Below are 121,896 nucleotides of genomic sequence, written 5' to 3'. Positions count from 1 at the left end.
ACAGGGGAAGTTTTGCCAGGCAGGAGGAAGCAGTGCAGATGAGGATGAGGAAGCAGAAGAGCTAAGTGTGTCTGCGGGGAGTTAGCAGGCTCGTTGGGCTGAGTGTGAAGCAGATGGTACGCGGCAGCAGTGGGATCAGCCCAGCTGCCCGAGGGGAATGCAGTCTGTTCCACACAGCAGTGTTACTGTGGTACAGCGTGAGCCAGAATTATTGTTATCATCTTTAATACTGTTATTGTCTTCATCACCATCATCATCACCATTACTGTTATCACCTTCATCATCTTAACCACCACCATAATCAACACCATTTCCATCATCATCTTCAATATGGTTATCATCTTAACCACCATCATCAACACCATTACTGTTATCATCTTAACCAACATCATCATCATCACCACCATTACCATCATCATCTTCAATATGGTTATCATCTTAACCACCATCATCATCATCATCATCACCACCATTACTGTTATCATCTTCCATATTGTTATCATCTTAACCACAATCATCATCACCACCTACTGCTATCATCTTCAGTGCGGTTGTCATCACCATCATCGTCATCATCATTATTACTGTTCTCATCAAATAACATCAAATATTATTGTTGGGATTGTCATCCTCATCATAAGCACAATCTACATCTCCATAATCATCTTCAGTATTGTTATTACTATCATAAATCAGTGGTTCCCAGCCCTGTTCTAGGAGATCTGCCATCCTGTAGGTTTTCATTTCAACCCAAACAAAGCACTCCTGATTCTAATTAGCAGCTCAAAGGGATCTCTAGCTGTTTAATGAGGTGTGCTTTGTTAAGGTGGGAGTGAAAACATAGAAGACAGTAGAGATCTCCAGGAACAGTGTTGGGAATCACCGTCATAAATCATTGATACCATCATCATCATCTCAATCTTCAGTCAGGTTATTGATATTCTTTCATCATCATTACTACTATTTCCGTCACCGTTTAATAAACCCAACACCGCCGCCCCTCTGCATAAATCATAGAACAGCCATTCGTTGCACAAGAAGCCAGTGAGCGACTCAAGACTTCTCACCTGTTGGGCGGAAATTTCTCCTGGGCCCATGCTCACCGCAGCAGGACCACCATACTCACACTGGCCCCAGGCTGGCCCCTAATAGAAAGGGCCTGGATACAGCTATGGAAGGATACAGCATACAGCCATGGAACAGCCCTGGAGGGAGCAGGAGTGCCAGTTTGTCCTCTTTCAGGGGCCAGGTTCGCTTACCTCCACTGGGCACGGCTGAAGTGGTCACTGGGGTCACCTCTGCGGGAAAGTGTCATGGCAGTACTGTGCATATCTTTCTACTCCTGTGCACTGTGTGTTTGTGTTTCAACTCCAGTGTACTGCAGGAACAATCACAAGCTGAACCTCTCCTTTTTGGCACAGGCTGGTCGTGCACACTGGCCTCAGTCTCTGCCTGCTGGACCCCAGCAGATTAGTTCCTTCATTCATCATGGCTGAGTTGGTCTCAGGCTTAAAATTCTTGGGCAAGACTGGGATAATCTCTGCAGCCGTCTTTCCGTTTGGTTTATACACATGCTGAGTCCGTCTGGATTCTGTTGAACACTTAACTGTCAGGAAGTACAGTTTGGACAGTGCCTGGGACTATGGCTTTTCTGTGGTCTGAGCACATGTACAAAGTCCTACAATACGCAGGAGACATAATTATGAGTCCCTCAAATTCAAATAATTTTACAAGACAATAGAACTCATATGTTCCAGCCATTGCCTTTATTTTTTTCTACTTCCACATTCTGGATGACCCTGGTTGACAATGTCACAACCTCTTTGATTTCACACACAGCGTTTCACATGCAGGCGAAATGTCCGGAGGGGCCAGTTCTGTCAGACCAAACGAAACAAACGAAACAAAACAAAAAAAAGACGTCATCGACAGTGAGACACTTTTTCCAGCTTTAATGTTCAACCGTGGGCTCATCAGAGCTTGGATGGACGGATAAACAAATAAAATGTGTAGATTTAACTGGGCTCTTAGAAGCGGAATTGTTCCACCTCCGAGCAACGGTTCCAACAACTGTCAAAACAGGTCATAATAAGAATTGCTGCCAATGTTTTGGAAGAGATGAAAGATTATGAATGCAAAGTAGTAGTGTGATAGTATGCACTCTGATGTGTCTTTGTTTTGAGTTTGGTGCACAATTCACCTTTTAAATCTCTTGGTGTATTTAAGAATAGTGGGATGAAAAAGTGTAGTCTGCACTGAAGAGAATTCTGGATTCAAACTAGCTTCCTCGGGGCTCACTACACTGCAGTCGTGGACGCGATGTGATATCTGTACAATAATGGCGATGCTCCATGAGCAGTGGAGCTGAAGGCTTTGTTGAGCTCTGAAACCCAGGGGGTGTAGAATTAAAATGATTTATGCATGTTGCAGTAATTTAGGGATGGAATTACAGTCTTTATGGGACATATAAAAAATTAACTCCAGGGCAAGCATAAAGAAAATGTTTCTTTAACCGTATAAACTAATCATTTGTACCATGGAATAATAAGTTATAAAAAATTATTGGAGAGAACTCAAGTTTTTGGTATTAGTATTGTATTGTGCTTGCTCCCATGTTTAGTTTAATTGTGCTTTTAAAGAGGCCAGGTTTCTACTCCAGTTGACACATTAAGTGGGAAAACTGCATAGTGAAGGAAAGTCCATCTTTAAAGAAATTATTTGCACTGTCAAGTTACATGAATGAGAGTCTAATAAAAATGTAAGAAAAAAATATTAAATTAGGCATGCATTACTGTGAATTTAAACCTGTTATGTCTGTAATATATTACTTTATAACAACTGGTACAGAACTACATGGCTAGCAAAAAGTAAAAGATGAGTAAGTCAAGCCAATACAATGGTTAAGTTGGACTGGATTTATATCAGCAAAAACAAACAACTCCACAGTGCATTCATCCACTTTTGGCTTGAGTGTAAGGAGTTGGATGAACATTTTCACCTGCCAACCCTGGGATTCAGGCCAATCAAAGTAGTGAAATTGTAAATCCTAAACACATTATGCAAAACATGGAAATTCATAGGGCTGCTTGGCACTCAGGTCCTCTGCAGCTAGCTTCAGGCAGGAATATTCTTGGCCAAGATTGTTTTCATTTAATTTGAATAAAACATGGCTGTTGGCTGTTTTTATCCGTTGGTTTGTGAAATTGAATTTTAGACAAAAGCCTTAAATATTGAAGCCAATGAAGATTTTTGACAGCGATCTTCATCCGTATGATGGAAATGGAAATTGTGAAGAACATTAACGGTGAATAAACCGCTCAGGTCGTGCAGGTTCTCCATTTAAAGCCCTTTCTCACAGAAGAGGCTGCACAGCTACTTACACAAGCCCTGGCCATCTCTCGTCCGGGCTACTGGAACATCTGGCTGGCTGGCCTACCGGGTGGGGTGCCTGGTGTAGAATGCTGCAGCCTGCCTGGCCTTAGACCTGCATAAATTCACACATTCCACACCACGTCTGAATACCCTGCATTCTGCTAGCAGAACATTCAACTCAAATCGCTCATGCTGGCATACCAGGTTGAGCATGGTACTGCCCCTTCCCATCTACAGATTATGATTGCACCACACACTCCAGCCAACCTCCCCGCTGGGCCTCTCACCAGCTGGCTATGCCTGCCTGCCCACTTCTCCGCCCTCATCAGACAACAGCGCTACGACTTTCCCCAGTCAATCAGGGAAGGCTGAGTTATTGCCTGATTTTTTCACCTAAAAATCCAGCTTTTAAGATTACACCTCAATGTGTTTACTGAACGCGTCTCTCCCTTGTAGGTCATGATGAAGGCAACATCATTGTGCCATGATTATATGATGATTAAAACGATACATATTTTTCTTACCCAGACTGAATTTAACACAAACTCAGTGCATCAGCTTCCCGGGTGAATCTGTTTAGCTGAGATTAGCATCTTAGTGCCCTCTTCTGGCTAAAAGTGGTTCACTGGCTACTGGGTGTCAGGAGTGGTACAGGACATCAGTGAATGACAATGGCTAAAGCCTATGGGAATGTCTAAAAGCCACAGCAAAATATCAGTCACCAATTTAGGTTCTCAAACAAGCCTGCCATTTATTTATTTCTCTCTGAATATTAACTCACCGAACTAACACCTCAAGGGATAACTTGATTTCTATGGCATTAAAAAAGATATGAATTCACTTTTAGTCTATGCTTTCGATTGGCTCGGCTTTGTGTGCAATGAAGTATAGAGGTCTGAGGAAGGGAATTCTGGCTTTACAATGGCTGGTATGGGTAATTCTGGGGTTTGTGTTCCCAATCACAAATTGTCTGGGCCAATCAAAGACCCAACAATCTGTTTCATCATTCAGACAACCTGCAAGGTGGAAATGCAAACACTACAAAGTCCATGTGCTGTATTCTTGGCCTGCGTGGATATCAGCTCACTTCATGACTTCTGCATTGTGAGTCTGCATCGTTTGTAGGCCAGGCCAGAGATCTAGCGTGACCTGAAAATGGTACAATCACACACAGGGCTACTCGGCTGAGGTCATTTCCCAGGACAGGCTAGCCTGCAGCTTGTTATTCAGCTCATCTTGAACCACATATTACACCACAGGCCTGTGGAGAGAGGTTAAACTGCCCAAATAAAAAATGAACCCAAGGAGAAAAAAACAAGATGGCTTTAAAGTGATTTTAAGTATCTGTCTGGAATGAAGGCCGGTCAGACGGCATTGGGCCTCCAGCAGCAGCGAGTCTCGCGTGTGTCGTAACGTCAAGCCTCGGCAGCCGAGAAACCATTTTCACGGTCTCCAGTCTGTGAAAACAGCGCCGTCAGACGCTCGCTGTTTGACTCCGGAAGCGTCGCGGGCCTCCCTTGTTTTCGTGCGGGCCGGTGTTTATTTGTTCTGAGAAAGCCGGGGACTTCGTGAAGTCGCACCCGTTTCTTATGCTCAGTCACTTTCGCCCCCACCCGCGGATGGAAACGGGCCCCAAAGCCGGCATTTCTGCCATTAATTGCCTGTTGTTTTTTTTTGCTTTCTACAGTAACAGGGTTCTGTCTAGGATTCGGGTCAGCGCTGACCCAGGCTCCACAAGACTGAGAGCAAACATCAGGCCTATTACACACCCACCTGAGTCATTCATGAAACCTGGCTGTGCGGTCTGGTTATCTAAAAAATGTTATATTTGGAACACTACCGGGAGTGCTTTCAAAACAATCCCAGAGTCCTTTATCATACAATCAGACATTTACTGTGTTACTACATATTAATTTGCCTCTGTGGGCTATATTTGTGAATTGTGGATATGTTTTAGGATTCCCACAAACTACTACTGGAAAATAACCCTCTGGAGCTGAATATGATATCTATTGATGAGAAATCAATTTTTCTCATTTATGTTATGTTGTAGCATTAGTGGGGTCAGAGATTGCACTGGGAACAGTGCTAGTTCGAGTTGCTGGTCTGGTGCTGTGTGCATTTTCCAAGCCAAGCAGAAGCATCACCAATGGAATTTAAAATAAATAAGTTGAGGTACACAACATAAGAAACAACATAAAATGCTTTTATTCCCATTGATACTCATGAACACAAACCATCCCTTTTTTTGTTCTCGTAACTTCAGTGTGCAATTACCGACAAAAAAATAATAAATAAAAGGACTGTTAATTATTTACATTTGGTCAAGGTCACAACATATTAAGGTACAAAAACACACACAAAAAAACAAAAAACAACAGCAAAAAATGTAGTTCTTGCAGTGACTGCCACTGTATAGTCTACACAAGTTGGACATCAGATCTATACTGTAACTACATCCACGTCATAACAGCAGAAATATGCCATCAGTTCATGAGAAAAGTCAGTTCCGTGCAAAAAGCTACTCAAATTCAGGGGTCAGTAGTCAACACGAGGGATTCAGAGGGACTGAAAAGCACGACAACAAATGTCCAATTCCAATTCGATAAACGCACAAGTTCCTCAAAGCAGCTAATATGCATTCCTGGCACCATTAAATGAAATTTGAATAAACCCTTTTATCCACAGTAAAGAAATCAGGGTCTAGTGTTATTTTTGTGTGATCCTTGAGAGTAGTGTTAGCAATTTTCCACACAAGTAAAAACAAAAAGTGCATACATCACATCATCCGCAAACACTTACACCCAGCTATTTTGCCTCATTTTAATAATGGTTAACGTGTGTTAAAGTGTGTGAGTAACTATACATTATGCTAAGCCAGAGAACAAAATTTGTTCTTTAAAATAATCCCTTTTTGTGCATCGCTGACTGAAACGCGTCGAGGTTTGGCTGCCCAATGGAATGCGCGCTTTCTAGTGTTGTTTTTAGCAGCGTGACGTTCGGTCTTTCAGTCTGGCGGGCTCAGTGAAAAGGTAGCCGTAGTTACGGAGCTCCCGGGAGGGGTAATTACAGCTGAGTCACGCGGCGTGAAACAGTGTGGCTAGCGTTAGCGTGGACAGCAGCCAGCAGACACTGATGTGCTGCTAGACGGGCCTGTGGCCAGGCGGGGAGATGGCTTCCCCAGCCACTTGTCTGTGGTCCAGTGCTGACCGGCTCCGCAGACATAACTGACCTTTCCGCTCGCGGGCCTTCCTCAGGGACAATGACCGTTTCACTGTCTGTCTGTCGGTCTGTCTGTCTGGAACTGTGAATCACAGTGTAAAAATAAAGAGCACACACCTCTGCTCTGCCTGGCTTGAGACTGAGACTGAGACTGAAACAGACAGACACACACACACACACACACACACCCACACGCACCCACACGCACACACAAGCGCGCGCACGCACGCACGCACGCACGCACGCACGCACGCACGCACGCACGCACGCACGCACGCACGCACGCACACACACACACACACACACACACCCAGTGCATACATGCACACACACAGGCACTACACACACAGGCACTACACACATGCACATACATACATGCACACACACAAACACACACGCGAACACAGGCACCACACATACACACGAGCAAATACATGCATGCACGCACACACCCACACCCAAACACACACCAGTTTGCGTGTGGTGAAAGCTCAAATGTGCATGAACACGTACCCAGGTACACGCAATCACACACATACACAAGCATACTACACACACACACACACACACACACACACACACAGAAGAGCATACACAAACAGAAATAGGAACATGAACGCAAGTGCTCACAAATGAACGCACACAAATGTATACACAATAGCAAATCCATATGCACTTACAATTGCGCAAATACACAAACGTTCAAACACCTCCCCACACACGCACGCACGCACGCACGCACGCACGCACGCACACACACACACACAAGCAAGTTTACAAAGCTGCACCTTTCCATGCATGCGTTAAGCCCACTTACTGAAAAAGAAGGAAAACAAAAATGCCAGTATGAACTGAATATTGCACAGGACTTAACTTCCAACATTACAGAATGTACGGCCATTTTGAAGACATTTTAATATTTACATGAGATGATTTCAATAAATACAAATGGAAATCTTTATCAAGTCCAGTGTAATTAACCTCCCCTGCTGCATTGTGCAAATGGTAGTGCAGCTATGTTCGCTAATAATAAATATTTCTTAAAACCACAGGACATTCAGTCTCAGACTAATTCCAGTGTAAACAGACTGGAGTTAAGCATTTTGGAGGGTGTCAGCAAGACTCCCTTTTCCACTCATATATGTTCCAAAGCCTTCAAAAAGACTAATTTGAGTCATCTCAATGATGAACATTTCCCATAATGCACTAAAACGGCCAACAGCATCGTAACAGGACATGCATCGATCCTGTGGCTAGAAATGCCCAGCTAGTTTTCCACTGAGAGGTAACGTCTCAAAGGTTTTCCGAAAGTGAGACTCCAGTTTTCCCACAAGCGAGAGTCCAGATCAGTGCATTTGAGCTTAATTAATCTGGAGGTTGCTTATTAATGCAATCGCTCTTTATGTACCGCGTATGTCAACATGCATAAGAAACTAGCCTATCAGACGTCGGTCACTTCAATTTTCCATATTAGCTAAGGTGATACTCTTCACTCATAAGTTTAGTGTTTCTGTGAATATCTACGGAAAAGAGGCTGCCTTTTGCGGCTATGTAGTGTATTTTCATTGATCGGCGCACAAGATAACTGCCATCAAAATAAATAAAATAAAAAACCAAGTGCAACACAAGCACACTGGAAAGATGGCATAAAATCACCCCTGGGGGAGTGGACTGAGGAGACCATACTTTGCGAATTCTCTCTGGAAATATGTTTTTACTCTCACTCTATCTCCACAGCAACTTTCCCGCCAGCGTTGAATAAAGGGGAGGGGCGATCAGCAGGCTCTGGTCAATCGCGGCACCGGAGAGAAACGGGCTCTGTTTGAGGCGAGCGCAAGATCCGCCCCCTCGCGGGTAAGAGAAAGCGGCCACGGGAGGAGGAGGCGGGGGGGAGGGGAGGGGTTAAGAGGTCAGCTTGGAGTAGTTGGGCGGAGAGAACCTCCGTCGCAGGTACTTGAGGATGTAGAGTGGCAGGCAGCTGACCAGGGTGATGGCCGTCACCTTCCACAGGAACGACAGGGTGGCGATGAAGTAGACGTCTGGGTCAGAGGGAGGGAGGTCGAGTTAGTCACTGCGACGGACAATACAATTACAATTACAACGACATTACAATACCTGGCTCAATGCATATCTGTGGTGGGAATAGGGTGTGTTTATTGGAGGGGACCAGTCTGATGATCTTGATCTGAATATAGGTGTTCCACAAGGCTCTGTTTTAGGACCCCTTCAAATTTTTATGAATGAACCCTCATTATTATTATGCAAAACCTAAAATCTAAGGAATCTATACTGCCATTTCAAATGTATCATCGTTAATTGCTTCTCTCCAGTCAGACTTTGATCTGATACAGAACTGGTTTACTACAAATAAAGTTCTTAATCAGACAAAGCCTTACACCCTGCTATTGGTACAAGGCAAGGACGTAAATCTGCTGCACTACTCACTAAATATCTGGGGCTATGGATAGACTCTGAATTATCATACAAAAACACATTGATTATCTATGTACAAATATTCACGGTTCCCTTGGAGAATCTTTTGAACTGTTGATCAAAGAACTGTTTTACCTGTTTACCATGAAAGTAAAAAATGTATTGCCTGTTCATGACTATGGAGATGTAAAACAAATGCCAGCCCGTTGAATAACCACCCAGCCATAAATTGGCTGGAGATGGCAAACACTTTGCCAAAGTTTAGAAAATCCATCCCCCGGGGTTTGGTACCCTCATGGAATCACCCTAAATGCCCTGAGTGATACCATCATACCCCCAAGTGCAGGCCGGTGTTTTGGGTCTTTCCCTCATCTGTACACGCTCATCCCACGGTTAACTCACTTACTGCCGGTCAAACCACGAGGCCCACATTTAAAACAACCGCGCTCTCCTTCAAAGTGACTGCCCTGGGCTTTGTGGACACAAGATGGTTTTGCTCAAAAACAATGCTGTTTTACCCGGAAACCTATTTTTTCCTCCTCGGAGTGGAGAAAAATAACTCCACGGAGGCCTCGTTGGGTTCCCTCAAAGAGCGCCGGCTGGAAAAGACGTGACGCTGTGCCCACAATCACACGCTGGCTACCAGAGAGAATAACCCTGAGCTAAAGTAAGGCTCAGGAAGACTCTAATTAAAACTGAAGGAGGGATAATGGAAATGTATGCTCCCGTCATGTGTCACGCTGGGCTGTTAAGCAGTGGCTGCTGACCTCTCTCTAATGTGGTCGCCGTGTAGGCGATTATTTCCCACCGTAAACTCCTGGGCAGCCTCAGACCACTACTGTGCAGAGCACTGCGAACTGAATGAGCAGCCCGTGTGTGAACACATCTGTCTTAATTCCCCTGCAGCCTATTCTGTCAAATGGATAAAGGCCTTTACCGTTACAGTGTTAATGAATATGAATTATGTAATCAGGTTTCAGTGCGGATGCATGCGAAAGAGCTAAACAGGTTTGAGAGTGAATGTGAATTATCTAAATAACGATTCAGTGTTAATGAATATGAATTATGTAATCAGGTTTCAGTGCGGATGCACGCAAAAGAGCTAAACAGGTTTGAGAGTGAATGAATGTGAATTATTTAAATAAGGATTCAGTGTTAATGAATATGAATTATGTTATCAGGATTCAGTGTGAATGCATGGGAATTGAGTCGCGTTTCTGCATGAAAGAGTGTCAATTACACAAATTATGTTTCAGTGAGAATGACTGAATTACTCAAACGAAACAGGTTATAAACCGACACTCACCCCACATACAAAGTAAATACGGAAACAGAGAGGGGTGAGCTGTTGAGAGACGGGAACGCTAATAAAAACTATGAAAGAGAGCAGTAAATAAAATCAAGCACCTGCCAAAACTTTGTAGTGTAGTGTAGTTAATGAGTCAATACAAATTTCAGTTTTCATTTGACTACATCGGGTATCTGCTAATGACCTGAGAACGCTCCCGTACTGCTACTTCAGTGAAATGGCAGCGGCTGCTCTGAGCTCTGGGGTGCTCCACTGGTGTGAATGACATGACCGCATAAATCTCGAATGACTGAAGTTACTCGACCGGCAAATTTAGGAAAAATTCTGACGCAGTCGAACATGTGCACTGCAAATGAGAGCAGTGATGGAAATGGAAGCCTGCCGTATCACACGCTCAGTAGCGCTGATTTACTGGGTCAAGCGGGGGGGGGGGGAATATGACATTTTTAAAATATGAAAAATTTGTTTGGTGATTTTTTTTGGGGGTGTGAAAGTATAGTGCCAATGACCCTGGTCTCCGAGGAGAAGAAAAAATAAATGAAAAAGGAAAAAAGAAAAAATGTATATGCACTGAATATATAAATGGAAAAGAAAAAAGCGTGCTCTACTCAGGCCAAGCCGTCCAGAATAAATCTGCATCTTGTTTGCGCTGACAAAACGCCCTTTCAGGTCTATTTGCGCGCTGGCTGAACGTTTCAGCGGCTAGCGGCCTCGGTGGAGGGAAAACACAGCCTGATCTTTGTGCGCCTGATTGGTGTGGTCTCTCGGGCCCCGGGGCGAGGACGGCCGCTGACTCACTGGGGTGTGTGAAGAGGGCTCTTCATCCGCTTCACCGGGGGGCACGTTGGGCCGGGCGGTATCTCTCCACGGAGCCCAAGGAGCAGGTACCAACACAAACACTGACTGTGCTCCTTGTGAGCCGGCCGGGGGGAACCCGGACATGGAGTCGAACGTCTAAAGGAGTCAGCGGAGCGGTTCAGGAGGTCTTTTCTGCGAGCGGCGCTAGCAGGCAGGCCTCGGAGGTCTGCGGTCCGCAGGGCAGGAAATGAACGCGGAGCCCTGGAATTTCCTCTTTGATACTTTAGGAACGTGGTCTGATTGCATCCACCCCCCACCTCACTTTCTGAATGTCACACGCTCACCTTCAAACTTCCTAACAACTCTGAGCACGATTGTGCGTGTGTGTGTGTGTGTGTGTGTGTGTGTGGGGGGGGGGGTTACAGCAGCACAATGAAGGCTGTAACAGTGGATCAACACTGGTGTGGAATTTCTCAAAAAGTGCAGGACAGGCAGAATTCATAAATGGAAATGCCCAGACTAACCCATCCATCTGTCAGGAGACAGATCTCAAAAAGGCATCTGGGCCTTTCAGAAAACTGACGCCTGGGTCAAAAGCATGAGGAAACATTAGAAGACAGGCAGAATAAGCCCGTGATAGAATAAAACATGCTTTAGGATCAGGCCTGTTGAAGGACACATTCCCAATTTGAGACCAGGTGTGGTCGGAGGTGCGGCTATAACAGAAGAGGAGGGGCTGGAGGTGGGGTTATAGTAGAAAGAGGGAGGGACCAGGCAGAAACGGAACTCACCAATGAACTCGTGCAGGAAGACCAGCGAGGCCACGTAGCAGGCCAGGCTGAGCAGCTCCGCCACGATCATCAGCCAGTGCCAGGTCTGCACGGTCAGGGCCACCATCAGCAGCTCCGTCAGGATGAGCGAGGTGAAGGAGATGGCCACGATGTGCACAAACTCCGACTCAAACAGCAGCAGGGCCCCGTACATGATGATACTGCCTGGAGATGCCAAGTACAATACAGCGTCACTCATGTACAAACACACAGAGCATCGCTAACACACAAACACATAGCATCACTAACACACAAACACAGAGCATCACTAATATACAAAATATATTAGTGTCACTAACATACAAACACACAAATACAGAGCATCGCTAACATACAAACACAGAGCATCGCTAACATACAATTTACAATGATCAGATAAGAACTGCAGATCCTCAACCTTCTACAGATTGCGAACCATCTTTCGCACTCATTGCACTGAAATGTCCTCATTGGACGGCACTGTCCCCCAGTACATCGGCCAGCTGTAATACAAACTGCCAAAGCCTTCTCTCCGTCTCAGATAAGGACCACGTCATTGTCCCAACGATACCGACCGCCTCCTGAGCTAACCTCCGTGGGGTACGAGCAGCCAGATTAACCCGCTATTGTTCACTATTCACCATTCGAGATGGGTCGCGTTTCGTTTTTCAAAACACCAGTGATGGAAATGAGAACGGTACATTTTTCCACGGTTCCGGACTTTTCCATAACTTCCTCATGCCATGTTATTGTGACCCCAGAATGCGGACATTAAAAAAAGATGCTTCCTGCGATTGAAAAATGGGATTGAACACCAGGAGATGAAAGCGGTGACCCCTTAAAGATACTCGGGTTCAATTTCACTTCTGTTTGTTCCAGCGTAATAGAAAATTGACTCCCTCAAGCACACATACATTACAGAACAATCCACCAGGTGTTGAGATCCAAACCAAACAAGCAAATCACATATATATGGTACAGAATAATACTTCAATTGCAAATATTTCATAATGATACACATTACAATAATAATCATAAAATTATAAAAACTAATCCAAGTAAGACAACCAAATCAGGGACTTGTGATTCATTCACACACAGAACAAGCCTGCAGAAATCCATCTGGGGCTCAGCCTTTTAAAGGGTCAGATCACAAGTATATATGCGATTAGAGTGTTCTTAACTGAACATTCTAATCGCATCTTAACTGAGCAGTCTAATCGCATCTTAACAGAACATTCTAATCGTATCTTAAGTGAACATTCTAATTGCATCTTAAGTGAACATTCTAATCGCATCTTAAATGAACATTCTAATCGCATCTTAACTGAACATTCTAATGCCGATGTAACAATCATTACTGGCAATGGAAAGCAATAGAGTTTGAGAACACGGACTTAGAAATGAGTTCCAAGACACCTAACTCTTCAAAGGGTTAAAAACAGAAGGGGAAAAAGGCAAGCTCTCACACACAGACAGTCCCGAGGGGGAGTGACGGGGAAGAGCATGGCGTACACAGGGGAAAAAAGGGAAAACCACCTGACATATCATGACCACAGGCGCACCAAAAAAATACTACTCTGGTAATAAAGACAGAAAGAAAAAGTGTGCGTGGAAGAAGAGCTTTCGCCACACCATGGCGTTGTTTGTATAACTGCGGGTGTGTGTGTTTTTGTGTGGATGACGGGTGTGGTAATCCGCATTCTTCATCTCGTAGTGTTTTTTGACCTGCATATACTGTATGGACTTGTGGCCCCAGATGGTGCTTTCCTTTGAAACGGGACACAAACAAAGTTTCTGATGGCGGTTCGGAAAGTTTGCGCAATCGAGGCTGGAGAGGCGAGGGCTGCTGCAGGAGGCGGTGTGAGAAGTCAGACGTGGGGACTCTTTGCTTGTTATGAGAGACTTCCTGCTCACCCAGCTCTGACAGATCTAGAAGCCAGCCTCTGTCTGCATGATCCCCGTAACTGCAGTGACACTAACTGCTGTTCCATTCTGCTCGCTAGTAGAAGACCGGGTACCTTTAAAGAGCTTTTACTTTTAAGCACATTACACTAAAACACAATACATTGTACTTACCCTGTCTATCATTTGGAGTAACATTTATGAATATCTTACATGTATAACTTTGTGAGGTAAAAATGTAACTTGATTTTAAAATACACTTACCTTGGTAAATACTTATTAGCACCCATATCAGAAACGTTTTGAAGGATAGAGGCCGGCCCTGAATGGGGGGAAAAGAAATGAATTACATTTAAATAAAATCAGGAATTCACCCAATAACCAATCCTAATGCTAATTTGCTTTTAAATGAATCTGTGGAGCATATAAATTTACTTAGGTCAGTTAAACAATGTGGCCATAAGCAATGGGCCATTCCAAAGGGAAAATGAAATGAACTATGAAGTTCCAAGTTTTCAGGAATTTTAGATCTCATAATTCTCTACCAACACACATAAAAAGAGAAAAATCCAAGGGGTGCTGTGGTGCGCGCACACACACACACGCACGCACACACGCAGGCACGCAGGCGCACACACGCACGCACACACACCTTCAGGAGATCCTTATAAAGTTCAGGATACAGCATGGCCACTTCCGACTTCACATCTTTGTCCAGAACCAGGGAGAAGACGGGGAACATGGTGTAGAGGGTGGAGTAACTGAAACACACAGTCAGAACATAGTCCATCTGCTTCAGAGCCTCTCTACAGCCTCAGCTCACAATGTCACACAAACACACAGTCTGGCAAACTCACCAGTCACCAGTGTGAATGAAAATGACTGCGCCTGCAGTGAGAAATGTAACAAAGTGTGCCTCCATTTTGAGACCAAAAAAGGGAAGAGGCAGGCTGAACCCATGCCTTGGCTTTGTGCGATGAACGCAGACCGGACTGGCACGAGCTATGGAAACACTGCGCTTAAAGTTTCGCACTCATAAAACTTTCATCTGCGCCCTTTCTGTTGGTGTTTCCTAGCGACTTTTGTCTGTAAAAACGTATTCGTAACGGTCTTCTTGACTACAGGTCGTAATGTCATTATCATGATGTGACAATGAATAATCAAATAAAATATACCAGACAAAAAAAAAAACTGTTTTCTTTGCATTAATCTTATTTTATGCAGAATACTGGACAAAGACATGTATGTTTCAAGCTGATTATACAATTTCCAACAGTAAGATGCATACATGATTACTTGTTTAAAGGGGCAGTTCATGCAAAAACGGAATAAAAGTATGTTTCCAATGCGACATACCTCTTAAGTGGATAGGCTAGGATAGGCAGCAGAAGACTTAATGTAGGTCTAATATATACCTAATAATGTGTGTATATGGTACATATAAAATGTAATGCGGTGCTATATCCAATGTAAACAGGGCCTACCATTCAGAAATGTGTCTTGGCTATTTTTAGTCATTTCATCTCTTGTCAATTTTTGGCAAAATCAAAAATGTTGTGGCAATATGGATATACCTTTATTGATTATTGAAATAGCAGCTCACGTGTCAGAAATCTCATGTTTTTATGTTCACCACTACAGGCACAAAGAAGCTGCTTTAAAAACATTGGGCTGATGATTATCGTTACTGTGGCTCCAATGACACTATGTCCTGCCTGACAAATCCTGCAAACGTGTCATAGAACAGCATGGCTGCACAGGGAATCATTTCAGAGTTAACTGTTAGCTGTACAGGAAAGCTAAACTGCCTGACATAATGCAGATCCAAAAAGGCCAAATTTTCATGTAACCGTGTTTTAATTGCCGAGCACTTCTGCTAAACGGCAGCGGAGCGGCCTCCGTGATGAGTCTGAGCGCGGCCGCTTTAAATCGGCCTGAGAGCTCGTGGCGCTCTTAAACGTCTCCGGGTTTAGGAGAAGGATCTCGGTTTTCAGCGCAGCGCTGGCGGTTTTTCCTCTCTGGCTCGCGGAGCGCACATGACCTCATGCAGCCAGTATCTGAACTGCGAATGTAGGCCGAACACGCGGGGGGGGGGGGGGGGGCGGGGGGGCCGCCGCGGGCGGCGTGCGGCCGCAGAGCCGCCGAGCGGGGTGAGTCAGGGACCCCCCAGCACCCAGACAGCAGCCTGCCCGCTCCTGGGCCGCCGGGCTGGGAAACCCAGACAGTCTGGAACGATGGCGGGACACCCTCGCCTCTCGCCTGCTGGAGCGCTGACAGGGCCACGGCGCAGAGATGTGGGTCACATCCGCAGGGGCCGCTTAACGCACGTGTGACACCTGCTCTCGCTATCCAACAACCTTTTATGGGTCAGAGTTAGGACACCTTGGGCATGGTGACAGTTGACAGTTGATTAGGAGACATAGATTATGCTGCAGCGCGTGTGGCGTGTGGCTCTGCATGGCACTGCATCAGGCACAGGTTCATAGCAGACAGGTGTAAGCCTGGCTTGTGATGTCACTCACCCGATAATGAGGAAGCCTTGGTAGAGCGGCACGGAGGCGAAGTAGAACACCGAGGAGAAGACGGCCTGGAGGGGAGACAAAACACAGAGAGAACGCTGACACAACGCTGATACAACACTGAGAGAATGCACAGAGAACACTGACACAACACTGGGAGAATACTGACAGAACACTGAGAGAACGCTGACACAACGCTGGGAGAACACTGAGAGTACACTGACACAACACTGAGAGTACACTGACACAACACTGGGAGAATACTGACAGAACACTGAGAGAACACTGACACAACACTGGGAGAATACTGACAGAACACTGAGAGAACACTGACACAACACTGAGAGTACACTGACACAACACTGAGAGTACACTGACACAACACTGGGAGAATACTGACAGAACACTGAGAGAACACTGACACAACACTGAGTACACTGACAACACTGGGAGAATACTGACAGAACACTGGCACAATTCTGAGAGAACACTGACACAACACAGAGAACACTGACAACACAGAGAACCGTGATACAACCCTGAGAGAACGCACAGAGAATGTAGACAACGCTGAGAGAACAGAGACACAACGCTGAGAGAACAGAGACACAACGCTGAGAGAGCAGAGACACAACGCTGAGAGAACACTGACACAACACTGAGAGAACACTGACACAACACTGAGAGAACACTGACAACACTGGGAGAATACTGACAGAACACTGGCACAATTCTGAGAGAACACTGACACAACACAGAGAACGCTGACAACACAGAGAACCGTGATACAACCCTAAGAGAACACACAGAGAACGTAGACACAACACTGAGAGAACAGAGACACAACGCTGAGAGAACGCTGCAGAGCAGCAGCACTCCTGGGCCAGGGCAGGCTCTAGCAGCAGTGTTTCTGCTCCAGCCAGCTTTCGCTCTACTCACTACCCACTCCATCTAGAAATCTCTGGAGTGCCTTCACTTTTTTCTGTATTAGCACAGATAACATTTAAACAACATCCTTACTCATTCACGGACTGAAAGTGAATCTCAGTTTCAGTGAGGCGAGCCAAGCAGCGGAAAGCACAAGGTCAGGCCTCTAAACACTACTGCAGGCAAAGAGGGAGCATGCAGGAAAGGGTTAATTGTGGGCTTCATGCAAGCGGGCTGTGGTTTCCCATGTGTGCATTATGTTTAAGTGGTGTAATCTGTGCGTGAATCACGGCAGTCTGCAGGACTCTGTTCTCCAGTAGCGGGGCTGAAATTACATTATATTTCATTTAGCAGACTGACGGCCAGAAGCGAGCCAGGCTTCAGTCTGCTAAATGAATGAGTCAGCCATCGGGCGAGCCGTTCACACCGGCTCTGACTCACCACTCCCTCCGCCAGTCCGGCCCAACCCCTGCCCCAACGCCTGCCCCAACCCCGGCCCCAACCCCTGCCCCTGCCCCTGCCCCAACCCCTGCCCCAGCCCCAACCCCTGCCCCAACTCCAGCCCCAACCCCAACCCCAGCCCCAATCCCAACCCCGGCCCCAACCCCAACCCCAGCCCCTGCCCCTGCCCCTGCGTACCTGCATGGTGCTGATGCACAGGCTCCTGTGGATGACAAACTGGCTGAGGGCTGCAGAGCGCTTGTAGCTGTTCCTCCCGTGGACCATGAGCAGCCGGCCCAGGTGCTTGAACTGAGTCACCGAGAAATCAGCAGCCAGAGAGGCCTGCTTCCCTTCCTGGGAGGAAAATAAATATACAATAAAATATTAAATGTAATAAAAATACAGAGAAATCTAAATATTTCATGCCTGGTTAGAAAGACAGAAAGAAAAACAAGTGCCAGAACACTTAAAGCCCCATTTCCTACATTCCAAAAATACAGTGCTATCCCGCACCAGCACTTTTGTTTAACCAGCCTGTTAAATCGGACTTGGCCTTGTCTCTCCGAATGTTGAGCCCCGGGCCCATGCCCCTTTGAAGAATTCTGAGGTCAGTGTTCTTATACCTATAGTGATGGTTACACAAGCATTAGAATGTTCAGTCAAGAATGTTCTAAAATAATGTTCAGTAAAGAATGTCCTAATAGAATGTGCAGTCAAGAACATTCTAAAAGAATGTCCAGTCAAGAACATTCTAAAAGAATGTTCAGTCAAGAACATTCTAAAAGAATGTTCAGTCAAGAACATTCTAAAAGAATGTTCAGTCAAGAACATTCTAATCCTGTGATCTTACACCTTAAAGGGTTAATACAGCCAAGGAAAAAAGGTCAGTGGAAAAGCGTAAGCTGAACTGTAACGTTACAAGCTTTCACCGCTGCGGTCAGGCTGGTTGTCGCACAGATCTATGTGACAGTTCCAACGTTCAAGCAGCATTAGCCGTCTGAGCTGGACAACAATGTCATTCCTAAAACCCCAGGAGACGCAGGGCGATGTGAACAGTAACAGGCGAATGCGTGTGAAAGGGCAGGCCGTGGATGAGCGAAGCCCTTCGCAGATGGCCCGGGCTCTGCAGGAAACAGACGAGCGCCGGAGAGATAAGACGAGCCCTCACTTTTCCTTCCACTCCCACGCCGCAGTCCGCTTCCTGGATCATGCTCACGTCATTTCCTCCGTCCCCTGTGAGAAAAGAGCAGCTGCTCAGTGCCCCGGACACTCTTCTGACACTGGATGATCTGCACGGCTCCTCAACCCGATGGCAGTATGCATGCTCGTGCTTCAAAGACGTACTGCATTTCCCTCCAGTCAAGTATCAATGTGAAATACAAATTTGGCAAACTAAAACTCTTTAAGAGCTGTGAAAGCCAAAAGTGTACTTCACACTGACACGTTGCATTTAAAGGTAGAATAGGCAATTTCGGACTTCTAACGGTCAAGAGAGGAATAGCAGCAACAAACACCTGTGAGCCTTTTTCAATGATAGGAAGGCAGTAACAATGTTTTACACAAAGATCTTACCTATTGTACCTTTAAGTTAACTAGTACTTTGATTGCATTTGAATTTGTATTTGAACTGGAGACCAGGGAAGGCCAGGGCATTGCCGATATGTGTGCCAAATGCTCCAGGGTAAGGGAGGGAGGGGCACAAGGAAGAAGGAAGAGTGGGGAAGCAGAGAGGGAAGGTGGGATTCAGGGAGAGGGCGGGGGAGCCGGAGAAGGAGAAAGTAACAGAAGGTATCAGCGCGCTCACCGACGGCGCAGGTGAGTTTTCCGGTACGTTCCTGCAGCAGCCGCACGATCTGAGCCTTCTGCGTGGGCGCACAGCGGCAGCACACCACGGCCGGGCACTGGCAGGCCAGCTCCATGAACTCGTACTCGTAGAACTTCAGACACACCTGCAGGCACAGGCCCAGCGAGAGCACCGCCCCAATCACTCACCCGCGCTCCTGCGTGGTAACCTTTCAGGCCCGTCCACACCAAGAACCATAACTACCACTATCATAATGATGAGCATCCACACTGAGGAACGATAACTACAACAATAAGCATGTGAGCATCCACACTGATGAACAATAACTACAACCATAGCTACACAATAAAGTTGTGAGCATCCACTCTGATGAGCGATAATCTTCTGGAAATAGTCTCTCAGCTCTGTCATCGGCCCTCTTGCACGTGACAGCCTGTAAATTTGGTTGGATTTTCATTGGCCGTCAGTGTTTTATTGTTCATGCAGCTGGAAAGAAATCGCTCTGAAATTGACACTAATGATATCATTCATCACTGTTATTGTTGTTATAGCTGTGGTGTGGACTCTGCTATCTACTTTAGTTAGAACTACTTTCAAAATGACATATTTATAGTTATCGTTAGTTATTGCTCTTGGTGTGGATTGGCCTTAACTACCAAACAGGCATAACAGCAAGTATGTTTTCCCATCCCAGACACCAAAAAAAACTCGGAAAACTAAGCTGAAAAGGTAATTTTACATGTATTTTGTAAGTCAAAGCCACAGAAAAACGTTCCAGGCTTATGTTATGTTGTTTTGTGTTATCAGAGAGATCAAAATTTTTTAATGTACAACTCCTTTTTCAATAGCAGTAATTTATTCATGAATCATTCCGACACCACTCATTGGTACACTAAACAAACATTCACCATATGACTGCTGCTTTGTCGATTTCCCTTCCTGTTCATTAAACCTGTGATGACAATTTGTGTTTGCCCAGTGCAGAAGCTCCAGAACATATTTTACATGAGTCATTCTGAATCACAATGCATGAAAAGGTACTGTTCTGAACTGCTTTCAAAAGACAGTAATCTTCCCCCAAACAACAGGAACATAAATATTGATTTGTGTATCCAATGGCAGTTAACTGGCATTCAATCAGAATCTTGAAATCCCTAAACGTGTATATCAGAGTTAACTTTCATCTTTTACCTTTTCATGGCGTGAGCCGGGGAGTATTTCACTAAGCCAGATAATCGAGCTAATGTCCTAACTTTTGACACAACTCAGGCTTTCATCCAGTCTGACTCGCTGTTAAATGCCCCTTTTGCGAAATACCTTCCCCCAGCCACATTTAATCAGAACCATGAGACAAAATCAACGCCAGAAGAGGATTGTGGGTAAGAAAACCTCATTCCAAGGCCCAGAGCGGGCGCTAACTGTCAGGCTGTGGCACTGCGTATTTTTATCAAATGAACATTACAGTGGGGAAAAGGGGTGGCAGATGCTAACGGCTAACCGCTCGACAGCCACTGCAGGGGGCTCCCTGGGTGAGGAGGCTTGTAGGACGTACCTCCAGAGAGTCGCCTGATATCACCAAGGCGCAGTCGTGCTTCCTCCTGAAGGCGTTGAGCTCCAGGTGTGCCTCCCCACGCGTGGTCACCTGGGCGGGTCAGAGTGATGGGGGTTGTGGTCAACAGGGCCTCACAAAGCACCACACCTCAATCTTCACACCTACCCCCACACTGATAACAGTTAACTGATAACAGCGTCCCAGGCATTATTTCAGTTGTTACATGGTAAAACATTGAGAATGCGTCCTTCGAAAGAAAGCTCTTAACCCAACATGTGCCTGACCTTCTGGAATTTTCTTCTTTCTTTCTCATACCTTTTTAACACACCTTCTGTCCCTTTTTTCTCCATAATTTTTAATCTACAGTTGCTGCTCATGAGTTAGCAGTGTGTCCAGGTGACTGACTGACGATGGCCGATAGCCTGTGTGCGCCTTGCATCCTACGGCAACCCAAATAACCCTGGCTGACAAGGCCAACGGTGAGGACTCCCAGGTCATACTTTGATAACAATGTATCGCGGGCCCGAGACCCATTTCACATTTCGGAGGTGGGATGGCAGCGTCTGACCACCGCGGCATTCCTGGGCTGAGGGACCGACCCGGGTGGCGTTCCCAGGACGGCTGCCGTTTCCACAATGCACCAGCCCTTTTTTCGACCTTCCCTGGGAAAGCTGCACTAGCTTATGCCTTCCGGAACCTTCCATGGCAGATTCCCCAGTCACTGTGGGAGATGCGCGGAACAGGAAACAGAGGCAACGACTATATCAAAGCCAAACGAGAGGGTAAGGGCCCGCAGAAAAGATTAGGAAGCCCGACCCGCTCTCCTCCCCCACACCCTTGGGGTCCCGCTCTACTGACCTCTTCTGGTCTGGAATGCAACTCGGAATGTTTAGGAATTCAGGAAGCGCTCACGCCTGTGTGTGTGGAAGGTGATTTATTGGCCAGCCAAATGCATTTCCAACACATAGCGGGTTCCAAAAAACAACAGATGAATTTAAAAAGGAACCGAATGAGAATTTCTTACATTTGGGAGAGAACCTTCCCTGCCAATTTCACTTCACTTATCTGCATTTTATTTAACCATAGATGATTCCTAATGGGGGGCTGGAGTTTCTGCTGTTAAAAGCAGCTGTAATCAGGCCTGTAGATGGATGGTGGGAAGGGGCAGGGATTGGCTCTGCACTCACAGGTTTGAAGACGTGGATGTCCTGGTTGCGGGTCACCAGGTGGGCGTTCTTGGCCGTGCAGGTGGCCGTCTCCAGCTTGTCTCCCGTCAACATCCACACCTGGGGGTCGAGAGAGTCCGAGAGGTGGAAGGGGACAGGGAAGGTGAAAGATGTTTACAGGGTGCGAGCAAACCTGTGTCAGTGGCAAAGTGAAGGCCGATTTTATTTATTGGCCCACGATTATCAAGTCAATGTAGGCGTCAAATTTTCTCAAGTAGTTCCTATTTGCAGGCTGTTCATCTTTTGTGTTAAACTTTGTGCTGCATTATTTTATCTTTTTTATCATTTTATCTTTTATCATTATTTTCAACATATTCTCCAACATGAGACTGACATGAGTTAACCCTTTCCATCCCAAGTCCAATATGAAGTGGCCATACGGCACTCTTGGGATTTTATGGTACATAGGCTTGGGTGCCACATGGGACTCTTGGGCCGGTAAGGGTGAAAACAAACTGAACAGGGAGAGAGGGGCGGAGGGTTGGGCTGTGTTCGACCTTGATGCCAGCGTTGCGGAGGATCTCCAGTGTGGGCCTGACGTCAGCCTGCAGCTGATCCTCCACGCCGGTCAGACACAGCAGCTCCATCTCCATCTCCAAGCTCTCGATCACCGTGGCCACCTTCAGGGAGCGGTCGTGGACGCTCAGCTTGGCTTGGACATACCGGGCCTGCCGGACCAGAACCGGGACACAGCTCAACCTTGGCTAATCCCACAAACCCGAATAAAACCGGCACCGGTGTCTCGTAAAAACGGGAACGTTACTCCTCTGTGGACTGTCAGCAGCTGGCCTCCATTCTGTGCTGAAGGCAGCTGCAGTTATATAATGATTCATAATATAAGAAACAGAACACAACTCGTCACAGAGCATTTGCAGCGAATTGACTGTGAATCGACTGCGATTTCCACAAAAGCACGGGCCGGTCTTGTCGACGTGGTAGACGCTGGCCCGCGACCAAGCAGGCCTCTCCTCCGCCGTATCGCTTACACTGGAGAAACTCCCAACATCTGCAGGCTTTATTTAGGAACAGACACAGATACAGCGCGCTCCACATCCACAGAGCAGGAGCTGCAGGGTCGTCACATACACTAAGGGGACACATTATTTCAAACAGAGGGCGACGGGGGGGGGGGTGGCGAGGGTCCACGGCAGGAGGTCACGGCTCCCCCCCGGGGCTCGTACCCTAAAGCCAAAAGTGAGATGAAGGCGGAACGGTTTGGGTGAGTCACCCGGGCAGGCAGTCCGGTGACTCACCCCCATGACTCACTCATCCCGCCCCCATCGCGCGATGGTGCGCTTCTCCAGCCGGGAGGGGGAGGGGGGGGAACGGGCCGCCACCCCGGGAAGCCGCAGGAAACGGAATCCCTGCTGGCGGCCAAGCCCCGCCACAGCCCGCCGCCGTTTCCACGTCCCGTCCTCGCCGGCGTTACTCGATACTCTTGGCTGTCGGTTTGGCGTATTGGCCTGTCGGCTGCAGTGATTGCTGGCGGGGCAGGCCGGGTTATTCCCAGTCAGCTCCGACTGGGGGAGGAGGGGGTCGGAATTCTAAAGGTGACTTGCAGCCCTCTCTAAAGTAGCCGTTTTTTTAAGGTTGGCTTGAGCACCAGCCGTTGGACTGTGGCACGCAGGACTGTGAGCTGTGAGCTGTGAGCGTCTCTCCCCGGTCGCAAGGTGGTCCTCACCTCAAAGTCCTGGTACTGCTCTTCTGTCAGGGACTTCTTAGAGACCACCAACACCCTCAGGCCCTCCCTGGCCATGTTTCCACACTGAAAGAGTGTTAAAACGCAGTCAGAGTACAGTCAAATAGACCACTTTTCTACAACCCTGCACCACCCTATTCTTCAAAGAGTAACTGGGCCTCTGAGGTTACTGCAGTGCCCCCTTCTGTCCCAAAAGGAGAACTATAGTTCACATGTGTGCAGTAATTTACACCCAAAAACCACCGACTATTTTACTCCCTATGGTAAATGGTTGGGTCCCTATAGGCCACACAAAGTATTACAGGAAAACCACCTACTATTTTAGACCCTACAGGCCACAGAAAGTGCTACAGGACAGCCAGTGACTTGACTTTTTTTTTTACCCCACAGGTTATACATTGTATTATAGGAGGGACAGTAACTATTTCTATGACTATTTACTTATCTGAAGCAGCAGCACATAGTTTTGGATCCCCCCCCCCTTTAATCTGGGAGTCATGTGTGAAGCCAGTCTGGCCAGTCAGTAACACTCATTACCTGGGAGAAAAATATATCTGTAGGCGAGGCTTCACATTTAAAGGTCAGATGAATGGCTGGCCAGTCATTTTACAGTGAGTTGGTCTTACTAATGCTTTAACTCCTTGGTCTGTGACTACTAGAGGGGGCACATTAGTCAGAAGAGCCCTGCTTTAACTCATCAGTGGGAGAGACTGGGCTGGTTGCACTGATATTGCACAACAGCCCAGATTGGGTAAGCGGGCAGATCCCTTGATTCGAACCCAAAATGCTCTGTTTGTGTGGAGTCACTGCTTACTGTTCCTCTGTCACAGGTACTGCACTCAGCCTGAGTGTACCCTGACATAGAAAAGCAAATAACTATAATCATACAGACTACCATAACTACAAACAACAATAGAAATAGATTAATGAATATTACTGCTGTTTTAAATGCAACTGCATATGTAATACTAGGAATGATTAATTCCCTTTGTGCACCATATATTGAATATTTCTGTGAAATGGCAGAAAAGCCATACATTCAATATTGCTGTAGGACTACCGGGGCATTACCTCTTCCTCCAGCCAGTCGTTGTACTGCACTATGCCAGCCATGACCACGTCTGCACCCTTCATGTAGAACGTGATCTCTCCAGTGGACTCGTCCTGGAAACAGATCACAATGTTGTTAGAAACATGGGAAAAGGGACCTTCACAGACTTTGGGTTAATACTATTCCCCAAATAGTCGTCCAATGTGGTCCTATAGTAGTGGTCCGACTATTCAGCAGAAACGCACCTGGGGTTACTTCTTTATGAAACATATTAAAGACATATCCATAAATAAGTGCCTTAAAATATGAATACTGCATGCATTTTCTTATTTGTATTCTTGGTTTTGACAAGTTACATTCATATTAAAATGCTGAAATGTACCCATTTCAAAAGTCACAGGGCAATCTCTGACTAATATATAAATACTCAGGTCTACAAAATATGTGACTCAAACTTTAATGAAGAAATACACTTTAAACATTCATTTGAAAATCATATGTAAACTGATAAACACGTTCTAACTCCTCCTTGCTTTTGTGTGCACTCTGAACGCGAGTACTCGGGCTACGTTTATGCTAATCGAATGTTTTTAAAAATGTGCTCTGTTGAAACCCAGTCAATCACAGGAAATTGCTGGGAAGGGCCGCAATAAGATTACAGAATGTCTCAGCAAGGGAAGAAAGAAAAACACTTTCACAGCAAACCATTCAGGGTTAATTACCGTCTTTACTGCACATAACAGACCAAAGTGAACTCAAAGCTCTCTGAACCGCGCTTTCAAGGATAACCTATTTTCAGTTGTCGGCGGGAAATACGCACTTGATTTTCTTTTGTGTGCTTTTTTTTGGCTTATGCACAGAAAGTAACGCTTGTTTGTGGAATCCGCCGGGGCAGTAAAGGGTGTTTGAAAGGATTTTCCTCGGGGAAGCCGGGTGCAAACTCGCGCTTCCTGAGGTTGAGCGATTCGAACGCATTGCAGGACTAGCCAATGAAAACATTTTGGCATCTGAACACTCGGGGTTAGTCACTTCCTCTACGCTGAGTTCAGAGCGGGGCTAGCTCGTTCTCAGATAATATCAAACTGCCCGATAAATTTGACACGGTGGGCAATTATCCGCTCCAAAAGATACGTACTCTCAGGAGGGGAAACATATTACGGACGACCTTTACAACCATCTGTAGTGCCCGGGTACTCAAGGGAAGAAATAGTAAGCTTCATTCAGTAATATAAGTTGAGAAGACCGCTACATCAGCAAACATAATTTAACTGTTACAATGGAAAGACATTTCCATGAAACGTTTTACAAAATTGAACTGCCTTTCCTTGTGCAGCTTACTTTCTTTTGCTCAAAATATGTTTACCCCACAATCTGACATGCTATTTAAAAATATATTTACCTCGTATTATTTTGAATCAAGTGCTGGGCCATATTTATTACAAAGTTTCAGCATTCAAATTGAATTAGGCTGGTTCAAATATACAGTACAATTCAGTAACGAGATTATATCTGTAAATAAGGAAATGTCTTGCTGCAAGCAATTTCATGTACATTAAAAAACTATTCTTAATATTGCTTGTGGTAACAGTCCAAAAGCAACATCCATCTGTACATCCTTCAATCCTCAAACAACAACAGGAGAGATGAGTTAACAGCGGCAGAAGTATATAATTTACCAACTGTCATTTCTGGAGATAAGTTCCCCAACAATTCAGCCAAAATCATCTTCAAGGCCACATAAGCTCTTTGAAGTCTGAAAAACTGAAACGTGAAGCAGACTGATAGCACTGATAGCATAACAATTTGAAGATGACCGTGTTTATTTAACCAGTGTCAAACAATTGGTTTTCCAATGGCCACTTAATGAGTTTATGCTTTTAGTAAAATTTTAATCTTGCAGCGCCTGAATCTAGCATGGACAACAATGGTTTTACATGCAATACTGACAAAACTGAATTTAATTATGATCAATTTATTCAGATAATTTGAGTTGAGTTTTGAGTTTTGTTATTTGAACATAAAATCTAAGTTAACAGTGTGAACACAAGTTAAAAGGAATGCATTGTAAAAATAAATATTTAAACATTTGTAAGCTATTTGATGTTAACTTATCAATGAAACAGAATACAATCTCATGTTTTAACATTTTTAAAAGTCACTGTTAGCACTGGCTCAGTATTTCACTGGTTTTTGGTTCATCGCCATCATTGTCACCACTACTTTGCTTACAGAGCAGAGTAAATTGATTGACTGAAGGCAATCAATCAACTGTTATTTATACAGCACTTTTCCTGCAGTACACTTAACATAACGATTATTTCCCCAAAAACATCAATCAAGAGATGAAATGCAGAAAAAATAACAGTGATAATACATAGAAAATGAAGAAAAATGAAATGGATGACCGGCAATAAAAGGTAGTGCATACATTTGGGACCATGTGGTACTGAGACCAGATGTGAGGTCTATTGATCAATTTCACAAACATCGAACATGAACAAGGTGAAATCCAATGCTTTTAAATATCTAGCCATTTAAAGAAATCACCCATGCCTTGTAACGCTTAATACTTGGTTTGTGAAATGACACGATGAGAACTCATTTTCCATCTGCCTGGGTTGGGAAAGACTCATTTAATCACATTCAGCGGCACTCTGCGTGGACCACCCTGTTGGGAGTAAAACGGACGCTTAGCTGAAGCGACAGCGGAGCGGCGTGTAGCTGGGAGGACATAAAAAGCCCTTTAATCCCCGGAGCGAGGATCAGGCGCGCGTGGGGACTGTTAACGAGCATGCAGCCCATCGCTCTCAGGAGAAACTGTACGCTGACGCGCTACGCCGCTTCACAAGAGCGGGACTGCCCCGGGGCCCACAGCACGCTCACATTACAAACAGGGGGGGGGGACTCTGAAAACCACTGCTGAGCGCAGAGCGTCCCTCTGTGGTTGTTTCAGCCTCACACTCGGAGGATTTTCTCAGAACGGGAGTGTCGTCATGCGTCTGCGATCCTCCGCGCGTGTGGACAGTCGGAGGCTGCTCTCTGTGGCTCAGTCTGGTGGGGAGGGCCCGGAGGAGGGGGGGCTCGGCAGGTCTGGCTGAATGCCGCAGCAGTGCGCTGTTAGCCCTGTTAGCTTTGCCCGTTTCACAGAGACATTTAAATGTGACACAGGCCACCGAAGCAAGGGTTGTCGTATTTCCGTTGGTTTGGGTCCTGGACCTTTGAAAAAGATCCACGGCGCTCACTCATGGCCGGTGAAAACAGGAGGCCCACTGGCACTCCTTGCAATTAAAGCAATATTTTTGTGTATTCTTGAACAACTAAATTTTTCATAGAATGGTTAGTGGATACCATTTGAAGTTCCAACTAAATAATATATTTGTTTGCCCACCCAGCATATTTTCTGAGCAATCCAGTAAGCATTTTAATGTATTTTCTACCAAGTACAATCCAAATGTTTCTGCTATTCCAACCTGACTGAATCTTAAGTCCTAATGTCATTTTGGTCACCTCTTGAAATAGATCATAGATAATAGCTAAATTATTTGTTTAAAAAAAAGTCTTAGAAAGTTTGGTGGTCTGACGCTTTCACATCTTTTAGTTTATTGACTTTAGAACTTTCAGTGGTCTTTGTAGTCAAATAAACGTCTTTTTTGGTTGGTTGTTGTGTCGAATTAGTTTATATTCTCACAATAAGTGTCGTCTCACTTGAGGGACGCACAGGGGAAAAGGCCCCAAAGCGTTTGTCTTGTTTGTTTGTTATGTGGATATATTTCCAGTCTTTATTATTTTTATTTGTGTTATCTCTGTAGTTCTTTGTAATTTGCTTAATATAAAGCACTTTCAGCTACATTTTATGTATGAAAGGTGCTATATAAATACAGTTTATTATTATTATTATTAAGTGAATGAAATGTAATTTACACCTCGACCGGTTCCCAGGCCTTACCCTCACGATGATCCCCATGCGCTTGCTCTCGTAGGTGAAGGGGAAAATCTGCAGGATGGTGAAGTTGAGAATCTGTCCACTAGGCGTCCTCAGCTGCATGGAGGACTGGTCCCGGCCCACCAGGGTGAGGCCCACGCTCTCGGTCCACTGCACCAGAGACACCTACAGACACGGGGCGCGCAGGATCAGCTCAAACAACTGCTCACTCTGCGCACTGAAAAGAAACGTTTCACTGGATTCAACTGAGATCCTTACTTCAGTTTGGGAAACAAAAAAATGCAACTGAGAAAACCTAAAAAATAGAGGTAACTGAAGTAAAATTTTAGGTTAACTAGTTAAACACAGTGCATTTCCGTACTCCAGTTTGTATACAGTTTCGCACACGTGACAAAAGTTTAATTTGGCTAGTGTGTTTTAATTAGTGACATTTTAATTGTTCTTACTTGTGTTTTTTGTTGTACATGTGGACCTGTCTACAAGTCCAATTTTCCTACATGAATTAAAACGGCTTGAGTGATGTATTGACTCATGTCTCATATAGAAAACAAGGATGGTTTAATAAGACCAGTGTTCAATAACTGGTCAGGTTCTGCATCTTGACCAAACGGGAGGCAAGACCAAACACGCAGTGAACAGCCCAATATTTACTAATCGTTTCAGTATGGCATGTTGACACATTATGATGGAAATTGAGTTTTCTGGGCTACTTACTGTATGGAAATGTGTGAAACAGTCACAGTCATTTTTATTTTGCTAGCCAAGCACTTACATTGGTCCAAATTGGTCAAAGATGGCAAGAAGAAGACTGATTGTAGCGACTTGTTATGAGTGATTGATTATGGTGATGTTCTGTATATGCATGTCTTTCGCGGTACTCCGTTCTGTAATTTGAAGCAGCTTTCACTGCCATGCTTTCTTTCACAAAGCCTTTACTGGTAAGCTTCCAGTCTCTGTCAGTAATTTGTAATTTTTTTACTTTTAACAATTACTGTTCCAAAACACAATTCAAAGTGGAGTAAAATGCCATTTATTTACTACGCTCCATGGAGCTGCAAGAAATCACCAAATTATCCCTCTTACAAATGTAAACCTCTATTCCACTCTTTACGCACTAAAACCTGCATCTGCTTTACATAATTCTGAAGTGCTGTGCGTTGTTTTCTTTAATATCGCGGGTCGTAACCTGATGTTTATTTGTACCCGTGCAATATTGTGTCTCCTAATGGTTTGTTTGTCTGTGGCATGGCCCCTCTGAAAAACAGGCCTGGGCCTCAGTAGGACCTCCCTGCATAAATAAAGGTTAAAGAAACAAACAGAAAATCAGCCACTCTAAACATCTCGACATGTCTAAATATGACTGAGGTTAATCACAGAAAGAAGAGTGCAAAGTGCCATGGGACTTTCAAAATAAACAACTATGAAACGTAAGTCTTATTCCACTTCGCCAAATGGAACAAATGGAAAGAGGGGGCACAGTTATGAATGCAGAGGGATTGTAGGCGGCAGTGGGGTTGAGCGTTTCTCTCCTGATGTGGCCGTTTGGCATCGGAGCGGGACTCCCGCGGGCCCCGGGACCGGCCCTCACCGCACAGGAAGCTGACAGCGCAATTACAGCCAGAGGAAGGATGCCTCGGCCGAGAGAGGGAGGGGGCAGGGAGCCGGCCAATCGCGTGCGTCCGGGGCGTCGGGGGAGGGTGTAAATCAGGCCGGGGGGAGCGGCTTTTTTTTTGCAGGGCCTCAGATGATTTGAAAATATATATTGAGTTGATAATTCATAAAGCGGCTGCAGGCTTTGGGTTACAGCCTCGGTCGTTCCACAGAGAGCTCACATGGTTCAGCTACTTTAGCACAGCTGAAACGTCACTTCGTCTCTCCGTCGCCCGTTATCTACAGGGTGTGGGGTCCTACTTTTAAAAAAGGTAGATTAAGTACTTTTAAATAAAGATGTAAACATTTTGATTGCCTTGCCTGTCTTTTACGTCATTCTCATTCCTCCCTGAGATTTGTGACCGCAACAGCGGCAGGGACGAAAACTAAAGTAACTCGACTGAGTATTCTACTGAAATGAGAATAAGCACAGATATAAGTAGCTATGTAAATATGTGACAATGTCAATTATATCCAGGTAAGATAAATTTGCCCCATAGTCTGTAATTAAGATAAAGTAGAAAGGAGGTAGTCATTTTTGACCTAGAGAAGGACACCCCCCACCTTTTGAATACAGGAATCAGAAAACACAAACAGGCCCTTTTTTTTTAAGATAAAGCGAAGCAGATGACGTCCATTAATGTAACGCTGAGGGGGGCGTTTGTGGGAGGCGCGCGTTATTGCCCAATAACTTCCAGGCCAGAGGTTAGCCGGAGATCAGAAACAGCACTCCCTCATGCCCCCTCAGTAAGACACTTAATGACATTTCTCAGAATGTGTATTTCTTTTGGGGGGAGGGGTGGACATCACACTGGCCCTGCTCTGCCTGGTCCACGCCGTAAGACTCCAGCCACTCCAGCGTGAGGGCGGCAGCTCCTCAGGCTAATGACAACGCTCCGTTTGGCTTACGGCTCTGACCCCTGACCCTGCGTTTGGCCGGACCCCCGTGCAGTCCCCGGCCGGGGCCTGGGTGTGCTTAAGGCCCGTCCTGCGTGCCGTGGGGCGCCGGGGGTGGGGGTCCCATTGACGTGGGGTATTCCACGATGCCGTCAGCACGCGTTGGCAGGAGGAGGGGGGGACTCCATCCCGCCACGCTTGACCTGAACCCTAAAAACTGCAGCACAGCAAACCCCCCCCCCCCCCTGCACACGACAGGAGTAATTAACGAGGCTGCGGTCAGGGGGTTCTGATCCCTCCCGGCAGTGTGTCGCCTCGTCAGTGCTCAAGGCTCGGTTCTGTTTCTCTCCCATCGATTCCGGAAATTAGCTGAAATTCCATTCATTTGTTGAAAAGACTTAATCAAAGAATATGAGCCTTTTTCAGTTTGTGGATTCAATTTCAAGTCATTCCGAAAAACTTCCGGACCGAAATGGAGGTGAACCAGGAAAAACACAACGCTACCCTACGTTACGTCACATGACGCACATACACGTCTGAACATGCGTTCCTCCGCTAGCTAATTATTCATTTACTCTATTTGTCATCGCTTATGTTGCGTCAGCGTGGAACTTTTGATCTTTCTTTTTTTGACGGTTGAAAGATGACGGTGGTTTTAATTTAAGAAAGGATTTTTTTTTTTTTTTTTTTTTCACGAGGAATACTTCCCAGTAATTTCTGGGGAAAAATAAATGCAAATCAGGAAGCTTTAATCAGCCCTGCTGCAGAAAGCGGGCGGTCTCGTGGCAAGGCAATTCGAGACGGGACAGAATTTGTAAACACAGAAGCCGCGCCCCCAGTTTCCTGCGATTTCCCAGAGTGTGATTGGCCCATTGTTTTCACCAATGTCCAGCCAGAGCCCACCCCCCCCCCCCCCCTCCCAGAGAAGCAACCTGGATGCTAGAAGCTCCGCCCCACACACAGCGCTCTCAGAGTGGCCAAACACCCTGCCGTGTCTGGCAGTGCGAGCTACTCACGCTGACACACCGTGTTCCGGTTAGAAATAAACTTCCTGTGAAGCCTCTCAACCGCACAGATATGGGGTTTAGGCCATATCTGGCCGTCTGAATGAAGGCAACCTAACCGCCAGGCCTGGGTTCTTTCAGAGCAGACGTCTGTTGTGAATTACAAACCTTGTTTAGATACGAATCCTCTGCTACTCAAACACTGCTGTGCTATTGCCACTGCCTCCACGGGGCTCTACTGTGCTCCTGAAAAATGTGTGCTGACCGCAAAAATAACATATCTACTCATCAGGACACACTTTTCAACTTAGGAGCACTGAGAGGGTGGAGCCCTGCTTCAGTCAAGGGCATGGTGCTCTTACTGTACTGAACAGTGGAAATTAAACCTCTTCCTGAAGTGCATCATCCCTGCAGTTTATCCAGGTCTCCAATACGCATTAAACTTATCAACTTTATACTGCATTTTCAACTTAAGCTCACCTGCATTAATCTACTGTATTGTACAGCCTATAGCCGATTGGCAAAGTGGCAAATGCTTGACTGGGACCTGGAAGGTTGGTGGTTCAAACCCCAGTGTAGCTTGAGAAAGGCCCTTAACCCCACATTCCTCCTTGAGGATTGACCCCTGCTTCTTCTAATCAACTGTAAGTCACTTTGGAAAATAGCATGAGCTAAATAACTTGAATGTAAATGTAATGTACACTCACAGTTTTATTTTTAGAAGATAATGTACAAAAACCCTATTTAGATACATATAAAAAAAAAAACCCCAAAAAAACTTCTGAACTATTTATTCAGATAAACCGGGTTTGCCCAATGATGGCCAATCTGTTATTGGTTTTTCTGCCTGCTTTAGTTCTTCAATACGTCATTAGCTCATCATTTCTCGACCTGACATTTTGATGTTACAGCTGCAGATGGCTCACACGTCCTTGCTCTAGCCTCTTCTCTGAGGTCCGATAACGTGCACAGCTTACGTCATCGTGTACAGCTGTTTTCGCAAGAGAAGCCAGGGTAACCGCTTGGAACAAAACCCAGGATACGCACCGGCCCAGAACACCGCTGGGATACACCCCTGCCTTTCTGACGGTGACTGAAGGGAGCGGCTCCTGAAGACAGCAGCTGTGTACCTCACTCATTTTATTATATGCCACCACTAGAGGGCACTGATGACAGAAAAGTAGTTACAACCTTCTTTGTTTTTCACTTAAACGCTCACTTTTCACCACCCCCCTCCCGTCACTCTCTGCCCCGGGAGACCTGGGAAATGATGTATTTCAGACATCTGCATCCCATCCGCTTAAAATGACTGGGTTAAGTGGACCTAACCACTTCAGCCGAGGGATCGGCGCGTTCATGAAAACACAAATGTCTAATAACAGCGGGACGGGCAGACCAAATGGACGCAGGTCGCAGGGAGGAAATCCGCCGGCGGGTAATTAATCAAGCGGTGGCCCCCCGGACGTCTCCCTGCACCGAAAGGGCCCTGCGGCAGATGAAGGACGAGCGCGGCACGGCGTTCACGAGAGGGGCCTTCGGCGCGTCTCCCGGAGGCATCCGGAAGGCGATGGAGAGACTGCAGTCCTCTCCACTCCCGACACCAGCTGACACGCTCAACTCTGAGGGACACGGTTTCTGCACCATTTCAATTTTTTCCATGCTTTGAGGGTCTATGCAGTCCATTGACCAGCAGAGGTCACTGGACAGTGATGAACGCAAATCCCTAAGCGGCACAAACTCCCAACTACCCATCGCCCCGCAAATGCCGGCCACAGGCGGCCCTGGCGCGCCCCGGATTCGACCCAGGGCTGTGAGGCTCATCCAGGCACCCAGCACGGAGCCGTAACTCTAACCTGCAGGTCCACTCCACCGCAGGAGTGCTGGACACGCATACACAACTGAAACAAACAGAAAACAGTACAACGGCCAAGCAGCGTATAATGTAGGGTTAGGTCAGGCTGTAGGAATTCCTAGGGCTCAACACGGCATACTCAAGTCAAGCGAGCATTTCTGAAACTGGCTCGCTCTCCGTTTTTTCCGGAGAGCTCTTTAATGTCCAGGACTCCCCTGCTTTGTGTGGTGGTGAGTTTAGACTTAAAGCACTAATAAATAAGTGCAGTGTAATAACTACTGTAGACACAAAATGAACAGGCGTCAGAATTCAATTTGTACAATTTGTATTTTAGTCTCAATGTAGCATAACCGAATGATCTGTTTTGAAACTGGACACTGCCAGTGCATTGCCTTCTAAATTAGCCAGGGTTCAAGCGAATGCACGTATCCGACAGGTGTTTTTCGTATGTAAGAGTAATGTCAGGCGTGCAATCTCTCCGTTTGCAATGGACAGTCCGTGACTTTAAATCATGGGAGACAGACTGATCCCCTGACCTTTAACAGAGCGAGGGAGGGCTCGGTAAAAGCCTGGCTGAAGTTCACTGCACACATTCTGTCTTTTCTGTCCTTTGAAAACATCCACGCAGGGCCCGGAATGGCCTTAATGTCCAGTGATAAACAGGCAAAGTGGAATGTTTTTGTAAGAGAGTGCGCTTCTGTGTGTGTCTGAGTGCGAGTGGGGTCTTTGATCTCTTGAAGAGTGGCTCAATGTAATGAACAGATTTTACATCTCTGGGTCTTTATATCGCTTCCTTTCATCTTTAAAAAAGTAAAAGATTGATGTTATCCTTAGAAGCTGCATTTTACTGACAGAAATGACAAATGAGAGTGATTGGGGGGGTTGGCAGTAATTTCACTCAGGGAGCTCAGTCTGGTGTACAGAAGGTTGCCAGCTCAATGCAAAAATGGGTGGAACACACATAACAACAGTGCTCCTATTGCCTAGTGACTAAGGCACATACAGGGACCTGGAGGGTTGGTGGTTGAAGCCCCGGTGTAGTCGCGATAAGATCTGCACATCTGTTGGGCCCTTGAGCTCGGGGGGATTGTCCCCTGCTTAGTCTAATCAACTGTAAGTTAAAGCTGGATATCTGTAATGTAATGTAAGGCCCTGCTAATGGCATCTCTCATGGAGCAGGGTGGAACAGAGTGGCAGTGTGACAGGGTGGAGCAGAGTGGCAGTGTGACAGGGTGGAGCAGAGTGGAGCAGGGTGGCAGTGTGACAGGGTGGAGCAGAGTGGCAGTGTGACAGGGTGGAGCAGAGTGGAGCAGGGTGGCAGTGTGACAGGGTGGAGCAGAGTGGAGCAGGGTGGCAGTGTGACAGGGTGGAGCAGAGTGGAGCAGGGTGGCAGTGTGACAGGGTGGAGCAGAGTGGAGCAGGGTGGCAGTGTGACAGGGTGGAGCAGAGTGGAGCAGGGTGGCAGTGTGACAGGGCAGGGTGTGGCAGTGTGACAGGGTGTAGTAGGATCGGGTGGCTGTGACAGGGCAGGGTGTGGCAGTACCTCGTCGGGGCTGGAGGCCTGGTACACACGGCAGGCGTCCTCGTAGTGCTGCTCTGCCTCGGCCTGGTCGGTCACGCCGTTGGACTCGTAGACGGGCGTGACGTTGTGCACCAGCGCGATGGCCTTCACGGCCTCGTGCACGCGGCTGCTGATGGTCTTCCTCACCTTGGTGGGGGGCGGGGCCCTGGAGGCCGGCAGGTCGTGGGCAGGCTGCAGGAAACAGGGGCGGAGTAATCACAGATCTCCCTGACTCCCCTCAGATACACACGTCACACGCACATACATTTACAAGAAAAAATACAAGATTTAACGTTTGCAGTGACAATAAAACACAGAATACACCAATATGAAATAAATCCATCCATCCATCCATTATCTGAACCAGCTTCTCCTGAACAGGGTTGCAGGGGTGCTGGAGCCTATGCCAGCATACTTTGGGCAAAAGGCAGGAATACACCAGTCTATCGCAGGGCACACACACCATTCACTCACACACTCATACCTACGGGCAATTTAGACTCTCCAATCAGCCTAACATGCATGTCTTTGGACTGTGGGAGGAAACCGGAGTACCTGGAGGAAACCCACGCAGACACGGGGAGAACATGCGAACTCCGCACAGAGAGGCCCCGGCCGACGGGGATTCCAACCCAGGACCTCCTTGCTGTGAGGCAGCAGTGCTACCCACTGCACCATCCGTGCCGCCAAAATGAAATAAATAAAAAATCTAAATGTCACTGTGCTAACGAGGGCAATTATTTTCTCCAGGGGTCTGGCTTTAATTGGCCGGTGTGATGCTTCTGAATCAGGCGCTGACTGGTGTGCGGGGGAGACGTGGCTGAGAACAGGGCCTCTCCAGCTGTGTGGCTTAATGTAAGCCGTGTGGTCTCCTGCTGCACACAGCTCATTAGCTGGGCGTGCTGCTTCACCACGGCCTCACACTGACACAGGCCCTCCAGGACGGCAGGGCTCAGGGCCGGGCACAGACTGGGTTGCTCAGCGACTAAACATCTGTACAATTGTGTTTCCTGTCACGGGGCCGGCCCTACCGTGGCCGAAAATAAAACGGAAATAAATATAACTTCATTGCGAATTCCATTCGCTTGCTGCTAACCTCTAAGTGTCTGTCAGGCTGTTTGGCCGTGCTAGCTGGGCAGAGCTTGGTTGGCTCCTGGTTGGGCTGAGCGCGCTGAGACGGTCTCCTTGAAGCCGTTTCCACACGTCCGGCATGTAACGGACACCAGGGTTGGCCGGAAAACGCGCAGAGGCTCTGAGGAATCGGCTCCCGAAACCGGCTAGTTCCGCGCGCCGCTAGCAGCGGTGGCGTAAACGTAAACAGATGTGCGGCAAAAAACATCGACGGTCAGCTCCTGGGCTCAGGCGCGGCTATTTTTAGAGGGTGCGCTTCCAGGGCTAATTGTGGTGTTATTAGCGGGGCCCCGGTCAGACCCGGGGCTGCTGGGTAAGCCCGTTTCCTGCGCCTCTGACCCCTCGTGTCAGGCGGACAGGAGCTGTCAGCACGAGTCAGAGGGCCCCTGCCCAAGACGTAATTAGGGGCCGAGTGCTTTTTACTGCAGCAGCTGCTCTGAGCACCGCCTACCCCCGAGCGGTTCAGTATGAACGGCTGTCCAGCCAACGGGCAGAACTTCACCTCAAATACATGTACCACAGAACCTCCCAAACTCAGAAAACCAAAACCGGTCAACCGAACAGGGTACAGAGTCGGAAGTATAACATTAGTTCAAAGTGACTTCAAAACGCAAACAAAAAACTTGAAATTCCATACGAATTTGACTGAAATTAATATTTCAATGTCACCTTCAGTGTTCCGAACAATATGTGTTTGGCACCAAGTCTTTCATTACAGTGTACCAGACGCGCCGCACTGCGAAATGTGAACCACGTCTTTCTGCCAAAACGTGTCACTTCCTGTCTGTGCTAACATAAATAGACATGTCACAAAATGTTCAGCCTTTCTGAGTGCGGATGAGAGTCTTATGAATGTTATTATTCTTTTGTTGTAAAAAAACACAATGTTTTTTAAGTGCAGCAGTTATGCAGAAATGCCTCTGTGCCATCATACACATCAGTGGTCTGAACGTAACTTATACTGTTGGTACACTTATTGGAGGTATTCCGGCTTTTATAATGTGATATATTTTCTTGCATGTCCCTGCTCTGACCCGGGTGGATGTGAGGTTAACAAGAGGAGCTTTGGTCTTCCTCATCTGTGTGTTAGCTCCCTTATCTGTTTGCAGATTCCCTTACTTGAATGTAGACTCCCTGACCTGTGTGTAGGCTCCCTCACCTGTGTGTAGGCTCCCTGACCTGTGTGTAGCCTCCCTGACCTGTGTGTTAGCTCCCTCACCTGTGTGTTAGCTCCCTCACCTGTGTGTTAGCTCCCTCACCTGTGTGTAGGCTCCCTGACCTGTGTGTAGGCTCCCTGACCTGTGTGTAGCCTCCCTGACCTGTGTGTTAGCTCCCTCAGCTGTGTGTTAGCTCCCTCACCTGTGTGTAGTCTCCCTCACCTGTGTGTAGTCTCCCTCACCTGTGTGTTAGCTCCCTCACCTGTGTGTAGTCTCCCTCACCTGTGCGTAGTCTCCCTCACCTGTGTGTTAGCTCCCTCACCTGTGTGTAGTCTCCCTCACCTGTGTGTTAGCTCCCTCACCTGTGTGTAGTCTCCCTCACCTGTGTGTAGTCTCCCTCACCTGTGTGTTAGCTCCCTCACCTGTGTGTAGGCGCTGAAGACGTGGCTCTGCACTTCATCCATGGAGTCCATTCCGTAGGCCACCGTCCCCAGGTGCAGACGGCGGAAGACCATCTCATTCTGTGTGAGAGTCCCTGCCAAACACAAAACACAAACACATTACATCACTCTTATCCAGAGCCACTTGCACTGCTTTTTACAAACAATCCATTTCGACAGCTGAAGAAATTACAGCCCAGAATCTAGGTCTATGCTGCAATGACAGTACCCCAACTCGGATTCAAAGTACACCCCTGCTATTATACCACAATGCCTACAAATGGGATATTATACCAGCATGCAATCTGTTAGATAACAACCGAACAACTTTTTGTTGTTTTCACACTGTTTTCATTTCTATTGTTTGTTTGCTGGAGTACAATCACTCTATGGTTGAAGTGCAGACTTTCTGCTTTCATTTGAGGGTCTTTACATCATCCATACTGGGTGAGCCGTGTAGGAATTACAGCCCTTTTTATACATAGTCCCTTCCAGAACGAAAACAACCAAAAAATGTGTCACGGTCCAAATACTTACGGACTGCACTGTATTCACCAGAGATCAGTGAAGCTCTATGTCATCAGGTTTATATCAGCAGAAGGACTGACTCTAAATAAGATGAGCATGGAACCCCTGAAGGAAATGCTGACGGATCCCTTCCCAGGGGCCGTTAAAGTGATGTTTGCCGTTCTAACCGTTGCCGTGTCCTAGCCAATTAGGACACTACAGGAGCCTCATAACCAGGGGTTCCTCCCATCAGCAATCCTCATTTACCATCAGGCTAAGTGCTAATGAATTGCGGACCATTTCATAAAACACCTCCCATTTACTGGTAGCTGCAGCCTGTAAAACGCCCCTTTTTACGGGAAGATTTGCTTGACGTAACAAGCAGTGAAAGGCGGCTGGAGACACCGCGGGCCTCAGGGAAACATTATTGCCCCCCTTGGGTAAAAGGCTGCAGGTATGAGGCAGGCCCTGGGGCTAATAGGGCTTTAATGAGGGGGACGCAGGGAGTTCAGTGTCGCTTTCTGTAACGCGTTTCCCGGTCTCCCCAATCCCCCCGGAAAGCCCCTCGCTTTACTGAGTTTTATCCGACTTTTAACCCACAATCCCCCTGGATTGAAAGCCAGACCTACGAGGGAAAAAAGCCCTTAATGCTTCAGGGGCTGAGGGTCGTAAATTCTAAGCGAAGCGCGGTTTCCTCGACAGACGGTGTTCCGATATGAGTCAGGCAGGAAAAGGCCGAGAGGAGAGCGTTTTGATTTAAAGTTCCATTAGGCTTGTCCCTGAGAGGGACAGACAGCCAAAAGCCCCAAGGAAAGGCCACACCCACTGAGGGGGGCGGGGTTTCTGAGTGGGAGGGGGGGGGGGGGGGGGTGAACCCTTGACCCTGACAAGTCTTCAGCTATCCCATCTCGCTTCAGCCCAAGAAGATGGGCTCCTTCCCCTGTCCCATTGGGTGAGGACCACGAGGATCAACCAGTGATGGACTGCACCAAAAACCCCCCACCCCCTGGTCACCCCAACACAAATCACGACAGGCTGAGGAGACCTGACAGGTACTGTTCTTATATTTTACTGTCCAAGGCCAATTCACGGACCATATTCCCCCATACTCCATCACCAGGAGCCATTTCAAAAGCCTAAATCATCTGGCTTCTGGCAGCAGCTGGTATATACAAGGAAACGAGAAAGCACACAACCATTTCACAAGCTCAGGGATCTCAAACTCACAGTGCGTGTTTGTTTATGGTGTATTGCAGCGCATAAGCGCATTAATTTAAGCCACTGATTGGATGAAGTCTGCACACCATCTTTCTGAGGCCTAATGTGGCTGTTAACTGGATGGAAGCCCAAATAAATAATAATAATAATTTGTTATTTAGCTGATGCTTTTACAATCCCCCTTGGAGCAATGTGGGGTCAAGGACCTTGCTCAAGGGCCCACAGCTGTGTGGATCTCATCGTGGCTAAACTGGGGCTTGAACCACCAATCTTCCGGTTCCCAGTCATGTACCTTCGCCACTAGGCTACAGGCTGCCCACAGACATGGCAGCCCTCCGGGACTGGAGTTTCAGATCATCTACTCTAGCTGGTCCCAGAGATGGAAATCAAAGTCAATGTGCCTTGAGCTGGACCAGGTTTTCGCACACACGCAGACTCCAAACACAACTCAGCCTCGTCCAAACATCACTCGAGAACAATAAGAGTGCCAAATGCCATCGTGGGAATGACAAAGTGAATTTGGTTAAAACACAACCAATGATTCACACACCACACCATGCGGCTTTCAGTTGCAACTATAGCACCTACACCTTATTTCCTGCAGCATAGCTAATGTTACAGTTCAGCATGTTGTGGCCTTTGGGTGTAAAGAATTCAGGCCCATTGAGCCAAACAAAATGATTGCAACATGCAAAATTTTCATTAAAATAAAAGATGTGGTAGCAACCATGTCAAATTTCATCAGACATTTGAAAACTCATTCAGAAAGGTCAGTCAGTTCAACAGCACAGGAGCTGATGGCGCTGTTCACTGTTGCCTAGTTAACGTAACTTAGCTAAACTGTTGTGTTGGCCAAATGCGTTGTCAGTATACTTACTATGAACTCCATTTCTATGGTTTATTTAGTTTGAGGATTCACTGCAAACGTCAGTTCTCAATTATTCATTTAACCCAGTCATTTATTTAATCTGCCATTTTTCAATAAAGGCATAAGCTTTGGACAGCAGAAGTAACTTTGGTGAACGTTTTGCTGCATTTGAGAGTAGGAGTGGACCAGCATTGCTGTGTACAGCTGTTTAGAAAATCAAACCGGGATAATTATTTGAACAAAAGAACAAATTCTGGCGTGTCTTCAAGAAACGGAGTTGTGCATGCGTGACACATCAAGAGCTGGCAGAGATGTTTTGAGTAGGCCTTAAAGGATTGTAGGAAGTGTCAAAGACAGTTCCATGCCACCCCCATAGCCTCCTGTTTAAATTCCAGCAAGCTTGGAATAACACTGAATAGGATCCAAACCTGCCAGTGCACATACACACACGCTAATGTGCTAACGAGCTAACGAGCAATGACTGCTCTCCTGTCCTCTGAGCACCTGCCTGTGCCAACCTGTAATTACAGCCAATAACATTTCGGCTTCTCTTCAGTAGCAAGGACTGTGCAAACTGCATAGCATTATAGTTATTATTGTTATACGAAATGACTGAAAGTGTGGAATAAAACACAGTATACCATTTCTGAAAATCCGTATGGTTTTGGCCAGCTGAAGGGGACGACTCCAGCTTCCACCGATGCACGGCTACTTGCTTCATAGTTTTTTAGGTTTTTGGCAAACATGCCATACGATCTAAGTAAGCTGCTTATTGTTTATATGGAAGTTTACGTCATTCGATTGCGTTCTGCTGTACAAAAACAGTTTTCGATAAATAAATATAATAAATATAATCCATTGTCAGATTAATTAAATAGGCCCTGGTCTTTATCTTTGTTGTACTCTGAGCACTTGAAATTGTACTTCCCTCAAGGGTCTTTCAGCAGACTTGTTCCTGGTTATGGGTATGCACTTTGTTGTACGTCGCTCTGGATAAGAGCGTCTGCCAAATGCCAATAACGTAATGTAATGTAACAATCTGCAGAGGGAGAGGTGATAAGATGCCCTGGAGGAGAGCTTCACAGACAGAGCGGCTTCCAGACGCCGTGGCGGTTCTGCGGACGGTTTTTTGGCCCGGAGGCCCCTGGCGGACTCACCGGTCTTGTCGGTCAGGAGGTAGGAGATCCGACCTAGCTGCTCAGGAATGGTGCTGGCGCGGACCACGGTCCCGGGGATCTTGGAGTCCCTCCGGATCATCCAGCTGAACACCATCTTTCCCATATCCAGGTTCACGCGCAGGCTGGGCAAATGTATTTGTTGAATTCATGATAATAAGAACAACGGGTTCCCCCAGGTACTAATAGTGAATGCTCCATTTACAAGTGGGCGCTAACAGGTGCTACCTGGCTCAATCGGCTAGTTAAGATTGTAATATTCCACATTCAACACATCACTTTATTTTCTTTTTCTTTCAGAAAAAAAAATTCTGACAATGTCAGGTTTTTAAGTTACATATGCAGTCACAAATGGGAAAATCCCCGCCCCAAATTCTACTTCATGAAGCAACACAGGGTTCACTCATACACAAAATCTGCAGATCATTGGAACTCTGTTTGTCAATCACAGGAAATCTTAACTCACTGAAAAATATGCAATCAGTGGAATACTCCTAGGACGGGTAAAGGAATATCATGGCGGTTCACTGGGGTAGGCATGGCGGTAAACAATAGCAAGCGGAAGCTACGAACGCCTTGTTTTGACCAGCCTCAGGGGGGCGACCACCCAGTGGGACAGCCGGGGTCAAAGTCCGCACTCATAAATCCGCTGTCACGGCTACTGAAGAAGCCAACGGGACAGACCCTGAGAGGCCAAAGGGGGTGTAGAGGGGGGCCGGGTTTTTCGGGGGCTCACCTGATGGGAACGATGTTGGAAAAGAGGAGCAGGAAGCGGAAGATCTGGAGGTACCAGCGGCCGGCGAAGTGCTGCAGGGCCACCATGACCAGGGACACCACCACCAGCGCCCCAAAAAGGATCTTCGTCAGGCAGTTCACTTCCAGGTCAAACAGCCCCACCTGTTGCCATCCCGCCCACGGAAGGAAGCAGCCATTTAAAAAATGTATGCACCAAAGGCCTAAAAATAATCACTACATTACATCAACAAAGAAGAGGCAACTGTTTTCCCAGAGAACCATAAGTCAGCATGTTTAGTTTCTCTATTCAGTGAGAATGATGCTGTGGTGTCTGACCCATTGCATTACACCTCACTATATGAAATGAAGTAAGGATTCACTACAAATGACCAACACTTCAGAGCAAGTTTTGTCTACTTGTACTACTTATCACTAAACATTAGATTTAGCTTGGCTTTACAGTCAACAATCAACTGTTATCACAAACAAATCCCTCCCCATCAGAAGAAAGTGAGACAAAACTAGCTGTTTAAAAGTATATTTATATCATACGTTACAGTCTTTATAATGATTATTATGCATTTTGCAAAGGGAGCCACTGATGTTACATTACTGCCACATTATTGATGGACAGCTGATGCAAGTATAGCTACTGGTGTCCCAGCACAGAAATCAAAATGGCTGCCCTTTGGAACGTGCCTTGTGCTTTGGGTTAGAGGTGTTCATCACGCTGCGGAGCTCCTTGCCGGTGTAAATCACCACCCCGATCACCGTGCCTGCAGGAGAAGGGAAGGAGAAGCCAGTCAGTGGTGGAAGAGAAGGGCACAAGGGCGTGGGCTACCCCCATTCCCCTGTAACAGCCCAAAATGATTGCCGACATTAGAGACACATTTTCAAGGGTAATGAAATCGTAGGAGACATGTACATATTTACACAGAATCATCATAATTAATGCAGTGAGAGAGGAGTGAAATAAAGGCACATCAGAATTTCATTGTTCCAGAAGAATCTGTAGCTGCTAAAATGGAGTGGGAGACAGTGCTGTGAGGTTCATTAGGATATTTCACAGATCCATCTGGCTGGTTGTTGCGAAGCCAGGGTTAAAAAGTGAAAATAAGAACATCAAGAGCTTTGTCGTTTGATATTTATGCGCATGACTGTTTAAACAAATGTAGATGTTGCACAAAACTGCAATATTATGAGACTTGCAAGGTTTATTTTGATGTCTCAAAATGGTACAAGCTGGTAAACGGAACTCAAGGTTGTGGCCAAACTGTTTGAGTGAGATAAAGCGGTGACAGAGATAAAGAGGAGCGGGCGTGCTGCTGGTGAAGGGAGGCTGTGCTGCTGGTGAAGGGAGGCTGTGCTGCTGGTGAGGGGAGGCTGTGCTGCTGAAGGGAGGGTGTGCTGCTGGTGAAGGGAGGGTGTGCTGCTGAAGGGAGGGTGTGCTGCTGGTGAAGGGAGGGTGTGCTGCTGAAGGGAGGGTGTGCTGCTGCTGAAGGGAGGGTGTGCTGCTGAAGGGAGGGTGTGCTGCTGGTGAAGGGAGGGTGTGCTGCTGGTGAAGGGAGGCTGTGCTGCTGGTGAGGGGAGGCTGTGCTGCTGGTGAAGGGAGGGTGTGCTGGTGAAGGGAGGGTGTGCTGCTGGTGAAGGGAGGCTGTGCTGCTGAAGGGAGGGTGTGCTGCTGGTGAAGGGAGGGTGTGCTGGTGAAGGGAGGGTGTGCTGCTGAAGGGAGGGTGTGCTGCTGGTGAAGGGAGGGTGTGCTGGTGAAGGGAGGGTGTGCTGCTGCTGAAGGGAGGGTGTGCTGCTGAAGGGAGGGTGTGCTGCTGGTGAAGGGAGGGTGTGCTGGTGAAGGGAGGGTGTGCTGCTGGTGAAGGGAGGGTGTGCTGCTGGTGAAGGGAGGGTGTGCTGCTGGTGAAGGGAGGGTGTGCTGGTGAAGGGAGGGTGTGCTGCTGAAGGGAGGGTGTGCTGCTGGTGAAGGGAGGGTGTGCTGCTGAAGGGAGGGTGTGCTGCTGAAGGGAGGGTGTGCTGCTGGTGAAGGGAGGGTGTGCTGGTGAAGGGAGGGTGTGCTGCTGGTGAAGGGAGGGTGTGCTGGTGAAGGGAGGGTGTGCTGCTGGTGAAGGGAGGGTGTGCTGCTGGTGAAGGGAGGGTGTGCTGCTGGTGAAGGGAGGGTGTGCTGCTGGTGAAGGGAGGGTGTGCTGCTGGTGAAGGGAGGGTGTGCTGCTGGTGAAGGGAGGGTGTGCTGCTGGTGAAGGGAGGGTGTGCTGGTGAAGGGAGGGTGTGCTGCTGGTGAAGGGAGGGTGTGCTGCTGGTGAAGGGAGGGTGTGCTGCTGGTGAAGGGAGGATGTGCTGCTGGTGAAGGGAGGGTGTGCTGCTGGTGAAGGGAGGATGTGCTGCTGGTGAAGGGAGGCTGTGCTGCTGGTGAAGGGGGGGCCCGCTCCGGGGTCTTACCGGATGCGATGACTGTGCTGGCCCACAGGGTGTTCTCAATGCTCAGGCTCTCGTTCACCGGAGGGTCTCCGTCCTCCTGGAGGCAGAGCAAAACGGAAGTCTTCTTTTACTAAAGACACTTCAGCAATGAACAGCCACAGGTTTCAGTCCGTTTCAACTTTAAACTATGCAATTGCTTGGTGATGACCACTGAAAGTAATGAAAAAAGCTTGTTCCACAAATAGAATAAAATTAAATAAAATACACACAACAATGGGGCGACATTGGCTGTAAGAGCAGTCGGAGGATTGCCGGTTTGATCCCACCCTGGGTGTGTCAAAGTGACCCTGAGCAAGATACCTAACCCCTAAATGCTCCTGATGAGCTGGTTGGTGCCTTGCATGGCAGCCAATCGCCATTGGTGTGTGAGTGTGTGTATGAATGGGTGAACAAGAAGCATCAATTGTACAGCACTTTGGATAAAGGCACAATATAAATGCCAACCATTTTCCATTTATAACATAACTTTGCTATAGAACGCAAGAGCAAAACCCATAGGGCTGCACTGGCAAAGACCCTGGGCTTGTGTCCTTTCTCTTGCTTTATTTACAACCTTCAGTGGCACCCAGATTTCCACAAACTGTCATTTCAGACTGTCTGCACTTTTCAAACAACTGTTCAATGAAAAAGACCTAGAGCACTGATTATACTCCATATAATAACTGGGAGGATTCTGAAATGTGCCCAATGTCACTCTCACTTATATGTGCTCTACTTTACCCATAGTCGTATACTACATACTTATAACTTTATAATATACTAAATTTTATTCCTGAAAACAAACTATAAAAGGTCCTGTGGTCACTGTCCCCATGCGAGGAAAGAATGATAAAAATGGTAAACAATGATTTTAAAAAATAGCTTAGATTTAAACAGCATTGTTCACAATAAAAATACCAAATTCACTGCCCAGAGAACTGTGCTCTTTTTAAAACCTTACGTTTCTCAAAAACGGCTTACCAAAAACGATTATGGCAGAATCACAATAATGAGCAACAGCAACCTTTCAAAACCTAAACGTTTTCAGACGGTTGTTGTTTTCCCTGCTGCAGAGCTGTATTTCTGAATGTTGTGAACTGTAAGCACCATAATTGAGCAGAACCGTACGGCGATGCCGCGCTCACCCTGGTGAAAGTCCCGATGAAGTTGTGGATGTCGATGTTCGGCTCCTCGGCGTACACGAACGATCTGATCTGGAGGAGGTCCTGTATCCCATGGCAACGCACACAGACAGAAGGTCGAGATTGGCTTGAGCCCAGCTAAACATTCAGCCCAAGCTCCAGAAACAGAAGCATTCACAATGCAGTCAACTCAGGAAAATAATAAAAATGCAACTAACTGAAAAACCTTCATGGAACATTACGGTGCCTTTTTTATTTCTGAACTGAATTTCATGCATTCATGCATTTAATCTCCTAAACTGAAATAGAGCTGACCCCAACACTAATATTATTTACCTCAGTGATATTTGTATCCAACAGGTAAACAAACTCAATTCAGTGGATTCAGGAAATGAAATGGAATTCAAGCCTGATTAAACATTATAGCCATTGTAACATTACAACCGTGTGTGTGTGTGTGTGTGTGTGTGTGTGTACGAGAAAGAAAATGAGAGCGAGAGATAAAAATCATTAAAACATTTGGATGCATTCCAGATAGGTGGTAAGCGTTTAAGTACTGAAATGTCTGTGTACTAAATACTGAAGATGGCAGTGAAACACGGTGTGAAAGGGTGCAGGAAACCCGAATGCTTGGCTGTGACTGGCTGTTCTTTTACTGCCCCGGCATACAGTGCGAGCGGGGTCTCTGGCGGGAGTCTCACCCCGGCGGTGGGCAGTCTCTGGGTGCAGGCCACAGGCAGACGCAGTTTCCAGTCCGTCTCCCCGTCCAGCTGGTCAGTCCGGAGGAAGCAGGACCCTGCCAGAGAGAGGGGGCGTCAGAGAGCACACTGCAGAGCAGAGACCAGCATACACCTCCACACACTGCAGAGCAGCCAATAAGCTCAGTGCACACTAGAGCAGCCAATCAGCACAGTGCACACTAGAATAGCCAATCAACACAGTGTACATTAGACCAGCCAATCAGCTATGCGGCTCATATGATTACGTCTCTGCTCCTGTGCATGGACAAGCCCCACAGACTGGTATTGCATTGCAGGAAAAGTCATTACAAGACTAAAACACTTGTTAAGAGTGAGTCTTATTTCTTTCCGTTTGCTTGACAAGTGAAATTTTCCTAAATTGGCAACTCTTGAAATTAGTTAGACCGTCTCACCTCATTAGCAATAAAATAAAAAAGAAGACAAAATTACTTACTGAGATGGACTTATTTTTTGGGCTACTACAGTGTGAATCAAAACTGTGCCAGCAAAAACTGGCTGGCAGCCCCATAGGGTATCGCATAATTGATGCCTTCTAAAGTTGGGTATGAAGGTATTATACAAACACAAGTATTATAATTATTATTACTGGCTCTAGCATCGCACAGGCTGGGATTGAGGGTCTCACGGCACAGCTGCTGGTTAATCGATCCCCTGCAAGTGTGTCTGTTGAGCGGCAGGCAAAGCACCTTTCTGGGACTCATGCCCAAGCGTGCAACCTCACACACACCGCAGTGTGAGAAGCAGGGGCGGACATTGCGTGCTCTGGTTGAGAGGGGACCACTGTCTGCAGTCTCCAGAATTGACAGCAGAGATTTTGGGAGAAAATGTATTGACTAATAATAAGACTGAACTCCCAATTGGAGTATAACTGAAACTGACTTCCTCGGGTAAATCAAGGGCTAAACCAGTGGTTTACACAAAATGAGCTCTTAAATCTGCAGGACTAAAATATATTTAAAGCAAACAGAGCTTTAAATATTCTCTAACTGGAGCCAAAATGGAAGTTAACAAAGTGGAGCTTAGTTGCAGTCTGGCTGTAAGTCATGGATTAAGGCAGTCCATCTGAACCCTGTTTTAGTGACCCTGCTCTGACCCAGTCAGCCTCTGGTCTCCTCATCCCTCCTGCAGGAGCGCAGAGCCACCACCAGGGGCCGCTACTGCCCAGGATGTCTCAATGTGGAGTCCGGTAGTCATCGATATTTAGGAGGAATATGTATTTGAGGTGTTTTCATGAGTATAAAAACACAATCAAAACATGTCTATTTAAAGGATTAAACAGAATTTTGTTTCGCCTACATAGCTAGAATTGATTTAATATGACATTTACAATGGTGAAATTGTCGATATCCTTTGTGTCAGGTGTGATTTATTAGAATGCAGTTCCTTACAACAGCGCTTCTGAAACTGGATGCTGGCTCAGCAAAATATTTTCATATGAAATATATTAATAAAATATTCAACTGAATATAGAATGTATTAGTATCACACATTTTTTAAATTTAAAAGAAAATAAACCTCCTGTGTGTACACCTTGCTCAAGCTGCATTCCCTGTTTTTACTCCATGTCTGTGATGTTATTATTGAGCCATAGGGTGTTCATTTTAGTGAATTAGATGAATCAGTTTATTGGGCTCTGAGTACAGCAGGGAACAGCCTTTAGGTAGAACGCATGTACCCAGCCCCCTACAGGGTCAGACTCCGGGGAGCCAATCAGGCTGTGGGGGCGCGGTTTCCTCTACCCCCTAGGCCCCTCCTAACAACTAATGGCCTCCATCTGTGAGAGCTAATAACAACCGCCCTTTTCCCGTAATTTCAACTATTTTCCCCCAATTAAAGACACGCCGGCTCATATTCCCGTCACGCCCAGATTTTTCTTGGTCAATCAAATTACTGTAAACTCAACCTCAGTCTCCAGAAAAGCCTCGTATGCAAACGCAGTCGTGGTTTATTGGGTTTGCACGATCAGACGACACCTTGCTTGTTTTTTCTTTATTTGTTTATTCATATTATCCATCCTTCTGTCCTGACCCGAACTTTGAATTTGTTTAGAATTTGTTTAATCTTTGCTGTTGTGATCGTTACTTGATTTTGCATGTCTCTTTTATCTATAGTCTGGCGGGGGTATGGGCACCAACTTCAGTGTATGGAGAGAAATTACGGGCAGAGTGTGTTGAATGATTCATCCACACGGTTAATGCCTTTACCAAAGCCCCACGCCTTTGCTTAGTACCACCCCACCCCTGCCAACCCTCGCCTTCTGAATCGGCATGCATTCAAAAACATGGGAACAGCGGTAATGCTTCTGAAGTGGCTGCTATGGGAATCCCTTCACCCATGTTCAGATTTGTGTTCGGTATTCACCGGATGCATAGCTCCCTGCCACAATCAGTTGTTTTTATTCTGGGAGAGAAAAATGAAGTGCAGATGCTTACCGTTTCGTTCAGAGGTGCGCAGGAAGATCATGTCGGCAGGAACACGCTGATTCTGCAGAGGAGAGAAGAGACAGAGGCCAGGCTCAGTTCGGAGGGCCGGAGGTCCGGGGGGCTAGGACGCGTTTCCTAGGGTACACTGTATGACCCCCAGCCTGGTCTTAATCTGACCCATTACCAGCGACGTGCCAGTCAAAACAATAAGCTGTCCTGTAAAACAAGCCGACTTGTTACCAAAACGTGCCCCTCGAATGACCCTTCAGAACCAACCTCACTGCGGTTCGTGTTAGACAGACCAGGCAGATGTTTTTAAACCGGTCCGCATCCTGTACAGTTCAGAATCTGTCCCTGACCTGGCTCACAATCGATTACTCCCGGCAGGGCTGAGCCTTCCAACCTGGAGTCCCACACGGACGTGTGCAAAGGTACGGCGAGTTCACTGTGCACTGCATGCAAGAGGGTCTCTCCCAGGACGAGGCTAGCTCCAAACAAATGCCTCAATATTCCAAGCTAAAAGAACTACAGAAACGTCATAATTTATGTCACTGCAAAAAAAAAACTAAAGCCCCCTCTGAACAACCCCTTGGAGAAACCACAGGTAGTGTCAAAAATCAAATCAAGTTCAGACAGGTCCTCCGGACAAACTATGTCCATCAAATGTCGTCATCATTCTTATATATTATTACAGCATTAGCACTGGCTTGGAGGCCCCGTATGTTTACAGTGGTGTTTATCAACTTCTCACTGTGAGGGGCGGTGGGGGGTTGGGAGCTGCAGTCAGAAAAAACCGCTCCGTGCTTTTGCGGTGACATTTCTCTGGTGTGGGTTTCCATGTTCCTGTGAGAGTAATGTCTTTCTGAACACGGTCTCCTCGGCGACCAGGGAGCCAATCAGTATAGCAAGCCAGTGGACCCTGCTCCCATTACGCGCCGCATTGGGAACCTAGCCCCCCTCAGCACCCCCACCCCGAACGGGCAGGATGACAGCAACAGCTGAACAAAAGCAAGACATGCCAGAGAGGAATCATGGGGGATTACCAACAGCCAAACAGCAGATAAAGAGTGTGGAGGCTTGGGCCATTTCACAATGACTGACAGGTCATTCTAAACAGCTTTGTGTCACCGTCAACAAAGGTCAAACACACACACACACACACGCACCTACGCACCTACACACATAGTATGTACATACACACATGTACAAGCATAGAATATATTCCTATGTGCACAAAACTTTTGGAGAAGACGTGTTAGATGTATCATATGACCCTCATACTGAGGTCAACCAGATGCAATGTTTTACCATTAAATTAAGTTGTGTGTACAGTAAATGAAGACAAAGGCGTTTTTTATACGAACTGTAAGGACCGTGTGCCAGATCCCTTCAGAGATATGGGTCAATGTGTGAGGAATTGGCATACACAGATTTACAGTGTGGTATTGTGTGGTATAGACCGTAGGGCAACCAACCCTCAAGCCATATGCTATACTGAATCCCCTGGTGGTTGGCCATGATACTTTGAACAATGTGATCCATCTCTAACTGTAACCCTCTCCGCTTTCCCCCTTTGTGAATAAAGCAAAAAAACCAACAAAAAAACAAGGCAGATTGTGTGCTCGCGCTCCTTTAGGGTGAAGGCTGAAGCCAAAAGGCTATCCTAACATGGGTGCAAGGGCTCAATAAATCACCATGGCCAACAGTGGCTTTTGTGCCCATCAATCTACAATCAATAATCCATAATGACAAAGTCAAAACATATTTTTAGACATTTTTGCAAATGTATTAAAAAGAAAAACATATATTCTTTCATGTATATAGGTATTCAGATCCTTTATTCAGTACTTTGTTAAAAGGCGATCTTCTGAACAGCCGGATGATTCTGGAAGTCCGTTTGAGTACATCCTCAGATGATATTAGTGGCAGTTGAGAAAAAAGTTTTTTTTTGTTTGTTTTTTTCTATCTGTTCCCCACTCACCTTTTCCACAATGATAAGATCTCCCACTTGGATTCCACTGCTCTTCACTTTCACGGTTCCTGCAGAAAGGAAACAAAAAGACTATCATGACGCAGCACTGAAAACATGCAGCAATTCAAATAAATTATGAAATAAAAATGTAAAACTTAACCCTCTAAGTCTCACCAGCCTAGAGGGTTTTTTGCATTCATTCATTTTTAACAGTGCAATTTTCAATCACTATGGTAACCGCATATACCGTCTGAAACCGTTAAAACTCACGGTTCTATCTGTATAACCTATTTAAGATGCAATCCTTTGTAGTGTCAACACAGGGTAAATGAAACAGTCAAGAAATGCAAAATCATGGGAACTCGCACTATAAAACAGACTGTGTGGAAAAGGCCATCCAGGGTATACAATAAATTTATTTTATTGGCCATTAAAGGTGTGCTACCTTGTTGTTTATTTGAAATGTCTAGCTAATGTGATCCCTGGGGTCAGTTTCTGAAACCTGAAATTAATTTCACGCTCCAAATACATACATGTGCCAAATAATAATTATAAAGTAATGAGAATATTTCACAGAATGGCCCCAGATGACCTTCCATTGCTTAACTTGCTTTTCTTTGTCCCTTTACCATTTTTTTGTTAAAGAGATGTTCAGCAAAGTGAACATCCTAGCAGGGAGTTTGTGTTCTTTCAGGACAAAATGGAGCGTGGTTCTGTGGATTTGGGTGTCAGTACTGTTAACCTTGCACCAGAGCCAAATTTCAACTCACCAACCACCTCCGCCCCATTTCTCAAGCCAATGAGAAACAGCCTAGCACCTCCTCTGATTGTGGTTGCCCTTTGGAGCTCTGTCTCTCCCTACTTTAGATCCTCAATGAGCTTTGGCGAGCCATTTATTCCAGAACATTCCAAAAGGTGGGGGTTGCAGGATGAAAAATTATTGCGAGACCATTCGGAATGAAGCAGCAACCTTGTTTGGAGCAGGGTACTGACCTCTGACCTCTGCAGTGACCTCTGACTTGTTGCATATGTAAAGAATTAAGTCTTGTTCATATCTCAGGGCATATGGATGACTGCCGTTTCACCAAAAAAAAAAAAAAAAGACAGAATGGAGCCATACGTTGTCAAACTGTAACGCACACGCACAGTGGTGCAGTATAATGGTGAGTGAACCTGTAATGATTCCCGGTTGGTGTGCAGTTGCCGTACCCTTGAGCCAGGCAGTTAACCTGAATTGCGTCACTAACAAAACATCCAGCTGCATACATGGGCCGGATGTAAAAATGTAATCTGAGTAAATCATTCTCGATGATTCTAAATGCCAACACGTAATACAATGCACACGTACACAGGGAAAGAGATACGTGGGTAACAGTCCTGCTTTGTACAGACTTATGAATTACATGCTAACAGCTGAGCAGCAGGCCCCATTCTGACTGATGTAATTTACCAGCCCTTCAGCGTAGCCCTGCTTTCGTCAGCCTTGCTAGTGATTTCCTAAATTTTTCTCTGGGCCACAACTCCTGAGGTCAAATTCCAAGAGCTGGAGGTAATGTAAACAAACCACTGGCCGGGGTACATTTGACTCCAACTCAAAGCAGTTTTATTACATATTTACTTTGATGGGAACATAACTCTTGACAGGCTTTGTTTTTTCCCCATTCGTCCCATTAGACAACCGCATCGCATTAGACAACCCATATTTTAACCCTTTAAGGTGTAATATCGCAAATATGCGAGAAGATGTTCTTAAGTAAACATTTTAATGCGAATGTAATGATCACTACGGGTAACTGAAACCAATGGAGTTCTAGAACATTCTAAAAAAAATAAAAAAATTAAAAAAACATTTTCCTGTTAAACCTAAAAATATTATTTTGTCCAAATGCTGTATATGAAAGTGAGGAGGAAAACATGCTTACTAAAATTCCTCACTCAAAGTTGAAGACAAAGCCCATCACGGTAATCAATAAAGAATTGACATAATAATTTGGATTGTCTGTCTTGGACCCTGGAGACGTGAACAGGACAATGTCCTGCCCTCCTGGGCTCTTCTGCCCCAGAAGGCCAGAGATTCCCATTAACAAGGGCCTCGAAGGAGCCGTGTTCATGGGCAAAGCAAGCTGCCAGTTCAAAGGAGGAAAAACTGATGGAAAACATAAGAGGTCAAAATTGGTTGTTTTTTATTGCTGGTGGCAGCACATTTCCACCCTCTGCATCGCACACTTTTGCATTCCTGCTTCAAATTAAGCAAAATACCCCCCCCCCCCCCCTCCCAGGACCCAGAACCCCTGCCACAGCCAGAGCTCCGCCCACTGCTCACTCGTCACTGGCAAACAACACCTTCAAAGTGAAAGAGAGCATCCAGCAAACCAAAAATGTTTTTGTCAGTAAAATATGTTTAAATAATACGGCGAAACATATTTAACTATTGTAAATCACATCATCATCCTGTGAGACAATTATTTCAGACCTTTTTCATGGGATGTTTAGTAAAACTACATAAATTGTTGACATTATACCTTGATGACATCAATTTCTGTTTGCATTCACAACTTACAGTTCATATGTGAGGATATTATGGTTTGGGCATGTATGGCTGCCACAGGTGCTGGCTCACTGTATGTAACAGCTGATATCAGCATAATGAATTCTGAAGTACACAGAATCATCTGACCGGCTCTGTCCAAACTCATTGGGCCTCATTTATCAAAAGTGAGCCGAAGGAATTTGACAGTAAATCGTACTAGAACGCAAGAAATGCGCATCGAACAAACAAATAGGCAGAGTGCTTTTTGGATTTTTTTACTAGGACACCAGGCCACAGGATAGGCCTCATTGTGGTGCTCTGCATTAGGCCTCATTGGGAAGGTTATTATTATAAAGAATAAAGAAATCATGTTTCATCTGAGTTTCATTTGTAAGTTTCACCCGGTGTTGTGTTAATCTCCAAACAAAGTAAAAATGGAAAGATGGTGATAACACATGCTGTGTTACTGTACTTATGATAAACAGTAACTCAGCCTTATTTTTCCCTGATTGGTTTTTAAAGGACTCGACGGTTCTCCTGTGTACTGCCAGACCTTCTGGCTTTTCCTCATTGGATGTCTGTGCAAAGAGTATCTGGAATATACAAGTTTTCATCTGAGAAGAGTCTCAGCTCTACCGTAAAATACATTTAGGATAATTCTACCGGAAGATGGTGGAACAAAAGCTTGACAATAAATGTACGAATGAAAAATAAATAATACAGAACGACAAAATACTGCATTTAAATGCCCTCTGCATTTGTCTAGGTGTGAAAATACAGCATAACACTTCATCTTTGAAACTGGATAACTTTGAACTTTGAGGCACTGCAATCTCACCTCTGGTTGAAAGCTTGCTGTAGATTTGCGAGTTCACTTCTTTGTCCCGAAGAAAACATCGCATCTCTTCGACCGCCTCTCGTATGATGGTAATGATCAGGACAAAACCCTGGGCAATAAACATTTACAGAATTTTCACAGCAACAGGCAACAGAGCTTTACCGTTTCAGTTAAAATGTTAAAAGCTGTTACACTGCAATGTGAGTCTGTACAGGAACTGTATTCTAGATGTTCTGTAACTAATTTACCCTTTTCAGATATCCTGTTGCGAAAAACAGAAATGTAAAAAAAGAAAAGTTGCTTCAGAAGCTGACTGTTCAGTGATACACACTACCAATACTCGTAGTAAAATGAAATAATATTGTTGTGATAGGATTAAAAAAACTGAACTGAAAAACATTCTTGTGAAATGCAGCTGGCTAACAAAGTGGAATTACTTTGTAATAAATATTTCAGCAAAGGTGCTTTTAAATTACAAGCAAGATACTTATTAATTTATTTTTCTCTTCTGAAGTTTCCTTCAGGCCATTGCCTGCCTGCAGAATATACAGAGCCCTCTGGAACTGCGGGCTCCATTCATAATGATGAGCAAAAGGTTATGAAAAAACATTATTGCTTATTCGGAGTTATATTTCTTGCACAAATATTTTTCGTAACTGAGAAATAGCTTAAATATTATTTTCTCAAAAGTGTGTTACAATTATTCCGCACCCCTATAAATTGCTGTGAACAGAATTTTATAGAAGTACAATGCAATTTCTTCTGAGCCTCTATGAACTCTTATGTAGCCATCCATAACTTCCTGCTTCACCGGGGTATAGATATGAGATGATAAACATGTAAAACTCCCTTAGTCATCTATCAACGGGGGGAAGGTAGAGAGAATGCAAATGAAACTCGATGGACAATACAAAGGTAAAGAATACGAGTGACTATTTAGCAAAGAAGGAGCTGTATCACTGGAGACACTGGGGTCCACTAAATATATCCGACATTTTACATTTAAAGCGGAACTCAAAGATCACCCATGACAATGTGTCTAACCCTCAGAATAACTGGTGTGACCAGTTTTTCATGTCGGTTCAGTGGGGTAGAAAGATTTGGGCACCCCTGGTTTAAATTGTTACAATGAATCTGTACGTGATCAGAAGCAAACCTGAGCTCTTAATGGTAGAGAGTTAAACATGAGACCTTACCTTACTTTTATTTTCATTTTTCACTGTATATAAATTATATTAAAAAAGGAAAAGGGCCCTGCACAAAGGTTTGGGAACCCTTTTGGATTATTCTTACTTTTTAAAAAGGGCTTCAATGAGTCAGGTGAGTATAATTCTAGGGCAGACCTTTTTTATTCTGAAGTAACTCCATGCCTTCTAATGTATCCAACTGCAATGGCTGTTCTGTCTGGTGCTAACAACCATGGGTTCCTCTAAACAGTTGCGAATGAATAAAGATGCATTTCCACCAAGAAGGAGAAGGCTACAAACTCTCAACATTTCAAACTGTCAAATACGTAATTCTTTTGGATACAAATAATTTAGAAATACTTTATTGAGCTTCTCTGCTGTATTGGAACCTATGAAATACTCTGCCTGTAGGTTGGCCCAATTGCACTCGGCAAGATTAAATCGAGCACGGAAAAATATATGCGAATGTTGAATGCGAAGCGCTGGCTAGGTGACGATGACGGTTTCTTACCAAGGGCACCCAGTACGTGTACAGCGCTCCAAGTCTGAGCTCCATCACAAACTGGGAGCAGGCCAGGAGCAAGAAGTACAGGTTGAAGAAGTACTTGAACTGGTTATACAGCACCTGTCCACGGGGGAAGCAGAGGAAACGTTAGGGGCCTTCCTCGTGCTGTGAGCCTTTAATGCCCACCTTTCAACATTTTTGACAGCTTGCTCGCAACACACAAAAAGTGATGATCTTAGGGTTAGTATTACTTCAAAAGCATTTAGATTTCACTGAACAGGCAGAAAAGGAAGGGTCTGCAGTGCTTAGGTAAATATGATACACATGCATTTATACATTTGTCCACTACATTTACAGAGCAAACATTAGCCTTCCCCATTGGCAAATCTTGAAATGAGTCAAACTGTTATTGGCAATCTTTTGTCTTATTCAGCTTATTGGGGTTTTGAGCGTATTTGTCATGATACCATTCATCAAAATTGCTTTGTATACACCACTCGCTTTAAAATATTTCAGAGAACATTTGTTTTCACAAACTAAAAATGCGTGTCTTCATGTTTATTACCGTGTGGAATTACAGACAGCCAATTAAAAGACCCAAGCTCAAAATGGACTCCATAAGCCAATCGTGCTTCAAATGCTGTTTTTCATGCATTTCTTTGTCATGTAAGCGTAGTCGTACTGTTCCCTTCTATTCAAGATGTAGCCGTGTGCCAAAAGATCGCAGTCCTAAGGGATTTACAGATCCACCCACAAGAGTCACAAACAAACAGACTGATTTCACAGCCTCACTGCAACTTGCTACGCCTGTGTTGAATTTCATTGCCACCATAGTGCAAGGTTACAGCAAGCATTAAGCTTATGTGAGTCTACTGCAATAACACTGCTACATTTGTCATTGCCTGGGCTGAGACTTAGGACAAGACAATTCTCATTTATTTAAAACAATTCTAATAATCTTTGTTTGGCTTGAAGGATAAATCAGCATCTGTGATTTCAAATCCTTTTTTGAATTTCAAAATGAACCCTATTTGAGTTCTAGCCAGTCATACAGCCTGATAACCAAATGACTCTTGATTTTAATATTTGGATGCATACTAAAAATATGAAAAACAGCTCAGAGAAGAAAACAAGAAACAAATCAGTGGGAAAAGCATATTCTCTACACAAACTGGCAGTGACTCTTTCCCTTAAAGAAAAGACAACATGAAGATCATTCAAGTGACACTCAAACCACTGTATAAGAGAATAACAGGGGTCATGTCCAAACAGCTTACTATTACTATTGAGGATATAATTTGAGTACACTGGATTTATACCATCCAGGGATTTTAAGTATACTATATATTTAGAGGAAACCTACTTAACAACTATTGGATCCAGTGTACCGAACGAATCCAGCCTATTTTATTTTTTCTAAACTGGAAGCACTTATTTGTCACTGACCCTGAAAATGACCCTACACCCTGAACCGGCCAGTGGAGAATAAAGCTCATGTCGATTTTAACCATTGCACAAGGCTAAAATTTTCTACCCTAAATGTGAACCTGCAACCTCCTGGTAACATTTTTTTCCCTAACCTCCATGGCGCCACATTGTTTTCCAAACCTATCCCACAACCCCATGCAGCGTGGGCTCTATGGAGGAGGGGTGGAGCAGCGGTGAGGGGGCGAAGGCGGACGCGCGGTCACTCACCCCAGGGAGGAAGGTGAAGAAGTTGTACTTCTGGTTGTTGATGACGTTGCGTGGGTACCTCTGCTCCCTCTTCTCCGGGTGGCCCAGCCACACCGTGCGCGGGCGGAACTCGCCCATGCCACAACATCTCGACCACGGGCAACATCTGCAACGCCAATCACAGCGGTCAGCACTGCCCTCACCCCAGCCCCTGCCGATGCTGCCAATGGACAGTGCGGACCACACCTTATACTGCTGCGTGTAGATGAGAAGTCTCAAAAAGTGTACGGTCATATCTCAAGAGTACTTAAGACTGTGAAGTTTGTGCTTTAGCTATGGTATGCACACTAGGGTGTGCCAGCCTAGATACTGGTCAGCTTAAGTGAGAGGCTAGAAAATATTGGTTACGGCCCAAAAAGAACGGGTTAATGGCTCTGAGCTGTGCTTCCAGGGTAATAGCCTGGAATGAGAAGCCAGGCAGTGAGTGTACTGACGAAATCCTACGGCTTCTCAGAAACTACAGGAAGGTGCTGAATCATACAGGCCCTTCCTGGGTGCCAGAGAAGGACAATGTACATTTCCACTGGAGTTCCTGGATTGTTCTCCCTCTAAACATTCACTCACCTGCCGGCTGCTAGCTTTGCACGCCTTGCTCAAATAAGGAAGTTTGTCATTTATCTGCCTAGGCTGAGTAATCGGGCGGGGAGCGCACAAGCTCCAGGTGAAGTTTGGCCACAAGCCACTTTGTGTTCATTTCATCCACAAACACTGCTCTCGGATCTTCTCCTTTCTATTCCCTCACACAACTCTCTCCAAGTGAAAAGAATCTCGAGACTGAACCATTCAAGAAGGAAGCCTTAAAATATATTTGTCAGTATGAGGTCCGTGTTCTTGAGAGAAAATGTGCCAGGAATGTGTGAAGACATAAATGGTTAAATTTAAATAGCTTATTTTAGTTTCCATTGAATTCAAATGAAAGTGAATAGCAAATCACACAAGACAACACGTTCATGGTCGTGTACAAAACTGAAACGAACTGGTCCAAAATAGGAGCTGGTTTTCAGCATTGCGATAGTAACTAATACTTTATGCAGGTAGGCTTAACCTTTGTAATGTTGCAGTAATGCGGATAATGGATTTTCCCATATCAGTGTACTATAGCCAATACAAATGCATCTATTTTGGTTCCGTACTCTAGCACTCGGCGTTTGAAACGATACAATGACAAGTTGAAGTAGACGGGCAGCTTTAATTTGAGGAAATCTCATCCATAGCGGATGAATCATTTAGAAATTATAGAACTAGTATATAGAACTAGAAGTATAATACTAGTATATAGAAGTATTATAGAACTTTTGTACTAGTCCCCCCCCCCCCCCCCCATTTTCGGTATGTTTCGGGTCATTTTCTGGTTGCACGATGAAGTGCCCTCCAATAAGTTTGAAGGCGTTTGGTTTTATCAGAGCAAATTTAATATTTATGTTGACCTTAAGAGTTCATTGTTCTACTGTCTGCAGGCACATCATTGATGAGGACAAGTGAGCCCGTTCCCAAGCTATAACACCCCCTCCACCATGTTTCACGGATGAGGTGGTATGCTTTGGATCATGGGCATTTTCTTTTTTTCTCTCCACACTTTCATCTTTCCATCACTCTGGTACATGTTCATCTTTGTCTCGTCTGTCCACAATACTTTGTTCCAGAACTCTTGGGGCTCATTTAGGTGCTTTTTTGCAAACTGTAATCTCGCCTTTCTGTTCTTCAGGCTTATCAGTTGTTAGCATCTTGTAGTGTACCCTCTGTAGTCCTGCTGGTGTAGCCTTCAATGTATGGTAGACTGACACATTGACACCTGCATCAAGAAGTGTGTTTTTGATCTGTTGGGCCGTTGCCAGGGGGAGGTTTCTTAACTATAGCGCCAGTCATCCACTACAGTGGTCTTCCTCAATCTACAGGGTCTTTTGACATAATTGAGTTCACCAGTTGTTTTTGTCTTGTTAATAATGAACAAAACTGTTGAATTGTGCATGCCCAGGGCATGTTCCTGATTGATTGATTTTCATTTCTGAGCCTTATGACGGTCAGCTTAATTGACATTGACACTGCTGTCTTCCTCATGTTACACCCCCAACAACAATCTCCAAAAACAATCGCAAAGTCTAGAATCAAGACTAGACATCAACAGCTCTCTCCTGCATTCACTAACAACACAAATTAATACACCTGCCAAACAAATCACATCTGCAAAGCCAATTCAACAAAAAGTACCATAAAATGGGGGGATCATGTGGAAAAGGTGCTATCATTTCTAAACGGTTGTTCTGATATGGGCGGCACGGATGGTGCAGTGGGTAGCACTGCTGCCTCACAGCAAGGAGGTCCTGGGTTCTAATCCCCGTCGGCCGGGGCCTCTCTGTGCGGAGTTTGCATGTTCTCCCTGTGTCTGCGTGGGTTTCCTCCGGGTACTCCGGTTTCCTCCCACAGTCCAAAGACATGCACGTTAGGCTGATTGGAGAGTCTAAATTGCCCGTAGGTATGAGTGTGTGAGTGAATGGTGTGTGTGCCCTGAGATAGACTGGCGACCTGTCCAGGGTGTATTCCTGCCTTTCGCCCAATGTATGCTGGGATAGGCTCCAGCCCCCCTGCGACCCTGATCAGGATAAGCGGGTTTCAGATAATGGATGGATGGATGGATGTTCTGATATGGATGGAAATACCCTCATATTACAGCTGACAGTCTGGACTTCAACCTCATTGTATTCTTTAAAACATCTTCCTTAAAACAGAACCTAAATAAATTTTACTGTCCAATGAATTATGGTGCTCACTGTATTTCCCCATTCCAGATGCAGAAATGCCAGCATTTTGGACCACACTGAACCTGCCAATTCCTGTTTCGTCATCATTCTTCATTTGTTATTTAGTTGACACTTTTATCCAAAGCTACTTTAGTACTACTTTAGCTTTACTATACTTACAGATCACCATTAGGACCTATATTCACTTCAGTGTAACACAAGTTCATGTACGGTAGGCAGCACACAGACAGTTCAGGCTGCCCTGTGCCATTGTATATTAACTGTGATGTTGAATGCCAGGCGATACCTGCTTTGTAAGTCATTCTGGACATGTCTGCATAATAAATGAAAATTGCAGCTGCTACTGTTGCCACTACTGCTACAACTGCGACAAATTCTATGGCCAAGACCAGCCAGTATTAGATTTAGTCCTGCTTAATATTCCAAAGAGGGTGGTGCTCCTCCACTGTGGCCGTCCTGTTTGCTTCTGAAGGAATGAATGGGCTGTCTGATCTTTAGCTTAACAAACAATAACCTTTGACAATGCCAGCGAGGTCAACGCACAAGTGTTGCATTTAACATTTTCAAATAATGCAAGTATACATCAAATATATCTTCAAGTAATATTTCCTACCCAAATCACTGAATAATGATTTAGTTTATTTTGTATTGTCCTCTTCAGAGGACCTCATATCCTAAAGACACAAAACTGGTCTTTGTGGCTGACGTGGTTCACACATGCACTTTATCGGTATCTAAACTACTGCTGATGCTACCAAGTTACAAAATTCAATTTAAGAAGGATTTTGAGGTGAAAAACAGCATGACCTTGATTTGTGCTGGAATGGCAAACTGGAATAAATTCTAACCTAAATGCATAAGAAACTAAAAAGAGTTTTAATCCATTTCTAGTGAAAACTGCAAATAATTTTAAATATAAAAATAAATTACACAATTCTGCTTCTTTCATTGAATTTACTCAACTGGACATTCAAAGCTGCACCTTGTTGTAAAGAGAGAACATTCCGTGCCGAGGCTGAACGGGCCAGCTAGAAATAAAAAAGATTAGGGTCTAATTGGGTAGTAAAATTCACCTCATAGATGTGGCCTTATAAGAGCATATGGTTTCCAAATAGACAGCCTGTCCCCACCCCTGGTCCTGGAGACCCAGAGGGTCTGCTACTTTTTTGTTTTCATCTTAAGATCAGACCCAAGAAACCAGCTTAGCTGTTAGTGTGCATCGGATTTACTGAATAACATCACCAAGCACCATACCTTGTGTATATAATCATATTCACACATGCCACTCCTTTCCCAACATTACATTGGTTAATGAGGTTATGGTTTATAGTTATCTTTTATTAATTCAATTAGCCTAATTAACGTCAGGTGTGCAGTTAGAGGGCATACTCGAAAACACCAATCGCAACACAACAATATGGCATCGGTTTATTTTCAATACTCCAAAGAACATGTATTGCGGCATAATATAACGTGAAAATGGACATGATGGGTCAATTTAAAAAAAAACAACCGATTCTGTGTTAACCCAGAATTACTGGAAGATGACGCCGTAGATGCGAGCACACTTAACGTGTGGGTGTGTGTGGGGAATGATCTCATTTGCCAAACAAATTTGATGCTTTCACTGAATAATCCTAGGCCTGCAGCTAGTGGTTAAATTCTGCTAAACAAAGCATACGTGGGCTATGCGTAGATGAAACATCGTAAAATAGCCCAGATTGTCCAATATTCAAGCTGTTTATGAAAATCTTGAACGAAATATTTGATATCGCAGTGAAAGTTCGAACGTCTCTTGCTTGAACCCGGAACAAGGCTTGCTAATAACTGCTAGTCTAGCTAGCTACCTACAAAGCCACCGAGAAGCCGATTGCCTTGCACATCCCCGAGAAATTGTTAGAAAGCTAACGTTCATATGCTAACGTCACCTAGCTAACGTTCGATGTTTTTTTCAAAATGACCATATTTATAATTATGTGATATTTGTCGCCTAATGTTACGTAAATTCAAAAGTAACAATACTACACACATACCAATGTTGTTGCCAAGCTAAATAAGTGGCACACGAAGAAAAGCAAAATCATGGCATCGTTTTCTTCCTCCCAAGCATTCATTCATGATGTCAAGTACGTTGGCGCTCTAACGTTAGCCGACCCAGCTAGACGGCTACAGAAACAAGCTAGTTCACAGCTAGCTAGCAAGCTAACGTTAACATACAAACTAAGAGACGGTGAATGTGACATCCAACAGTGACAAATATCCTGTTCTTGTTCTTACCCGTTTTTGTTTTTGTTGTCGTGTCTTTTTTTGTGTCTAACGGGCTGGAGTGGAATATTATCCGTCATTCCTGCAAACCCAGGTTATGCGGTTGAAAATCCTCTCGCCTGTTCTCCAAGCTGGGCGGAGGCTCTGTGATCTAGATCTAAAAGAGACAGGCTTGGCTCGGTGACTTTTCGGTTGCCTCATCAGTCCCTGTTATTGCTGTCACTAATCAGGAACGACAGAAATACATGAATATCGAGCTGAACAACGAAAAACCACTATTAATTTATTATTTTGTAAATTACATAGCGAGCCATTGCTTTTTGATTGGACTGTTTAATTTAACTAAATGATTCGCATTACTTTTATGTTATCGTTACGTTACGTAGCTCACTATCCAATGGGCTTGGAATATGTGGTTTCGCCATAACCACTGAGATTGTTTACACCTATAACAGAGTTTCATTTTTACAAACCAACTTAAAAATTGATACATAATATGCGGGTTAAATGAGGAGATAATTCAGTCAGGTGTACAATACAATTTCCCACCCAACACATTTATCTAGTCGAGAACAATCATATAGGCAATGACACTGGCCCAGATGTTTTGCAGAGGAGCACACAGCTAATTAAAAGTTTTACCTAGTATAACAGCAGGTCGTGCGTGTCCTCTGCGCTGCCACAGTGACGTAGAAAGTAGTGTGGTCCATGCAAATGCTGGTCCAGCTCCCGCGTATATTTTGTTGGAACTAGCTAAAAGGTCAGATTGATACGCACCTTGTTAATCTATTCAACACAGTAATAATCCTGAATTGTCTCGTGGCCATTCATAAATAACTAATAGCTGCAGTGAACATTGAACATATTTCCTTTGACAGAAATATGTAACAATTGTGATGTAATCAAATGTATGTTCTCATAATAGGTAATCCTAAAAGACGATTGACAAAAAACATCATATTTGTATAAACAATTTGCACAGGTATTCCACAATACAGCTATGGGTGTACACTTTGACAAATTCAATTACTAGGTAAAACTATTATGTTACAGGTCAGATTGATACGCACCTTGTTAATCTATTCAACACAGTAATAATCCTAAATTGTCTCGTGGCCATTCATAAATAACTAATAGCTGCAGTGAACATTGAACATATTTCCTTTGACAGAAATATGTAACAACTGTGATGTAAAGATTTTCAGTAATCAAATGTATGTTCTCATAATAGGTGATCCTAAAAGACGATTGACAAAAAACATCACATTTGTATAAACAATTTGCACAGGTATTCCACAATACAGCTATGGGTGTACACTTTGACAAATTCAATTCGATATCACTCAAAAAAGTACCAGTATTTGCGGTACATTGAAAACTTAAGAGGGGTAAAACTGAACCATAACATAATGGCCGGTTCAAGGATTCTTTCTACAATCAATATTACATAAATGTATACATAGTGCATTAGGTTATATACTGGGATAGAATTATTGGCACCTTGATAAATATGTGGGAAAATATTGTAAACTAAAAAATAATAGTTATTGACATAAGCTTTATTTTCTAACATGTAAAGTAGCATGCTTGATTAATTAATGAATGAAATCAACCAGTCTTACATTTTTCAAAGACAAAATTAAAAAAATATATATATTCTATTATATTATTATTATATCATAGTTTTAAATATTATTGGCACCCCTAATTTAATACTTTGTGCAAACACCCCCGGCAAAGATGACAGCCATGAACTATGAATTACTCAAAACAAAGTATTACTAAAACAAAGTTGATAAACTTTAACTAAACACAGTGGAAGTATACAAATTTTTTTTCTCACTGAAAATAGTTTGTTTTTTAGTGGATAAACATTACTGTGGCCATGCCTGGTGTGTAGAAATACTATGGGCCACAGCCAAAACTCTGGACAAATCCCCTTTCAAATTTGATGACAGTATCTCCAAAAATTAGCATTGTGTATAGTTTTTTCTAAGATATGTCTATGCAGTTTTCCAAAAAGGACATTTGGAGACTCTAAAAGGACATATGGAAACTAGATGAGATTATGGGTCTTATGACATGTAAAATTCTGTATTTTGCTTACTGAAGTATACAACAAAAAATGTTTGCACTTTGCCCCCCCCCCCCTCTCCTTGTGCTTTTATAAGACAGCACAGCAACAGGTTGAGATGATTGTAAAAAAATAAGTACAATTATCACAATAATAACATCTTGTACACTAATATATTGACTCAGGTCCATTGATTTAAGTTTTTGTCAAGTACACAGCCTCCATCAACAAGTCAAACACATTCCACAATTTCACATGCTATTTATTATTCAAAAGCAGGCTTGTTCTTAATTTATAAGCATTCTGAATAATAATACAATATTTTGAGAATATATTTAGATGCTCAATGATATGAAATGGGGTCAGGTCAATGACAATTCCCACTATATTGGAGCCACAGTCTTCCTCAGAAATATTCGACGAGATTCCTTGGAAGTCCTCCAAAGGAAGTCCTATTTAGACGTAAGCATCGCAAAATAAATGTTTTGTCGTAAAACGTCAATCTTTTTGGCTATAAAATCTCAAGAACTGTTTTTTGCCGAAGCGTCAGTGTACGCATTAAAAATGCTGCAGTTACGTTATGCAGGCAAAACAAAATAATTGTTTTATGTAAGCCAAACAAACTACATCATTGGTAACGTAATGTCATTAGCTAAAATGCTTATGAATCGTTACTTCAGTACCATACCACTACCTGGTTCAGAGCTGAATTATACTGTATTTTTTGCTCAAGGATGGGGATTATGTCTTTACTGTCTAAACGGATTACCGATACTAGTCTGATAAGTTTATACGTGGGCTCATCCTGTTCAAGAGAGCCTATACAAGACGTAGATATCGCAATCCTATGTACAAGTAATTTTGTAGAAGTATGCAACGGCTAAACTAATAATAATGATAATTCCTCCTGAGAAATTTTAAGTAAACAACAATATTCTATCAACGTTTCTCGAAGCTAGCACTATTTTTGGAATTGCATTATTATGCAGTTGGTTCGACATTACCTTATTTCGTGTCGTATATGGATTTCCACAATGTAGAGAAGGCAAGGTCCCCCCACGCTTCTTTTGGCACCCACATGTTACAAAATTAAAAATTAAAAATTTTTAAATGGGTTATATAGATAGAACAATGCGTTTTAACGCTTTCAAATGGTATATCCTGTTACTGTAGTGATCGCACCACAAAAAAGAAAAAAAAGAAATTAATGCTATAAAACCCCCCCACACCAGTCCAGCCCTGAGACTTAAAGGGTTAAAGTTGATAACAGGCATTTTATTCAAGAGATGTCCTTTTAGGAATTTGTTGAAGTTACTGTTACAGCTTTTGTATCCAGGACATCCCTGCCAAAAAATTTAAAATAAGACAGTTGCAGCTAGAGCTCTAATTTTGAAATAGTTCACCAGATTTTTTTAAAATCTTGTTGAGAAATAAAATATATTTTATCAATACTATTATTGTGTAACACGCTTTATGTGCCATGCACTCTATCAATACATTCTTATTATTAGTAGTAGTGGTCGTAATCTACTTTAACTTCCTGTAATAACATCTGATTTGATTCAATGATGGTTTTGTTAAGTTAACATAAGTCCATAAGCATGTATGAGAAAGTGCAAAGGACATAATGATTCACTCTCTCTGACCTTTCTTCAAACTGATCACTCTTCAAATGATTCTCTCACAGACCTTGCAGTCAAACTGGCCCTCTTGCATGGGCAAGGTCATTGGTTAACCTTTGCCATCTGGCCAGTAAGACGGCTTTGACACTGGCTGCCTTCTAATAAATGTTCTTGTATGAGGGCAGGCAGGTGCAGAGAAAGTTCTCTCATTGTAGTAGTGCACCACCTGACCTGAGGGCTTGACCTACACATGCCCCCTGCTATGTGGTCCCAAAATGCCTGTCCGCAGAGCAGACGGCTGATAGAACACCCTCCTGCCCATCACATGGCACCTTTTGTCATGCAGAGCAGTGTCCACTGTTCTGGCACCAAAAACGCTAATTCCCCCCCAAACTGAGTTTGAGGTTCTTGGATTAGGCCCACTTTTGCTCATAGCCCCATGCATGAGGGACATTCTTCACAGCTAAATTTAAAAAAAATGGTTTGTGGGATTAAACCAATTTTGGCCCTTGATGGTCCTTGGAACGCAACAAAGATATCAACCCAATCCTGTTCCAACTGATGCAGACAACAGGACAGCCCTCAGATCTCATATCTCTCAGTTACAGACTCTGACTTCTGGCTGTGAAATCTGTTTTTTTTTTTTTTCTCTGGGATAGAAATATCATATAAGAAACGGAACTAAATGAATGCTAATGGGCCTTAAGATGAATATGCATAGTACATAGTACATACAGTGCAGTCTGTAAGCATTTGGACAGTGACACAGAATTTGTAGTTCTGGTTCTGAACTCCAGCACATTGGATTTGAAAATGAAAAGATTGTGAGGTTTTAATGTGAGAGTATTTACATCCATATTTGGTGATTGGCGTGGGAATTACGGCCCTTTTTAGACACCGTCTATTTTATGGAAGCAAAGGTAACAGGACACTCGCCTGCTCAGCTGTTTCTTGGCCAGCTGTGTGCCTTCATGTCATCAGTCAATGCACAAGAAAGCTAACAAAAGGACTAGAGTTGAATCTAGGTGTGCCATTTCAATTTGGAATTTGTTGCGGTTGTCTCTGAACATGAGGACCACAAAAGAGCAATGGCAGTGAAGCAGGCCATCACTGATGAAAATACTGAAATTGATCAGAGGCAAAACATAATTTCCTGTACCAAAGTTATGGAGAAAGAAAGGTGCTCCTGATCAAAAGCACGCCACCTTATCTGTGAAAATGGTGGAAGTACTGTTATGGCTAGGGCTTGCATGGATGTCACTGGAACTGGCTATATCTGAAAAAAAGGGCTGTGGTTCCTACAAGGATCACTGATATGGATCCTCATAAACATAAATAAAAAAATGCCCTCAAATTAAAGGGGACTGTCTGCACAGTAACCTCATATACATAGTTTCATTTCAAACCCAATGTGCTGGAAGGTAAGTTTACCATTTACAATATTTAATTGTGGAGCACAGCAACTTAGATAATAATGAAAAACCATTTACTTTTTCCTCAAGCACATTATTCTATCAAGATGTATTACATTAAGTCTTTTTAAGGCTAAATGGAAGACGGGTTGTAATCATAAAACATACACCCATAAATTGTGGAGAAGATGGAGAAATGCAGCAAATGGATTCACATTAGCTCAACTAAGAATCGATAAGGAAAAGATGTCATACAGCAGTAGTCAAGACCTCCACGATCATTTCCCCACAGTGGATCGAACAAAACATTGAGAATCCCTCAGTAACCTGGGCCGCTCAGGTCAGATGAAGGCCGCAAGCCTAATCAGATGGATATGGATATGGAAATCACGTTCAGACTGAAACCAGGATGTAAAGTTCAATGTAAATGTGACTAACACAGCTGGACCAGACCCATGCAAAGCAAGTTTGGTTACCCAAATGCAAAGCATGGTGACCCAAGAGCAAGGGGAGACTAAAACCAGGTAACATTTTCCTGGGTGGGAAGGACAGCTTCACCCAATTAGCCTTTGGTTACAATCATACCCATGGTGGGAGCCCATGGTCTCGTAGAGCTCAAACAATCATTTCTGCACATAGGTGGATTGGGTATCTGAAGCTTATCAACCTTTCCCCAAGAGAGGCTGTGTGGAATAGGAAAACATGTTGAAAACATGTTGCATTCAGGTTTAGGTGAAGAATCCCTCTTTCCATTAGGTAGCACTCTAGGAAAAGGAAATGCATACAACCAAGAAGCTTTGGTAGACATTGGGAACATGCGGAGGTACTCACACTTACTCATACATACAAATATCTCGGGGTACACCTGGACAATAAACGGGACTGGTCAGCCAACACTGATGCACTCTACAGGAAAGGGGAGAGTCGGCTCTACTTCCTCAGGAGGCTGCGGTCTTTCAATGTGTGCAGTAAGCTCCTCAGGATGTGTTACCAGTCTGTCATCGCCAGTGTCCTTTCTTATGCCGTTGTGTGCTGGGGAGGCAGCATTAAGAAGAGGGACGCTGGGCGACTGGAAAGGCTGGTAAGGAAAGCTGGCTCTGTAGTCAGAGCTGGAGTGCTTAATATCAACAGCAGAGAAAAGGACACTGAACAGGATGCTGGCAATCCTGGACAATGACCGCCACCCACTATATAACACACTTAACAAACAGAAGAGCATCTTCAGTAGCAGACTCCGGTCTCGGACAAGCTCAACAGACAGGTTAAGAAGGTCCTTTGTTCCATGGGCCATTCAGTTATACAACATCACACAAAACGAGAGGAGAGAATTGGACTTTTCAGCATGAGTTTCTTTCTGCTCCTTCCACCACATCACCTTTGTCTACCATCCTCTATCCATCATCTGTCTCTGACTGTCCTAACAGGCTATATTAGCCCTCTACACAATCTGGACTGTAATCCTCACTTTTACCTCTGTTGACTTTTCTACATGCTGTACCTTTATAATTTTATTTGACCTTCGGAAGCTCTTTTATGCTTAAATTATATTATTTGTTAAGCAATTCTTTTATGTTCAGACTCATTGTATGCATACTTAACAAGCGCAACTTGCACTGAGTAAATCCATGCACTGTTTACGGTTTGTACTTTCATTGCACTACCATCATTGCACACAATCTACCATAGCACCTTATCATGGTCAATATGTCACAGGGCCAGTCCCTACTAGGCCTTTGTAATCACTTCACATGCTCTTTACTTCTTACTTTTCTGTGAGTGATTTTGATCTTTATGTGTGCGAGATATGTGTATGTGTGTATGTATGTATAAGCTACCGGATGCCTACAATTTCCTTCGGGATGAATAAAGTATCTATCTATCTCTATCTATCACTTCATTGAGATACAACAGCCATTAGCCATTCCGCAGAGCCATTTTCATAAACCGGCACTTTCTAGGGTTTTTCGATGACATTCCCACATTGTGTGTAATGAAGGATATTTTAGACATTTCCAGAAGTTCGTTTTACAATGGCAGGTTACGGTTTTATTCAACACACAAAAGAAAATAATCAGTTGTTTGACTAGAATGCTAGACAGCTGTGCCAAGTGCCACATTTTCACATCAGCCTGTACCAATAGTGCTACATCTAGACCGAGGCAAATTACTACAGAAGAAACAAGGCCACAACACAGCGGGGCAGTTACAGTTAGTGCAAGTCAATTCCAGAACACCACACACACCTATTAGTGAAAAAATAAAATCTTGCTTTTAAATTTGTTAGTCAAATTTAAAGCTAGTTGTCCACAAATGTGATGTCAGGATGCAAATGTTCAACCACTCAACCTCAATTGCAACTCTTCTTCCATATTCAGACTTTACCAAATAAGGTTTGGCAACATGGCTGAAAGCCATTTAAAAGTATCTGGGCCTTAATCAGCTTCAATTTAATTTTAAGGAGCTTGGCCAAGTTATGCATGCCAGAGGCAGAACAGTAGGTGAACCTCATAGCCAGGCTAGCAGCCTCTAAACCACGCCTCAGTGGTTCTGCGAGGGAAGAGAATGCACAACTTTAACAAAAGGACAGCACCGGCAGAAGAGTTCAGTTTTTTGGTTAAATTGTGAATTGCTACAAAATTTCTTATGACCCCTCCAGAGCAATAACATTTCTACAGGCAGCATTGGAGTTGGGGTGACCCCCTTTGCTACAAACCACAATTGCCTCTAAAATAAAATGCTGGTAGGTTAGAAACTTCTGGAGACATCCAAAATACCAGTGATTGAACACAAAAACAAAAACAAAAAACAAAAGGTCAAGGTTTAAAAAGGACAAAATAAAATGCCTGGTTCACTGAAGCAAAACATGCATTCAGAGGCTCAAATGGCAAATTATTACATTCAGATTAGACTGTATAGAATGCATTCAATAATGACAGGCAGCACTAAATGGACTTCATGGATAATGTACCAAAGGGCATATTTTTAACCGTCAATTTTTAGTTTCTGTAGAACAAGCAAAAGTGAAGAAACAATTTGGAAAAGTCACCCTGATTTTATTTTCAAAAGACCAGAAAGTAACATTATGCATTAAGATGCTTGAATAAGGAGGAAAGAGTTGCAAAACAAGATTAAGTATACACTGTAAACATGCCAGAAAAAAAAAAAAAGGCAACAAAGTAACAGAGGCTCCATAATTCTTGTATTGTAGATCCCAAGCCCCCCCTCACCCAACCCAGTTCAGATGCAGATTCTTTACATTTTAAAAAAGGCACAACTTGGCAAAATGCATACATCAGGAAGAGTGATTACCAGGACAGTCAAAATCTGTTCTGAGCAAGACGTGCAGTGTCCAACAATACATTCAATAAAAAATAAAAACTCAGCAGGTTGTGGAAAAATGAGTACAACAAATTACATTTAGATCAGGTACATAACTGGGAGTAGCTTAAAGATGAGGTAGAAAAATAACAATTGGCACCCCCACAGCCCCCAACCAAACACCCACCCCGAGCTAGGGGATGCTGGGTGTATTTACAGGAAAACCAAATTCACAGGACAGGATTTGATATCACAAGATTGTTAGGTGGTATAAGGGAGTGATTTAAAAACAGGACCTGAAGTACCCCCACCAGTCCTACAAGTGGGGGGGAAAAAAATAAAATAAAATAAACCAAAGAAGCCAACCTGATCAGTTATGCGCTGTAATAATTCTTAATATTTAAGAGGCAACTACACAGCAAATACAAGCCATAACTGCAGAGTAGAGGTGAAAGGTGGATCAAGCATCATGAAAAGTGGGTGGGGGATTCATTAAAGTGCAGCCAAGAGCAACAGTGTTCAGTGTTTTAATAGCCTTCAAGACACAGCTCTCTAAAGGCTTCAAATGGTATGTTGGCACAGAAAAGCTAAGAAAATGGAGCAAACACTCAAACTGATTCCAGGAAATTGAGGAGGGCAAACCATTTCCACAGAAATTGAATGATAGAAACACACAGACATGGTATAAAGACCTTCATTACAATCTTTTGGTGCTTAAAAGAAAAATATATACAAGTTTGAGAGGTTAGCCAGGCACTTGGCAAAAATAATTTTTTGGTTTTGAAAGCTGGGGAAAAAGAAAAAGAAATCTAAATTCTACTTTGTCAACATCCTTAAAATAACTTAATTTCAAGAGTTTGCAGCAATAGTCCACATTCATGGAAGAGAACTTCCACTACAAGAGTCTTCTAAAGCCAACTGGTTTGAACACAAGTGGTACATACTGTGCGGAACACCTGAAGCATTTCCCCCAAGTAAGGAAGGGGGCAATCAATGTCCATAAAGTTGATGGTATGCGACAGGCACTCAAGTGTTCTACATTAATTTGGAGATGGAACCAGATGACAATGGGCTGGGCACAATTAAATGTTAGGACAACTTTTATATTTCCTGAAACATTAAACTGGCATTACCTTTTGTCAGGACATCCATTCTTGACATCAGATATACCCATTTGGATTAAAGCCATTTCAAGTAAGATGAATACATTCAACTTCTGGAGGGAGAAGAGACTAAAAAGATGACAGCCTTACAAAAAGTTACCCGCATATCTTAAACATACAAACAGCAAATACAACCAATTGAGACCTCTACAGTAGTTAAATTCAAGTTCTACTAAAATAAAACGCTAGCATGAGGTAAACCGTTCAAACTGTACGAAGGAGGGAGCTGCATGTTTCAAGTTACTGGGAAAGCTAGAGCTCGCTTTGCAGGACCTTCTCATTTTTGTTCACCAAGAGACCTCCTTTTTCAAAATTGTTGCAAAGCGCAAAAGTGATTGTACTCATTTGTGAGCAAGTGTTAAATAGAAAAAATAGCTACCTTAAAAGCCATAATCTATACATTTCAGTAGGAAAAATATGAGTGTCACATCTGTAAAAAGAACCAAGAGAAATGGAGGGCGAAACACCTCGTCCCACTCCCTCCCTGGCCAAAATTAATTAACGGCGATTTTGCCCTCTTCCATAAAATGGGGAAACTGGGATTTTGGCACGCTCTCCCCGCCATTCTTTTCCATTTCCGCCATCGAGGCGGGAAGGCCAGACTGGGACCCGTCCACTTTCACCAAACCTCCGGTCGAGCCTACAAGGGGACCACCGGCCAGGCTCCCGGGCATGGGAATGCCCCCATTCTGGATGACCGAGATCTCATTGGTCTTCATGGTCAGGCCATTTGTGAACGCGGCTGCGTACTGGTTCCACATGGTGGGGTCAAAGTTCATTGGTGGCGGGACCAGGTCTTTATGGGACGGCATCATGTCAGGCACCATCTTGGACTCTGGCCCCAGCGCCATCATTGCCATGGGGTTGTCTAAAGACAGCCTCTGACCCCGCCTTGCCGAGTTATTCCACATGTGAGTTCCAACATGCACCTAAAAAGGGAACGAGAAACACAATAGAAGATTACCACCAAGCATGACTTCTGCACTGCTGCAGTTCGGAAACTGAAAGGTCTTCCATAATGTACCGAAGTTGGGAAGTCACAGAGAAAGGTCTTACATTTATGCTGGTCTTTTACATTTTTCTTACAATATAAACACAGCTGCACACGCTACAATCTAAACAATTAAAAATATTGAGGCAATTCTCTTAGTTATGCCACAGATCTAGTGTGGGATGAGGTTGGGAAGCCTTACCTTGAGGTTGCCCTTGGTAGTGAAAGCTCTACCACAAATTGTACAAGCAAAGGGCTTCTCTCCAGTGTGCGTGCGCTCATGGATCTGCAGGGCACTAGCGGAAGAGAAGTTCTTCCCGCACGCGTTGCAGAGGTGCTGCTTGGCAGAACGGCGGGAAGCAGAGGTGGAGGGTGGCTGTACTCCCCCTCCCAGGGACATAGGATGCCCAAACAGGCCATGTGCACCCATGGGGTTCTCTGGTGGAGTCTGCATCTCCAACTTAACCAGGCTTGGAGGGACCCGCATGTAAGGCATGTGGTTTGAGCCTGTTGGGGGCGGGGGCGGGTGCGGGGGGGGGAGAAAATAAATTTCCATGAAATTAAAGCAATGCATCCATCCTTTAGCCAAGGATGAAGTCAGTCCGGCAATCAGGAAGTATAGCCAGAAGGATCAGTTGGTACTGAGGACTTACCATAATCACCATTGGAAAAGGACAGGCCAGGCTCCTCCTTGATAGGCTTGGGGGTGAAGCTGGCAGATGTCAGATCCAGAGCATCATTGGATTCCAGCTCATGAGGTCCGCTGTCGGAGTCTGGTCGGGATGCCACCCTGCTGCAGTCGTCCGGGACAGAGGGATCAGGGGACTTAGACTGATTGCTCCCTAGCTGGCTGTCGATTGGTGAGGAGGACTGGAAGGAGACCGAATCAGAGACAGCAGGGCTCCTGCCATTCTGGTACTCCTGGTCCCCAGGCAGGGAAGAGATTGGATCTTTGGTGACCCCATCGCTGCCATCAGTGCTGGCCTGCCGCTGCAGGTTTAGGGCTGAAGCAAGGTTCTTCATGTGGTTTTCCAAAGCAGCAATGCCTGAAAACATGGAAGGGGTGTTAGGAGGCTGCAGCAGCTCTTCCTTAGAGTTTGGTGGAGGCAGCAGGGGCAGGGGCTCAGAGAACCCATAGGGCCTCTCCCTGGGGTTCATCTCAGGCTCTGGCTCCTCCAAGCTCTCGTCATGGAAGCTGCTCATGTCCAGGGCCTTCTCCTCTTCAGGTGGGGTGGGGGTGGGGTCCATGGCTTCCTGGCCCTCAAAGGGACTCTCAGGGAGAGGAGTGTTGGGGATCTGGCCACCCATGTGCATACGGATGTGCTGCTGTAGCACCACCGCGTTGGTGAACTTCTTCTGGCAGATGGGGCAGGAGTGCTGCATCTTGAGTGGAGTGTTGGCCCGATGAACACCATAGTGGGCCTTCAGGTTTCCCTTTGTGGAGAATGCTCGGCCACAGATTTTGCACTTATAGGGTCGCTCACCCGTGTGTGTACGGTAGTGCATCTTGAGTGAGCTCTGGCAGCTCAGGATCCGATGGCAGATGACGCACTCGTTGGGGTCACCAGTCTTCTTCTCTAGGCAGTCCACCATCTGCTGCAGCTTGGCTGTGCCCGAGCCATGGTCCGCGAGCAGCCCATTGCCATTCACATGGTGGTGGAGAGCAGCCAGACCTTCCGGGGGCTCCTGGGATTGGTCGGCTCCCATCTCCTGGTTGAACATGCCAGAGGAGATTGAGGCCCCATCGCTTCCAGAAGAGGGAGGCCTTTGAGAGTACACATCACCCCCAAGTGGACCATCAAATGAGGGCTTGAGGCCCTGCAGCACAGAGGGGTGGAAACCAGCCGAGGGAAGCCCCGATAGTGGCTTGTTGTCAACAAAATTTGATTCTTCAATAGGCATGGACATGCCGTATGGGATGCCGCTGCTGGTGGGGATGTTATCCAGGTGCTCCGGGACAGGGTGGGGGTTCATCCGTATGTGTGGGTACTTCTCCTTGTGCCTCTGGAAATGCACCTTCAGGTTACCCTTGGTGGTAAAGCGGTTCCCACAGATGTTGCACTTGAAGGGCCTCTCACCGGTGTGTGAACGCAGGTGAATCTGTAGGGCGCTGTCATTCCCAAAAGTCTTGCCACAGAACTTGCACTTGTGCTTGAACTGGGATTCTCCAGAAGTGACCTTGGGATCCACAGCTGCGCCAGGCAGTTTGGCTTTCAACTTTTTGGAGGAGTCCAGAGCAGCCGCCATGCCAGCAAATGGGTTCGGGAAAGACATCGCCCCGGGGGACTGGGGAAGCAAAGCAGGTAGCCGGCTGGCAAGGTCGGGGAGGCCTTTCGGCAAATCCAATTTTGGGGGAGCGGGTCCAGCCTGCACGCCTCCTGGGAGCGGAACCAGACCAGCGCTGCAGTGCGGCAAGTGGCCCGCTTGCTTTAGAGCTTCCAAAGACAGGCTCTGCGACCCTGTCCTCTTCCCAATGAGGGCAGCAGCAGCTGAAAGCTGCTGAGAGAGGTGTGCCCCCAGGGCTTTGAGTGGGTCTACGGCAGCCCCCAGAGCAGAGTGAAGGCTCTGGGGCGCCATCATGGCCACCTGGATCCGGATCTGCTCCGTCAGCTGGATCTGCTGCAACTGCTGCTGCTGCAGGCTGACCAGCTGCTCCAGGATCATGGGGATGGCGTGCAGGTTGGCGTGCGAGGAGGAAGAGGAAGCCAGAGAGGAGGGTGGGGACTTCGTCCGGCTGGACGAGTGCTGTGTCACCGCCACTCTGGTAGCAGGCATGGACTCCAGAGTTACGTTTGTGTCTTGCACTTTGGTAGCAGACGAGTAGATCCCATCTGGGCTGGCAGAGCTCAGTGCCATCTCCGCCTCCGCATCCACCAATTTCGGTGGATCACTGGTGCTTGGTTGCGGCTCATCCCCCTCTTCCTCCATCCTCTCCATAAAACCTGCACCGCCTTGCAACTGTGGGTCGCTGCCAGGCTGACTTTCACCGCGGTCACCTAGGAAACCATTGGGGGAGTCTTGCGAGAGGTCACATGGCACCATCCCTCCATCGCCCTCCTTCATGATGACCACCTGCTGGCTCTTGGTGCAGCTCCTCTGGTGCTCCAGGAACTCCGAGGGATCAAAGAACTCTGCACAGCACCCATCGCAAACGTGAGGCTCCTCCGTGCGGCTCCGCTTCGCCTCGATCCCGTCCTCCTCCATTGGATCATCCCGAAGAAGGCCTACAGTGATCGACAAAGACAACGCAAACTTGTTTAGTGTCAACCACTACAAACATTAAAGTCTTCAAAAGATTCATTTTAGCAGATGTGAAAAGTCCAGGGGTCAGACAATAGAGGTCTGCCGTGAATTTCTATTACCCATGAATTCAGCCTGCTCCTTTGAGCAAATAGTTCCAACTTCTGTCTGGAGAGTTGTGCCAAATAGAAAATCTAAGTGAACAATTCTGGGGAGGACTATGAACCTGGATTTTCCTCCACTGCAATTTAGTTCACCTCACCAGCTAAAACAGTGTTTTAATAATGCTTAAGTCAGTCAAGTCCCATGTGCACATTACTTATAGTATATTGCAAACTATTAAACTGATCAAATTAAAAACTTGAGGGGAGACAAGAAGATCCTAAATGGGTTGTTGAACATATGTTTAAGAAAAGAAAAATAAAAATTTTTTAAAAGCCAACGAATTCAAGTCTGCATCGTTTCAATACATTCATTTACTTTGTAGGACTGAGTATGGGAATCACTGACCTACATGAAGTACAAGACAATACTACAACAGTTAAAAAACATAACTTGGTTTTTACTGTACTGCATAAAAATATACCCACAATGAATATGAACGCAACACAGCATTACTTGAATACAAAAAGCAAAGAAGATATAATTGTGGCCCATAAAAAAAATAACTTGGTTCACATAGCATGCACTGAAAACAAAGAAAATCACAAAAGTTACATCACTAAATACTGTGACCCCCATACATCGATCTTTCTATACATCCATTTTATCAATTCATCCCAGCCAAAAAGAAGCCTTTTAGATTAAGTTCCTCTTAGAAGAAACAATGCATGTTGCGAATGGAACCTTTTTTTTTTACCCCAACCACCCCACCCAACATGCAGAACAATGACTGAAGGAGGTGGGGTTCTCTCAGATTGAAATTTGCTTACAGAAGCACCTACACACATGGAAAGTGAATCATACTTCATACACAACCACCACCCCCCACATTTGTGAGAAATAATGAATGCAGACAGCACAGGGACTTTAAGCACTTAAGGCTAAGAATAATTGGGAACTTTAAGTTTTGGAATTTGCCCAAGAATGATTTAGAACCGCTTTTATGACTTGAGAGCACTTGTAACGCTAAAATATTGAATCCTCGTGAGCACTCTTAATGACCCAAGAACTTCCTGTAATGAATTCAGTCAAAACAGCAAGTCCTGCCACTTCAGCTGCAAGCATTCATTGCCATTTGTATGCATTTATTAAATTAAAGTGAGGCTTTAATCAATAAATTACAATTTATAGCATGTTCTTAAAACAAACATCAGCAAATGCAAATAGGGAGATGCTACAAAAAGCTCAAAATTGGAGGACTAAGGAACTAGAGAAGGCAGCTTCTTTTGACTGGAAACATTGCTCAATAACATTTATTTTTGCCTACTTTTATAAATCTCCACTTAGCCTGCTAAGCAAAATAAACCATTTAAATCCAGTTGTGAACACATCTACGCATATCCAAAAACTGTATTTGAGATTAGCCCATTGGAGGAGAAATTATTATTATTTATTTTTTTACCCAATTACACAATACAAAAGTAAGGATCAGTCCAAACCAGTCCTACCAATCAGAGCTATGCTGCAAAATACCACATGGGGAGCAGCACTCAGTATGATAAGGTTGCCACCAGAGGGAGCCAGCATTCAAAATATACCCAGAAACACAAAGGTCCAATTCACAAAATCTACAATCTGAAATATGGATGAATTTAAATAGTCAGGAGGGAAAAGGGGCATCCTTTCCATCACAGTACATGGCCAGGTCAGAGACCAATGACTGCCTGAAATTGACTGGAAGGTGAAATTAGTTGCAACACAAATGAACAACCATTTCCCTCTCAACACCCACAGGGAAGGGGGAGAAAGGGGGGGAATTCCACCCAGAAGACATCTTTACTCCAACCATGTACATACAAACTACATGAATTTGCCTAATTTGTCTGAATTCACATGATGTACATACAATCATGTTGTAAACTGAAGTCAAACAAAAATGCAATCATAAGCACCCCCACCTGAAAACCTCCTGTTGGCATGGTCAAATTAAAGCTGAACATATGCCATTGACATTTCATTTGTGCGCAAAAAGATTAGATGTGGCCACTTAACAGCCCCATTGTTAAATGCTAATGCACTCATAAGATGTGAGTGGGGGTGACAGACCACCTGTCTGGTTTCTTCCTGGAACCGTAGGACTTGTTAATAGCTCACCAGGTGACCGAAAAGGGCTGAAACGTAGCAAATTGTATTCCGAAATAGTTCATTCAAAAACCAAAACGTAACCGATAAAAAGTGAAAAACCGAAGTAAAAATGTCCAAATTTTGCATCGCGTACGGACTTTACGAACAGTAAATTATGTACAAGTTAACGAGCCTTCAAGAAAGCACAGAACCCTTGAGTCATGACCAGTAAAGGTAGCAGAGCATAGGCTGAAGCGAACTGCAGCGGCTAGTCAGACCACGCGGGGGCGCTTTCCAGCGCAAACAAATGGTACTCAAAAGCGCACGCGGTAGATGGACTGCATTACCAAGTTAAGTGTTCTGAAACTACTACCACTAGCTATGTAACAATAAATATAGAATTTAAGAATTCAAATATCGCTTTTCCCAAACTGCATCAAGTACGCGTTAAGTGCTCCCCTTAGTTGCAGTCAATTGCAAAATTAGCCTCATGTCTATGAAACATGCGATGTGGAAAGTTTACCGTGATGCTTAAGAATCTGGTCAGTGCGTCATGCTTTTGAATGGGCCAACTTGCGGCTGTATGAATAAGAGGGAGGTGGGCAGTGTTTAAAATGTTTACATATGGCAACACAGATCGACCCCCTATCCCTCCACCCCCACCACTCCGTATGCACAAAAGGAAACAGTCATGCATTAAACTGGGGATTTATTACCCTTTGGTCAGTTTACTCATGAGTCACATTTCATACCAACCTGTCGGGGCACCTTTTGTTTAACCTCAGACAACCAAATTAGCTACCTGGCAAGCCAAAAGAACCCAACGCTTTACATTTTAAGACCACGTAAAATGTTTCCACATGCCGTGGTTTACATTAAGGAACTGATTTAAATATTAAATAACCGTTGCTGTGTGCGACCGGTTCGTTAAACTACTCCCCACACGTTTGCCATTCACCAAGTCATTTTCGACCTATACAGATAAAGCAGTTTAAGTTCAAAAACATTAGCAAAAGCGAAGTGACGCTAAATGTTGATGATACTGCATAACTCGTATTACGAGGCACATTTTGTTTGGTTATGTGGCTAAATACAGCAAATTATTGCTCTTCTCGTCAGCTTGTTATGTTTGCTATAATTTAAAAGGCAATTCAATCGAACTAATGAATCGTACAGTGAAAGTAGTAAAAAGGGGAATCAAATCATTTTAAACTTCGACATCAGCTCGGTAAACCAAGCTTTTGCAAAGTTAACGTTACTTCACCACGTTGTAAAAGAGTTGTGATTCAGCACCGAAATTCATTCGCTAAACTTGTCTAACATCGGCTACCAGACTTGGGTTCAAGATACTTAGACAACCAAAACGTTAATTCGTAGTCATTTCGGTACATGAGCTAGATATTAAGGACGACATGCAGTCAATAAACAAACACGAATTGGTTTGGCATAAATAGCTAGTTATCAATCGCTATACAGCTAGCGGGCTAAGCGCCATCCGCGTCCATAATGAACCAGTTGTAGATCAATACAATAACGTTAGTCAACACAAACATATCGGTTACCCACGCATATACAATTGATCTTAATATATATACACACAATAAAATAACTTACGCTAACAAGCTACTGTAGTTACTTTGCAGTCCTGAAACGAATTAAGTTAGCCTACAGCTATCGAGCATTAGGCTACAATCAATGATGGCCAAAGCGAGATCCACGGACATATATCACTACCGATTGCTTTCGATATATTGCAACCATGTAATTTGTTCCAAATTAGTTAAAAATCACTTCGTGGCATAAACGTAACTATCATACAACTAAACAACCCCACAAGTTTAAAATCAAACTACTTGCTTTCAGTAAGCTAGATGCTGCGAAAGCGTGGTCAATTCCAAGGATCATAATGAAGTACCAATAAATGAAGTATAAAAAATATATACATATACACGTTAGTAAGCAGTCTACATTCCACTAGATGACCAGACAACACCATTGGTCGCGAAATATTTGCAGTCCAAACTCACCATTTTCCGCCGAACCGGGCTCCTCGGAGTTGATGTGTTGTGGCTTGGCTTGCTTGCGCCTCGACATGGTACAACCATCGGGAGCAAAATAGTAACAATATTTTTTTTCCTCTTCTTCTTTACAACAAATTCTTAGAGTTGGGGAAATTAGCCCTTCAAGTAGAATTGCGCATGTCTGAGTAATTATTATTATCAATAATGCATTGCGATTTATCATGGGCCTCTGACAGCTGATTGGCTCCAGTCCAAGTGCTTACAGATTATTCAAATAGGACTCATTGATGAGAACAGCAGAGTGCGAGAAGGGGGAGGGAGGTGCAAGCGAACGTGCGCACCGCACAGAGTGAGGGAGAGAGAGTGAGAGAGGAGAGAGAGACAGGAGAGAGAGAGAGAAGGGTGAGGGGGAGAGAGATTTCCTCTGAATTCAGAATTTTTTAAAACTTGTAATTATACTTAAGGTGATTGTTATATTGACCATTACATAAAAAGTTGCGATTGCCTACGAGACACGCAGTAAATACAAATTCTCTGTTAAATTAATGAAAAAGAGCATACTAAATGGCCTATTTATACAGAAAGCCAGCCAATTTTTGAGTAAAACGACAAGTAGAAAATTGGATACAGTGCGTTAGCTTAGCCTACACGTTGCGGATAGGCCAAGTAATTTGCTTGGTATTTCGTAAACTATTGTTGACATCAATGGTTTATTTAAATTGTACTCGTTTTATTTTTTCCGTTCGGTTTGCCATTATTGAGTGTCGCCAGAAACTTTTGGGAGTAGGCTATTTATGAACTATAGAACCGTACGGGGTGTGTTGCAATAAAGGGACAATTATGAAATGCATAATAACTCATAAATCGTACTAGCACAGCTTCATATTTCGCGTTATGGACATGAATATCAGGCTGTAGTCTACCACGAAGGCATTTAGCCTACATCTACATGTTCTGTTTGAAGTGAACGCCTTAGGTTCAATATGTTCCAATACGTTTTTTCAATTTTTAATTATGAGCACGTAGCCTACTGAATATAGGCTATTGCCTAAAATCCCTTCTTAGACCTGGCGTGTGTAAGCAGTGTGTCAATGCATTGAACTTGTTTTAAGTAACAAGTCCAAGACATTTACTTAAAATCATCAATCATTTACTTCTTTCAAATTTACATAATGAAAATATTCAGCCATGTGATTTCTACAATTTGTTTAATTCCACTACCCACAATTTGCTTCCTTGGATTGAATGGAAATCAAACGATGCGACCGCCTCGTGTAGGCTGCGGCTACTGCGGTCAGTATGCTTGAAGGAGCTCAGTTTATGATGACAAGCTATTTAAAAGAGAGTTCCACGCATATTCCCCGAATATGCCTGTCTCAGTTTGTCTGGAATTTTTACTTTTGGGAAGTTATTTATAGAGCTCTGCATTCGTTCGTTATCAGGAACCAACAATTAGCCTTATTGTTTTAGTAACTCAAGCAGGATTAGGAAGTAGTTCTCGCAAAATCTGAATGAAACCAGATATGTAGGACTATGAAGAACGGACCTTCATAGGTAAAATTGTCTTCATTGCTTCAGTTGGTTCCTCACTTTTCATCATGCTTTAAAATGCCGTACATCATGAAAAACCTTTATCGTTTCAGTATATATATATATATATATATATATATATATATATATATATATATATATATATATAAAACATAGGCTATAAACTTTCAGCATCATGTAAAAACCTTGTATTTCCATTTTTGATATTTTATTTTAGCACACATTGAAAGCTTTCATCAGGCTCGATGTATTGTCAAGGTTTCATAATTGAACTAATAAAGTTGGTTAAAGACTACAAATGATAAACCATAAGGTTCATTTTGTAAATTGAACATATATGCTTTTTTTGCTGTTCCTGAGAATTCTGTTTTTGCAGGTAAATGCAGGACATAGATGAAATGCAAGGTTTGTGATAGCAGTAAAGTAATCAGACCTTCAGACACATATTGCTAAAAGTGGCTTCATTTGTAACATTGAATTGCCCTCTTAATACTGTGCTGCCATTTGACCACATATATAGTCTATTACCGACATTGAGGAAGACCACTGAGGCAACAAGAATATATGGTGAAATGCAGATGTCAGGTAGGGGCTTATTTCTGTCATAGGGCCAATGACAGAATACCAAAACTGCAATAAAGCCCTTACAAGAAAATGGTTACAGCTGAAGGTACCTACGACAAATGATTGGATAGATGTGACAGATTAGATAGCTAGATTTTTCGAATGTAAAGGTTGACCTTCTTTGAGATAATAACAGGTTACATTTGCAAGAATGTGGAAAAATGACTTGCATTTATAATATCTTTGTCAGACCAGAATTTGTATCATGAATGAAAAAGGGATTCAGAAACTGTAAAATTCAAGCATCCCCACAATTATATCTCTTAATGTCTCATATCTAGTTTACACTTTTTCCCATAGGAAAAAAAAAGTTTTTTTGGGGCAAATAGGAATTAAGAAAGATGTGATAACAGACAGAAGGCCGATATTATTAAAATATCTTTGTTTTTGCTGTTTAAGCTCCTGTGTCTGGAACACTACCTTAATTTAATGGAATCACTATTGTAAGGGGAGGGAAGAGCTGTTTCAACAGGCATGTATTGTCTGTAATGCCAATAGTATCCTGTTATTTCCGAATAAAAACAGAAACCTATCTTCCATTTCCTTTGCAGCCTGTTTATAAACTACATGGTAATTTGATTCAATTTTTGGTCTGACTCTACCATTAAAATATTTGAGTTAACTATGAGGTGCATTACAAATTTAGACACACAATGACATGCATCTCATGCTGCATGTTTCTTTTCAGAGAAGGTATCAAATCACACAGTGAACTCATAGAAAGCACTACACCTAATCAATTTCAATCAATTTTCAAAGGGCTGACTGCATGTTACCAGGGCAACGTGACCAATCAAGCCAAATCTGAGAAAATATTTCAGGTAAGACACAAAGCACCATAATTTCACCAATCACTTTGTGTAATTAACCCTGAAAGGCATTTTAATCAATCAGCCCGTACAACACGACAGTTTAGCCAAACATGCCCTAAACACAAGCAGAAAAGTCTGTTATTCAATATTAACCTTTGTTTCGGTCCAGTAAGGCTTGTGAGTCTTATGTAAATAATCAGCTAAAAGTATCCACAAGACTGTAATTATCTTTCATGTTTCCTACTATCTGCTCTGACTAATCAGGATATGTCTGGTCCCAAATAGGAAACCGTTTAGCACAGAACGTTCCCTGTGAATGTGTCATTCTTACCCATAACGATAGCTATCAACAATAATCATAATTCATTTTAACATATTGAGTCATCTAAGATGTAAAAATAAAACATGCTTCAACTCTCAATTAAAAGAAATCTGTTTCCACGAGTTCCTGGAATGCTGTGGTAATCTTCTGGAGATATGGCCAACACTCACTTAATTGATATTTAGCAATTTATTCAGTTATTCAATATAAACAGATATTTCAGTTAGGCCCTCAAGCAAATGTGTACTGTTAAAGATAGTCAACACAGTGTCAAATAAACAGTTCCATTCACAAATTAAGGTTTTACCTGTATTTAATTGACTCAACTCTGATTTACAAGTAAAGTTAATCATATCACACAATTTTTCATAAACTCACTTTAGTTAATTTTAGTGATTGCTGAACTTGCCAAAGTTAAGGACAAATGTGGATTGAATCCCAGCCTTTAGCTCAGAAATGAATGCAAGTGTTAGCTTATTTTCACCAGCGTAGCTTATCAGCGGTGTTATCAGCAAAATTAACTCAGCAAACACCTACTTCGTTATTGCAAAAGTCAAATGTAAGCATGATGATTGGGTCTAGGCTGTTTCCTAGGCCATGACCAAACAAATTATTGTACTGACAATTTGGTGCGCTTTCCAAGTAATTGTCCCATGACTTTGGACAGCCTAGCCTTAGCCTTGTTGCATAGTGTTTTCAGATTCAATGTTACCGTTCTTAGCTACATATAGCCAAGAACTTTCTGGTGCTTTGAGGGGACCATATTTATTTTGTTACCCACATGGTAGCAGGTGTTCTGCTGTTGCAATGATCCTTTAAATTAAAACTCAGTAGTGTAAATGCACAATCAGTGTCATAAATGCTCTGTTTGTCTTTCAATTAGGCAAACTGACGTCCAGCGAAACTGAGTTTGAATTATGAACTGCGGCCTGATCCCGCTACAAAAGGCTGACTGTTTTCAGCTGGTAGGCTGACGCTAGAGTAAGACATACTTTTTGTACAGCTATTTGGTGAAGCAGAATGGGATAACTTCCCTGTACAGGGAAAAAATTATGAAAAAAAAACATTATTTGAAGAAAAAAGTGCAGTTGGATCAAAAACAAAAAAAAATGTGACTGGCCTACATACAGGAAATGGCCCTGACTAATAACTGTAACATTCAGTTTTGCAGTTAATCATTTCGGTACTCCAGCAGAATTACCTTCCACATTTGATTGTTGTTTTTTTTTAGATATGCATGAATGCTAAAAGTAAGCACATTTCTAATGGGAAAAGTATGAAAAACTGCATGCTTCTGAAAAGACTGAACACTTTGTTGACATGTGGGAAGATAATCTGCACTGGAGTGGTTTTGAATAAATAGCGTGGGCAAAGGAGGTGCAATTTTAGCACTGAATGTACATGAAAAATAAATATGTGTCCATGCAAACCCAGTCCAGTCCAGATGGCTAACATGGATGCATTTCCCTTGCCACAATATGCAGTTTCATGTGCAAGCCCTGGCTTAGACTGGACAATGGTCCATCACATGGCTGTTCCCCCAATTCATCTCTGTAATACTGTCTGCTTGGAAGAGGAGTAAATGGCCACTTTCTGTAGAACAACAAATCATTAGTTGTTGTCGAGTTTAACAATCAATCAATCAATCAATCAATCATCAATCATGCAGCTAAAAAATCAGCCAGTCTTTATCGAGCCATATTTTTAAATAGAACACTAACAGTTAAAATTGTGCAAAAAAGATCAACAAAAAGAAAACAAAGTTTACACCCCTGTTACGCAAGTTTGATTGAAACACATTGATCGAACAAAATAGGATTAATTAACCATTTATTTACAATTTGGTCAAATATTGTCCACGTATATAATGAAGTCTTTCAAATGAACTAAAAACAAAAACCTGAAGTCAGCCCAGCAAATGAGGTGGGACACCACTGTAGGTAGACGTGTGGGGCTGTTAGCTCTACAGAAGAGACCCACCCTCCTCCTTTTTGTGTCATGGAAGTTGCAAAAACAAACAAAATGTAATTTTGTTTTAATGGAAAAATGCATTTGAATAATAAAAAAAACATATTCTGCATCATTCAGGAAATGGCCCCTATGAACAATTCCTGCCTGGCTTTCCAGCAGAATCTCTTGGAGGGAAACTGCACATAGACGGAGGAGTCCTCAGGCCAGCTGGGCCAATAAGCCCGGAGTCCACATACCTATACGAACGGCTCAGGATATGAATCCTACAGAGTGAGTCATCTCAGTGTGTAACAGGAAGTCTGCACGTCATAATGTAATGAAACACACGGGGTGGGAGTGGGACTGTGCTGGTATAAGAAAAAGAGGCTGATACTAATAACAAAAATCCTCTGTCGCGATCAGGAAATTATACCCAAGAACTATGACAATAAATCACCAATTCCAGGCTGCCACCGATGACCAATAAAGAAATATCGTCTAGAGACACGGATGGAGATCATATCTTGAGGTAAAGTAAAAATGTGAAAAACAAAAGCCTTTATCCAAACATCCATTAGGGTACACAAGCAGATTGTAGTTGCTTGGCTGAATGGTTGCTCTCATACTTCTGTATCACCCTACTGATGTGGCAGCATGCAAATCACAAGAAAGAAAAAAAAACCTTGTAAAAAGCAAAAAAATGAAATTATATTTCCATTAAAGAGCAATAAAGAATAAGAAACAAGAACAATAATAATATAAATGTTTTATTTACACTCAGTGAGCACTTTATTAGGTATTTATTAGACTTATTTTTAAGACTTATTAAGTTTGCTGCTGTAGTCTATCCACTAGGGGTTTGATGCATTGTGTGTTCAGAGATGCTGTTCTGCCCGCAGAACTGCTGCGCACCGTATCTTTTTTTTACACCATTCTCTGCAAACTCTAGATACTGTTTTTATGCATTTAGTTGCTGCCACATGATTGGCTGATCATATATTTGCATTAACAAGCTGGTGTACAGGTCTGTGATCATACAGAGCCTTTCTTAACCCAAAGACAATTTACAATATAAAAGCAGATACTCAAAGAAACAATTTGCGCATCGGATGCCCAAATTCACATTGTACAATAACAGTGTTATTGTGAGCTCCACAGCATAAATATTAAATAGACAGTCCATCTCATCATTGAATCCAAGCATACAAACAAAGCTAATATTCTTCATATTTCATGTACACCATAAGACTCTGGCATAGCACATATGATAAAAAACTTTTTTTTCTTACAAAATAATATATTACAATGAGGTGACTTCAAACTAAACATATGGTGACTTCAGCAACACTACATGAAAGATTTTAGATTCCAATACTGAAACAGTGTCTAATTTAGGTACAAATTGAGACTGGTTACTGATATTTCTCAGTCTATGTCATTAAAGGCTCTGATCCTTTTCTTGCACTTTTTTGAAACAGCCAGTTGTCAGAACAGAGTCGAGCAGGATTATGAGGGATCACAAGCTTATTCCAAAATAGTTCTGTGAGCTTGTTTAATGCTATTCTGTTTTAGTTTCATTTTTTTTACTCTACAGGTGTTGAGGGATGAAATGATTTTAAAAGCCTATATATTTGGAATGCCTATATTTCAATTGCAACATATATAATTGTGACTGACACTTGTAGTCACAGTAGTATGTAAGAAATAACTGTGATCCAAACTCTTTTGTGCCAGGAAGTTATTATTATTTTGTGCCTAGACATATTATTTATATGTGGATTTTCCTTATCACTTTACAAATACAATTTTATTGAATTTATTAAATGATAATTGTTTGTCCAATGTCTTTGATGACTAAATTTGTAGTTATAGAAAATGCATATGTTTAAGACAGAAAATTAAGACAAAAACAGTTTCAATTAATTTAAGACAAGCTGCATTGTAAATATATTCAATTACATATCTTCAAAATATATCTATCTTAAGCAAACATTAAATGCCTGTTCTCCTGTAAAACTCCTGCTTCATGCATTAATAATTACACTTTCATATTTTAACTTGAAGCCAAAAAATATTTAGAAGTGATCATAATCACAACATGATTCTTCAATTTCACATATGAAGGGATAGGAATAATGTGGAATGCTACTCTACAATTTCTAACCAGCTGTAATATGTTTAGAAAGTGTTGTACCCTATACCACATATTTATCAATGAGAGGGCAGGTCCGATATTGCAGGACTGCAGGTAATGCAATGTAAAGCCTTGAAATAACATCAGAAACAGTAAACAGATCTCAACTGGGAACTCTCCCCACCCAGTGAAAGAGCTTAGCCACTAAAAGAGAACATCGCCATGAAAATGTACCGTCACCAGTGAATAATTGAAAAGAATTTCACTTGTTGCACATCCAGACAGCTGTTATCAAGCATGATAGGTCCAGCTACTCATTTAAATCATGGTTATGGCTATTTTCTTTCAGTTTGTCAGGAATGGTTAGATAATTCTAAACTGAAAGGCTCCACCTTTCTTTTGAGATTTCAGCCTCCTAAGTGCTACAAAAAATATTTGTCTCTTTTGCCAAAAGAAGATCTAATGCCTACATATTCTGTTAGTCCCCCACCACCTTCTGTGAATGGTGTGCATGTGTCAAGCTAAAAGAAAGTAAATGAATGCTCTTAAATATAATGAAGTGTGTATTTATGAAGGCAAAAAGCTATGTTAAATACTCACAAAGAACAAACCAATACCTGATTTCAGAGCTTATCCAATTATGGCCAGAAAATTAAAAGTTAAAATGTTCAAATGAATGGGTAAGCAGACATAGTGGCCCATCAGTAAATTGCCTGTTTTAGAAATAAGGACCATGCAGTTAAAATGGTCTGTAAATGGCTTGTGTTCTGACAAAAACACAAGGAGCAAATATTAATTACTGTACTCACAGATAGACCTTCAAGTCAGCCCCAGATTTGAAGATTAAGTTACTTCAGTATAAAACCCAATTCTCAATACAAGTGTGTCCCTAAAACAAATGTAAACAATTTGGCTGTTCCTCCTCAACATTGGGTAAAATGTCTTATTCCACTGTACACATAGTTGTGTTGCATTTGTAGATATGGTTAGAAAGCAAAGGAGTCATTCCAGTTAAATCCTACATCCATGGATTTAGATGTATTTATTTATTTATTTATTTATTTTTGAAAACAATACCCCCAAACTATGCTTTGCCTTAACGCCAAGGCACCAAAAGGGTCTTGACAAAATATAATGATGCAGCAGAACTTTGATTTGCTTGATGGGGACAGATACAATGTGACATACACCATGGAGGAACATACACCATGGAGGAACACCATCAGATGCACTGGAATAAAACATTTTTAGCCAAGGCTTGAAATAATGGAAAAAAGAGTTTAGATATTTAACCTGGTCAAGCATATTGAAAGTGCGACCATACTGTGGACGGCATCAAGCTCTGCCAATGGAGAATATGGATAAGGACATCATATTTTGTATCCTTAATTGAGCACCAGAATTAGGAGATGATACATCAACAATGAAAACGGACGCATGCAAGAGGACTCATCAGCTGAAAGCCACTAAGTCCCAACGATATGCTTTCCTCTTCCACTTCTGTTTGTTTTTTGACTTGCATCGCAATACGTTCGGATCAGGAAAAAGCAGGGACAATTACCTTCCTGTTAATTGTGACACAAAGGGAACTCTGTATATCTAACAAAAACAGGCCGACATCTCAAAGACTGGGAAAAAGAGTAGAGTGCTGTCTAGACGCTTTATTGCAGCAATAAGCGGTCGGGTCTGAATACACCGGAGCAAACTATTCAAGCTAAACAATTCACGCTTGGTGCGTTTCTGTGATAAACTCCCAGCGGAGGAGGGAAAAAGATCTTCCTAAAACCTCTTCTGGGTTTTATCTCCTGGCTGATAGGTTAAGATGGACAAGGGTGATATCTCTAAATTAGGCAACGACAACCTTGGACTTACACAACACCCATGAAGCAACCAAATGTAAGAATTTGCAGTAGCAACATGCACAGATAAGATCACATTTCTGTGGCCCGGATTATAAATAGATTTGAGATTGCTTACATTTCCCCCCAATTGTTAGACAATCTTTGTCTGTCTATTTGCAAAACCCAAAACATTTCATAATGAAATTGGTTGAATTTAAACCCAAAAGTGCATATTGAAATACATGGCAAGCTCAATTCTGAAATGAATCAGAGAGAGAGAGAGAGAGAGTGAGAGAGAGAGAGAGAGAGAGAGAGAGAGAGAGAGAGAGCTTCACATTGGGAGCAGGGACAAAATGGCAGATGACCTTTCTCTGCCTTTTGTTGAAACAGATGTGCAGTAATTGTGTGCCTGCTGGATTGTTGTTGTTTATTGGAAGTTATCAGAAGTGCTGAGCCAAACAAAGCAATGGGGCCTGAAAGGGACACTCATTCTATTGGACGGCTCATAATGGCAATATGGGCTGAAAAGAGCAGCCTTGACCACAGCAATACCAGCATCCGCACACAGGACATATGTCAGCCCTGGTCTGAACACACAGCTCCCTCCATTGGTCAACACTGAAACCTTGCCACTGCACTGAACGTTACGCTGGTTTTCACATTCCGACCAAATTCAGAATAAATCCACCTCTTCGGAGTTGAATTGATACGTTCCAGTAACGTTTACCAAAAGGGAAGCATATAAACTTTGATAACTAGCAGCATTAGTGCTGATTGTAGAAGCTTTATTCTGATGGAAAGCTCTGACTCAGCCCCTCTTTAGCTCAACTCAACAGCTTGCTCTCTGTTTCAGCTCCATCACATCTCCTTGGCAGAGGGCTTTGAGCTGCCTGCTGTAATTAAATCACTTTGTGATGTTTTTTTTCTGAAATAAAAAGCCAATAGGATTCATTTACAGAAACCTCAAGGTTTCTTCCTTAACTTCAATTTAAATTTTGAGAAAGTGCTACTTCTCATTTTGGACATAATGGCCTGTACATAGAAAAACTATTGAACATGCCATGGGCAAAACCAAATAATGAACAGAAAAGAAAGCTCACAGGAGTTAGGAAAATAGGCTGCTAATGATGAATCGACTTCATATGATTTCGGTCCAAGTGCAAAGTCAGAAGTCATTGCCATTAGTTCCAATCAGCAACATTTTTAAGCAAGTGTTACTTTTTTTACATAATCCTGACAGCTTTATAAAATATTGTGTATGCCACAAATCCAAATTAGAAATGATCTCTGTATGGCCACTATCGAGGAATCAATCAATCAAGCAATGGCAGTAATTCCGAGCACAAGTCCTTATTTTGCCGAGTGAAATAAGCATAGTTAGTGAACATGGGCAACTTGTACGATGCAGTTGTACATGATTTCAATCAGAGGCCATCTTTGTGGTTTCCTCTCATCGTGACTTACATGGAATACAACAGAACCAGAGAAAAGAAAGAAAAGGCAGTTTGCCACTTGGTGTGTAATTGTAAACTTTATGTGTGTTGTTTAAGTATCAGTAAAACTTGAAAGGCAATGTGGACAGGCTGAGAGATTTCACATGAACATGCCGGTACTGCATCCTAATCAAGGTCAAAGGATGCTCTTCTCAGCTGAGAAATCATTACAATTGGTGCTGCGAAAACGTTTTAACACAATTATGTCAAGTAAATATCCACTTAACAGGACTACTTTGAGGGGGGTGAGGGTAGTGGGACAACATGGCTTTAATGTTGGAAATGAACAATAACTATAATTGTAAGCTCTCGCAATGAAAGGAGACATTTGACGCACCACCACAGAAATTGCTTGTATATGGGGCATTTACCTTTTAACATTCAACTACACACTATTCTGAATGTGTGCTTGTGGGAAAAATGACTGAATTACAGTGGTGAAGTTTGGCATGGGAATGTACTTTCACTGTGCCCATTTCACCAAGATGGCAAGTTTGAGCATGATGTCTCCCAGCTGCGGGGCCTCTGCCCACCAGTCCGCTTCCATGCCTTCTGGCCAGGAAGACTGTGGCCACAGAACACCAGCAAAATCATCCAGGTACACACCGACACTGGCCCAAGAAATGCTCAGCAGAAATTCAACTGTTTCCTTTGTGTTGCAGATGACGGGCCTCAGCCCAAAAATGATTCAACGGCTCACAGCAAGGGCCCCAAAATGGCTGACCTTGTAACTTGCATCAGACCTCTCTTATGTGAACACAGTAAATAAAGTCAGGAAAATCCCTGGGGTCAATGTACTCCAGTGGCCCAGCCCCTCGTATGCCATGTTAAAGCCATGGCCTCTGTTTACGGTTCATTAGGAGGGAAGCAACTGAAAGCAATTTGTGTGCTTCTATGAGCTGCACTGAGATCATAATCCAACAGAATTTATCAGGGAAACAAATTCAATGCAAATTAAGGGGGGGGATTTCATTTATATTCCATACCATACACCCCCTTTAAAACATATACTTGTGGTTACTTGAAATTTACCTTGGTTACACGTCATGAAATACATGGCAAACAAATATGATGTCCTGGGATGCATCAATCACCATGGGCAACGATGCTTTTAAAAGCCCACCCCAGAACTTCGCTGTTTTTTTTCCTTGACCATTATTTGTCCACAGCGCAGTGCTCGCGCATACTTTAAAACGTATCGATTGATCGCCAAAAGAAAAAAGAAAAGTTGGCTTGCAGATAATGTAGCTATTATTGTGCTGAAGCAGAAGTCTTTTCCTCAAGAGCGACCTTGTGCTAAATAAATAAATAAATAAATAAATGTCGCAGGCACCCTTTCTGTTGACCGCTAGTACAGAATTATGCTTTTATTCTCGGACGCTTGGAGGTTTACAAGCAGTCTTGAGGAGCGTTTAATGGTTGCTCCGGTGATTAATCACTGACTTGAGATTTCTGCTGCTGTACGGGGGCTTCTCTCGTCTCCCAGATTGTATTATTGTCCGTCTTTGTCTGCCCTCTTTGGATGTTGCTGAAATACTTCCTCCCCCTACCATAAATAACACCATTAAGTTCACACAAAGGAGAGGAGCAACAGTTCTCAGGCAAGATGTAGTTTTCAAGAACGAGATGGACACTGTTTTCCAGGTAAAAAAGGAGAAGGGAAATCGAGGATAAGAAAGAGGAAAAGATAAGTTAGTGCTGAACATAGCACACGATTGGTATGGCTAAGGTGACCGCTTGCCACCGTGTCTTTTGATTTGTATTTTTATGTTTACGCGAAATGTTCGCGGTAATGCACAGTAAAATGTGATGACAACAATATTGGCGTTCTAAATAGTTGTGTGGTTCATTCACCCACCCCATTAATTATTTGTCAAGTTATTTCAGAATCCCACAGCTAACAGTGGCCTATATCAATAACCGGTAACGCTACGGGCAACGCTTTGGTCATTTATGTCGCTCACAAAAGCGAACGGTAGTTTGTTCTTCGGCCATACAGAGATTATTTGCTATTAATAAAGTTTGGACTCATTTAACACGAATTTATTGTTCAATATTGACAACTAATAATAGCGGCAGCGTGCGCACACTGTAGGTTCGACTCCTAACTGCACTGCTGCTATAACCTTGAGCGAGGTAGCAAGGCACTAAACCATTGAGTGAAACAGAGTGAGAACCCGGATTCCACACATGGCTATAATTTGATGTAGATTGCCCATCCGTTGCTTTGCTGGGGTAAACACACTAATAGTTGGGCTTTTGTTAATGCATGACTGTGATAACTACTTGCATCAACAGACAATAATGTGTGAGAAGTCCATGGGCCCAAGGTGAGTGGGAACCCCTGCTGTGACTCTTTCTCACCCTGGGTCTATCATTGTCTCATCTTTTTTTCCCCCCGGAATTTATGAGAGCACATTTAAAATCACACCATTGCATCAGCAGGATGTTTGTTTGTCAAATATTGGATTTTACTCAGACTTTACTCAGAAGCAATAAAATACATAGATATTTATATATTGAGGTATTGCCTCTCTACCTTCATTATCGTAATATTTGATATAGTTAGCTATCACCCACACACACACACACACACACACACACACACACACTACAAAAATGGGAGGAAACAGGGTCTGTATGTCAGGCAGTCATGGGCCAGATGTGAGTCTGGAGCGAGGGGGGATCCCTGAGTGTAATCAGGCCCCCGCTCTAACTGTTTACTGGGGGAGGGGGTTAAATTAGCTTGTGTTGATATCCTGTCAATGTGACAGAGGGCTGCCAAGGTGGACCTCCCTCACTGCAGCTCAGTTTAGCCCCAGCGTGTGGGTAGCTTCAGACCGGGAAGCTCATCACTCCAAACCGCTGGCAGCACGTAAAACGCCGATGTGTGCCAAGCTGAGAGAAGCGATTGGAGGCGTACAGTGAGAGGAAGCTGTGTATCGTACCACAGTGCTCTGAGCTTTGTGTGGGGGCAAGGACAGGCCAGCTCCTCTGTGAGTCTCACATTGTCACAGGGCTTTGTGAGGCAGGGGAGGTGAGAGGGGCAGCAGTTCACACACACACACACACACACACACGCACACACACACATACACACACACACACATACACACGCACACATGCATACATACACACACACATACATATACACACACATACATACATAAACAAGCATGCATACACACACACACATACATACATACATAAATAAGCACGCATACACACACACATACTTACATATATACATAAACAAACAGACATACACACACAGGTGTGCAAACAAACATGTATACATACACTCAGTGATCACTTTATTAGGTAGACCTGTACACCGGCTTATTAATGCAAATATATATATATATATATATATATATATATATATATATAAATAAAAACATCAGCCAATTATGTGGCAACAACTGAATGCGTAAAAGCATGGTATGTGGTCAAGAGGTTCAGCTGTTTTTCAGACCAAATATCAGAATGGGGAAGAAATATGATCTTGGTGCCAGATAGGGTGGTTTGAGAATCACAGAAACTGCTGATGTCCTGGGATTCTCAAGCACAACAGTCTGTAGAGTTTGCAGAGAATGGTGGGAATAACAAAACACATCTAGTGAGCAGCAGTTCTGCAGGCAAAAACGTGTTGTTCATGAGAGAGGTTAGAGGAGAAGGGCTGGTTGAAGCTGACAGGAAGGTGAGAGTAACACAAATCACCACGCACTACAACAGTGGTATGCAGAAGACCATCTCTGAATGCGTCAAATCTCTAAGTGGATAGGCTACAGCAGCAGAAGACTTAATACATCTAAAAGATAAGTCTTATAAATACCTAATAAAGTGCTCACTGAGTGGACATGTATGTGCACACAAACACATGCAAGAAAGTATAAGCATACAAGGCCTTGCAACCATGCATGCACATGCACATATATGCAATACACAAAAGGGTAGAAATCACTATATTAAAGAAGCTTCAGTATTGAGTATTTACACATGTCTTATGATGAGTATGACAAACAACTGTCAAGCTTGCTGGTAAAATATACTGTTTGTCAGACGTTGAGTGTTTTGTTTTGTTATACAGATTATATCGTAATCATACATGGTTTCTGGGTATAAACACACACGCACACACACAAACACACACACACACACACTGCTGCACGTGTATATTGATTGATTATGTTATGTGGAAATTGCAGCCAGATGGCAAAGTGGCCCGGAGTTCCGAGAGTGAGACACTCATGAACATTGATGATGGAGAGGAACCACTTGCCCATTGCCCACACACCCCCATCCTGATACACAGCCCCACACACACTCAACGCTCACACACAACTCTCACTCACACTCACTCACACACTACTTACGCACACACACACACACACACACTACTCACACACACACACACACACACACACACACTACTCACACACACACACACACACTCAACGCTCACACTCAACGCTCATACACAACTCACACACACACCGCCCCCCACACACACTCAATGCTCACACACACTCCACACACACAGTCACACACACACTCAATGCTCACACACAACTCACACACACACACCCATCCTGATACACACCCCCCAAACACACACTCAACTCTCACACACAACTCTCTCACACACACACACACTCCACACACACACTCAACGTTCACACACAACTCACACACACACACACACACACACTCACTCCCATCCTGACACACAGCCCCACACACACACACTCAACACTCACACACAACTCACACATACACCCCAACCCACAGAGCCACACACACTCTCAACGCTCACACACAACTCACACATACACCCCAACCCACAGAGCCACACACACACTCAACGCTCACATACAACTCACACATACACCCCAACCCACAGAGCCACACACACACTCAACGCTCACACACAACTCACACATACACCCCAAACCCACAGAGCCACACGCTCAACGCTCACACAGTACTCATGCACCCCCACCCCGACACACAGAGCCACACACAAACACATTCAACGCTCACACAACTCACACCTGACAGTTAGAGCCACACACCCCAGACCTGGGTCAAATACATAATTGTTTTGGATTCAAATATTTTACTATGCTTTATTGGGCTTGTCTGGTGTATTGAAAGAAACCTATGAAATACTCTCAAAAACGGCAACCATCACCTTCTGGTCCTCTTGGTTGCCTCAATTGTACCAAGCAAGATCAAGCAAGAACAGAAAAGTAGTTGAATCCAAATCAATGACATATTTCACCCAGGTCTTACAAACGAGCGCACACGCACACACAGACTGTCTACAGTGCACCACGCCACACACAAACACTCACTACCCTTGTTGATGCACTGAACTATTTCAGTTAGTGCCATTAATGACACCCTGATCAACATTCCACTGAGTTCCACAGATTTCACTTGAAGCACCAAGATTGACAAACAATCACATTCTGCTAAACATAGAGGAACAAATGTATGCAAATGTATTTTATTTTTACATTTTATTTATGCACATTTCGTTGATTTCATCAGACACTAACTGAAACATATGTGCCATTTATGTTTGCATTACTTTAAGCACAAGGAGTAGCCTACTGTAGTTTGACTGGATCTGACTTAATACTGATTAATCTCACAATAACTGTTAGGAGTACTAAGAGATCATGCTGTATGTTGTTAAAACTTATAGTTCTCAATGTACTATAGTCAATGGTCAAATGGTCAAAAACTCTTCAGTGAATGCTGGTTTTCCTGAAAAATGTAGAACAATGGTCTTTGATCTCCTGAGATTAGTTTTCAAGAAAGCGTCCTGCATGATAGAATGATATAGCCCAAACTAAACTAGCACTGATTATATAAATATTTCTCCACTCCTTTAATCTGTCTTTGCATTAGCCAGACACAGGGCTGAGCGCCTTTATGCATATCTTGCATGGGGAAGAAGGACACTCAAGCCACATAGAAACAACAGCACAGTTTGTGTCAGTTTGTAGAGGATTTATAATCTGTTTTTGACTCTCAGCTGTCTGAATTTGATCATGAAAATGCACACTCCTGATCTATCTGTCAAACATTTTATTTGAATATTATAATCCTACAAGTAATAATAACAATCCTGGTGGCCTGTAGCGTAGTGGATAAGGTACATGACTGGGACCTGCAAGATTGGTGGTTCTAATCCCGGTGTAGCCACAGTAAGATCCGCACAGCCGCTGGGCCCTTGAGCAAGGCCCTTAACCCTGCATTGCTCCAGAGGAGGATTGTCTCCTGCTTAGTCTAATCAACTGTACGTTGCTCTGGATAAGAGCATCTGCCAAATGCCATTAATGCAATGTAAATGTGTGCTTAATCTAAACACGGAACAAGGCTCAGACCAGCTTTCTACTCTTTATGTTATTCCAATGATACTATTTTGAAAATGTAAAATATGTTTAGATTTCCATTTTACAACATCCACCCTCTTTCCCAAAACAACAATCAAACCGGTTCTACAGAAAGCATTTGATTTTGCATGCGATTTTGCTGATTTTGTTTACGTAAACGTGGAACACTGATTATTCCAAACACATAGAAGAATACAAATGGCCCAAATTTGGTAAGAGCTAGGCTAACAACTAGCTTAATTAAGCTCTGGCAGCAGTACACATAGAAAAGCAAAACATGACTTGTTAACAGCATGAAACGGTTAAATAATAATAACCATCATCATATTTTTTAGACTAAATAAACTACAATTTCCTCACATTATTTTTTTAATAATTGTGCACTTTTCCCTCTTCCAACAAACGCTTTGGGAGTTGCATCAGAGGCATACATTGGGTTTAAATGTCTGTTACAATGAATCTGTATGTGATTAAAAGGTACAGAGTTAAACATGAGACCTTTCTGCAGGTTTTAAAGCAAGACTTTTCATTTTTATTTTCTACTGTTTATAAATGCTAAAAAAAGGAAAAAAGTTTGGGAACCCTTTACTTTTTAAAAAGATGATTACTAAGGCCCAGACCCAGGTGATTTGCTTATTAGGGCTAATGAGTCAGGTGAGTATAATTCCCTGCCTTCTAAAGTATCCAAATGTAGTGGCTGTTCAAACATTATTAGAAAATGGAAGATAAATGGAACAGTTGAAGTCAAGGCAAGGTCTGGAAGACCAAGCAAGATTTCAGACAGAATGCCTCGAGACCTGGTGAGAAATGTGTAGAAGAACCCACACATCACTGCAAAATAATGAATTCCATCAAATATTAAGAAATTCTAGAGGCTAATGTTCAAAGGTTATTCCAGGTTGGGTATTCCAGCAAGACAATGATCCAAAGCATACCTCAACATCAACCATGAAGTACCTCCAGGAAAGACGGATTAAGGTTTTGGAATGGCCACCACAGTCTCCAGACTTGAAAATCTGTGGAGAGATCTCAAACATGCCATTCATGCAAGGAGACCAACAAATATTTCTGAGCTAGAGGTGTTCTGCCAGGAAGAAAATTATTATTTTTTAAATAAAAAGTATGTGTCATGTTTAACAGTGTAACATTTAAAGGTCAGGTTTGCTTCTGTTCACTTAGATATTAATTGTAAGAGGCTTTTTGACCAGGGGTGCCTAAATTCTTGCACACTACTATAAAACCCATTTGATTACTGGGAAGCAATTTTCTTCTCACTTTCCACATGCACTTTCACCTCCAGTTTCTGTTGTCAGGTATCTCCTGAAAGCCCAAGCACAATAAAGTTCAGTTCCATTCCTTTGGTGACCTTACTCAATGTGAGCAGCAGCAGCCAACTGTAAAGCAGCGAGGTGTCATACAACAACCTCGACCTTGTTGCCAACCATTGTACTCGGCTATGAAAAAAATAAACTGTGTGGTTTAGACTGCTTTATTTGTGCCTCTCGGCTTCTGTGACTACCCTACCCTGTTTTTACGCCATATAAATGTGCTAATGTTTTTCTTAAACAAGCCTCATAATCATTGTACTTGTATTGTTCTTCAGTGTTAAACTATGACCGACGATCAAGTCACTGAATTGTGAGTACAGGCCTAAACTTTAAAATGTCCAGTGTTAATTCAGCTTTAACTGAGAGGCTACAGTTGAGTCCAGTAGGGGCTAGCCTACTCCGTAAGAGTTGAGTTAACGCTGAAGTAGCCAACTGCGTAAACGGATCACATTTTCTATGGTTTTATAAATGTGTGGAGCAGTTTGGCAGTGCTGTTACTGGTACCCTTGCTCTGATAAGACATTATTCGTGGTCAAATAAAAATAATTACACAACCGTTAGGCTATGCAACGGTTATAATGATTGCAGCTCCGAGGGGTATTCTGCGGCATAAACAAAGAGTGTTTTCATCATCTACTACACCATTTCTTCCTGTGTAATTATCTCCCGCCAGCTTGCACAGTTCGCTGATTTGCTATGTCTGAATATTGATGCAATTCAGTGGACAAATCAATGGGAAAATCATTCAAATAACAAAACAAAAAAACTCTAATAACACTATTTGTATTCACCAAAACTCGACAGAGTATAAGGTGCATAAAATACAAACTACTGCCCAAAATGCAACACACCCTGGAAGAAATGTCACAATAATATAACACAAGAATTCAGAAACGAGGTGCATCCTCTAGAGAAACTGATTCAATCTAAATGCAATGTGCTTTGTCTTCAATTGGTCATGTAACATTAAGAAAAGTAATTCATGAACTTTGACGATCACTGAAATCTCATAATCTGTGAGCAGTCTACAAAGAAAGTTACAAGAACTTCAATGATTTAGTCATAAATAAGCACATTTTGATTGGGTCTGAGCACTGGTGGGGTTTAAACAAAAGGTTTGACACACACACATTCAATAACAGAACGTGGTGTTTGGCAACTGAAATTAGGGCAGCCAGGGATGGGCTGTTTTTCAAATACATGTATTGATATTTAATACCACACCACTCTGTAGGTATTTTTGTTTGTATGGTTTACTCCTCTGTGCCACCTGCAAAGCAACCTACAGCTCTGGCATTTTGATTGTACCTTATACTTGCATTTAGTTGGGCTATGGGCAACCTGGCCGTTGGTCACGTGTATTTAAAATGGATATGGTCACACGGGACAGGAGCACTCACTTCTATCTGTTCTGAGGATCCGGTTTAATTTGGGAGATATTTTGTAGAACGGTGTATTTGCTCCAGCAAGCCAGTGCCTATTGGGCCACTGTCAGCTGTTGGTCAGCATTTTACAGATTCTCACCAGCAGGCCTATTCACCAACTATCTTGCATTCTATTACCAGCTGATCCACACCCCGACTGCCTGGCTTCAACTGTTCACTAGGGGACCACTAGTCGGTAGCTGCAAACCTCTGGTGGACAGACAGGTATGCTGATGGCACACTGCTAGCAGGCTACCGAAGGCTAGCTGTCCTTCAGAAGGATCAGGAGGTCAATGTCGGTGACAATAGCAGTATTGCGGAGAGGCCTGAAACAGAAATGACAGGGGAGGTGGAGGGTGACATTACACGCGCCCCCCCCACCCCCCCCTATTTTTTATGCCATATTTGTGACTGCTGCAGTGTTAGTGGTGTAGGAATGGACACAAATTATGTCAATGACTGGCCAGAGCATGGGTAAGAATATGGTGGTGTAACTGTAATTCTAGGAAATGGAGAGAATGCCCACCATCTTTCTGCAAACAGGGACCCAGGAACTGTCCACCAATTACCATTGGCATTACTCATTGGTTATGACCAACATGCTCTCTGTTTGGTGGAGATCCTGTGTGTTTCCTACCAGTAAGGTGATGTCAAGCGTTAATGCTGCATATCCCAGAATGTTTTACAATCTCAAACGGTCAAACTAACTTGTTTTTATTGTGGAGCGGTGGGTGCCAGAGGTGGAGGAAAACTCAAGAGGTTGGAGATGCATAGGTGTTGGTATGCATAAGCATGTCGGGGCCAGGGGTTGGATGATGGTTTCCATCAGTAATTGCATGGAGAGTGTGACAGTGTGAGTGCGAGAGGGGAGGGGGGCGGGGTCATGTTTGTTTGTTGGAAAGGAGCAGGTGGGCACTAGAAAGAGGATATAAACATGGAAGCGAGTCGTGTCTGGACCACCAGCTGTGTGTAATAGACAGTGAAGAATGAGAAGATTATTAGCCCTTTAGCTAGAATCAGATCAACCATGAATGTGGTCGGAGTCAATGAAAGGAACCTTGATGCTTTACTATGAAGATCATGTTAAATGTGACAAAAAATTACACCTTCTTTTATTCTCAATAATACACCAATAATGTGTATTCATGGTGTGGGGTCATCTTTCTTGAATTCATCCATTCTTTTTTAAAGAAATGCTAATTGTCTGCAGCACACAGGCAGCGGATAGGAGTGTAAAATACGTGCATGCGGAAAAGCTCTCATTTCTGAGCGGCGCAATGAAACGTTAGTCGTACATGACACTGGGAACATTACATTCAGAACTCCGGCCCCCTCACAATGGGAAATGCTCACAACAAGGGGTCATTACCATGGGTGGGCTTCAAAGGGACTGGGCGAGGAGGGGAGGGGGAGTCCAGGGAAAATGGAACACAGGGCACTTGAGAATGAAAGCGGCAGTGGCTCTTGGGCTCAAAAAACAGGAGGACACCTGCTCAATTTTTTCGGGCTCTCCTCGGTCGATTAACAGCGGCCCTTGAACCTCTGATCCCGGCGCCTTTGGACACTGGGAGTGCGCGCACTGTGCGTTTGTGTGTGTGTGCATGTGTATGTGTGCGCCTGTGAGAGAGGACATGGGTTGGAGGAGCAGGTCGGCTAATCCCTTGCTGGAGAGCAGCTTCTGACTGTCGCTGGCCAGAACCGTTCAACATTTCAGCCATTTTACCTCCACATCAGCGGCATTACTGAAACACTCTAGTGCACTGTTGGACTAAACTCCCTCAGCTGTGTTGCAGCCAGGTTGCAACTCACGGTGATTACAGCTATGATTCAATTAACATTTATCCTCAACATTGACTTAACAGCAATAATTATTTTTATGCTTTTGGCAAGTTCAGGGATCAGGCATACGAACTGAGTTTGTGAAGATAAAGTGAAGAAATGTGATTGAATACTGGCCTACATCTCCCATGTTATCCATTCAACTGAATTTAAGTAACAAAGCTCAAAGTAACCCAGCTAAAATTACAACCTGAGATCTTTATGTAACGTCCTGGCTGCACCACAGTACCACCTGGTTTGTCAGCAAGATGAAACTCTTGGGTCATCTGACTTTAGTCCCAGCCTGATATTTCTGCATAAGAGCTTGACAGCTTCCATCCAGTATTCCAAAGATGTTAAAGAAAATGGTGATGTTACACTTGTACAAAAAAATCTATGATTGCTGAGAATGAGAATGTGATGCTTTTGTGAAATACAATTTCTAATCAAATGTGTTCATCAGTGTGTTTACAAACCTTTCCTTGGTATTTTTAGGCGCTGAGTCTCTCATCTTTGTCAGTAAGAACTATGATCTTGCATTAGCATGCGTCCGGCAAGGAAGGAGATGGATAAAAGTGTCTTATGGGCGTCATGGTAACCACATAAATGGCTCCTTAGTTCAACAATGGGCAGAGGAGAGACGAGGGAGGCCTTTTCTCCAGCTGGACATCTGTTGCTCTTCATTCAAAATTATGGGATGTTATGCTGATTATTTTACGCCCTGCTTCCCCCTTTGAAAACCGCTGGCTGTGAAATTGATTATGTAATTTAGAAATATTTAGGTCTCTACCTGGAGAAAAAACACATAGAAACTGGGAAGCCCTGATTATTACCAACTGTTCACAAAAATCCTTACAACGTCAATGGCACATGAATTCTGCAAGTCTACTACTACATTGGCAATATATTGTGAACAATAATACAAGGGTGCAAATGATTTCTTTAGCCACATCGAAGTTCAGATGAATTACAGTATATTGGGAGACCAGGCAGATTTGGCTTTCACTATAGAAACAAGAACGGCTACAGCAGTCAGTTAACTGGAACAGAGGACATAATCAAGGTGGCAGCCATGAAACAAAATGGAGAAAGGCAAATAAAGGTGGCATAAACATCAAGATTATAATCACACAAACTCACACCTGCTGCTCAATCAATGCGATTGTGAAGGTGCTCAAAGCACGCACAACTTTCCCTACACAGCACGTGCACAATACAGAAAGCCTGAAGGTACAATGAAGGTTCATTCTGCTAAATAGACTACAGTTGACAACCAGGGGCTTTGTTGATTAGCTGGTTGATTAGTTCAGACCAGCTCCTAGCTCAACATGATTTCGCTGGTTGACCAGTTCAGACCAACTCAAGCAGTGTTTTGAAACAACTGGTAGCTGGTTGACCAGCAACCAGTTCAGGCTACCATCACTAGTTGGTTCACCAGCTCATACCCAGCTCGACCAGCTTTATGACCAGCTTGGCCATGCAGGTTGAGCAGCTCATACCCAGATGCCAATGGAGTGGGGCTTGAGTTTTGCTAAAGCTCGAAGTGCACCAGACTTGCCCTTTAGCTGTGGGAGTATTTCAAAATGGCTACTCAAAACTTTCACTAGGAGAATGGCTGAAGTTACAGTGCAAGCTGTTCCCACTGGTCAAACGGAACCTCCGCCACATGTGCTTATCTAATCGTGCGGCTGGATCTGTGGGGCTGCTGGCCTCATTGCCATGGTCTCCGAGACTGAAGACACAAAAGAGAGATAGAGAGAGAGAGAGAGAGAGAGAGAGAGAGAGAGCTTGGCTATGGGCAACCTGGCCTTTGGTCACGTGTATTTAAAATGGATGTGGTCACACTGGGGACAGGAGCACTCACTTCTATCCGTTCTGAGGATGCGGTTTAATTTCCAGTCCCTGTGCGCTATTAATCACATATCGGGGAGGCCTCCCAGGAGGCAGCAGAATGCAGCTGCTCTTCGTCACGTTGAGCGAACACAGGAAGCAAGAGTCGCGTTCACAAACGCTCAAGGGCAGATGTTTCAGGGGTTCACTGACAGGTCCTATACTGGAGAACCACAGGTACAGCTCCATATGACTGGGATGGTGACAGGCTTCCTTCTGCAGAGTGCCTGCTAACACCATGGAGAGGCGGGGAGAGGAGAGAATGGAGGTGGCCACTGCTGAGAGCATAGTCAGTCAAAACTCTAAACCTCAGTTCATATACTTCCTGAACAATGTCATAATAAAGTGTTATTATTTGGACAGTGTAAATATTACCAGAAAATATTACAAATAATGGTTTACATTGTATTATTTCTAAATATTAAAATGACACTGGCTACATAGGGGAAATATTAACGGAATTAAACTTCACACAAAAACATAGCGGGTCAATGTACTTACACCTCAGGTTTAAACCCCTAGACCACAGACCTGCAATACAACTGGAACAGATATCCAAATCAGTGGAATACGGATTAGCTGTACAAGTTGTAAGGCCGTTTTGTTCCAGGGAAAACAGATTGTGTACAGAAATAGAACACGCGGAAGCTGGGCAGGTCATCAACACTTCTTTTTCCTGTTCTGGGGTTGATTATACTATATACAGTACATCAGTACATCATCTGCTTGTTAATGCAAATAACTAATCAGATAATCATGTGGCAGCAACTCAATGCATAAAGTATGCATACTAGTTCAAGCTGACAGGAAGGCCACAGTGATATGCAGAAGAGCATCTCTGAACACACAACACGTTGAACCTTGAATTGGACGGGCTACAGCACAGAAGACCAATAAGTATCAAGTCAAGACAGGTGTAATACAGTGGTCACGGAGTGTATATAGTATAAGACGTAAGTGTGTGAATCCTGCATGATATGAAATGCGGTAGGGAGTGTTAGGCGGTCACTGACCAGGCTCAGAAATGAGGGACACGAGGCAAACGCCGCGGTCATGTGACTTTATCTCTCCCGCCTCAGCTGGCCGGCAGCTCCAGAGAAAGAGACGCCGCCTTAAAAAAAGGGCCCAAAAAGAGAAGAAATACAGAAATGCGAGCATGCAAAGAAAAGATCTATCTCCGAACCATTGTTCCGGGCTTTTCTAAGACGGCAGCCCGAGAGATAATGGGATGGGAAGCCACCTGCTTTTGGCCCGGGCAGCCCTTATTTCACAATAGCGCTGGCCCCCTGTCGCTGGCTGCCCGCTCCGCTCCCCGTCCGGGGACGATGCGCATGGCTGCTACTTTTGCTCCGGTATTACCCCCCCCCCCCCTCCCCGTCCCACCCTCCCGTACCCAACACCTCGCCCTGACCTGCTATCACAGAGCCACTGAGGTATCGGAAAACACAAGACAAAGCCCCTGAGTGCTCCCATCTGGACCTGGCCACATTCGACAGGCCCAGATTATGCAGATCGGACAGGGTGGATGAGGAGTGGGGGGGTAAGGGGGGTGGGGGGGGTCAGTGCAGCCCCAATCGCAGGTGCGTTGTCCGGGTGACAGGGGCCCAACAGAGCACAGGGGCCCCCACTTCAAGTATCCACATTGATTAAACAAATTTGCCACAAATCATTTTGTTAAATGCCCAGCGGGGGACTATAGAGCGGCCCCATTCAGGCGAGCCGGGCGGGGGCTCCCCGCTCTGCCCTGTGTGAGTGCTGACAGCTCCGCACCCCCCTCTTCTGCAGGGTGGGCGCTGCGCAGCCGGGAACTCTGGGAAAACCAGGGACAGGCAGGAACAGGGCCGGCCGCAGGGACACAAAACGTGCGGGGGAAACACGCACGCACACACACACACACCTAAACGCAGAAGTACATATGTGTAGGATCTTTTCAGGATCATCATTGCAAAAACACAAGTGTACAAGGAATCCTTGCACATGCAAATACGCACATACACAAAAGCAAGATTACTACAGAATCCCATACACAGAAAATAAAATAAAATTGCATAACATTTAAGTATAATTAAATACAACACAATACAAAAACAAACAAAAAAAAACACAACACAATGTAATAAATAACAATTTCGCAAATACTTAGAAGCAGCAAAATTCAAAATGAAAAAGAAATAGTCCTAACAAAGGTCATTCTTGGTGAAAACATGATTGTGTGGTCCTAAGCCAGAGTTTTTCCAAACTTAAAAATGTTGAAACGGCACTCTCAGAAATAAAGCTACAAAAAGGGACAAATGCTTGTCGCTAATAATTTTTTTTGGTTTTGCTTGGAAAACTTACTAATTTGTACCCAAAGAGTACTTTCAGGGTAAATTTGGGAAATTTGATCCCTGAAGAACAAAATCGTACCTCCGTGTCACTTTATTTCTGAGAGTGTGGCAGACTCTCTGATAATGGTGGGTGTTAAGCACCAGTCTCTCCTTGTCCACCGTGCTGTAACAGTGCCACCGAGTCTCCGTTCAGAGCCCCACTCACGTCTGAGAGCAGCACACCACACCCCACTGACCTGGGATTAGGGTGAGAACGGGGTGCTTCACTGTGGTGTGGGATACCGCCCTCTTCTGGCAGTCCAGCCCCTGCCCCCGCCCCTGCCCCCTGGGCATTGAGTGCCACTGCAGCAGAGCTAACACTCTCTGAAGGGACACCCACAAGTCCAAACCGGTCGCCTGACCTGCGTTACGGACGCCGGTTTGTGCTTCCGCAAAACCTATTTGTTGACCCTGGGACAACTTCCTCCACTGCAAAAAGATACCGGCTCCTCCACTTCTTCATAACACCATAACACCCCCCTCCATCTCAATGTTCATCTTACGACTTTCATTTTTAGGAAAGCTGAGCACTCCATTGAAAGAATCAAATTTTTCAGCTCCTGTACATCAATTAAATTTGCTTTATTTCTTCCACTGAGGCTTGCAGGCAAATTAAGTCACTGGGGTTGACCACCATTGTTGCAAAAATACTATCATCTTTGCTTTTTATTTTTTGGTTAAAAAAACTTTTTGGTTTTAGTTCTGTGCTCTATATTTAGACCATATACATGTTTGGTGTAGTTTTATCATTTTGATTAAATTTTCTGTAGTGTGACATGAAATACATCTGAAATCAGGCACACGTTTCCCTCAAATTAAAACTAAAGAAGAAAACCGACAAAAGCATGCAATGAATCCAGCATGCTCTGTGTGTGGGGTGGAAAACCATGTTTATGAACAGAATGTCAGTGTTTAGATTGATGCCATAGACAAACTGTGTGTCCCTAGCTGAATTTGCTGAATATTTGTCTGGAAGAACCATTAGATATGTTACTGACTTCCATAAGGTTAACCGACACACACACACGCCCCGGGCTGAGAAATGTACATTGTCTCCAGTAGCTATGAAAGGGTGCAGTGGAGCCAGGGTAACTTCGTGGACTAATATTATTATTGACGACTGACTTTGGAGGCTGGCGGGGTCCTGGTGGGCTGTGGGGGTGACCCTGTTTAGCAGGGGTCATGAACCCGCTCCCCCCTCCCCTCTGGTGCCTGGTGCTCTGACACGGGGAGGGGGGGCGGGGGCGGGGGATTGAGTGGCGGCCCTACAGGGGAACATAAACAGGAAACGGAATGGCTGCCCCTCCCCGTCCTGCCCACCCTCGCTGCCACTGCCGTCAGCATGCCAACCGTCAGAGGACGCACGGACACACACACACACACACACACCCACCGGCCACACGGGGTCCCAGTGGGACTGGTCTAATGTGACTTGTTGCCTGAGTGACAGGGTGCATTCTCCAGATTTTTCAACGATCCTCCTGTCTTAATGACGTGAGTGACAGGTTATATGCCCTATACACTCAATGAGCACTTTATTAGTTATTTATCAGACACTTATTTTTCAGACTCATTATTCGTCTGCTGCTGGAGCCTATGCACTAGAGGTTTGACACATTCTGTGTTCAGAGAAGCTCTTCTGCACACCACTGTTGTAATGTAGGGTTATTTGCATTGCTGTCACATTCCTGTCAGCTTTGACCAATCTGGCCCGTCTCCTCTGACCCTTCTCATTAACAAGGCGCCATAGTTTTTCGCACCATTCTCTGCAAACTCTAGAGACTGTTGTGCGTGAAAATTCCAGGAGATCAGCACCTTTTGAGATACTGGCATGGCATCAACAATCATTCCATGGTCAAAGTCACTTCGGAAACATTTCTTCCCCATTCTGACATTTGGCCTGAAAAACAGCTGAGCCTCTTGACCATGTCTGCATGCTTTATGCATTGAGTTGCTGCCACATGATTGGCTGATTAAATATATGCATTTACATGATGGTGTACAGATCTACCTAATAAAGTGCTCGGTGTATGAGCGTATGTCATATAGCCAGAATGATGCAAACTCACAGTGCCCTTATATGGACATGCACCACAACCCTGAAACACAAGATGCACAAAAGAAGACCATCAGACCCATACATCAGCAAGACGTATGCATGAAGATCTACTGGACCGAGCTGCCATGAAGACTCAGCACTTCCTGCTCCTCTCTCTGGCATTCCCCTCACTCACTCACAATGTTAATCAGATACTGTCAAGACCGGCTGGGTCTGTAATGGACTGTAATGACATAATCGTGTTTGTGTGTGAGAGGAACTCTGCTGGAGTGGTTATCAGCAGTGCTGTGTGTGTTATCTGCAGGAGAAGGGCGAGAGCCGTCGTTAAACTGAACAAGATCAATCTCATTGACCACAAATGGTTTCCCTGGAAAACGACCGTTGACAAAACAGACGCGAACCAACCACCGCTAAAACGACTGATCAAAGGAACTGATTAAAGTGCTCAAAGCAAAAATGACAATAAAACAGGAAAAGAGATATGTGTATGTTGCTGGACCTCCAAAAAAAGTTTTTTACAATGTACCTTAATTGATAGATATTTACTATTTTTTATCTGTTTATTTATATATTTGTGTGTTTGTAGTCGTTCTCTCAACCAGGTCCCCTTTGGAAAAACATTAAATCTCAATGAGGTTTTATCTTCTGGTGAAATAACGGATGAATAGATACGGTTGCACTCCTCAGGCCTGCAGGGCTTGTCTGTGTTTCTGTCACGGCTGTCTGTCCGTGTCACAGCCGTCTGTCCATGTGACGGCCCGACCATTCCCCACTCCTCCAGCACTGGAACATGTGGTCAGAGCCTATTACTTTAACTGCTTCCAGTGAGTTCAGTGCCTGCATGACCCCGTGGTGCAATCAAGAGCAGGAGCGGCCACATTAAAGAGCCAGGCTCGGCACAGCTTGGGTTACCATCGTTATGAAGGCCAAAGCCAAACAAGCAGCCCAAAATCATACTCCTCTCTTTCATTACTCCCGCCCTGCACAACAGGAGAAGGACGAGAACTCTGGTCCACTATATCTCCCTCACACACTCTCTGTCTCTTACTCTCTCATACCTGTTTTCACTCTCACACACTCACCCACTCGCACATACTCTTTCTCCAACGCATTCTCACACACTCACCCACTCTCTCTCTCACACTCTTTCTCCAATGCATTCTCACACACTCACCCACTCTCTCTCTCACACTCTTTCTCCAACGCATTCTCACACTCACCCACTCTCTCCCACACTCTTTCTCCAACGCATTCTCACACACTCACCCACTCTCTCTCTCACACTCTTTCTCCAACGCATTCTCACATACTCACCCACTCTCTCTCTCACACTCTTTCTCTAACGCATTCTCACACACTCTCTTGGCCACTCTATCTCTTCCCCTCTCCATCTCCGTCTCATTCTCTAAAATACACACCCTCTCTTTCTCTCTCACTACTGGAGCGAGATCCGCCCAGCCAATGACGTCTCCAGAAGGGGTGTGGCTTAGATTGGGGGGAACCCAAGCAGTTATAAGTGGAACAGCCCCTTATCTGCGGACGGAACCCCATGTCATAGACCATAAGAATGTCACCACAAGCGGATCGCCCAGCAATTCCCAGGAAAACCACCAGTACCCAGAAAAAGGAGCAGCACCTCAGAGCACTAATCCACCCTACACCTCCCGGGCCGAACGCCAGAACGCATTCGGCCCACGGTCAGAATCCAGCTCTGCCTGCAGGCTACAAATACGACGTTCCCATGAACACACTTTCTGGAAAAGGTTGTTTTTACTGAGGATTGAGAAAAAAATTAGACTCAAGGGAAGCAGGGAAAACCTGGGGCGGTGAGGGTAGGCAATGGGTAATGTTCACAGCAGCTGTCCGTGAAAGAAACGCTTCCTTCCTGCTGAGCTGACCGTCCCTGTCTGCTTCTCGGTCGCGGGAAGAACTGTAAAACATGACACAAGAAAACAGAGCCCAACCCGACCACAGTTTCTCACCGTTATCCCCTCAGTCCACAGAGTTTGCAACGGTTAGTAACGGAGAGATAGCCTCCAGAAAAACTGGATGTGAGAAACGTCAATGCCGCCCTGTAGCTCATAAAATGGCTGCCCGACTGATACACACACTGCACGTTATTGTAACCAAGGGACACACAACTCTTCTCCCCTGGAATGCCAGCTGATGCATCCTGCATTTGACTGGATGTTATCTGTAAAATATTTTAAGCAGTCCATAGAGAAGTGCCAGAGTATGTTCTTCACAGTGAAACATACAGCAATTTCTACCAATAGCTGGAATCAAGCAATATCTCTATGCCTTCAGCAAAAGAAAACAAAAAAAAGAAGGAAATCAAGAATAGTTTCCAGGACCGGAGAAAAAATAACAGTCAAATAAACAGGCAAGCAAGCACATTTTTTCAAGTCAATAATGTGAAATTGAAAAAAATGTTCCTCTACTTTTACAAAATAATGGTCATTGAATATTGTGAAAACATGTTTTTATCTGAGGAGGGCTGACTGCATCTCATGTATGGCATTGTTTTCTGTTCCGTCATCTGCAGATTTGTAATGGAAGTGAAAACATTTGAGATTGGCAGGAATCCCATGACAGGTTAATGGAAAATCAGATTATTCCTCTTCCCCAGAAGTCTCGTACGTCACTTTTTCCATAAAATCCATAGCTACTGCCATCTCAGAGCCTTAGATTGTCAAGCAAAACACACAAACACACACATATTAAATAAAATAAACAGGGGCCAGCATTAAATGAGCTGTATGCCTTTTCTATGGTTAAATTTCTATAGGGTCATGAGCAGCAGTAGTCTTGCCTACACAATGAGAGGAATATATACTACATGACTCCACTGGCAGATTTTTCCCATAAAACCCTTTGATAGTTTAGCCATCTGGCCAGAGCCCAAGAAATCCTCATAAAAGAGGCCCAAATAAGGTCAAAGGTCACCCCTCCCTGGGTCATGGGGCCCTTTAAGGTGGTAATAGTGGACTTTACTAAAGTTGTCAGGCGCGATCCTCTTAACAAATTAATGTGCATTCTTCTTTTTTTAAAGTATTCAATTACAGTCACAAAGAGGAATTTCGTTGATACTCTTTAGACAAGGAAGACTCACATCAGTGAATGGAATCTTTGTACACTCTCAAACTAATGTTTGTGAGCCTGGAAAGGCCTGCAGCAATCAAGTTGTTTGATACGTTAGAACCTCATCATGGCTAAAGAGTTACATACTATTTTACGAGGTGTTCATTGTCCAGAGCGTGAATGTACTGTATATACTAAATGTGTGAGTGTGTACATTTATAAAAAGTTCTGATAGCCTGTTATTGAGCTAAACAGCAGAAGCTACATGAAGGCTACTGACATCTGGTAAACCAACATTAAGAACAAGCATAGCAAATGAAATGTAGGATGTTAAAAAAGAACAGTCATGCTTCTGCGTGTGACACTTCTCACTGTAACTGAGGGGATGAATTGTCCTCATTAGTTTACACAGAAACTAAGGATGAATAAAGCTGCAACAAAAGGACCTGAAAATCTGACTGTTTCGCGACTGATTGAAATCTCTATGTTAATAACTGCAAGAAAACAGCAGAACCGCGTGTAGGCTCATCGATTGATGGATGGTCCCCTTTTCCATAGGTGTCGATTTTCAAGGTAGTAGCTCATGCTGCGATGTATTTGTTCCCCTGTCCCTGGACATCTGTCATCTGGAGAAGCGGGCCAAGCACATACCGAGCATAGCACACCTCCAGAGCTCGGGAGAAGCTGGAAAATTGTGAGGAGAGCCCATAACTTCGTCCCCTGCTGCTCATTTTACCCCCTCCCCCAGCATTGCTTCTTTTGTTCATCTGTTTGTTTCGCTCTTATTTCAAAAGATAAACATCATCCATAATCAGAGCAGCTGGGTCTTTCGCTTCTGAGCGTTTTCCGTCTTTATTAGACAAACTGACAGAGCAGCTTGCTGTGAACCTGAAAAGCCAATGGTCAGTTGCATCCTTTTACACCAGGTTTTTATATTATGTCGATTTTGTTATTGCTTTAAGGCTAATTCTTGCCACAAAATAGACATACACATCTGAACAAATGTTTTACTTACAGATGTTCCGGAACTAAAATAGAAAAGTTGCAGAAAATCCTGTGCCACTTGCAATAAAATAATAGCAAGTCATTCAAATGCATCCCTGTAAAAGTCCACAGAATGTTCTCCGTTGAGAATATAGAGTTGGCCTGGTGAGTCGTCTACAGCAATGCCTGAACCAAACCTTGTACTTGAATGAAAGTTTTTTTGCATCGATATCAATGAGTCAACATCACCTTCACCATCTCTTGCTGCAACTGGCAAGTCATGCAAAGAAACATTGTGCTCAAGGCTTTTCCACATTGTGGCTGGGTAAGGAGAGGTGTCCAACAATTGGAAACCTTACATTTAGTTCTAAATGACATTGTTTACAAAAATGAGTTATATGTCTCAAAACTACTCAGAATGCAGACAGAACCGTATAATTTCCAAAGTCACAAATTGGCACTGATTTAATTGTAACTTTGACTTTCTCCAGTGGTGTTTGCTAACCATCAGCAAGCTTGCTTCAGCTAAATGTGCCTTTTAGTAAGTCAGTGATTAAACACGCCTGTCATATGCCTAAATTATAAATCGCAGGTGACAGTTCTGTGCTGCAGCATCAGTGGTCTCCTTGCCTCCGGTTGTCATATGGAAACTATACAGCTTAAGACCACACTTTTATCAGCGGCCAGTACATTAATGCTCCATTGACAAGGCCGCAATTAACCCTGACCTGTTCCTGGTAGGGTCAGGGTGGAAGCGGTCCCGGTGTAACAGGCTGGGGATTAGCCATCATAGGAGCCGTCGCTCTGACGAGCACCTCTGCCACCGCACGTGGAACCCGCCCTCTAAACAACACACAGAGTCCTCTTTGTTGCTTTCAGGCGCCCATATTAACCGTGAGCGAACGTCAAAGACAAAGAGCTCATCCAACTTGGAAAAACTCAAGAGCATCAATCAAAGACCATGCCAAACCCTCTTTTCACATATCCAGACCCACAAGCATAACTACAATGTGCTTCTCATAATTACACTGAATAAATGTGCAGTTCTATTTTTTTGTTTTTGTTTGCTTGTATGTTTTTTTTATATAGCTGCCTATACAATCACTGATCACTTTATAGGGTAGACCTGTACACCAGCTTGTTAATGCAAATATTTAATCAGTCAATCATTGTGGCAGCAACTAAATGTGTAAAAGCATGCATAAGTGAAGAGGTTCAGATGTTTTTCAGACCAAATGTCAGAATGGGGAAGAAGTGTGATTTTAGTGACTTGAATGATTGTTGGTGCCAGATAGGGTGGTTTGAGTATCTCAGAAACTGCTGATCTCCTGGGATTTCCTCAGCACAACAGTCTCAAGAGTTTGCAGAGAATGGTGTGAAAAACAAAAAACATCCAGTGAGCAGCAGTTCTGCAGGCAGAAATGCATTGTTAATGAGAGAGGTCAGAGGAGAAGGTCCGGACTGGTCAAAGCTGACAGGAAGGTGACAGTAACACAAATAACCACGCATTACAACAGTGGTATGCAGAAGAGTATCTCTGAACACACAACGCATCATAACTCTAAGTGGATAGGCTACAACAACAGAAGAAAAAATCAAATAAAATCTAATAAATACCTAATAAAGTTATCACTGAGTGTATATGTATACACATATTAGCTAATATGTTAAATTGCTAGAAGAATGTTCAATAATTAGTGCACAGCACACTAATGAGCTTTAAAATGAGGGTAAACAGAAGGCAATAGAAACAACAGACACTGAATTTAAGGCGTTGCAGGCTTGAATCCCGGGCACACATCCAGGGCACAGCTAGATCGCAGGATAATGTGTGAAACTATGTGTGCCCATGGATGCTCCCGACTGCATAATTAATAAACATGTTTACCCCCAAATTAAATGTGATATCCTCTCAAAGTGTGTGGTCTCATTACTTTGAGAAGGGTAAACCCGACCCCATCCCACAGAGGAACTGCTCTTCTTCACAAACAAAGCCTCAAACTTCAGCTCACTCTAAGCCTGTCAGAAAACAATCAGGTGCTTTACAGGATCCAGGACTTATTCAAGAGATGCAACCCACCCTCAGTTCCAGTAAGTGCATATTTTCACTTTAGTTTGTGTGCTCTATGTCATTCTCAGTAAAAAAGGAACTGTTCAATGAAATGAAATTATGTTGCAAATGCTATTTCTTTGAATATGTTTTCGAATATGCTGACATGATTTTCAAATAGTATCCAAAGAGAATTAAGGGTGTCATTGAAAAATAGAGATAATAGATGTACATTCATTGAAGAGAACACAGGATCCCACTGGCCCGGGAGGAATTTAGAGGTACTTAAAATGATCCTATGAGAGAACAGAACCCAGGGAGTTTTTGGGCTGGACATTCCAAGCATTCACAAACCTGGCTTGTATGGGTCACTGACCTTGTGTGTGTTTGGTGCGTCCAACTAACGGCTTTCCCTGGGGTTCATGTACTAAAACCTAACAACACATTTCAAAGGTGCTGCTGAGTGCCTCCAGCTGCATATACGCTGTCTCCTAATTAACCCAAAGCTAAGCTCCGTAGCCTGTGAGCTACAGATAATGCAATGCAAATGTATTGAGACACTGACACAATTTCTGTTGAATTGGCTCTACACTCCAGCACATTGGATTTTCAGTAAAATGATGAAGATGAGGTTAAAATGCTGATGATAAAATGATGATCTTCCTGTGTGGGTACAGATGCCAAAGAGTGGCAGCTCCATCCAGCAGCCCACACTATTAGGAGAAGGTTAGAAACAGTCAAGAACTTCTCAAATCTTCCTGTGCCCCAACCCGGAGTCAACCCTGACTCTCCATGATATACCCTGCTATAAAATCCAGCTATGCCAGCTTGCTGGTCAAGCATAGCTTCAAAAGTTATATGGGAAAGCTAGTCATGAGCTGGTCAAGCTGGGTATGAACTGATCAACCAGCATGACCAAGCTGGTCATGAAGCTGGTCTAGCTGGGTATGAGCTGGTCAACCAGCTAGTGCTGGCAGCTTGTCTGAGCTGGCAGCTCGTTTCTGCTATCAGCTGTTTCAAAACATAGCTAGAGCTGGTCAAATCATGTCGAGCTGGGAGCTGGTCTGAACTGATCAACCAGCTACCAGCTGTTTCAAAATCTTGAGCTGTTTTCAGCAGGGCAGTGATCCTGTTTGTTCTTCTTCCTTGCCGTGACTCAAACTAAACACATTCTTTGTTCCGGCAGAAACGCTGTGAAAAAGGCGTTCTTAAATAACAGCTGAAAACACGGCGCTCTGGCCCGACGGTGCGGGCGAGGACAAAGAGACGCATTCCTCCAGGCCCGGGCTCGTTATCGCCAGGAACTCCACGCTCCATTCAGCCACTAAAAAAGCCGCCAATGAATGATGCGCGTGGAAAAGGCGTCGCGTTTCAGGCCGACGAGGGGAGGCGTACGGTCCATTAACCGCTGGGGAGGGACTGCGTTTCCCAGGACCCTTCAGCAATTAATATCCTGCCAGGAACAAGTGTTCGGGAGAGGGGACTAGAGTTACACCTGGACAGGATGGAGGCGGAGATGTATCATTTCGTTGACTGGTGAACTTCCTGTGAATTTAGAAAATCACTGGCCTGTCTCAGCGTGGGTTTGCTGAGGTCACACGTCTGCTGTACTGGTACAGTGGAACTGACCTGCACCTTGAAACCAAGGAGCCCTTGTCATGTCATCACACATGATAACTTCCATCATGTCCATAATTAATATCACCCACATGGAAGGTTGTTTTTTTGAATGCATAATTTTGGATGTGAGAACACAATGCAGTGCTCCTTGGAGTTGGTAGGTCCTTGATTCCGTTACTAATTTCCTATTTAAAAGTACAAAAAATGTATACTCTTGATAACAGTGGTCTGATTGCAAAATGGCATGAAATTCCAGGATACTAATTCTCTGCTTTCCCACAATCAGCATTCAGAGGAAGGGAGGGATTAGGAGGAGGGGACTGAGTGAAAGAGAGAGAGAGAGTCAAATACACATATACACACTCACACACAAACTAACACAGCTACACAGACACACAGAAAGAAACACACATTGCAGATATTTTCCCACAGTCCTTGCCTGGGGGGCAGTGTCACTAGCAGTGGGGGTGTGTTCATTACAGCAAATGGTTATTAATCTTTCTTAATTACAGGTCTGTGTTTAAAGAAACTTCCCCTGTGGTGTTTTTATACTGGTGCCATGTACTCAAGGAATGAAAAAAAGAGTACCTACAAGAGGGTCTGTTCCTATGACAAGTGTGGTAATCAGCCCCAGCGCATTATATCCAGGAACACACAGGACGAAGGCCAAAGTGCCACAAAGTGCGGGCTGTAACGCAACACTGCTACTCGCAAGCCTGGCCAGGCCCAGCTCTGCCTGACATAGAATAACACTGCGCTTACAAATTAGTCTGAGGCACTATGACATTACTTTGACTAAATAACTCAAATTACAAAATTACTAGCATGACTAAGGCACTACATAATCTTTACACTGCAAACATACCTTAACTGCAAACTATTAGCTTGTCTCAAATTACTTTTTGCTTGGCAAAGAGAAATTGTCTTACCCCATTGACAAATCTTGAAATTAGTTTTTAAGTCCAAATATGAGGCTAAATACTTTTTTTTTTTTTTTTGCAGTGTTATTTTATAGAGCATTGCTAAAAAAAATAATGTGCATGTGAACAAGATGTAAAGTAACGGTGGGCAACTGTTAAAGTTTATTTGCATGTTGTGATATAACTGTGATATAAAAGTGTTTTGTCAAGCAGTGTACAAGGCATGTGTATATCTCAGCACTGTTTTTTCAGCCTTCTGCTTCACCACCAATGTACTACTTGCTATTATTTGTGCCTATGCCCTGTCACAGTTATCTATGTGACATGCAATTCACAAAATCTTGCCTCCACGACCTTGTAAGATCATCTGGATAGGAATGTCAAATAAACTGTAAACATTGCCTGGGTCAGCTGCAAAATTGTTCACAGCCCCCCAAAAAGGACCTGGAGAAAAGTGAACCTCCTCCAGAAGACTAGCAGATTTATTGGCTACATGAGCTCTGGTCAATTTCCTGTGGAAGTTGCTGCTTTTATAATGCAGGTAATTACTTTCCAAGGGACCTTTCTTTACAGCACAAAAGCTGTGATTATTCCACTGCAAAAAAAAAAGTCTGTCTTAAAAGACTGTGTTTTAGTCTTGTAATAAGTCTTAAACTCTTATTTTTCTTCTCTTGAGTAGAACAAAATTGCTTGTTTTTGTTACAAAAGTTACTGTTTTAGTTACTGTTTGTTTGACAAGTAAAATTTTCTTACCCTATTGGCAAATCCTGAAATGAGTCAAAACAGTCTCACCTCAGTAGCAATATTTTTTGTCATATTTAGCAAAAAAGTTATAAAAATAAGATTTTAAGTCTAATATAAGACTAAAATACTAGACTTTTTTTCTGCTCTGGTATGAATTTGCATAGCTATGAATGATTGACAATTTGTGTATCTGAGACATGCGATATGTTATTCTGTGAGGTCCATGTCTTGTGGATCATAGGCAGTTTTCGGAGTGACGTAGAGGGGGCGGGGAACGCGTCTTTCCCAGCACGCATTCCAGACTTTGGAGGTGGGGGTAGTATTGGGGGGGTCTATTTTTTAGGAATGTGTCTGCAGAGTAACAATTGCCCTCTCCTCTTCTCCCAGCACTTGCTTTAAAAGACATTCAGATGGTTGGAGACCCCCCTCCGTCTGATAAGTGAGCGAGTAGAGGAGGGGTGGTTTGGATGGAGGGAGTGGGGGAGGGGCGCTTCAGTCGCTAGGAGGTGGGGGATGGATACGTTCACATGAAAAGGCCAATCAACTTTTTTTTCAGGCTGCTGCGGCCCCTGAGGTCTTGGTGACTGCAGAAGAGCTGGCCCCCCCAGCCCTACTTTCAGACACACCCAGAGAGGGGAACCGCGCTTATGCACCCGGTCGCTGCAGAACTGGGCCGGTCAGTCCAGTACACTCGGCTACTGGACCAGCGCCGCATGTCATTCACACACCAGCCAGATTGGTCCCGAGAGACAGGTCGCGGTTCACACAACTTTTACTGACATTTCTCCTCGATATATCATTAAAAAAATACTTTGATGTCTGTTGATATCAATTACATCAAATATTTGCTCAACTAAATCTGTGTTTATGTTTTACTTTTGGGCTGCAAACATGCTGTCTGAAGACAGAAAATAAGTATTAATAATAAAACATTGCATTTTACATTGCCATTTTCCACTACACCTTCCTGGTAATCGATGTGCTGATTGAATGGACATTTTCTCTGAAAAAAATCTAAACCACCGAAATAAAATAGAAGAACCTTGAACAACCTTGTTCACCGATTCATTCGCATGGGGCTGCTCAATCAGCATTACAGTTTTACCCGTAGCCCACTACACGGCAGAACTGGGCCCTGTGGCTAGCTTTTATAAAGCCGTCTGTGGCTTCCCTTTCAGCAGTTTGGCCTCTTGTTGCCCTCCATGTTAGCCCAGCGGGAGATTTGGGGGCGAGTATACCGCCCAGAGACGCAGTCAAGGAGGACTTCTTCTGAAATGAGAACTATGCACCTCCGGTTCATCTGGGACAGCCAGTACTTAAAACACATGTATGCCAAATATGTATCTGTACGATCATATTTCAAATTGTAATACAGGTTGCCTGGCGTAGGCACGTATATCAAATTGTAATACAGGTTACCTGGATTTGTTATTTTAGACAATTTTTACATCTGTGCCACCTGCAAAGCAACCTTCGCTGCTACCATTTCGAGTGTAGTTTCTGGACGTTTTGTTTTGTTTTGGTATTAAAATTTTGGTAAATAAATACTTTTTTTTTGCCATTTGCCATGTCTTTCCCACATGCTTCCCACAGTCTGCTACGGGAGCAGCCGACTGGATACTTCTCCCGATTGGGCTGGGCCTCCGGCGTGAGTTCAATCTCCTCTTCAAATTAACGGCCAATCAGCCGGGAAATTCTACAACCGCCAGAGTTAATTATTACCGCCATTTCAGCTTTGATTGGGCGGTGGGCTGCAGCAGTTCAGGGAAACCGTCTGGAATGTTTGATAAAGTGCAATCTTTAATGTATAACTCTGGGTCAACAGAAACAGAAAATTCACATGCGAAGGAAAAAGACTGGTCAGCCACGCCATGTTGAAGTGCTGGGCCCTGCACTATTTTCCCTTACAGTCTGGAGATTTACACTCTATTCTAAAATAAAAATGTTAGCCTGCACACAATGGCTTCCCCGGGGGTTATTTATTTGTATAAAGCTCACGTGTGACTGTATCTGTTTATTTAACTTCCAAAATTATCAGGTGTGTGCAGATTAACAGTTCCTGGGTAATCTCAGAACTGACATATTCGTATCTTGAAGTGGGAAGACCATGCACTCCATTGCTTTGCAGCAGTGCCACCAGTGGAATTATGGGTGCACTGCACGCCAAGGAAATTAATGAAAGACACAGAGGAAAGTTTCCATACAAATGCAAAAAAACGGAACACCTATGATTATGGCAACACATTGAATTTCGCATGCTATTATCACTCCCACTGATAGGCCAGAAAATGATGAAGATGTGAAAACTATGAAAGGGTGCTTTCCTTGAAAAGGTGAAAATCTCAGGTGAGGTGAGGTGGTAAAAAAAGAATACTAATATATATATATTTTAATATACAATAATAATAATTATTTCTATTTACATTTTGCTACTGAGTATTAATAATAATCACTATGTAATTATTTTGGGAATAATTAAATAAAATAATTTTAATATAAGTATTGAAAAAAGGAAAATCTGATATTTGCATTTTAAGGTGCCAAGACTTCACTGCCCCCCAGCATCTACAGACAACTGTGAAATATAAGCAAAAACATCAAACAGTGTCAATTTGAATTAAACA

General features: G+C 43.7%; 2 protein-coding genes across 2 annotated transcripts; both read right to left on the bottom strand.

The window, feature by feature from the left end:
• Positions 1–6,940: 6,940 nt before the first annotated feature.
• Positions 6,941–63,955, bottom strand: LOC133138897 (probable phospholipid-transporting ATPase IIA). Its single transcript, XM_061258031.1, has 28 exons — positions 63,800–63,955; positions 58,725–58,869; positions 57,036–57,149; positions 55,338–55,446; positions 51,979–52,037; positions 50,007–50,058; positions 47,515–47,609; positions 46,817–46,897; positions 45,654–45,729; positions 43,905–43,981; positions 43,207–43,367; positions 42,453–42,595; positions 38,685–38,797; positions 35,957–36,166; positions 29,014–29,175; positions 25,088–25,180; positions 23,999–24,082; positions 22,815–22,985; positions 22,279–22,377; positions 21,092–21,181; positions 19,540–19,684; positions 18,904–18,968; positions 17,934–18,089; positions 16,371–16,435; positions 14,501–14,609; positions 14,113–14,170; positions 11,926–12,129; positions 6,941–8,633 (listed from the first exon to the last, which is right to left on the bottom strand). The coding sequence occupies exons 1-28, from the start codon at positions 63,865–63,867 to the stop codon at positions 8,497–8,499; spliced, it is 3,141 nt and encodes a 1,046-aa protein (XP_061114015.1). The 5' UTR covers positions 63,868–63,955; the 3' UTR covers positions 6,941–8,496.
• A 7,972-nt stretch (positions 63,956–71,927) lies between these two features.
• On the bottom strand, positions 71,928–82,023 carry sall4 (spalt-like transcription factor 4). The gene is made up of 4 exons (XM_061259246.1): positions 81,861–82,023; positions 75,021–77,591; positions 74,570–74,874; positions 71,928–74,305 (listed from the first exon to the last, which is right to left on the bottom strand). The coding sequence occupies exons 1-4, from the start codon at positions 81,925–81,927 to the stop codon at positions 73,871–73,873; spliced, it is 3,378 nt and encodes a 1,125-aa protein (XP_061115230.1). The 5' UTR covers positions 81,928–82,023; the 3' UTR covers positions 71,928–73,870.
• Positions 82,024–121,896: the final 39,873 nt, after the last annotated feature.

This window comes from Conger conger, chromosome 10, assembly GCF_963514075.1.
Source record: "Conger conger chromosome 10, fConCon1.1, whole genome shotgun sequence".
In the NCBI taxonomy this organism is placed as follows: Eukaryota; Metazoa; Chordata; class Actinopteri; order Anguilliformes; family Congridae; genus Conger; species Conger conger.
This window is presented reverse-complemented; position numbering and strand designations above follow the sequence as displayed.

Bases quoted from the DNA above. Each gene is read 5' to 3' on its own strand.
- sall4 (XM_061259246.1), bottom strand. From the start codon at position 81,927: ATGTCGAGGCGCAAGCAAGCCAAGCCACAACACATCAACTCCGAGGAG. The intron at 74,875-75,020 runs GTAAGTCCTCAG...CGCCCCCAACAG, and splicing joins CTTTTCCAATGGTGATTATG to GCTCAAACCACATGCCTTAC. The intron at 74,306-74,569 runs GTAAGGCTTCCC...TTCCCTTTTTAG, and splicing joins CTACCAAGGGCAACCTCAAG to GTGCATGTTGGAACTCACAT.
- LOC133138897 (XM_061258031.1), bottom strand. From the start codon at position 63,867: ATGACGGATAATATTCCACTCCAGCCCGTTAGACACAAAAAAAGACAC. The intron at 47,610-50,006 runs GTAAGCATCTGC...TCTCTCTGGCAG, and splicing joins GCGCACCTCTGAACGAAACG to GGTCCTGCTTCCTCCGGACT. The intron at 18,969-19,539 runs GTGAGCGCGCTG...CTTTTCTCACAG, and splicing joins AAAACTCACCTGCGCCGTCG to GGGACGGAGGAAATGACGTG.